The 144,179-nt window shown below is 39.1% G+C and overlaps 1 protein-coding gene across 1 annotated transcript; it reads left to right on the top strand.

Moving 5' to 3' along the window:
- Nucleotides 1–38,535: 38,535 nt before the first annotated feature.
- LOC139700721 (O-acyltransferase like protein-like) lies at nt 38,536–120,614 on the top strand. Its single transcript, XM_071599170.1, has 12 exons — nt 38,536–39,055; nt 41,539–41,789; nt 45,555–45,772; nt 64,263–64,401; nt 68,740–68,900; nt 91,586–91,754; nt 96,862–97,055; nt 102,221–102,362; nt 103,215–103,404; nt 106,664–106,806; nt 118,800–118,924; nt 120,518–120,614. Exons 1-12 carry the CDS (start codon nt 38,536–38,538, stop codon nt 120,612–120,614), a joined length of 2,349 nt encoding a protein of 782 aa, XP_071455271.1.
- Nucleotides 120,615–144,179: the final 23,565 nt, after the last annotated feature.

Below are 144,179 nucleotides of genomic sequence, written 5' to 3'. Positions count from 1 at the left end.
TGGAGTGAAGAAAGTAAATAAAAAATCTAATAAAGCTTTGTCGATAGCTTACGAGCACAATGCTCCATCAAACCATCTGATAACGGAAATTAGATTTAATATGTCAACACTTGTTATCTTGTAGCAAAGAAATTATATTTTGTTATTTCTATATTGAAGATAGCACCAAGGGGATAGAGTTGGACGCTGTTGAAGTGCAGTTGTGTAACCATGTTGGTGACTTCGCATTTAGTTAAACGGATGTGACCATAGACCTTGAATATGTTTTCCTGATCTATGGATGCAATCAACACTTCTCACGGCCAAAATTCACATACACCAGGTGTAATGGAACAAAATGCGGATTTAAAAGTAATTATAATTCGGAAAAATGATTTTAAAAACTTTATTCAAAGTATACTCTATTGCTATTTAGATATTTTCCCATATTTCGGGCAATTTGTTGATGCCACGCCAGTCAAAATCTTTCTCTTATGCCACTGACCATTCATCAAGTCATTTTTTCCCATCTTTTTGGTGGTTGTCCGTGTTCCTTGTCTGCAGCATCGAAGTCACCACTTTTGAAACGCCGAAACCATAGTTCACAAGTATCTTGCAATGGAGCATGATCACTTTAAGCTTCTAGAAGTAATCGATGTATGATTCAGCGGCAGTTTTCAAATGAAAACAAACAATGAATACTGTCAGTGAATGCTCTTTGTTTTGGTATTAATTTCGACATGTTGAAAACAGTAACACAACCTTATGAAAACACTTGCTCAATTTGTCACTCGACCACGTCTGACGCTTGCTGATGACACAAAAAAATGGCATAAGTGCCAAATATTTACGCCAGAAATTGCATTTTTGCAACAACCATCTGTTGTCTGACATCCGCATTTAATACTTGTACACCGGATAAACTTTACTTAGGTGCTAATAGTCAACCACCTGGCAGAATTTCACTCAATCCTCAGAGGAGTTCAAGGCTATTTTTCAGTCTTTTTTGGGCAGAAGCAAATATAGTAACAGCCGAAATGAGAGTAACAATTATGTACTCGTGAATGGATTACCCTATCTTGTATTTTATGAAAAAATCGTAACCCTTCCTTGTATTTTAGAAGTAAACAATCAAGATGTCCGTAATCCCGCCTAGTCCCGTATTTGCCAGGATTCATTTATTCTTTGCAACCGTTTAAATGTATCACTATTATTGATAGTTGAATTGGTTTAAAAATTGTTATAAACATTTACACCATCGCTTAAATGGCCGCCCCACTGGAGTCAGACGCCTTTGCACCGTCCACCTTACTGTGGAACTACGCCGCGTGGTCTACATTTCTCCCAACTCCTACCCTTTGACCTATCTGGCATGGTTGACTCTACCAGCAGAAATTATCATTGCCCACGCCAGTAAAGTTGTAGTTGTCAACGGAAAGCTCCAACCCTTTCACTCGGTAGTCCGTTCATCTGTGAAATTGTACTCCATGGGAGGAGGGGTTAGAAATGATTCGATAGGTTGTGATATTTGATACAGTTCAATGAATGCCAAGAAACTGCGGGAGATAACGCAGCTGTAGCTTTAAACGGAGTCATCCTCTAAATAATGGAGTTCATTTTAAAGTTAAATTAAATTCAATCCATTGGTAATAATTGCTGTCACATTTAATTTACATTTTTCAATTTGTAAAAATATTTGGAAATATATTAATTGTTGCTCAAATTATTATCGGTTGCCTTTTGAAAAAGTAATACACAGCTATTTTACTCTAATCAAAATTCATTTAGTTAACTTCTAATGTTTGGAATAGCTACCATCAGAGTGATGCCTCAAGAAAAACTGGCCATAACGCATTGTTTAAGAGTTTATACCTAATGGTTAATCATTTTCATATGCAAAATTTCACGTAAAGTCATTAGAACTATCGAATGGAATGTCAAGGTAATGAAAACCTTTGGTCCGGCTCTTATTTTAGACGAGTATGCCTCAACGATAACATGTATGTGGTCCATCGGGTCGAAAGGCTTGATTGTGATAGCAATCGCACCCGGAGGCGATCCCTCCAACTCGCTGAGCACCACGACCTCAGGCAAGTGATTCATGTATAATTCTACGAACTCCGGGAATACGAAAAACATGCTCAGTGACAGGAAAAAAGAGGGAAGCCGGAAAAGCAAAAGAGCCTCATTATTGCTAGCGTCACGCCATTGCGGGGACGCGGTGGGCGTGAGCGCCAATGTCCCTCGAGGGCTGGAGGTCAGAGGAGTGCTGACCCCCTTCACCGCGTGATCATAATGGAGATGTGCGTGTTTTTCACTGATCAGCTTCAACAGCACCGTTTCCATAGCAAGGGGGGAGGGGGAGAGAGAGAGAGGAAGTATTTCGAACGAACCTGTCGTCGGTAATGTTTGGAGTGCTTTGTTTTCTCATTTCACCTTGACGACGACGACTCGCACAATAATGCAGTTCATATGAAATTGCGAATCCTCATCGCGAACTGGATGCATTTATAAATTTTCTTTCCAATAAGGACTGACGCGGACTGATCTCCCTGCTCTCCGTAGTTAAGTGTTCAATAAATTTTTTTTGACTACTCATTGAATAAGTAGTTGATTTACCAAATATTTTAGGTAGATTCTCAATTTTAGCGCGTAATTTTGCCAAATTGTTATTCGCCATCTGCTTGTTTGCTATTTAATATCGCTTAAAGTGAAATCTCTCAAATAAGAAATAGACAAGCGCGTTATGGCTAGGCATTTGGCAAAAAATGCAGACTCAAGGACTCCTTTTTACGGGGAAAGTACGGGATAGCAACTCTAGGGCTATAGATGGAACTCTCAGCGCCACGGGAATAATTAGGTCTACTCAAATGCACGCACTTTCACTAACCTCGAGAGTTTTGTTGTCAAAACCCTTCCCGCATGACCCCATTAGAATACAATTAAATAATTTAGAGTTAGTTACAGTATTGCTTGCTCTGCTTCGTTTGTTTTTAAGTTTCCCCTTCCATCCCTCGTCTCCCTCTGTTGGGGGGACCCTCCCGCTGTCTTCAGGGTTGTGTCACATTCCTTACCTGTGTCCTTGGGGGCGGAGACCGTTGTTTATGGCATGCCCATATGGCAGTGGAATTTCGCTTACTTACTTTTCAAATTCTAGCTTGCACGTCATTGGATACTTTTTTTTACTGAATCCTAAGGTACAATTGTTTGTTAGTTGATAGTATGCGAGGTATATCCTATAGATACACGATCTGATGCAATCTAGTGGCCATTACGCGGACTATAGCCCCGCCCACTAGCGGCGCTAGTTGTCTGAGCCACAACGAGCCGTTTGTGCTTGGCGGATCGTCGAGCTGTGAGTATAACTGAGAGTATCGATGCAGGAGGAATGTATATTGAAGATTATTAAGTAGTTGTAATGATAACTGTAATAAATTTTGATTTTTGGAACCAGTCCCAATACTTATTTTACGGACTTTGAATGTTAGTTTCTGTTTTCCTTGTTTTTACTGTATATCGAAAATGGAAATTGACGCAATCGTGCAGCAACGAATCAACATTAAGTTTTTGGTGAAGTGCGCTAAATGTTATCAATAAATTACTGAAATGTTGACAGCTGTTTACGGTGATAATGCTCAGAAGAAAACATCCGTTTTCAAGTGGATTTAATTAAACCAAAAAATCAACAAAAAAAAGCCGATCGAAAATCAAAGTCATGATCCTGCTTTTAATTGATGTCGAAAGTGTTGTTCATCATGAATTTCTTCCTGAAGGACAAACAGTAAATGCCGAGTTCTACCTTACAGTCATCAAGCGCTTGAGATATCACGTGCGACCAAATTTGACTCAAGGCGACGGATGGATCCTTCACCATGACAATGCACCTGCACATTCAGCATTTTGTTCGCCAGTTTCTGGCCATAAATTCAATCGCCGTCCTTGATCATCCTATTTATTCGCCATATCTCGCCCCCTGTGAATTTTTCCTATTCCCTAAATGCAAAAATGTGATGAGGGGACATCACTGGGAAGATATGGACGCAATAAAGGAAGAAACGATGAGAAAACTTAAAAGCCAAACTGCTGAGGACTTCCTAGGATGCTTTAAACAGTGGAAAATAAGATGGAATAAGTGCATAGCAACGAATCGAGCGTACGTTGAAGGGGACGAAATCGATGTAGACTAAATTTTGCAAAATAAAGTTCTTATGGCCTCAGTTCGCGTATTTATTGGACAGACCACGTGTGTATTTACATGCGCGTCTGCTGTGGGTGTAGGTTAGGATGGATGTGTTGATTTTGCATGTGGTTTTGTTCTCTTTTAAGGTTGCTGACCTAACAAACCCCGCCACACACCCTTGCGGCGGCTTGCGGGGTATTATGTAGATGTGGATTACTATTAGTGTGACATTCTTTATTGTTCTGTCGTATCTAGTTATGAATCGTAGGCAACAGCGTTGATCTTTCTTAATCTTTCAAACTGATAGAGGACTCCCAAGGCCACCGGATTCATTTCCACACCAAGGTGTGGAAATGCTCAACAAGGTGTGAAAGTGTTTCACCAAGTAGGTGGAATGCAGGATCTTTTAATTAACTGGTCTAATGATAGAGGCAAGATTGCCGTGCCTTTTAAATGCTTTCGTTGTTATTTCAGCTTCCTCTCTTATATAATTTTCGTACATTTTAAATGTGAATGTATTATCCCATATTATCCCAGGCCATTCACTTGTATTTCTGTTGAATATTTTAATAGTTTTATGAGCGAATAGCTCCACTGTAGATTATCTCGTTATTCTGTCTTGAAATACCATGAATCCAATTTCATTGTTGTACTTTCCAGCATCTTTTTTATTCTTAGCTCACTGCTTTCTTTTTAAGGAAATTCGTATAATTCATCTACATCTACATAATACCCCGCAAGCCGCCGCAAGGGCGTGAGGCGGGGGGTGTTAGGTCACCAACCGTAAAAAGGAAAAATACCACATGCAAAAAAACAACACGGAAAATTACACCCACAGCAGCGGACACACTCATGCAAAAATCCCTTCATCCAATACTCATGCAAACACATACTATATACCGCAAAACAACTAAAAAACTGCACCCCATGATGCAGCACGAAAGCCATCCTACAACACGGAAGCCAGGACACAACAAGCAAGAAATTGAAACATCACTACCACATGAAAATGCACCACTAAACACTCTACCCCTAAAGAGTCTGTAAAAGGCAGGGAATGCGACCCAACGTTGCAGGTAGCAGGAATTTCCCCCCGCGGAGAGGGACGAGGGATTGAAAGGGAAACTTAAAAACAGATGAACAGAACACGATTGAGGTCATTCGGAAAGAATGGGTTATTATAACAAAACACATAAGGTTAGTGGAAGAGCATGCATTTAAGTAGAACTAATTATTTTTTTAGACGCTGAGGGTGGCAAGTGGAATTTTTGCTATCTATAACCCTGCAGTTGCTATCCCGTATTGTCCGTGGGATTCTAATCCAGAATTAAGAATCGAGCCGAAAACGTCGGTTACAAGGATCCTTCAACCTTTGTGGCACTCAAAATCCACTTTTATTCCCGCAGCCTTACATCTGGAGTTGCAAGACAGAAGACTAGAAGGATTCAAAAAAGAATAATTTTGCAGCAAAAAAAGAAATGAAACTTACTGAATGACTTGAATTTGATGAAAGTTTTGGTTATTTTTGAATCCTCTGATTACGCGTCTTTCCTCAGGGACACTCCTGACCAATTCAAGATCGTCTCGCATCTTCCAATGAAATAATAACATACCTCATTTCAAAACCACTTCTTCATCCCCCCCCCTCCTTCCGGGAAGACCTTTGTACAAGAGGAAATCAAATTTTATACCGAAAAGCCGTCGGAACACAAAATCCGCTAAAAAGCTACGAACTAACTTTTTACCCATCGATACTGCCGTCGCTATTACCTATTCGACCACAAAAACTCAAGTTTGAACTGAAGGTAACTGAGTATGGCATCCTTAATACTGATAGCCATCAATGTAAAAATGGAAGATTCACGTTTTAAATATCAGTGAATGATGTTTTCACAGCCAATTTATTGCTGCTTATTGCAAGAGATGTCTTCACAGTGCTCTCTCTTTATTTTCAATCAATCCATCAAATCCATCAATTTCCATCAAATACCTTTTTGAAATCTATGAAACAAGCAAATACCTCCTGATTGTATTCCATATTCCTATCGATTAGCGATCTCATTACTGCAATGGCATCACGCGTGCCTCTCCCTTTCCTTAACCTAAACTGATCATCCCCTAAGTAATTTGGGGATGATCAGTTTGGGTTTAGGATCATTTTCCCTACTCTTTATTCTTTTATTGATGATCCTGAGAACTACTTTAGCTGCGAGGGAAGTCAAACTTATTGTTCTTTGGTCCTTACATGATGTAGCCTTAGCCTTTTTCGGAATAGGAACGAACACTGATCTCACAAAGTCTTACGGCCGGATTTCTTCCTCATAGATATTACGAATCAGGCCATATAGAATCTTTCGCCCACATTTTCTAAAATACATTAATTAATTCCATCCAAATTACTCTAGCAAACGCCTTCCCAAAACCTGTGGAACAAACAAATACATCCTGATTGTATTTTATGCTGCTCTCTATCATTGGTCTCTTTACTGCTATGGCATCACGCGTGCCTCACTCCTATCTGAACCCAAACTGATCATCATGATCATCTAAGTAATCATTTGACCTTCCCTCATGCCTGCATGCGAAAACGAACATATTGTCCGGTAGTTCTCCCACATATTTCCGCCTTCCCCTTCTTTGGAATAGGAACCAACGCTGATCTTTCCCTTTTCTGGAATGAAAGCTAACCAACTGAACTTATCTGACAACATAAACCGGCCAAATTCTTCCCTCATCTATACTATGAATTATCCCATTAAAAGCCAATTTCTTCGCATTTTCTTAAACATTTAAGTAGTTTACATGCGATATTATTCTTCCCTATAGCTATATTCTATTTTAATTCCTTCAATGTTCATTTTTTCTCGCATTTAAGAATAAACTGTGCTAAACTACTCCTATCTACGTTGCATTCTCTTTCTATGTCTCAGCTTACTGCTCTCAGATCCTTATCATGTGTACCCTTTGTGCATTCTTTCCACCTCTCTTTAATCTCTCCTGGTTGAACAAATAATTATCCTGTGGTGACTTTGATAATGTGCACGGATTTTCCTTCCTTACTCCCTGGCTGTGGAAGCGAAAGGGAATACATATTATGGAAGGAGGAAGAAGGGACTATGAAGTCTCAATCTCGCCCCAATAAGTCTTAAATGAATAAAAGAAATAAATTTTGCTTTAAACAGAACCTTCCTGAACAGCGCCTCATTTCTCCGTTCCTTTGTTAACTTTCTATATCCCCTTCCTGCTTGACGCTGTCAAATAAACTGAATACCTCACCTCATTAATGTAGGGAAATAAAAGTAAATGGCTTAATATGAACGGCTAGGCCTACAACGTCAAGGCCGACGGTGTCCGTAGACTTGTCAAGACAAGGATATTGGATGCTTCGGGGACAGAAGGACATTTATGAAACAATATGTAAACTTTTCGCAATTAGAGAAAATAGGGTTATGCAGGGATAAGACATGATGGAAGCAATGAGCAAATCAGAATTTTTTCCCGAAAATCAGTCCCTTATTCGGCACCCAAAAGGAATGCAGTGTTGTTTGCATATACGGGATATTATGGCTTATATAAAACATTATATTTTCGAATCCCATAGCTTCTTTTGTGTTTGGCAGCGTCACTGGAAAACAGTGAAATTAGACCTTGTGCAACGAAACTCAAAGCTTCCGCCCAAGGGAGGTGGGAAATCTGCAAGGCACGCCAGGTGAGAGTGCGTACAAAGGTGAATTTTCGCGCACTTACGTTGGCGAGTCACGATTATTCGTTCGATTTTAATTATCCGAAAGGTAAACTCCCGTGATGTGTGAGCGAGTGCATGGTCATATTTGAGACTCACGGTTATTCAACAACCTTTCCCCAGAGTGATGTTGCAGAAGTCGCTTAGCCCCATGACTGACGGTCGCCCATGGTGACGTGAGCGGCGATGAGAGTGGCGCGTTATATTAAAGAAAGTCGTAAATTGTGTTAGTTACACCATTTATAACTCGAGAACGGCTGAACCGATTATCATAATGATTGGTTTTTCCGATACAATTCATTCCAAAAGAGCAAGATAAAAATTAAAATATCGTAAAAGTATCGTATCGTAATAAAAAAAACCATAAACACAGTAATCAGCCCGAAGGTCGGTTTAGTCGTATCGTAATATCATATCGTAAAATATCGTATCGTCCATTTCAATTATATTTGGTTTTTTGGATTCGTCTCAATCCAGAATAGCAGAATGACCATTTAAATATCGTTAAAGAATCGTATCGTAATATCTTATGGTACAATATCGCATCATATCGTAACATCGTATCGTAGAATATCTAATCGTATCGCTTCATTGAAGAAAACTGAACGTCGGAGTCAAGGTGACGCGGTTCCTGGTGAACCGGATGTGCGTTCTACTGACGCTCTTCTTTTGCATCATTCGTCTCGGAATGAAAACTAAATTTGTTGGGATGGATTGTGGGAAAAGAAATTCCACGACAGTGGCTGACCACAACCTCTCAGCCAGAATAACATTCTGTAGTAATTTGTGGGAATATTACTTCCTCGCCAGTAACCAACTACAGACACAAACACCCAAACCCAAAGTGGAATCCTTGGGAATCCACAGGGTTACAGGGACTCTGTTAAGGATACCTGGGTTTATGAAGTATCGTATCGTTTTTGAAAAAATTTCACCATCGGAAACAGGGCGACGCGGTTCTCCATCAAAATATCGTAAAAGTATCGTATCGCACCGCTTGATCGAAAACATTTTAATGTCTGGAGAAAGGCGACGCGCTTTCTGTCATTTGGGACACCGCAATGGCTGAAGCAATACTTTCCGCATCTCCAAGTCAGACACGCACATTATTTGGTATCATCCATTCGACATGCTTCCCATCCAATGAACGTGACCTGTGGAACAAAATAAGGATAACATGTCAGAAGTCATTTTACATCGAATTCGTGCAAGTTCAAGAAATCTCGATATTGAGGTAAATGAGGAGATGCATAACTAGGCTTTGCTGTTGATTGAAGACATGTATTACCTCATGAGAGGCAGTTTATTAGTGAAATTAGAATGGCTGCACCGATTTCAATGATATTTGGTTTTTTGGATTCAACTCCGCCCAGAATAGCAGAATAACTATTAAAATATCGTAAAAGTATCGTGTCGTAATATTGTATCAATGATTTGTTTTGTTTTTAGTAATGTAATGACTGAGCTTTGTAACCATATTAAATTGTTGAAAATTCAACTCGAGAACATTTGAGCTGAGCCCAGCTCGAGTTGACACGTCACTATAGTGTTTGTAAACAAATAACAGACAACAAGCAAACATTTAGGTTACCGATCAATTTGTTTGCTTCATAGTATTATTCCGCGACGCAGAAGATGTAACCTTTCCCAACAAACCCGTAATGCAATTAGGCTTCGGAGCATAATCAGTTCAAACGAATGTACCCCTGCTGAATCCCCGACAGAAGGAAGTATAGGACACATTAATGAGGGCAATTAATGACGGAAATGATGGCTTATTTTTCCTGGATGCCCCTGGTGGAACTGGGAAAATATTCCTCATATCATTGCTTTTGGACACTTCTTGCGAGATCGGACATTATGGTAGCAGTTGCTTCTGCCATAGCGGCCACATTTTAGGAAGGATGCCGTACGGCTCATTCGGCGTTAAAGTTGCCGTCAAACCTACAAAATTCTAAACAAGTGACATGTAACATTTCGAAACAGTCCGCAATGGCCAAAATTTTAGTAGCATCTAAAATAATACGGGACGAATGCACGATGGCGCACAAACGGGCATTGGAAGGACTTAAACGGACATTGAAAGATCTGCACAATCACTCGAGATGCTTTGGTGGCGCGACGATTTTACTATCAGGCGATTTCCGCCAAACACTGCCATTTATTCCAAGATCGACTGCTGCCGATGAAATAAATCTGTGGCGCTTTGTGAAGAAACTTCAACTGACAACAAACATAAGAGCGATCCGTCTGCTGATGATTTCTCCAAGCAATTGTTGACTATCGGTAATGGCCGTCCGTGTTCCTGCAGACAAATAGAGCGGATTGATTTCATTTCCTCGGAATTTTTGCAATTTCGTTTCATCGAAAGGTGAGCTCATCAACAAAGTGTTCCTGAACATCATTTATCAGTACAAAAATCACAAATGATTGAGTGAGCGAGCAATTTGGCGGATAAGAACAAAGATGTAGATTACTTAAACTTTATAATTCAGATTCGAAAGAAACTGCGGGAGATGCCGCGACAGTAACTTTTAAAGGAGTCATCTGCTAATATTCATTTCAATGCGACAATTTCAGTGTAAAAATCATTCGCCTTAATCAAGGCGAATGATTTTTACACTCTGAAATTTTTGCATTGAGATTCATAATTCAGAATCAAATCGTTGGTACACTGCATTCATTCAAATTTATTGACTTTGTAGCAAACGAGTACGAAGTCACCAAGTATTCATCTGAATTTTAAAACTTTTTCAATGTGCCTGGCTTACCAATGCTCAATTTACAGCTGAAGATTAGCTTCGTGGGCATGATGCTTCGAAACCTAAACCAACCAAAACTATGCAATGGAACGCGTTTGGTGATTAAAAAACTGATGATCAACGTAATTCACGCTAATTTATTCAAACAAAAATTCAAAGGTGAAAAAATCTCATTCCGAGGATTCCTATGATCCTAACCGATATGGCCTCTGAGTTTAAACAAATACCATTTCCTTTTCGTATTGAATTCGCTATAACGATCAACAAAAAACAAGGCCATTAGTTGAGCGTTTGTGGTCATAATCTAGAAAACCCAGGTTTTTCTCATGGTCCATTATATGTGGCATGTTCACGTGTTGGTAAACCATCCGCTTTATTTATTTTGCACCTGATAAACAAATAAAAATGTTTGGATGTCTGCAGGTACTTGACTCAAGGGAATAAACCGAATGTATATATGTATAGATTGAATAAAGAAATATCTTTCCGTCAAGCCATTGTAATACTTATTTTTGTAGTCCGATTGAATTTTTTTCTTATATCATTACAACGAGTCAAATATTATTGAAATCAGTACAGCCGTTCTTGATTTATAAATGTTATAACTAAACTGTTCATTGATTGTTTGGCGGTACAAAGTTCGCCGGGTCAAATATATATATGTATATATATATATATATATATATATATATATATATATATATATATATATATATATATATATATATATATATATATATATATATATATATATATATATAACCATAAAAACAGTAATCAACCCGAGGGTCGGTTTGATAGCAGATGGTAGAGTTCACCCGGTACTAAGCCCAACGGCGTGCGAAAATTCATAAATCAGGGTAGGGGGGCCAGTTCCTTTCCCTGCGCCGATTATGGTTCCCCAGGAAAACCAGGTACCCGAAAAATCGCATAGCTTGGGTGGAGCTGCAGGTGCCCGGAGTGCCTTGCCCGGGAATGGAACCCAGGACCCTCCGGTCAGTAGTCCAACGCTCTACCCCCTTGACTGACCCGGATATATATGTGAGTGGCAATGATAGTTGCGCAACAAGGGAGCGGCGGGGATGAGAAGTTTAGGAGACAGACCCGCGGAAAAGAAACCATTTATATTGGAGATAATAAATTGAAACACTAAATTTTTGGCACATTTATTACTATCGCTGTGATTTTAGGTGGGTCAAGTTTTCCAAGCGCCTGGCATTTTCCATGAATACCTGCGTCTTTTAAGGTGTCTGAACCAAGTGTTGGTGATGACCAACCCCTGTCTCCTGCAGAACTCAACTGCTTTCTCCCCGCGGTCATTCCTCATGCCTAAACCGTAGTCCCACACCTCATCACCATCTCTTCCTTCGCCTACCGTCGCATTTCAATCCCCCATCGCTGTAAAATATTTCCCTGAAGGAACACCCGCGATTATATCCTCTAACTGATCGTATATCCTATCGAACTCTTCCTCCGTATGGTTGCTCGGTGGCATGTATACATGAATAATAACCAAGTTCGTCGGTTCTGCTTTTATCTCTACTAGTAATAATCTATCCGTTTCTTCCTCTATTTTGACTACGTTTCTTCCTACCTCTTCATTTAATACTATGGCAACCCCTCGTTGGCTCTCGTCCCCGCCGCTGTATATTATTCTATACTTATCACTCCAGTAATCCCCGCTATCTTGCCATCTCACCTCGCATTGACCTAAAATATCTATTTTTCCACTTTCCATCTCTCGCTTAACATTCTTCAATTTCCCTGTCCTCATCATTGTCCTAACATTCAACATTCCTATTGTAAATAATTAGATTTTCTTCTCCTGCGTCTTCTGTCCTGCTGCTGTTGGTTTTCCCTTGCAAGGGTTTCGTGGGATGACGACCGCGGAAGCCTTGCCTCCCCCGCTGCCGGGCACGACACACGGCCGATTGCGCCGAGCCCCGTAGCTGCCAGGACTCAAAATCTCTGTATAGTCCATGATGTTAATCTTGGGAATGATAATTGATGTGGTTTCCCGTTGCCTTCCTCAATAGTGTTTCTAACGTGACACCATCATTTACGGGCCCCCCCTCTGGGGTCAGACGCCATTGAAGCCGCCTCAATGAGGAACAGACGCTGCGTGGACTACCTTTCGTCTGGCTCCTAACTTTCGACCTATCTGGCATGGGTGACATTACCAGGAGAATTTATTATCACTCCCGCTAGCACAGCACTAGGGGTCATCGGGACGCACAAGCCCTTCCACCACGTCAAGGTTGTAGTCTGGTGAGGGATATATATATATATATATATATATATATATATATATATATATATATATATATATAATGTATAAAACTTAGCACCAGTGGACACAGACAAAAACACAGAAACACACAAAAAAAGAGACTCACTATTTTTCGAATTTTCGGTGGTCGTTGCCACCTTTATCAAGGAAGAGAGGGACAGAACTGAAGGGAATACGAGGGCTGGAGCGATGGATGGAAGGGGAAGGTGGGGAGGGAATTCCGAAGGGACGGGTTTGGAGGGGCAGCGTTAGAAGGGTGGGGAAAATGTAGAAGGTGATGGGGGTGGAAGGGGGATGAAAATATAATTAGAGCAGGGTAATTAGTGCCTAATATTGATTCCTGGCCAGTTCCAGGACTCCAAAAGCCAGATGAAGGATTGCTCTAGTGTTTTCAGTTGCAGAGGAGGATCAGAGGGTGGGAGGGATGCTATGATGGATACACTATAGCATTTATCAAAGGGAGTGTTGTGTTCGGAGGCGTGTTTGGGGATAGGGAGCATGTCAATTAAGGAAGAGTTTTTGCATGAGGCTCGGTGGTTGTTGATTCTGATATTGAGGGGTGTGGTGGTTTGCCCAATATAATAGGCAGGGCAAAGTTGGCACTTCAGAAGGCCCACTACATTGCTAGAAGTGCAAGTAGAGGAGGTAATTGGTGGGAGTGAGTTAAAAAGCGGGTGGGAGAGGGATGGGATTTTGGTTTTGAAAATAGGGCATGTTTTACATCTGGGTTTATTGCATGGCGTTGGAGTGGTTTTAGGACGGGTTGGGGATTTAAGGAGTGGATTTGTTGATTTGAGGAGATCGGATAGCTATATATATATATATATATATATATATATATATATATATATATATATATATATATATATATACAGGGTCGCACCCAAAAGTGGTAGGACTGATTTTTTTACAAGAATTTTATTGACGATATACGTACATCGACTCAATAATCTTCAAAGTATGCTCCTTGAGCTACTACACACATAATATAACGTTGCTCCCATTCCCAGTACGCTCGCTGGAAATTTTCTTTGGGGATGCCGTTGATGACCCTCGTCGAAGCCTCTTGAACGGCCTTTATCGAGTCAAAACGTCGTCCCTTGAGCTGTCTTTTCATCAGGGGGAAGAAGAAGAAGTCCGGTGGTGCCAGACCGGGAGAATAGGGCGGATGCGGCAACGTGGCAACGCCGTATTTGGCCAGGAGCTGTCTGACGACGAGCGCGCCATGGCAGAATTTTCGGCACCATCTTGGCGCACACCTTGCGCATGGCCAAATCCAGTGAAATAATGCGTTGGACGTTGGATGCAGACAGACCCAACTGGTCTGCAATTTCTTCACTGGTTAAGCGTCGGTCTGTGTTCAGCAGTGTCCTCACTCTGTCCACATTCGTGTCGGTTCTTGCCGTCGAAGGGAGTCCGGAGCGATGGTCGTCTTCAACGAGCTCCCTACCCTCTTTGAACAACTTGTGCCACTCAAATACTTTGGAACGGCTTAAGGCAGTGTCCCCATAAGCCTGCTTGATCATATCGAGGGTCTCAGTTGCCGTCTTCCCGAGTTTCGCACAAAACTTCACGGAATAACGTTGCTCTAAATTCAGATTCATTTTGTTTTTCGACGCGGACAAAAACTTGCTTCACTAAAATCGGTGTCCTCACTCAACGACAGCACGCAGACGACTGAAGTTGGTGTCGGTCTTTTGCTAAGAGCCCCTTCCACCTTACCTTATATATATATGTATAAGGTAATGTTCTACCTTAAATATATATATATATATATATATATATATATATATATATATATATATATATATATATATATATATACACACATTCAAACACGAAATCCCGCCAAACGGCGAATAAATACTCATATATACAGAAACAGATATAAGGAAAAGGGATAAGAACACATATAAAGGACGAACACAATAGAGGTGGGGAAGGCGGAATCGAACGGATCACAAGAGTAAAAATATTTCCTCAACCGGGACTCGAACACCGGATCTTTCCACTTGCCGGGCGGATGCTCTTAACCACTTGAGCTATCGAGGATAGTCAATTTACCCTGAGATCCGTGGGTCTAATATGTCGCCAAGCGCCCCGATTCTTTCAGCCAAGAGATGGCGTCAGGGGGCAGTTTCACCCACCAAAGGAGAAATAGACAATACACAAGGAAAGGAAAGGACAGTGGGTTAGAATTCATACAACATCATACAGGAAAGGAACAGTGCGTTTCGTGGCACGCATAGCCAGAAGAAAGAGATGAGCCACATTGGCCAAATACACATTCAAACACGAAATCCCGCCAAACGGCGAATAAATACTCATATATACAGAAACAGATATAAGGAAAAGGGATAGGAACACATATAAAGGACGAACACAATAGAGGTGGGGAAGGCGGAATCGAACGGATCACAAGAGTAAAAATATTTCCTCAACCAGGACTCGAACACCGGATCTTTCCACTTGCCGAGCGGATGCTCTTAACCACTTGAGCTATCGAGGATATGTAATTTACCCTGAGATCCGTGGGTCTTATATGTCGCCAAGCGCCCCGATTCTTTAGCCAAGAGATGGCGTCAGGGGGCTGTTTCACCCACCAAAGGAGAAATAGACAATACACAAGAGGAAAGGACAGTGGGTTAGAATTCATACAACATCATACAGGAAAGGAACAGTGCGTTTCGTGGCACGCATAGTAATAGCACTCCGGATGGGGAGACCCGCGGACGGGGAGGAGGGATTGCACGAGGCGCGGTGGTTGTTAATCCTAAGGTTCAGGGGTGTGGAACATTGGCCTATGTAAAAGGCTGAGCAGAGTTTACAGGTCAGAAGATAAAAAACATTCTTGGAAGTGCCAGAGGAATAGGGGAAGGGCGGGAAAGAGTTAAATGGCGGGATGAAGTGGGGTGGAGTGGTGAAAATAGGGCAGGTTTTACAACTTCCTTGATTACATGGAGTGGGTATGGCTCTTGGGGTGTGAGGGGATTTTGAGAACGGTTTGGTGGATTTGAGGATATCTGCTAGGTTGGCGGGCCGTTTGAAGGTGACAGAGGGGCATTTGGGAAGAAGGTTGGAGGAAGTGTTGTGATATGGATGGGGAACAGGTCTTTGAGAATAAAATTGAGGGACTGAATGCCTGGGAAGAAGGTAGTACAGATTGAGGGAAGCTGGGAGTCTGTGGTTGAGGCAGGCTTGGGGTGTAGGAATGTTTGAGTATTTTTTTATGGAGGAGAGAACCAGGGTATCCTCGTAGGAGGAGGGAGTGGTGAAGGTTAAGGTATTTGTTAAGGAATTCGGAATGGTTGCACATACGATGACCGCGGATAGAGAGGGAGTAAGGGAGGGAGCGCTTGGTATGGGAGGGGTGACAACTGCTGTAATAAAGGTATTGCTGCTTATTAGTAGGTTTAGTGTGAACAGAGGTCAGGAATTTGTTATTGATAAGGGAAATATTGACATCGAGGAAGGTGACCTGAGAGGATGAAATGGTCGAGGTGAAAGACAGAGATGAGGAATCACTGAGTTGAGAGATGAAGGAATTGAGGGAATCTATGCTGTGTGGCCAGAGGAGAAAGATGTCATCAATGTATCGGAGCCACAGGAGGGGTTGCAGAGGATAGTTTGAAAGGAAATTCTCATCCAGGAAACCGATTTGGAGGTTTGCATATGCAGGGCTGAATCTGCTGCCCATGGCACAGCCCTTTATTTGGAGGTAATAGTTATTGTTGAAAGAAAAGGAGTTGCAGGTGAGAAGGAAATTAGAAATATCAATGAGAAATTCGGTGCTGGGGATGTGAGGGGTAGGACTTTTGGAGAGTAAGTGGCGTAGGGAAGAAAGGCCTTCTTGGTGAGGAATGGATGTGTATAAGGAGGTGACATCGATTGTAGCCATAGTAATATGGGTATCAGGAGGGAGAAAAGTTGAGTGGAGCAATCTGACGAAGTGGTAGGTATCTTTTATAAAGGAGGGTAGGGATTGAACTAAAGGTTGGAGATAGCAGTCCATGAAGGCGGAAATTCTTTCAGTCGAATTTTAAGTGTTTCTATATTGTTTGTTGCTGCCCAATTTATTATATATATATATATATATATATATATATATATATATACTTAGATACATACATACATACGAGTATAATCTGCAAAGGTTAAGGACCCTGTGCTTTTCCCGTAGGAAGTTGTAGGATTATATTTTGCCCTGATATTCGTAGTGATGCATAACTTGATAAAACACGTAAAATTTTAGAGTTTATTTCATGACTAAGTATCAGGTAATTTAAAATTTTGTTATGAAGAGTGCTTATATTTTCGTGACAGACAGACTGGAACCCATACGCTTTGAGTTAGTATTTTGTGATCTTTTATCGATTTCTTTCATCAAGGAGGTGGAAGGGTTTCCAATCCGTGAAGCAGATAAACTTCGTAAATGGATATTGGGATTTCAAAGTGACTTCTTAGGGATCCCGGGATTTGTTTGTCATAATGGCTGTCGCATCCGATTGGCTGATTATACACCTATTAAGCAGCAGCCTTATCCCATTCAATTCGTCCACAGGAAAACCGTCGACGCTGAAACTCCAAAAAATATTAGAATTTTGGGATCAAAGTACTGGAAATTATACGTAAAGCGGAAAATCCGTATTCTATTCCTTGGGTAGTGGTAAAGTCGAAGGACGGTTCAGTCACGCTTAGATTGGACGCTCAAGAATTCAACCCCTTTAACTATTCCTCATCAAAAGGAGCCACCTCCAATCGAGGAAGTCATTCGTGAATTTGTGCTCGTCAAGTTCAACTATGGATGTCACGTCACCGAAATGGGAACTTTCATAAACCGCTAATGATCTGAATACGCCGCCTTTAACGGCCCTTCTGCCAGTTGCGTGTTTTTTAATGTTCCTTACGGAGTAAAGAACTCTGACTGGCTTTAGTTTTATAGCACCCTGCAAGCCACCGCTGGGAAGTCCCTTTCCTCTCACATATTCTTCCTCCCAATGGAATGTATGAGTACCAAAACCCCGAGAACGTTACTGCTGTGAATATTTTGACACATTTGAAGCAACTCGGAGGATTCTTTGATCTGAATGTTAACTTCTACAGTGAATTTGTCCGGGAATATGCTCATATCATGGTGCCCTTCATTCCTGTTGAAGGGGATCGGGATGATGCAGTGGTTAACTTTGGTTGGTTGGTGGCTTCCCTCTCTGAGTTTGAATACCGGTGACGACAGATATTTTTCAGCGATGTCCCGATCCCTTCTTGAGATGCTTTGTGGAGGGCACTTTGAGTGAGTTCGACGTCCGTCGGGTGAGACATTCAGCTTTGCCACTGAAAGTTTCGTTAAGAGCAGGCTAATGCCGACGCTCGGTTTCTCTCCACCCTTCCTTTCCCATCCATCCCTAATGGCGCAGATGACCTCAGTGGTTGGTCACCTCCCCTAAATACTACTACTATCTCTATTGAAGAACAATTCAATTTCGATTTGGAGCGACGTGGAATGTGTGACGCTCGAGAGGATGACGCATGTTTTTGTAAATACTCTTACCTTTAACCTAGCATAATTTTTCTCTTGGAATGCTTTTGCAAACTGACGGTGGCGGATACTAGCGGATACATGGGGAGCTGTTTTCATTCCAAAGAGATGATGATAGCAATGATTGTGCTCCAGTGTTTATTAGTTGAACGCTGAAAGGTGCTGAATCATACTGTGCGGAAACTGAAAAGGAGACCATCGCGGTGGTGCCGGTATGGTGGTGCCGGTATGCCGGTGCCGTGGCGGTATGCAGAAGTTGAGGAAGTTAGTGCTAGCGGTGAAGATTAGTTATTTTACGGAATATAAAGCTTGGAGTTAAAATGATATGAATTTCGAATAGATAGCAATAGGTTGGCTAGTTTGGCTTTCATTTTGGACTCATATGATTCAGAAATTCAATATATGCCCAAGGAAAACCGATGTAACCACCGAATGACCAAGTTGCAACCCAAGTAAAAGATTTCCGTCTAAACCCGTCGATAGAGTGGTTTATGGTGAACTTCACTGAACCAAATATTCTGGTATCCCTTGAAGAAGATCTTTAAATTTATTGGAAGTAAAAACGTTAGACCAACTGATAGTACTGGTAAGGGAAGATTTAATGGACAGATAGGCCGGGGATTATTACCCAAACCAAAAACGTTGCCAGCCTGGCAAAGTTTTGTAAGGTTAACATAGGTATTCGCAAGGTGAATGTCGACGGCCGTGAATGTAACATATGGATTCTAAATTTAATAATATTTTCAAACTAAATTTGGTCCTTTTCACCTTTTAAAATTGTAATGATTTTGTAAGAAAGGTATTACTGGCCAAATTTATGTAGACAAGGACGCCATGCATTTTCTGCTTGCAAAATTTGTCAGGTGGCTACATTTTCTAGTCGAACATTTGGCGAGTCTACGGCAAGCATTTTGGGACTAGATAGATGTATTTAGCAGTTATTTATGGACCCCTAACTAAAGGAATGCCGGGGAATTAATTTGCATTCGTCATCATGGTTCTAAACTCTAAATATGTGAGGGTCCTTTCAAAGTGACAATGCAAAAACGGAGACCTATGTTCGCTGCGTGAACTCCATGGATGAGTGCGGAGTTTTGAAAGTCAATGATGATGAGTGATCTGAGATTGCAGCCGACTGATGACGGCATCTTGAAGTTCCTCGTCGAGATGAGCACAAAACATGCAGTAACTTTTCAGTCATGTTTCCATGCAACAGAGTCGTAGAAATCTGTATAAAACTTGTTAAAGATTTCAGATATCGTAAAACGTAAGTTTTTACGAATTTTTCATCAATTTTCAGGTGCAGTTCAATGTTCACTACAGACGGGCCACTACAGGCGCCCACTTCTGTCATCATCATTGACATTTGTGTTCACTATAAAACAAACGATAACGCTGACGCAATACTCTTATTACGGAGCATAAATTTCCCGGATGAATATCAGCAGCTTTTAAGCTATTTATATGCAAAAACCTCACCACTGAACGAACTTCACATTTGGCGGGAATTTCAATTGTTTTGTTCATCTTGACTCGCTACTGTAAACAAATGACAAGCGATGCGACCTTCCAACCACGGAAGTTTGAGTGCAATGACCCTCTATTTGCGTCAATATAGCGACCATTCGGCTACCTCCTCTAACTCTCACGCTACACGAAAACGGAAGTTATTTTCTGGTGAGCCCTCGTGTTTCAAATGTAAAACAAACCGTTTCTGAGAACTCCAATGCCTCACCATACCATATTGGGATTATTTTGGAAATATTTTTATTTGTACACGGGGCCCTACAAGGTCAGCGGAATCATGAACTCGAACGCGCATCAGATGTACGTAGAGTGGAGCAGTGGAGAAATTAAGATTTTTTAGAATTTGAAACCCTTTGTTGATGGGGACGCTATTGTGTAATCTTCAGTTACTTGAGGGGTTTACTATGAATTGTAAAACCATCACCTGCTTGAGTGTGACCGCGCGAAGGAAGTAATGGACCCAAACACACCCTGTTTCTCCCCGTTTTCCTACCTCCCAATTTCCCCCCAACGTTTGCATCACGTTCCTGTGGGCCAAGGACATCGGCTAGTGCGGGGGACTTCGGCAAGAGAACAGCCATGAGGATCCAGCCAGCTGAAGGCGGTCGTCCGGTCGTCGCTCCCGAGAAGTGGGTTCGTGTTGGCATCAAGGGCCACGAGGGAATTAAGAGGCCCTCATTCAACGAGGCCATGAACTCGAGGAATATCTCGTCGTCGGATCGTCGACTTACCCTCTCCTTCCAGAGTGGGGTTAGCGGGACCACAAAGGAAGTGGCGACAGAGAGAGAAGTATTTTTTTTCTTTTATTTTCTGCTTCCGGATGAAAGAGGCAGCGATATTTTTACTTAGTTTTAATGATAGTTATTCTTGCCAGCCGATAATAGCGGAGTTGAGAAAGTCAATGTGGAGTCGTTGGGCCGCAAAATTGGAAACTGGGAAGAAGGATAGTGAAAACAGAGCAAGTGAGTGAGAGTATTTTATCGGAAGAGATTAAACCAGGTCTGACCAATCTAGTGGTACTGAATGTTTACATGCCGACAATTAGTCATTGGGAGAAATAATAGTGAGTTAGTGTGATCAATACGAAGAAATAATTGGAAAGGAAAAAACTAATAATAATGGGGGATTGGAACACATTGGCAGGTGAAGGGAGGGGTGAGAGAGTGTAAGGATATTTTGGTTTAGAATTAGACATGTTCATAGAGAGGAAGCAGTCAATATCCACTGAAGAAAGGGTTTGATAATAACTAGCACTTGGGGAGCAGATTCCATGGAGAGTTAAATAATAAACTTAGGCTAGAAACTAATATAGCCTTGCAAATGTGGTGTATTGATCCGAGTGATGCTATGGAGATATTTCAGATGCAAGAAAAAGTAGAAGCAAAATACAAAAAGGCAAGAGAATAGTCAGGATGTATAAATGAAATAACTATTCCTACCATCAGAGATATGACTGGGGATTTATTAATAAAGGAAGAAAAGACTCAGGATTGTGGCAATGATATGCAAAATAGCTTGATGGTAGCTCTAGGAGAATATGATATAGATGAGGATAGCATGGGTCCAGGAAGGCTAAATTGCAAGGTAGAAAAAAGGGATTATGTAAATGAAGTCGAGCCACTGAGAGTGATATCCCCACAGGATTATGAAATAATTTAGGAAAAATGGGATGGAAGGAATTCTTTGAACTTGAACTCATTATTTTAGAGGAGAAGGATAAGGTTGCAAGATTTCAGAGTTATATTTTCGTCCTAAGCCTAAAAAGGTGTATAGAATATAAAATGTTTGAATTTGATGGGCCATGTGGGTCTAGATACAGGCATTAGACGAGTCAAAAAGTAAGTTAATTGATAAACATACATTATAATACAGTATAGTGTAAATAGCATTGTGAACAATACTTACAATGAAATACAACTGACACAAAATAGTATAAAACAAATTGCAATCAGCATGAATATTCAGCTACTGAATGCTATAGATTTTTGTCTAGATATGTTCCCACTGTTCCTTTGGTTTTAAATATGCTCCCTTTATTTATTAATTTAAATTAATTAAATAGTTAGCTAAATATTCGAGTTACATTTTGGTTGGGACATCTTATGGTGAAATACAAAATCTTCTTTCCTTAATGTGTTGAATCTTCCACATTGTGGCTTATACTCAGCTGGTCTTCCTGGTCATTCATATGGAATAAATGAGGATTTGTTTCCACAAATTCTATTACCCTGATAGGTATTTTTGTAGCTTGAATTGTAGGGTTCTGTGGCTGTATATACCCAAGAAGATTATTCCATTTACAATCCTTGAGAAAAATAGCAATGATAGTAAATTGGTGGATACTTCCTGCCATTGGTTTCATAGCATGTACGTGAGTGAGTGAAATACTGCATGGAGGTTGACTATTTGCACCTAAGTAAAGTTTATCTGGTGTACAAGTATGATATGCAAATATCAGACAATGGATGGTTGTTGCAAAAATGCAGTTTCTGGCGTAAATATTTGGCACTTATGCCATTTTTTTTGTGTCATCAGCAAGCGTCAGACGTGGTCGAGTGACAAATTGAGCAAGTGTTTTCATAAGGCTGTGTTACTGTTTTCAACATGTCGAAATTAATACCAAAACAAAGAGCATTCACTGACAGTATTCATTGTTTGTTTTCATTTGAAAACTGCCGCTGAATCATACATCGATTACTTCTAGAAGCTTAAAGTGATCATGCTCCATTGCAAGATACATGTGAACTATGGTTTCGGCATTCAAAAGTGGTGACTTCGATGTTGTAGTAAAGGAACACGGACAACCACCAAAAAGATGGGAAAAAATGGCTTGATGAATGGTCAGTGGCATAAGAGAAAGATTTTCATTGGTGTGGTATCAGCAAATTGCCCAAATGGTGGTAAAAATCTCTACCTAGCAATGGAGTTCACTTTGAATAAATTTCTTTTTATCATTAATTCAAATTATTATTATTATTGTTAAATCTGAATTTTGTACTTGTACACCTGGCATATGTAGGAGTGTGGTTTATTAACTAAGGAATGGATATGATAATAATAATAATAATAATAAATTTATTGGTCCTGTTGATATGTTAGTACATATATAGGCCTTGTCAAATATACATTAAAATAGTAGTACATATTACAAGATTTAAACATAATACAGCAATATTAACAGTCATTTAAACAAGAATTCTTTTACATTGTAAAAACAATTGTCAAGTAAATATTTTTTTAATTTAAATTTAAAATACACCAGTCTTTGCTCATTTTTTATTTCTATTGGCAAATTGTTAAATAATTTACAACCCATATACGTAGGCCCATTGCTGAGCATAGAAAGTTTATGAGAACTTGTTACATAATTGGATTTTTTTCTGGTATCATAGTTATGCACATTTTTATTTGTTTTTAAGTTAAATTTACCTTCAAAAGTTTTTACAAATAATATGGATTCATACATATAAATGCAGGATAGAGGCATAATCCTCAGCTTTTTAAATAGGCCTCTACAGCTCTCTTTTTGACTAGCATTACAAATTGTTCTAATTGCCCACTTTTGGAGTTTAAAAATTCTTTCAGATGGAGGGGAATTTCCCCATGCCACTATGCCATATTTCAATCTGCTATAGACATGTGCATAATATAGACTTATGGCTGTGTCAGTATTCGTAAGTTTTTTCATCCTTCTGATTAAATAACAACCAGAGGTAATTTGAGATGCAAGATTATCAATGTGACTATCCCAACTAAGACATTCATTTAAGAACAAACCAAGGAATTTAATACCTGTTGTACGTCCTAGACTGTTGTCTGTAAACTTAATGTATGGACTACAGTCAATTTTCTTCTGTGGCGTATGAAACAGCATATAGGATGATTTACTCTTATTTATTAGAACCTTATTATTAGAACACCAACTCTCCATGTTTGTGACTGCTTCCTGAGCTGGTAGAACCACATTTCCTGCCTGCTTTAACAGATGATTGGTATCGTCTGCATACATGAATACCTTACCATTTAATGAGTTTGGCAGATCATTAATGTATAACAGAAATAGCAGTGGCCCCAGAATGGATCCTTGGGGAACCCCTCTAATAATCTCCTGGTAGGAGGATGACCATTTTTTCATATTTGCACTGGAAATAGTTACACATTGCATTCTCTTTGTCAAGAAGGACCTTATTAATTTGGTTGCAATACCTCTTAGTCCATAGCAATGGAGTTTATGCAGAAGAATTACATGGTCAACAGAGCCTTTCTAAGATCATAAAATATACAAAGTGTCTTGGCGTTATTATCTATGCCATCAAGAACAGAGTCAATAAACTTGTATAAAGCGAGCTCAGCAGAATGTCCTTTAATAAAGCCAAATTGGGACTTTGATAAAATACTGTTTTTTATTAGGAATTCCATTATTCTGTTTGCAATGACAGATTCAAGTATTTTTGAGAACACAGAAACTTTTGTTATCGGGCGGTAATTGTCCATTACCTCCTGATTCCCACTTTTGTATAGCGGAATGACTACTGAGAATTTCAGTTTGTCAGGAAATACACCTGATGATAGAGAAGCATTTACTAAGTGAGTAATGGGAGCTAAAAGATAATTGCTACATTTCCCCTTAAGGAGTGAGCAGGGAACCTCATCCCATCCAGCTGAGTCTTTTTTGCTAATTTTTTTTATGATTAGTTTCACTTCTTGTTCACATGTTGGGCGAAAGTAAATATTACTTGAAACTGAGCTGATGGAGTTTTGTCCTCTATATAGTTGGGGAGCAAGATTTAGAGGCAATGACTTTTCAAGGAAGTTAAGAAAATGGTGATTGAAATGGTTGGCAATATCATTGGGTTCAGAAACCAGTTCTTTTTCACAGAAGACAGAGTCAATAGAAAATTTTCTCTGTGATTTAGCAGAGTTATTATTGATGATTTCCCATGCTGCTTTGGTTTTATTTTCAGAAGAATAGATGTAGTTTACATTGAAATTTCTTTTTGTATCAATTATTAATTTGGAATAGTACTTCTTATAATCTGAATACTGTTGTTTTACCTTGATATCATTAGTCTCTCTATATCTTGACCAAAGGGACTTTAATTCCCTTGAGATACAAGAAATTTCTGGGGTTACCCAAGATTTGTAATGTGGCTTTCTTGATTTGGTTGGTTTCAAAGGAAAGCAACCATTGAAAGTGGAGATGAAGATGTTGAGGAAAATGTCAAACTTTTCATTAACAGAATTTGTGCCATACACTAATTCCCAATCTGTTTTTTGTAAAATATTACAGAATTCTTCCATTGCCTCTTCTGTGAAGAATCTTTTTTTAGGGCAAATAACACTGTTGTTTAGAGCTTTTGAAACAACTGGTACATTGACTGATATTATTAAGGCCTTGTGATCAGAGAGATGGGATTCTATCACAGAACCGCAAGTGAAAGTCAAGTTTGTGAATATGTTATCAATTATAGTTGCACTATTCATCGATTCTCTGGTAGGTAGGAAAATGGTTTGCTTTAGATCAAATGATGAGAATAAATCCACTAGTTTGCCCTTCTCATTATCATTTTGACTTAGATCGATATTAAAATCTCCACATATTATCAGGAATTTGGTTGCACACAAGGATTTCTCTACAACTTTAGCTAGATTAGTTAAAAATAACTGTTGATTACCTATTGGTGATCTATATAGACTCATTACGTAAATGTGCTGCTTTTCGATGAGGAGGTCAACCACACAGCATTCAAAGTCCTTCTCCACACACAAATCATCCGATATTTTACATTCATTGGAACATAAACCATTTCGAACAACAATAAGGACTCCACCGCATTTGAAGTTCTGCCTACAGAACATTGCGGCAATGTAAAAACCATCAATATTCACAGTAACTAGTTCAGCTGGCCTGAGCCAATGTTCGGTGATACAAACCACATCAGCATTATTCTGATTTATCAATAACTCTAAGCAATCTATTTTGTTTCTAATGCATTGAATATTTAAGGTTAATACTTTTAGGGGCTGCTCTAGTCAGAGCGATGCACTTTGATTAGAAGGTACACCAGCTGCAGGACCATTTAGTTGATTTTTCCAGTTTGAAGATTCTGACCAACTGACACCCAAAAAATTAGTCTCCACACTTTTTTAAATGGGCCTGCTGTTTTTGACAGAGAAGGGCACCTCCTTTTGATATTGATGAAAGAGAGTGAATGATACTTTCTCTTCTTTAAGCTAAAGTTGTTTTTTGGTAATTGTAGTTAATGGAAATAGTTTAATCCAACATGCATGCAACGATAATTCTGAGAACCACAAACAGAATCTCGTAAAAGAGTGCAAACAATTATGTACCTAGGTGAAGGTCAGTCTGGGTTTAGAGAGGGGAGAGTAATTATGGTACAATGGCCCCAATGAAATCATTAGTAGGAAGGACTTTGGTCAGAATGTCTTTGTGTGTTTTGTGGATTTTGAGAGAGTGCTTCCTTAGAATGGGTTAAGCAATGGAAAATTGCAGAATATGGGTGTAGTTTGGAAGAATAGGAGACATTAAAAACCTTTACATGAATCAGATGGCACAGGTTTGGTTACCGGAGCCAGAATCATGATGGGCAATGATAGTCAGGGGAGTGAGGCAAGGAGGCCCCTTACAGCATCCCATACTTTTCAGCATATATTCAGAGGAAATGTTAAGAGAAGCATGAGAAGCGCTGGAGCTAGGAGTAAAAGTGGTCCGTGAGATCATTAAGTAAGTTTGCTGATGATCAGAAACAATAGTGAGTCAGAGAGCCAAGGGATTGCATTTATAATTGCAAGTTTAACAGGGAAATTGTAATAGGTGCAGGATGAGGATTAACCACAAAAAAAAACAAAAGTAACCAGATTATCAAGAATTATAAAAGCTGAGTTGAACATCAAAATGGGCAGCATAACATCTAACTGGTCATATACAATACCTACTTCCTCCTCCCAGTGTTTGCTTCTCAGCATATACACCTGGGCTACTACTAGATTACATGGGTCTGCTCTCATTCCTGCCAACAGTATTCTGCCATTCACGCATTCCACATTCAATGCACTGTTTTCCTTTTAAGTCGGGTGAATACCTCACATTTACTCTCCCCTCCTCTGCTTTAATCACTGAACAACTATTCCTTATCCTCAAATAGTCCCTTCTATCCTTAAATCTCACCTTGCACAAGTCTTACTTATCTCCAATACCTTTATATTTTCTGACTTCTCTGTCCTCAGCACCATCCTAATATTCTAAATCATTAGTATCACTCTGGCCTACAGCCTCTGTGCTTATTCCTGCTGCCATCTGCTCAGATGTCAAGGATTACATGTGATAATGACTGCACAGGCCTTTATGGCACTCCTCTGCTTGCAGTCCCCACACATTTGGCTATTTCATAGGCACAAGGGCTCATTTTCCAATTAGGTTTCATCATTATTTCCTGAGATAAAAGAGATAGTTTCTTCTTGCCTTCCACAATCGTGGGCAATTGAGGAACACATGCTCTGATGACTACCTTTCACATGCTTCATATTCCCTGACCTATCTGACATGGGTGACCTTGATGCCATCCATAGGCCAGGAGCAATTATCATCGCTCCCATCAGCACAGCTCTATAGGTAATTGACAATGCATGCCATTCCACCATGTCAAGGTTGCAGGCCATGAGGAGAGATATAAAATATTTTTATACATCTGAATTCAACAACATGACGAAAGAAACAAACCAGAAGGTATGAACTCCTCAGGCTTCAAAAAGTATGTCACATGCTCAGCAGATGTTTGACCTGCAAGAATGTGGAATAAATGAAAGGGTAAATGGGTATCTAACCTTCTTTCCAAGCGCAAACATATAGCAGTAGTAATATATTATAATAAAAACCTTAAACACAGTAATCAACCAGAAGGTCAGTTTGGTAGGGGATGGTAGAATTCACCCAGTTCTGAGCCTGATGGCATGTGAAATTCACACATCGGGGTGGGGGGCCAGTTTCTTTCCCTGTGCTGGTTGTGGTTTCTCAGGTACCCGAAACATCACACAGCTTAGGTGGATCTGAGGGTGCTCAGATGGGCTTGTCCAGGAATCAAATCCAGGCCCTCCGGTTAGGTCATTGCAGGGAGGGAGGGAAGGAGATATGAGGGTCAAAAGTATCAATGCATGCTGAAAAATGTCAATGACAGCAGAGGTTATTGGGGATGTAATGCAGAGTTTAAAATTACAGAATTCTTGCAATTGTTGTCATTGATATCCATTGGTTACAAGGAGTCCAGTATGTGTTCCATTTCTAATAGTAATGTGGTAATTTTTGACCATTCCAGCCAATTCACATATGTATATAGTATATAAATGCAAAGTCCAGACATAGAGTAGTTTAATTTACTACGCATGCTAGGTGTAAGGTAAGCCATGAATATATGAAGAGCCATATGGAGGTTTTAGAAATATTTACTTTATTCTTTTCTAAAAGATGTCAAACAAAAAGAGACATGAAACTTATTTGAATGAATATGAAGTTTATTTCTTGAAATAAACTTCATATTCAGTTTTAGTCAAACCTCCTCCATGTTTTCTATTTTATATTGTTGTGCAGTCATTTTATTGTAATTAAGTTTTTATTAACATTTAGAAGATTTCTTCAAATATTTTATCAACTAAATTAAGCCATAATGTGAGGAAAAACTTCTATGGTGGTAATAATTTTTAATAGTAATGAAGTGCATAGAGATGTTTATAATGAATTAAGATTAATTAGAAATTTCTGATGATTTAATGAATAACATACTCTACATTAAATGGTGGCTATGTTTGTGTCTAAATTGTCTGTTAGTACATATCTTATTTAGTATAATATCAAGTCATGTGTCATATTATTAAAATAAGGAGCTGAATTCATTAGGGCACAAGATATCTCGGGAGAAAGGGTGAGAGAATATGGTGAGTTTACAGAGAAGGAGTGATGTGATTGCACTGTATGGGAGTCATTACCAGGAAGAAAGGAAGAAAATTCCATTAACAATACCAGAGATATCATGGGAGACTAAATGATCAGACCAGAGAAAATTTGACCATGGTAGAAATATAACAGTGATGAGCCACATACACAAAAAAAGTCCAGTGGAGAAGATTTGGGCGAAGAAAAAACATGTTATTGAGGCTATGTATTATAGGTTATATAAAAATCATAAAATTTGCCATACACCTACCTTAAATCTTGTCTGAGGGACTGCATTCCTGGGAAGAATGTTGTGGAAATGGAGGTGTGAGAGTTAGTTCCTTGGGAAGGTTTGAGTGGGTGAAAATGTTGAAGGATTTTTTTGTTGAGAAGGGACTCAGGGTAACTGAAGTGAAAGAGAGCATTATGTAGATTGTGAAGGAATTAGTCGAGGGAGTTTAGGTTTTATTTGATGGTTTCTGGCTCAACTTTGCGGAAGTTCATGTTCATTATATGAAGAACACCAAGTATTTTTCCACTGCTCTTTATATTGGTACTACTAGTTTCAATGCTTAGGCATCATCATCAGGTGCATATTAGTCAAAAGGCGGTCCATTTATATACAATTCATGTGGGCAAAGGGGTGGGTGATAGAGGGGGGGTTGTGTTCAGCACTGATGGGAAGGAGGAGAGGGGTGTTAAGCCATCGTCAGGTAACCCATCACAACCCCTCCTCTTCCCCTGGAGGTGAAGGTGAGAGAAGAGAAAGCAATGAGGGAGGAAATGAATGTTTCAATGGAATTCCTGCCATGTGGCCAGAGAAGTATTACAATGCATACAATACTGGTATATCATCTTTATATCTTGCCCATAGAAGAGGTGGCTATGGGTAACCAGAAAGGAAGTTACTCTCAGAGAGGTCAAGATGGAGATTTGCATGAGGGACTGAATCTGCTGCCCATCACACAGCCTTTTAACTAATGACACTATATATTGTTAAAGGAGAAGGAATTTCGGGTTAGGAGGAGGTGAAACAGATTCAGAAGAGTCCCCTTACCCATTTTGACCAACCAAAAATAAACATCAAACTTACTATGGAAATGTTTCTTGGTTAATCATAAATGATCTGCTAATTTATCGGACATATTAAAGCAAATGTGGATGAGTGTGGACAGCCAAATTTCAAGGGATCAGAACAAATATGGAGCCTTGTGGAGAAGAAAGGTTAACCCCAGGATATTTGGACATGGTGGATATATGTACAAGGTGAGTGGAATAGCAAGTAAGATCTAGTCTTAAAAATTATCATTGATTGTCCAAATGTCTCTTACAGTTCTTCTGGTATGGTGGAGTTTCTTGTTTTTCACCTTTTACAGCTATATCAGTGTGATATAGTTAGACTTTGTGGTATCCACAGTTTGAACTAATTTTGCACTTCTATCAGCACCTCATACCTTTTGAAAAATTTGTTGCTTGTAACTTATCGCTCTGACTTGTTTTTATCTTCCCAATTTCACCACAAACTCTTGGCACTGGAGAAATACAGTACTGTAGAAGATAACTCTGATTTCAATTATTTGGCAGAAAAAAGAAATATGTTTAATGCACAACAGTTTAAAAAGTTAGTAGGATGAGCCTAGTTGTATCTAGATACTTCATTCAAAATCATTTCCTGAACACAAGGAAAAGCACCAAGTTCTCCATGTAGGAAGTCCTCATTGGCAAAATCTTCATCAATGTCAACGTAAAGCATAGATCAAAGAGCTAATTAAAAGTCACATGAGTAATATATTATGTAGTTGGTATCTGATAATCAGCTGCTTAGCTATTGCTGAATTTTATATGATACATATTGTCTTTACCTTAAGCTCAAATCTGCTCATTGACAAAATGGTATGGTTCACATATGATAGAGGAGTGTGTTCATAGTTTTTGACATACTCAGAATGAATAGGTGTTAATTGCACAGGGAGAAATGCGTTTAGTCATTTAATGAACTCTTTCAAAATTGGAAGAAGAGGAGCCAAGGGTTCTGGTGTTTTTTAAAAAAATGCGCAATTACATTCATAAGAAATTTAAGGAAATAGAAAGGTGACATGAAGATTTCTTTCCTTATCAAGAAACAGGCATGGCAAATTTGGTCCTTTCTACATTCATGATTGCTTCTGAGACTTAGCTAGAGGAAGTGGAAAAGAAAGGTGAAGGATTTGGCACATAAGAAGAAACAGGTAAGTATTTCATATTTTACGTGCGCCTATGTTAAATTCATTTTGGCGATGTGGTTCTGGCTAACATCTCTTATTACTTAACTTTCAGAGTTGGGGGTGATGGGGGAAATTCTACCAAAGACTTGACTAGAATGATGTTTCTATTTTTCTGGTGGGAGCAGAGAAGAGCTGGTTGAATTTCAAGAAAAAGGAGATTTTTTCACAACTATTACTCAAGGAAGTTATTTTGAGAATGTGCATTGGTATTTTGGTGTTTGTCTTCATTTTAACTGCGGATTGAAAATGCCCTGCAACTTTTACTCTGTCACAACAGATGGCACAACTGGTACATACCTGGTAGTCTGGACATGCATTGTATATTTTAGTGTATGCCATATATGATAATATAGTGATAATAATAATATAATGATATTAAACAGTTTCTTTGGTGTCACAGAGGCAGTAAGAAAATCGAAATGAGGCAAAATTTAAAACAAGGATTTTGATTCATTTATTAAGGGCTGTATGTGACATGAAAATTCCATGCAGTGAGACAAAGGATCCTGCTAGATTACATGACTGCTAAATATAACTCACCGAAGTTCATTAAGTGCAAATTGTAAAATATAATCAAGTAAATAATATTAAAAAGAAAGTATATATTTATTTTTTCTGCCATGGATTGACTCAGATATAAAGTGAACTATTTGTGGGTAATGAGGAAAATTCTGTTCCATTTACAAAGCCTTTTCAACCGCAGTCGGAAAAACTTTGGAATGAATTGCCATTCTGGGAAGAAATCATGATGCTGTCATGCTAGTAAGAGATATCATTTAATGAGGGGTTATGTATGCAGTTAACAAATGGTACTGCATGATGTCTCTAATTAAAACTCATAATTATCTTGTACAGTATGTATCTTTTTGACTATGAAGGTCCTTTGAGAATTGAAAAAGAACAAACATGGTAGTTCATAAAAATTTTTTGGAAGTAATGACTCGTGGGACATTTTGATGATATCATTAGTGACAAATGTGTCATGTACCATGAGCCCTTAAGTGTGGGACTGAAGGTGTTTTTAAATCAATATGCAATGGCATTGCCACACATTTGTATTTATTAAGGTAATTGAAAACTAAACCATATGCTAAACATCTTCTGCAACTATTCAAAGAATATGAATGATTTTCAGGAAGTTATATTTCATTCAATACAGCTAAATATGCGTAGTGAACAATATTATTGCTTCAAAATTTAAAATATTTAAAATTATGAAAAGAATAACTAATTTTACAATAGTTCATAAAATATTATTATGTATGTTTTTTTTCATTTGTAGGTGCATGTAGTCATATAATGAGTGGTACACTATTATACCAGAAGCTTTGAACATTCAACATCATAGGATTGCTTGGTGATTTGACAGTGCAGTTTTAGTGACAGTAATGGCATAATTTTAAAAACCATTATTAGACATTATAAGCGATGCATTTTGCTTAATTTTGTTACATTAAAAATCGAATTTTTCCCAAGAATTTTAGGATTTTATACCTCAATGGTCAGTTTTCTCACATTGCATTTTCAGCATGGCAATCCAATGCCGCCGCCAGCGTCAAGGCATTCGGAAGAAGAAATAGAAAGTTTAGGAACATCTGGAAGAGAAATTAAAAGCAGTAAAGAGAAGAAGAAGAAAATAATCATGATGGGAGACTGGAACGCTGTGGCCAGAGAGGGAAGAAGCCAGGGACAGTTCGGATTTAGAAAATTAAACGCCGTGGGAGAAAGACCGATAGAATGACGTACCGAGAACGGAGGCTAACTTGGCGGCTAGGCGGCTAACAGCCTCTTTGAACATCGTCTGAGAAGAAGGCACACATAAAATATGCCGGGGGGCAGGGCAAGACACCAATTGATGACAACCTCATCAGAATGAGGCACTAGTGCCAAGTGAAGCGACGCAAGAGCTACTCCAGCGCAGGTGTGAGTAGGGATCACAACCTGGTAGTCACGGAGAGTTGACGGCAATACATGAATAGGCGTGATACAGGAACCCAGATGAAACACAAGAATGCTGGAAGAAAAGCAAGCAAGAGAAAAGTTTACTGCAACCATTGGCAGAAATATAGAAAGAATATTAATGAGACTAGCATATGAGGAAGGTGAAAGGAAATAAAGAATGTGATAAACGAAGCAGCTGATGAGCAACTCGTGATTTGACCGTATAATCAAGACATACGAGAGTGTAAGAAGGTCAAGGAAAAGTGAGCAGAAAGTTGTTGCGAGGAAATCAATGACAACTTAAAGAAGGGAAACAGCAAAACGCCCAATAAGCATGTGTTGTATTCGGCGTAACTTCATGGCATTTTCATAACATACTCAAATGAAATGAAATTATTTACTTTGTAATTCCAAACTCTTTATTTAAAAACACGACGCAGGTTTCAACGTTGAACGTCATCATCAGGTTAAGAGACGAGTTGGCAAAAGAAACACTGAATCCCACAACGTCCAAGATGTGAATGGTAAGATATTAATATAAGATGAAGACATTCTAAGGAGGCATAAGGAATGCACTGAAAAACTCTTGCAATGGGCACAAATGGTCAAATAATCAATGCGCTCACGGTCAATGCGAAGGATACCCTCTTTGGAATAATAGAAGACAGCTACGACAGCGGATAACTCCCAGAGGACTTCGGGAAGAGTGTGACGCAGCCAATAGCGAAAAATATCAAAACCAAATAAATGCGAGGAGCGCAGAACATTGAGCCTGGTGTCTCACGCAACGAAAATACTTACTCGGATAAATAACAAAAGAATAGAAGGGAAGAAAAACTGATGGAAATACAATTAGGCATCGGGAAAAACTGAGGAACGCGTGATGCAACACTCGGATTGCAGGTCCTGGCCGAAAAAATGTTTCACGTAAACAAGCCATTACATGAGGCATTCATGAGGGCTTAAAAAAGGTCTCGGACGATGTCAAATGGAACAAGACATTTTAGATGATATTAGCTTTGAGTGTAATACAGCAGTAAGAACAATCCATCACCTCTTCAAGAATCAGATGGCAATCATGCAAATGAAAAACGGAAGGAAAATAGAATCACAGGAGTTAGACAAGGATGCAACCTCTCGCCTGAAATATTCAGCGTGTATCTAGAAGATGCAATAAAAGTGTAATTAGAATTGGGAATCAGAGGAGCCAAGGTGGATGGCGAAGAAAGTAACATGCTCCAATTCGCAGATAACATCGCAAATGGCATCTGAATGATGTGGACTTGGAACTTCGGGAGAATAATATGAGCATTGAAAAGAAGAAAAATGAAATCCTTGTACTTGGAAATGAGAAGTTCGTGAAAGATATGAGAATTCGAGGAGGGAAATTGAAGCAAGTGGAATTCTCCATCTCTTCAGAGCATTATAACTCGGGATGGAATAATTTTGACCTGAATCAAGCAAAGAGGAGCTCAAGCTAAGAAGGCGTTCATGAAAAAGAGGCAATTACTATGTCCAAAGAACCTTAGATTGCGAACAAGATGCGAGTAGTAGAGTATGTAGATCTAAACTTAAGTTCGACAAAACTTTAGTACGGACCATGACACTCGGCGGATCAGGGACATGAAATATTTGATAACTGCACCATCAATAATAGAAATAGGCCTATAAACATGGGTAGGTATTTCATTATTTACTTATACTATAAAACACATTAGGTATTACAAGGTGAAAGCTGTATCTACATTACCGTGAAAAATTGTTAAAGATAAGTTTGTCATTTGTTCCCCATCACCATGGCAGTGGGTCAATTGATGTATCTGCGTCACTTTACCTCACTATATGTGCAATCAGCTTTCCTAGAGTTGCAGCAGGACATGGCTTCTTAAACTTCACAGCCTTCATTAACAGTGGATGGACATTTAATTTACCTTCACCTTCGGATGACTGTCTCGCGAGCACTATTTGTATCTTTGCCATTATTATGTTTATTCAATGGGTTCTTTATTAATCCCAGGCTTGACTTTCGAGATTTCTTCTAAATTTTTGGCCAATTTTCTATTTTCTTATTTTTTTCATTCTCTCTTATATGTTTTCCAACGTTGATACTCTATTTGCACCTTTATACCCTGCTTTTAAGGCGTCTCCGTGGTTATCATTGTCTTTCTGGCTTTCCTTCCTCCATTTGATTTTTTTCTTGACGCGACCTTCGAGTATGGCTGGGTCTCTTCGGGGGCGACAATATTTCCCTCTTTTTATTTACTCCTAGGAGTAGCTGCTCAAGTAACAGGTCAAATGTGTTGTTATGAGCCTCAGAAGGTGTTCCGAGCGTTGTTTCCCCCTCATTCTCTTAACTTGCTCCAACCTCGCCTGGGGGCTGCTCGCCTTCAACTTGATCTGTTACGTAGGCGCTCAAGGATACGTCATCGTTGAAGATCACTTTGTCCAATGGATAAATATTGGGCTTAAGAAAGCTAGGAAAAAATCGTATGTGGCGTAAACTCTTATGAATCTCTCCTACTGTTTATGTAGATACCGAAATTCTACCGCTCGTGTTTTGTAAAGCCACGACCCCAGCAGATGATACCCATACACGAGATTCAATAGAAAGGTGTATTTCATGATTATTCATTATCAAGAGGACCCTTTCGTTCGTTCGTTCTTTGGGCACCATACAGAAGAACCAAGAAAATCTTTAAAAATGGCTCTTTATTTGACCACCCTGATATATTAGCAGTTCCAATACAGCCAGAAGGTCCACCGAACAACATCCCATTCTTGAAGTTGACGCGGGGGAAAATCAGCATCGGTGATAAGTAGATTCCCCACAGCATTCCCAACCACATAGTGGCCAGGCGATTCCTTTCGGCTGATATCGCACTATCAATATCTTTGATATCTTTCAGAGAAACTGTTTGTGACAGTCCTTGCACAGTGCCGAGGTATTTTTCATCCAAGCGCCATATTTTCTCAAGAGAATAGGGACCAAATTTGCTGGGAACGCCTGTGATGTTGTTGAAAAAACATTCAATATTGTGACAATTCAAAATCGTCGCCCGGCTTAAACTTGTCAATTCAGGTTTCCTAGCTGAAAGTTAATTGGAATATCTCGTCAAAATACATCCATTCATCACCTGTTATTTCTTTTATTTTCCTGGTTTCAGAATAATTTTTGTCACAGCTATTTTTCTGGCACCCTTTTATTTTAAGGCATACAGCATATTTGCCACTGTGCGAATAAAATTTACAATGGACTATGAATAAACGTTCCTTCCAAAATAATAAAGTAAAATATTTTTCACTGCAGCCTTCAAATTCGGCTGAACCTCGAGTGAGTGTCGAACGGCTAGCATTGAAAACTCAAAAGCCTCTCTGTACGACATTTTATTTGTTGGGAAATCAGACTGAATGACTTAAAGGGCATTTTTATATGCCTTTGGGTCAATAAGGTCCCTTTTCCACAAGTTTGCTAAGAGGTATCTTTATCCTTATGCAAACTTCTAAAATACAATGACAAGAAAATACATTTTTACCTCCTGTATTGTGAACCCCCGACCCATGATACAAGACACAATTGTGGCCCGAGTTAGATGAGTGTGTATTTTTCAAGGAATACCTTCATGATACAGTGCATTACAAGAGCTCATGCTCTCTCCACTCAAGAAATAACGTGGATCCTAATGACTATTCACAAAATATTCTAAAAAACTTGTCAAAAAACAAACTCACTAACAATAGGTGGCGACAAATTTTTACTTTCAATAAGAAAAAAACTACTTTTTGCCCTGACAAACGCGGTCCTTATGTGAGTAAGACCAAACTCAGTGACGATAAACTGCGTTAAAATAAATTACATGCTACCACAGGAGCTTCCTGTGAGGCGGCAGTTGTCATATATTTAAACCAAGGTCCCTTTACTCTTAGGTAGCGTAGACCTTGATTCATCAAACCAGCCAGAGGTGCACCAAGGAGTTGGCACACCACTCTCCCCTACACCACGGTGCAGTACATTGGGAGTGACTGATGGTATTGCTTTGTCTTTACATGGATCTTCTTCATTTCCCGCGTTATCCATATTAAAAATACGAGTTCACTTCCAGCAGTGTGGCAGTGGTATATCGTGCTGCAAATAATAAAAAAGATTGAGAAATTATCTCTCTCTCTTTCTTTCCTATGGATTCTTTAATTTTTATGCTTTCTCTATTGATCTTTTAGCCGTATTACGCCATTTTAATCCTTTCTGAAGACAATTTTCAGAAAAACGTTAAGGTTTATGATGATATGAAATTTAATACTTCACAAAAGAAGTGTTTTATTTTATTAAAGTTGAATTATTTTACTTAATTCACTCTCTGCAATCGGTAAAGCTTTCTCTTTAGATGGCACATAGACACTAAGAGTTGATATGTGAACATTTCATGCGGATTACTTAGCACCTTCATAGGAATTTCATTCCTCCAAGAGTGCGAGTAGCCGCAGCGCTGTCAGTGAGCAATGTATGATGGCCACGTAATGAGTCAATGAACTGCAAATCCTTGGTTTGAAAATACGATTGAAATGCTTTTCTTGGCATCAGTCCGTAAAGAACACTGAGTAAACGTATATGCATCGCAATTAGCTTGTATAAATAATGTAAACATTATTGTTTAAAGTTTTATTTGGTATTTCATTTGAACTGCTAATATGTTAAGAGTAATTTAACTTATCTTTTGGTATGACTACTGCATTTATTGGCCCGGGTGGGCTCTATCAATAAAGACGGGAATGGTTTAAAGAGATGAAGGCATGTACATGTATCCGAGGATTGTTGAATTTACTAAAAGAAACAATGACCTCATAAATTAAATACTTCTAATAAAAGAAGTACTTAATTTAAGAGGTCGTTTTTTTATTCCATCTTTGGAAAAACAGTAATGATCAAGATTCATTTAAAAGCAGATAAATGATATTCTAAATGGCTCTTGAGGAGATTGAGAAAGAGACAGATTTTGAAATTTCTTTCTGCTGCTTGCTGAAATGTCATTTTACTGATAGGAATGTCTAAGCTTTGAAGGCTTTAATCCTTTTCCTAATGTCCATTATGTTTTCTTATGCTCTGATTCTGACAACCGGCCGCACAACTCCAACGAACGATTATCCTTCGTCGGACGCGTAAGGCAGCGGGGTTTTCCATGAAAGGCCGTCGCAGAAAATCGCCATATAAATACAAGGAAAGCGCGGCAGGCCCCGCACTAGTGCGAGAGTCCATTTGCCCGCTACGACGGTGCAGCTGTTTTCTCCCAGAGTGTGGCACCTCATTCACGACACACGATGGCTAGGCGGCTCAAAATAACACCACACCTTCCCTTCCAGCTTTTTTTAGTGACGATGTTATTGACTAACACCCGTGGAGGGACGACACTCGAAGCCCTCTCCACGACGACTCCTCCGACCCAAAATTCCGGCGCTGAAATCTCCACGGCTTCACGGGCTGAAGTCTCTGGTGTGGAGACGATGCAGACGCCTAGTTGTGTCGAGAGGCCGCCTCTCTTTGAGCTACCTCCTGAAATGGCCCATAGGCATTCTTCTCCCCTCAATTCTTCTGCAGCTGAAACCACCACGTCTTCCATGTTGCCTCCATACCACAGTGTGCACCAAAGTGTCAAATATGACGATTTTGAAGAATGGCACGAGGCCGACGCTGCGAGTGAACCAGTGGCTGGGAAATACTACGAAGAGAAGGACGGAGGAGAACTAGACTACTGGGATGTCTTGCGGGAGAGTCAGATTTCTGGGTTCGAGGCGTCGATTGAGGCGGCTCTCGTGGAAGTGGGGAATGAGAGGTGTCGGGAGGAGACGAGGGAGCTTCTCAAGGGCCTCAGGAACTTCACCCTCTGGGCCACACAAAGTGAGTCTTTGATTCGGTTACGAATGCCTAAAATCCACTTCATCACTATTTTTAATTGTAGCAGGCGTTCTGCTGTGAAGGGCACGTAAAATATATGGAGAAAACCTCAAACAAGTGGATGGCTGTGTTTCTATCATTTAATTTTTGAGCTCTTGATTCCGCGAAAGACAATTATAAGAACACACGGTAATTAAATATTACGCGGCAGTTGAAATAATGTTAGCCCTTTGGTTCGAGTTTGACTCTTTGGGCTCTGTATCATGAAAAAAATATTTTGACTACCTCATGCAAAAATACCTCCTAATTTAAATTACAGATTCAGGTGTGATGTGGTGGAACTGCTCCATAATACACCTTCTAATTACTGGAAGAAGGCTGATATTTTTTAATCACTGGCGTGGATTGATTTATTTTAGTAAATGGGTTTTCATACACTCCGAATATATATATATATATATATATATATATATATATATATATATAATATATATATATATATAATATTATATATATATGTTATATATATTATATACATATATTATATTATTAATATATTATATATATATATATGTTATATATATATTATATATATATATATATATATATTTGTGTCATTATTGAGTGATGAAAATCTAAGATATTATAGGAATTTGAGAATGTCTGGATGAACAAAGTTGGCAGTAAGTGTTGCCACACTCTCCAGCATACCATACTCACAAGGATGCGTTTGATCGAATCATAAATGAAGACAATAAAGGAACTTACAAGAAATTCTTTATTTCCCAGATAAATTGATGTAAAAATTTCAAACTCTGTACGTGAAACAAGCAAAGTTGCGAAAGAAAACCGTAAAATACTTTTGCGATATCCCCTTGAGATATCGTCATTTCGATTGCAAGTGATTCATTGAAAGTACGATCGAAATAGATTCATCGAAAGAATTTTTTCAATAATCATTTTGTGGGCATGTATCACAATGACCTTTTATGTGAACAAAAATTATGTTAGACATCCATTAACAGCTTCAAAGAATTGAGAAATTCTACTTTCTGATGAACATCTAACGATGAGGTTTTCTTTAGTTAGATATAAATTTTTCTATTCATTTACAAAGCTCATACCGTGGCTATCAACTTCACAATGACTCAAACATTAGGCTACAGCAATTTTAACCATTTTCGGTCCAGAAGCAACGTGTTTGACCAAATATGCTTTGCTTCATTAAGATGAGAGATTCTGAAGAAATGCCAATCAGTATATCAAGCATCAATCCGATGCCTATCGCTTTTGCCCGGGTAAAACATTCGAACGCAATGGATCTTGAAGGGAAAGGAACAATCATCTTTGTCGCGAGAGCCACATTTCAAGTTAAGCTCATGATGAAGTTCCTCACAAATCTCCTCAAAAATTTCCTAGATAGAAAGGAGGTCTTTCCAAGAAATAGGGGACCACGTATTTGAATTCCCTTCAGTCCATGGCATTATTAATATAAAAATGGCGTATCTAAGAACTCAAGAGTCTTAATGTGTTTTATAATTAAAAATTATAACTTAGTAATAGCACCGTATTTTATTTAGACGCGACTCAGGTTTCGACGCTCAACTCCTTCATTAGGTAGGTGAACATTGAACGCCGAACCCCTAGACTCGTCTAAATAAAATACTGTGCAATTTCAAAGTTATAGTTACGCATTATAAAATGAATCGATTTCTTAAAGCTGAGCCTTAAAAAAACAATTCAGCCAATTCTCTGTAGTATATTATGTCTAGGTTCCAGATATTCAGTTAGAATAGCATAAAATCTCTTGAGGTAATTTTATAAAATAGCTAATGTTTTCATTTCCGGGTGTTTTACAATATCCTTTCTTAGAAACAATGCATGCAAATGATGTTAAATGATGCAGGGTCCCTCTAAGGCAATAAAATTGGAATAGAAAATTATACGAAAATCACACCGATACATGCATAAAGGATCTAAAAAAGTATCAGAATTTTTATGGAAATAATATCAATTCTTGGGGTGAATATTTTTTTTATGAAGAGCCTTAATAAAAAGTCTCTGCATTAACATGAAACGTATCAAGCTGTTTCCCAGTAGGTTTATTGTTATATTTCCATTTTCAACGTTGAATAATGCCATTCTTTTCGAACAAGTGAGTTTAAAAACCAAAAATTTTAAACCTCCAATGAAATATCGAAAGAATTTAGGATTGAATAATTAATAACACTAATACTGAATTATGAGTTATCTGAATACCAACTTGGCATGTCTGTAGTATTCGCCAGTCATCCTAAAAACTAATTGTCTTTCTCAAATCAAGTTTTTAATTTGAAATAATACGTTGATATCTGTGTCTAAGAAATTCTAAAATACTGATACAGATGACTGAATCGCAAGCCCCCATTGAAACTAAAACCTCAAATGAAATAATGTTCGTAAACTCATTGCTAGCCTTGGATCACAGCAGTTGATATTCGTTTCAGTCTTCGACGCTTCGGTCAAGTACCCGATAGGAATTCTCTCGGGAAACGTGTACAACATGGGTGACTTCGACGAGTGTCTATCGGTGAGAGGGCCCCAGGATATCCGGGGGAGGTACTGCTTGGCGCACGTGGAGATCAAGGAGCCTGAGAAGGCCAAGGCAAGGAGGTTGAAGGGGGAGCCAATGGCCACCACCCAGGACCCATTCGCTGTCTGGCTGCATCCAATGACGTCCACCTGGGAGCAGATCGAGGTTCGTACGATTCCAATGAAAAAAACTTGTGACTCCTTGCATAGGAAATCTATTTTCTGGTATTGTAGTGAGCACAGTAGACACTCAATCCAAATATACACTAGATAATATTACTTAGAACTAGAAATCACGACGCACCAAGTCACTCAAAATGTAAGAGTAAAATATGCATGCATTATTTGTACAAATCTCTTTCCATAATTTTGGTTTTGAAGGAATATGGAATGATGACGGGAGTTGGTATGACATTGGCAAACAGTGGTTGGGATTTTTGCAGTCGAAATAAGTTTATTACGGGTCAAAAGACAGGATTTAGAGGTGGCTTGAAAAATATATATAGCGGTAATTTAAGTTTGCAATTAGCACTTATAAGCGCTACTCACTAGTCCTCCCCCTTCTTGTTTCCTGCAAATTATGGCCATCAGTAAACTATCCCTCTTCAGGATATGTCCAATCACTTTCTCTCCTCACCTAATATTTGAGGGATTTCTTTATGTGTTGCATTCTATCCATTTTTATTTTCATCCTTCTTCTGTTGTTCCCTATTTCCCTCTCTACCAACATTCTCTCAATACAGCTTCTATCGTCCAAGTCTCACATCTGTAGTAAAGTAGGCTGCATTCATATCTTTTGACGAATCGCTTCAAAATGTCTATTCTATTACTTTTCCCATTAGTCTTTGCTTCGTTTGATTTAGCCCCTCCGATATTCTAATTCCGCTTTCTATATCCCCCTTTTCATTTTCTATCTTCAGTGATTCCGCTGCCGATATAGGTAGATTGTCTAGAAAGTAACTTACGTTTCGGCCTAGCTTAGCGGTGGGTAGAGCTACAGCCACTATCTTAGTATCGAAACGCCCCTACGCATCCTGCCGTGTAGTGAGCACACTGTGGATCTTTAAATTTGCCCAGTCTAAACTGTTAAAATGTGCGCTGCAATAGATCCCGCGAGTTGTGAAGTACAACCTGTGATTAGGTTTCTACTGGCAAAAAACCACAAGCCAATAGAAAGTCATAGGCAACTTTGTGAAGTATACGAAGACAAATAAAGAGACAAGGTGGAGTCAGACAGTGGTGAATTCAGTTTAAAAATAGCCCCATCAATTTTCACGAGAGTGAACACAGTGAGGTCGACCTAGCCTTGTGATGGCCAGTTCTTGAACATCATGGTTATTTGTCCGTTCACTCTTAAACTAACAACAATTCTGACGCAAGACACTGTCACTAATCACATTTGGTCCGTGAAGAGCACGAATTTGCCGATGAATGTCAGCAGCTTTGAAGTTTATTGCCAGTATGAACCTTATGACTAAACGGATTGTACATTTGGCGGGATTCTCAATTTTATTGCTCATTTTGACTCCCTACTGTAAACAAACGACAAGAAGCCTTCCAAACACAGCAGCTCGAGGTGTACTGCCCTAGTGTGTGTGTGTGCAATACAGAAAACATTCGGCTCCCCCCACTACTTCGCACCCTACACGCAAACATAAGTTACTTTCAAGACATAGAAAGTAGAAAGACTATTCCACTTGTCCAGTATATCTTTCACTAGATATGCCTATTAGAGTTTATCTACCCTCTTCTGCTACAGGCCATTTCCTTGGTTTCAATTTAAATTTTCTTCAGATTTTACTCTTTCATCCCCTTCTCCACATTTATTATTACCCTTGTAAAGTCTTAATTCTCTGACTGTGCTGGTACGTCGTCCGCAAATCGCAGCATCCTTTTTCTCCTTGAATTCGTTCGCTGTCTCTTCATGTTTTCTTTCGTCTGATTGATTGCCTTCTCAATATACACATTAAATTTTTATGACAATAATGACCTACCTTCCTCCTTCATTTGTTTTAGCTTCTTCTATGTTGTCGTCGTATCTAACAACCTCTGCCAGCTCTCTAAAAAAGCCGTGTATCAATGTCCTGTTCGTGTAGTTTATTCCAATTTCCTTTAGGAAACATAATTAGCATCATATTCAAGTCCAAGTTACCTAAAGTTTCTTCAAATCCAGTATTGGGGTGTATAACTGGGCTTTAAGCTGGGTACATATTTGTAAATATGAATCAGGATTGGTGAAACATGGAAGCTTACCAATGCGAAAAATATGTGGACAAGGTATAGATATTTTATTTGGATATTATAAGGAGCCTAAACAGGTGCCATTTTTGATATAACTCTTATTCAATTTTAAATTTCAATATCTCGTATTGCAAGTGCAGAATACTAGTAAATATTAAATTACTCTAATGATGCAAATCTGATTCATTCCAAGTAACTTTCATCAAGATATATAAAGGCGCGTTAATGTCTCACCGTAGTTTGGTGCAATTGGGAACCCAATCGACTCCGTGGTTTCGTGTTCTCCATCCTGCAATTAAACAACTGAATACACTGATGAAATACATGCACTCGCGCAATGCACGTATTAGCGCACGGTAATTCGCAGGACGCTGCACGTTTTTGCGCGAGACGGCTCCCCTTTAGAGCATTCCGCTTCGGAGTCTTCTTATTGCCTTGTTGCTCACGGCTGCGCTCAAGAAAGAGGTGAATGCCACGCGTCTGCTGACGCGGAATGTGAGCGGGGGAAATGGCGAGGGGAGGAGGTGGGCAGTTGCGTGGGAAAGGTCAAGGGGGAATGCAATTCTGGGAAATAAACCAGAGCGCGGCGTGGGAGGGCATAGTCTCACAAGGGCGTACATTAGAAATAGGCTCAGTGTTTTCGATTTGTACTTTTACCACCCAACTCTTTGATGCTTACGCTACTAAGAATTATATCTCTATAAAAATCTTTCTCTTGTTCCGGGAATAATCCCAATGCATTGCGTAGAACTCGAGTATGCCTATTACAAATTGCTAATAAATTACAAATTAGCAATGAGTTGAAACGTTTGAACTTGAATTAGCACGAAGTGGTAACATTTATGTGACTACGATGGCTATAGCCACGCTTATAGGTAAATAAAAATAAAGTCTTAGATATGAATTGGAAGTGGTGTGAGAATTTTATACGAATATAAGAATATAAGTAAGCACACGCACAGATTCACTGATAAATCGTTTAGTTTGACTAAAAAAATTGTGAGGTCTGTACCAAAATAGAAATAACAGAATAGCTTTTGAAAGGAGTCTATCTATTGTTGATTATTATAATTTGCATAACCTACAAGATTCAGCTGTACCTTCCATATGTTTTCTTGTTATTTCAGCATATCACGAATTGCGACTGAACGCTAGCAACGTTAACTCTGGAAGTGAACTACCGGTAAACTAACATCCAAAAAATTAATTTTCACATTCGTACCGCTTGAAAATGCTAGTTCTCAACGATTTCACTTGTTGATGGTCGTTCTTAATTCTGAGAATCTTCAACATTATTTATAAAAACTAATTAATCCGTAAAAAGATTATCCGTTGAAGTAGATAATAGCTGGAATCAACACTTCTACGAGTACATTTCAGTCTCACGTAACATGACACTTCGTGATATACTAAATGCAACCCTTGTTCACTACACAGGACACACTATTCGATAGTAAAATAAACCATTCTGCTAATTCTTCTCTAACATTCTCCCCTCTATCACAATCCTCAACATCCCATCGCCAATTAACTACATGCAATGGTAACTCACTGATGCCGAAGTAACCACAATTAACCCAAAATCATCCGCACGCCATGGTTTCAGTTAATAGTCTAGTATTATGTAGTGGGTCGGCCATTTGTGCCCGCGAAGGGTGGTTTTCAGCATCTTTTTTCTCCATCACCACAGTTCAAGGGAGCTCGCTGGCGCCACCGCCGGGACACGGCCTTCTGGGCCATGTGCGTGCCTGCGTCATGCTCCGCTGGCGACCTCCAGACGGTCATGAACCACGTGCTCCCGCCGCTTGGCTTCGAGAACGGCATCCAACTCAAAGTGACCGTGCGGCCCCAGGACTGCAGCGTGGGGTCGCACCCGGAGGGCTTCGGGACCGCCGACTGGGCCTTTTGGTGAGTGGGGGGACGACACCGGTCGGAGGGGACCACTGAACACACGACACCCTCCCTCCGCTCACACCTATGACAATCGCATCGGCCCGCTCAGCAATATGGATGGGTGACGTGTACATTTATCGGCCCGCATCGATAATTCTCATTCGATTTTAACCTTTTAATTATCGTATCGAATTCTACCAGCTTATCCATAATATCCTTATTTTTGTTACGAAATTTCATTGTTCACTCAACAAGCCATTCAGAATTTTAAATGAATAAATATAAATATCGGTGGAAATCTAATAACGCCTAGTTTGGCTAGAGATAGTTAGACCCAAAATGTCGGAAAGGATATGAAAGAAAATTATTTAAAATATTCAAATTCATAAAACACTATGTATTCTCCCAAAGGTTTCTCTTGGTGGCACGACACGTTTCAGCATAGTGGCATGATGTATTTTTCCAAAGATGATTACTTTTACGAATTTCAATGTGATGGTCAAATAATGCCAGGATGTAGGAGGCAATAATGGCAATTGTCAAGCAACAATTTAGAGTCCAACATAGGTCGTCATTTTCTTTGAAATCTATTCTTTTTATCAAATTTAGACGTTATGTCAAAAAAAAGATGAGACTGAATATATACCTGATTAGTAACCCCTTTAATAATGCTTAGTGGCTCCAAAATGCAGCCATTGGCTGCCAATACAACGCTCCCAACGTTTTTTCCAGCTTTCGAATACCGCCTAGAACGCTTCTTTCGGGATAGCCTATTAGACTGCGGTACAATTTTGTTGGATATTTTCAATAGTTTCAAATCGGCGTCCTTTCAAGGTGGATTTCAACTTAGGAAATAGAAAGAAATCCGCTGGAGGAAGAACTGTAGAGTGACTGGGGGATCACTGGTGTGCTGTTTTTGGCCTGTAAAACTCGCAAACAATCAGTTGTGTGCGCTGGTGCGTTGTCGTGATGAAAGCAACAAAGACTTGTTTTTCCACAATTGTGGTCTCTTCCGCAACAGGGCGTGTCTTAAACTTCTCATTACCAATGTATTATCTCATAGCCTATTCAATGTTTGTCCGTTGGGGACATACTCATAATTAATATTCCCTTCCCAATCGAAGAAAACAATCAACATGACCTTCACGTTCGATCGCGACATCCGAGCTCTTTTGGGCCGAGGGGAAAATGGCCCCTTCCAATGTGACGACTGAGCTTTGGTGTGTATATCATAACCATAAACCCGGTCTCATCGCCTGTGACGATTGTTTTTAAGAATTATCGGTTGTCGTTGGAACGATCGAGCCGTTCCTGACTGATGTCAAGACTTTTTGCCTCTGTTCACCCGTTAACGATCGCGGTGCAATTTTGGACGCGACGCGCTGCATGCCCAAAATTTCTGTCAAAATGGTGAAACATGATGCACCGCTAATGCTAACCTCGTTGGTAATCTCCCCGACACTTTATCCACGGTTTGCATGCGATGAACCATTCACACTGTTGACGTGGGCGTTGTTTGTCGACGCCGATGGTCATCCACTTCTCATTTCTTCAGCGGTCGAGGTTTGTCCAGATTGGAATCGGTTATGCCGACAAAAATAATGTACTCTCTCATATATTCACTATCGAATGGCTTATGAATCATTTCATAAGTTCCAGCTGCACTATTATAAAAGTAAGACAAAATGCAATGCACACGCGCTGCTTATCTAACATCTTCATTCTCACCGTCACAAGAATTTGCACAGCAAGCGTGTACAAACTCAGGCAAGAATCGCTGTTGTGTACAGGCAAGTTAAGATGGGGCAACAAGAAAGGCAGTGCTTCTTTAATTTTCATAGACAATGCTAGAAGGCAATGCCACTTTGATTGTGATCCGTTGAGCAGCTCGCGCGTGGAAAGACCACGTCATGTCATATTGTTTATCTTTTTTGTTCAAACCTATTATACCAAATTGAGCTCTAAGATTCCGTGACGTGTGGATTTATGCGTCCTCAGAAATTACCGGATTCAGTATAACTGAAGCAATATATGAGACGGCAACCCCGAAAGAAGTTTACATCCTGTATTCATCAAATTGCCATACGAATATCGGTCTTCCCATGCATGGGTACAAATATATTTCGATACGAAAGCTATGGAAAAAATAATGATTGAAATTTGTTATTCACATTATTTATTTTTTAAAATTAGCTTTTGTAATATTTGTAACATTTAGTCTACTGCAAAAATGGTAGGTTTCATTGATTTGAATACAGTATTGAGTCAGCGGCAACTATTGCAATTTGAAACACATTCAGTTCACCTACCTTGCCTTAGGGTATCAGTAAGTATAACGATATTTGATAAAATAAAAATTTTATATACTGAATTATGTGAATAAATGTATGAAAAGTCTTAATTGGAAGACAGTTCTCATATTTTCGATTGAGTTACCGATATCCTTTGAATATTTACGCCTCTGTGGGCATAGATTGGCATAGATTTGTTGGCTTTGAATGTGGTTTTATTCTCTTGTACGGGTGGTGACCTAACACCCCCCGTTATGTGCCCTTGCGGTGGTTTGCGGGGAATTATGTAGATGTAGACCCCTCCCCAACCGTGGTACCAGTTTACTGCCAATCTACGATCAGATTCGATGCGAAGTAGCGAGACGCATTACGATGCCAAAACGGCAGCAACTGCATATGTCAGGCGGCCCCTAGAAGAGTTTTAACTGTTACTTAGTTTTGTGATAAATCAATGATGCTCAGGGGTGCGTGAAGTATTGCAAAATAATGCAAGCCGCAAGCAATATTAATCAAATGAAATTTTCCGTTCAATACAACATTTTTATTGGTTGTTCACTACGTTGTAATTCCATTGAATGACGCCTGAATCCTCGAATGCTGCAGATAGTGTGATCTGTTGACAGGCTTCAAACAAATTAATGAAATATGTTTGCTCGTGAAATTGATTCTGCTGAATTCTAATGGATTAGAATGCTTGTAACATCCAACTGAGCAATTTCGTGCATTTTTATCCAACATTAATGTTTCAATTCCTATTTAAATCACATTAAGACGCTTAATATTCGGGACCAAAGTGATACTGTACATCCAAATCTATTTGGTTAAACAGAAAAACAACTTAGCTTATACTTAAATGCTTTTTTAATTGGTTTCTTTTGAACGATCAACTTAATAGCGACAGCACGATTTTACATCAGCAAAGAATTTTACATTATCAATCATGCATTTTGAAAATTCTATCTGAAGTAAATGAGATAGCCCCATATGGCTTCATGTTTCTTCTTCGCAACAGAGCATCGTGGAATTTGTAAGAAAATGGAATAGTTTTTACCAATATTATTTTACCTGTCGTGAGTAGGTACTATGTTCTATTTTATTTGACATATTTATATCGCAAGATAATGCCTTAGAAAGCGAAAGAGAATTATTTTCCCCAATTTTAATTGGTTAGCTTAGTTCACCTTCCCAAGTTTGGCCCAAAATGCTCAAACTCGGAAGATCAATGGTCAAAACGACTTGATCGCAATGGAAATTACATTGAAAAGTCGTGAAAAAGTTTCACTCTTCCTTTTTATTTACGGATTTTCAAATTAACTCTCTAACTAAGCTCTCTTTTCACATTCAACTTAAAACCTCGGCGTTTTTGTCTTCCTCTCTGTCAAACAAACTACTTTTTCCACTCTCCGCCACACCATGTCACCAAAGCCTACAAATCTATGCACATCCTCTCGCCTGAAAGACCAAATCTCAGATCCATAAAACGCTACACACCAATAATTCTGCCAAATATCTTTATTAACCTTCTTTTCACATCCTTACCCAGTTACCCTCGTCATCAGTTCAATTCTTGTTCCCATTTTACTTTAAATTACTCCTAAAATGTATGAACGGCTTCACATGATCTAGTTTTTTCCTTTCTATTTTAATATTTAACTTAGCATTTCTAGTTCTCGAGAGTTTAATTGCTTTCATTTCCATTCGGTTACTCCTCATTTCATAATTCGAGAGTTATTCCCGTGAAATAATCAGTTATAACTGAAATCCCGAGGGCTGTCTGACTCACAATTGCTTGTCCACTTAATCATCTTGCTTCCCGCCTTTATTCCCAGTTCAAGCCCTTCTCATGCTCCCGCTTCCTTTTCATCAGCAGATACGTTGACAATTAACGGCAATGCCGAGAAACTACGTCTCACCCCCCAACGGTCATTGCCCATCCCGAGTCTTCGTCTTAGAGCCTAGCTTGTGCTCTCTCATTCATTTACAATTTTCTAATTAATCGTACATCTCATCGGACGACTCTCATTTTCCGAAATGTCTCCATTAACCTTCCCAACTCTCTATCAACTCTGAATCAATGGAAAATTCAAAGATCTCCTGATTAAATTCTATGTTAAATCTTTTACATAGTAATCAACCCGACGGTCGGTTGATGGCCGAGTTCACCCGGTACTAAGCCCTATACGGCGTGTGAAAATTCACACATCAGGGTAGGGGGGCCAGTTCCTTTCCCTGTGCCGGTTATGGTTTCCCAGGAAGACCTGGTACCCGAAAAATCACTTTAGCTTGGGTTAAGCTGCAGGTGCCCAGAGTGCCTTGCCCGGGATTGAACCCGGGACCCTCCGGTCAGCAGTCCAACGCTCTACCCACTGGACTACCGCGATCGGGATACTTTCAATTAACCTTTTCATCACTGTAATGGTTTTCATCACTGAATTCTACTCTTTCTAAGCCCACCTAAAACTGATCTTCTCCAAGGTAGCTGTTTGCATTATTTTACAATCATATATTTATAATCCTTATAAATAACTACCTATTCTGCAGAAAAAATGAAATATAACGCCCTATAAGTCCTCCCATTTGGCTACTTCACACTTTTCCACAATCGGGATTTAAGAAATCCATTGTCCATATTCCTTCCGCAATAGCTCTATACAAGATGCATATATTAATTATCAAGGAGCATTTTTTTCTCTCCTATTTAAAAGAAAAGAAATTTTGAATGGGTAATGTTATCCCTTATTTAATTAAAAGGTGTATCAGTGGAAAATATGCCTCCATTCTATTTTTCCGTAAATATTTCATAATATCGCGGGGACATCATTAATTCTACTGCTTCATTAGACCTAAGCACGCCTAGTGCTTTTTATGTCTCATTTACTTCTATTCCTGGACCCAAACTATCCTCGTCTACGTCTCATTTCCCTTCAATTTATAAAATAGCCGGTCCTATGCATTTGCCATCAAGCTCGTCACTGATTCTTTACACATTCTCTGTGTCCCTTTTGGTTCTGCTATTAACATCCTTTTCTCCTATGGTTGGTAGAGTTTTTCCCTTCCATGATTTTTTGACAACTCTTTCTTTCCCCTTCATTCGAGTTATATCGCCTTCTATTGGAAAAGTATTCGGTGGCGTTTTCCACAGAGACGAATAATGTGCGGAGGCTATCGAATTGGAGTGTTACAAATATTATACATATCCATTACAAGAGACTAGTTTTTATCTTTTACTGAATCGAAAGGGTTTTGCATTTATAACGTGGAATTTCATGAGAAATTTGACAACTAAGATCGATCTTTACTCCTTTCTTCCAGTTTCATCGCCGCAGTCTTGGTTGGGACTTCGATATCTGCAACCATATTTGACTTCCGCCGGCATCAAGCCACCTCTCGTTCGAGTAAGTTAAACTTTTAGGAAGAATTATTCTTAAAAATATCTGCTCTTTTTGATTATATTTGAACTTATAATTTTATTTTTCGGGAACTATCTCCCTTATCCGCCATCCGTCATTAAAATGGTCGAACCTTTCCACCATATTTTGCTAAATGTACTTCTCATTGCGACATAGCGTATCTCGGAAAAGCGGTTTCTGCGATTATATAGTTTTGATTGTGTTGATTTGTTATTTTATGGATTTCAGACCATTTTAAGAAAGAGCAGGGTTTGTAACACTTGCTCAGCTGGTAGGCTACCTTCATGACTTATATCGTATCTGGGACGTTGAAAAAGAAACGGACTTGAATGTGAATATATCCTAGTGAAAAATACACTCATTTCAGCAGATGTAAAGACACATTATATTGCAAGAATTTCTTCCATTCTCGATATCGAGAATCTCTCTTACTCAATCATTTCAAACAGTTTATTTGGAGTACTTGAAATCGCTGACCCTAAATTTGTCATTTAAAACAAAGGTTGAATGCAATGAGACACGGAGGAAATAGATTGAAAAGAGGTGCAATTAAGAAATATTCTCTGAGAAATAAGGAATAAATATTACTTTTTTCAAACACTTTTCCCAGCATAATGAGCAGAACATCAATTAAACTAATTGTTGAATGAAAAGTTGAATGATACTCATAAATTTCAAGTACTAATCAAAAATTAAGAAGTTAATCTGAACTTATTACAAGGAGTTTTTTCTTGTCGGCACATAAGTGTGTCTATTCTTGCATTGAGATGAACAAATCCGATTGAGGAAAGTAATTTTATTATTAGGTAATCTACCGATTAAGGTTGGTTTTTGGATGGACACAGCTACTAAATAAAACATTTTGTGACTCCTAACAAAACACAAATGCCCGCATCCTACTCTACATCAGGTCCCTCTTCATCCCTGAGTACTTTCTTCCTCCCTTCATCCCATCCAACACCCCTATCCTGTTCCTTCCCTTTCCTAGTTTGCCTAACATTCTACCCTCTATCACAGTCTTCAACATCCCACTGTCGGTCAACACCCCCTTCATCCACTTTTCCTGCCCCCATAGGATTTCTCCCAAAAAACCCCTGTCCTCGCCCACCATACCAAGTACTTCCTCATTTGTTTTCTTCTCTGTCCATTTCACCTTCTCCATTCTTCTACACACCCACATTTCAAAAGCCTCCAATCTACATCTATCCTCCTGCTTCAATGACCACGTTTCCGCGCCGTACATAGCTACGCTCCATATCAAAGTTTTTACGAGTCTTTTCTTAACATCCTTACTCAACGTCCCTGTCATTTATTCTCTCCTCCTTGTGATAGCCTCTTCGCCTAGCGCAATTCTTCTCCTTACATCCCTACTACTTTGACCGTGTTGGTCCAAATCACTACCGAGATACGTAAACCGTTCCACCTGCTCTGGGTGTTGCCCTCCTATTTTAATGTTTAGCTTAGCCTTTTTCTCTCTAGAAAATCGCATTACTTTTGTTTTATTAACATTGATTCTCATCCCATACCAGTCGTACTAAATTTCCAATTCACTCCGCAATGCTTGCAACCTCTTAGCTGACTGACAAACTAAAGCTTGGTCATCAGCAAACCTAACTGATTTTACGAATTCCCCGCCCACTTTTATTCCTACCTTCAGTTCTTCCCATGCCTCTTGGATAATTTCCTCTGCATACAGATTGAACAGCAACGGTGATAATGGGCAACCCTGCCTTACACCTCTTCCTAACACTGCCCATCCAGACTCCCCACTTCCCACCCATACCTGAGCAGTCTGAGACATGTACAAGTTGTGGATTAGCCTCCTTTCCCTCCAATCTATTCCTATTTTCTGCAGAATACTCATTCGTTTCTCCCAATTCACTCTGTCAAACGCAATTTCGAAATCTAAGTAACAGGCAAATACCTCCTGGTTGTGTTATATAATCCTCTCGATTAATAATCTCATTATTGCAATGGCATCACAGGTACCTCTCGAAAGTATGCTTACCTCTCGAAAGTAATACAAGGTATATGTTTTAATGATTCCCTTTCAAAATATATCCTTGGTTTATCATTTCGATTAATTGATAGTTTACGTTTTTAAGCAATGAAAAGGTGTTCTTAAAATGATACTTTGGATTTGACTCCCTCATTATGGGTGTCGTGGGATATCTAGTTTCGAACTAAATTACTTTTGCACTGAATGGTTGAGGCCTTAACTTTGTAGAATTCCATTATTAACTTAGGAGAAAAAAACACAATTTTATCTTTGCTTTTCTACAGAATAGACTTTACTCGTCGACTAGTTTCGTTTACACAATAAACACTAGTCCTGATGATGTTTATTGTGTAAACGAAACTAGTCGACGAGTAAAGTCTATTCTGTAGAAAAGCAAAGATAAAATTGTGTTTTTTTCTCCTAAGTTAAATTACTTTTTATTTTAGACCAATTCAAAGAACTGCGGGAGATGCCGCGATAGTAACTTTTAACGGAATCATTTCAAAATTCTGCATTTTGATGGATTTTCTTTTCGATAAATATTTGTACTTAAATATATGCCACCATTAGTCATTTAGATGAAATATAAAAATAGTTTATCGTGTTTTTCAATAATTATGGTTTTTGTGAATATGATTTCTGAAAATAAAATCAAAATTTTCTAATTGTTCTGAAAAATTAATATTATTGCCGTAAATAATTTGGGTACGTAAAATAATTGTTTTAAATTATAAATAAAGTAGTTAGGGAGAATTAAGGAGGGTGCAAATTTGCAGGGGAAGGTCTTTCCTGGTTACGTTGCAAAAGGGCTTAATTAATAAAAAAATTTATTATGAATAAATTGTGTGAATTAGAAATGTGAAAACATTGTGGCTGAATGCTCGAAACTATGGGGAGAAACATACTTGGATGAGTTTATTAACTTCTTCTCTGTGGTGTAAAAAATAGAGGAGAAAGAGTAAAGTTTTTATGGTTGGTCAAATTTGATAGCTTCATTTATTGACCGTTTCTGGCTTAATTGATATGTTAGCCTGATTTTATGACGATTTATTTAAAAGTTTTTTCGAAATTACGACTTTTAGGTCTGTGAAATTAACTCCCGTTCTTAGTTTCTATGGCGCCTTCGAATTCCAGTGGATTACATGATTATCATATTTATCAAAGATTGTTTTTTTTTCAAATGGGCGGGGGCCGATAGTGGAATTTCACAGCCGTAGGCCACTACTGGGTTAATTAGCATGTAGGACAAACGATGTTAGGCAGCATAGTTAATGGTAAACTAAAAACACTATGATCATTTGATGTAGGATATTTGGAGAACTTGAATGTGTTGGCCCTAATTTGCAATTTTGATGATAGGTTGACTATAATTAGACACGGAGGAAATTGATTGAAACGGGATGAAAGTGAGGGTAATGATGTGCTTCTGTAAATAAATTCTCGTTAAATATAGTCTTTCACGATAGAAGAATTTGTTTTTCACACATTTTAAAACGCCGAAGCAAATTTGCAGTATTTTGCGCTGGATGCCATGTTGAAGATTAGACGTTAGATTCCTCTCATTAGACGTGACTACGAGACACTCCAATCTGAAGTGATGTCAAATTTGTGTACCTTTGTAAATATAACCGTGACACTTAATCAGATTGATTTCGTATCCAAGTATTGTTAAAAGGAATTAGGTTCATGGCAATTGCTCGTAGCACTTCATGTGCAATTGAATGCGCTGTTTTGGAAGCAAAGCTTCATTAAGGAAGCTGCGAAATTGTTAGTTTCATGCTCTTCAAATATGTAATGCCTAGCTTGAATCTATATCCGCATCTGAATTAATAAAGAAGAGATAGTAACAATATTACGCCAGATAAGTTAAATAGTACGAGTGGGTTTCGAAGAATTACATCATCTTCAGGTCTTCAGGCAACCTGAAGATGATGCAATACATCGAAACCCGGTCGGACTATTAAACTTATCTATTGGAAATTTGTTGCTCTATTTTCTTTATTATGTTCAAATTCCACCAAATCACGCCTTAAACTATTCAATTCGCATCGGATTTGGGTGTCTTTATCTGACGTCCGAGGTATCTGCCCGCAAAGAGAAAGTCAGCGCTCGTATTAAAATACATAGGACAACAAGTCGGGCGAAAAGAACCCCGGATCGTAGTTTCAGTGAATATTTTTCAATATATAATTATCTTCTGTCAAAAAAGTGGAAGAAATAACAAAGCATTATGGATAATGCGCATTATATGATTTGAATAAAAAGTATCGGGAAAAGTTTCGGAAAAACAGATTTATTTCAGAAATTGCTACAATGCTTCAAAATTCTTCAAAAAACCTTTTAATGTCGGCACTTTTGCCAGCGGCTTTTCCACGACTCGAAGGCTCCCTGGTTGGCGGATTTAGGAAGGTCCTTGAGGATACGAGTGCAATTTCTTTGATGGCACTGAGGCACCATGGTGGTGTCCTTTGAGGAAGGATTTCACTTTAGGGAATAGGAAATAGTCTCCTGGTTTCAAGTCAGGTCGAAAGGGGGTTGGGGAATCGTCGCGATGCCATTGCAGAAAGTCTTCGCAAGTAGACACTACTCTTTTCTTGGCCGTGCGTCAAGACCTTCGGGACGAGTTTAGCGCAGATCTTTCGCATCGCCAAATTTTCAGTGATGAGGGTATGCACTGTCTTCTTATCAATGCCGATACGATCTGCGATCATGCGCACACTTAAACACCGACGGTTTGAATTAAGTACTTCAAGTACACGTTAGTAAAAATATTTTCACCGATAATTTTTATCTAAACCTTGTATTTATATTTCTTAATTTTTTATTTCTTAATTAAAAAAGAAATAAACAAAAACATCAGCTATTAGCGTACAATTCCTATCACGTATTCTGTTCCACTAAGAGCGAAGGAGAATAAATTTCTGTCTGTGTACGAGGGTGGTCCCAGAAGTACCCGACCCAACAAAGAAAAAACAAATATTTGGAAAAAAAATATTTATTTTTCAATATAATCTTCTTTCGGCTCTATACACTTTTCCCATCGATGCTCAATGAGTTTGATTTCCTTTTTATAATAAGAACTGTCTTGCTTCTCAAAATAGTCATTAACTACCGACATCTTTTCTTCGCGGTTGGAAAATCTTTGACCACCGAGCCATTTTTTCAAGTTTGCGAACAGAAAATAATCGAAGGGGGCTAAATTTGGCAAATATGGTGTATGAGGTAGCAATTTAAGCTTTAATTCATGTATTTTGGCCGTTGCAATATCGGAAGAGGTGATCTGGTGCATTGTGTTGTTGAAACATCACTTTCTTAGTAGCCAAATGCGGCCGCTTTTGCTTGATTTCTTCGCTTGAACGTTGCAATAAGTTCGCATAATACCCGCCGTTAATAATTGTTCCTTTTTCAAGACATTTAATGACAATTATCCAGCACAACAAGTATTGTGCCACATAACGATGATCAATTTTCTCCATTTTCACAATTTCACTGAAAATGTTCACTATTGATGGCTGCCAAGCAAAACCTAAACAATGTGGCGTCTTCAAAGTTGAAACATTTCCTTTGTAGATTGCATGCTTTCTAATAAAGCAATATTTTTTAAGCAGCTACCGCCATCTCTAGGTCAGGCCGGGTACTTATGGGACCACCCTAGTGCACTTCGGGTGGGTTGACTTCGGAATGTACTGATCATACTTGACAAATGACTACGCTCGCCCGACTTACCTTGGTTCCCTCATGCATTCATTTGTTCATGAATCGCTCGCTAATGCTGTTAGTACCCTTGTCAATGGGTGATCCAAGCAACAAGTAATGTACCTAAACCACATAGAGAAGGTTCTTGTTAGGTAAAGCAGTGTTTCCACTCCTTGCCCAAACAGAATTTCGAGTTGCCTACAAGTGATCACGATAAGAATAATAAATATGTGCCACTGCCTTAAGCCGCCTTGCAGCTAAAATGTATTTCAGATGAAGCTGGTGTTTTTAATTGTGAACGATGTTTGCTATTGTATAATTTAGTCGAATATTTTGCGCTAAATTCAAATAGAACGTCTTATAAAAGACATTTTTAAATACAGAATTGGAGATTATTTAAAATGATGTGCCTATATATATATATATATATATATATATATATATATATATATATATATATATATATATATATATATATATATATATGTGGGTCGTGGTAGTCCAGGGGTTAGACTACTGACCGGAGGATCCCGGGTTCGATTCCCGGGCGAGGCACTCTGGGCACCTGCAGCTCCACCCAAGTTATGTGATTTTTCGGATACCAGTTCTTCCTAGGAAGCCATAACCCCCACGGGGAAAGGAACTGACCCCCCTGGTGTGTGTATATGTATATATATATATATATACAGGTATATATATATATATATATATATATATATATATATATATATATATATGTGTGTGTGTGTGTGTGTGTGTGTGTGTGTGTGTGTGGTGAATAAAATTCTTTCACGCATGCTTCACATTCACTTGCGGAAGACTGCGAAATGTTAAGACTACGCAATACATGAATGAATGCTAATAGAGTTTGCTAAGAACTACTGTGCCTAAGCCACAGTGTAAAATGAATTTGCCAGGAAACATTTGAATTTTATCGGCTGTTAACCGGGTGGATATCGCAATATATCATACATACATAACATATGCTCCCAGCATTCATATCCTATGATTGATTCTTCTTAGTGGACTGCGTGCTCAAAATTTCGAACGCCCAAGGCAAAGCAGGGGTAAACCCTTCAAAACTCGTGCGGAAAAAGTGGGTGGGAAACGTCAGCGTGCATCGAATCTGTCAAGTTATAGGAATATTGCGTGGGCTCTTGCCACCTGATATGTGAGAGATTTAAATTGAGGGATATTGGAGTATAATATTGATATGACGGCAGGAAAAGTATATTCACCTACATCTACATAAATGCCCAGTGATCCACCCAAAGGTTTGTGGCAGATAGTGTAAGCACTCGATAGACTGGGCTAGGGCTAAGAGAGGGAAAGGGTGCTTAAATGGTCAGGCATATTCTGTACATACGTGAAAAATAAAGCGGGAGACATGTAATATTGGTGAAATTTATTAAAATCCCTTTCCAACATGGTCAGAAGCGAAATATTATTTACCGCGCATATCAACCAGAGTTCACATTTCCCTCTAAATGACAATGTGAGCATAGGAAAAGAGTGTAGAATTCGGTGACGCACAAAAACCTTTGATTTGTAAGAAAAAAGTTTCAACTTGAAGATAATATTTCGTACCATTTAGTCTGTAAGAAACGAAGTCAACACGATTCGCAAGAAAGACGAAGAAAAATAGAAGTGTAAATAAAGGAATTTGAAAATAATTCAACATTTCACTAGCAATATGTGATAAGTGCAAGCAAGTGAAGGAGTACCAGATATGGCCATCAAAAGACTTGTGGTGATTTGAGGAGATATTTACATGTTCCGTCTCGCAGATACAGTCAATAAGAGAGAATGCAGGAGGCATGCAGTCATCCTTGAGCGCAGTAAACCAAGTATTCCAAGGATACGACATGGAACTCAGTCGAAAGAAAATTAAAATGCTAGTTTGTGGAAGATGAAGCTTGCAGGTAGATGTTGTCTTCATGGGAGACGTGCTCTCGAAATATTAAGATCATTAAATAAGCAATACTAGTGGCGATGCATTTCAGGTTTACTAAGTCCTGTTTATGCTACCGATGTTCACTCTTTTTTTCCATGTTTTTCTATGATATATGCAGAATAGTACGTAGATTCCTGTTCTCAATTCATTTTTCGTAGCCATTTGCAGAATAAGGAGCAATTTTGACGTAAGTTAAAAACCACCAAAATATATTTGAGAAAGTTTTTATTAGTTTAAGCCTTTTAAAATTTTATTGATTTTTTATTTTTTGCGTTTTAATTAACGCCTTAAATTGCATTGACGCCTATTTGAAAGGCGATATATTGTTGACCTTTTGTCCATGACTCGATGATAGCCGGTAGTGTATTGCTTCAACTAGATAGTCAGTGCAATGACGTCGTTCAGCTATGGTGCAAAAATTATGCTGTATAAACTAATTTCGGCAATATTAATTAATAAACATAAATACTTTGCTCACATGGCCAATAGGAATATATTTGTAAAGGAGGGTCATCGCTATGATATTATGATGAACTATACATAGGAAAAGCCTGGGGATCCAAAGAGACGTCAGTTGGACTACATTATTACTAAGCACAGGTTAAGGAGCAGCCTGAATAGCTCGCACAGTTTCGTTAAAGTGGATGTGGATCCAAATCATAATGTAGTATTAATTGAAGAATATAGCCAGATTCAAAAGGTTTGAACAGCAAAGGAAATGGAATGTAGAAATATTAACTGAAACGACAAGAATGAAGTACCAGGAGGCAGAGGACAAAATTTTGAGTGAAGACAGGAAGCGGAACAGTAGAAGAAAAATGAGAATATATTAGGAAAGTAATTATAAAAGAGAAAAATAGACCAGAGTGACTAAGTAAATAGAAAAAGGACCAGTTCACATATCCATGAATAGCAGACGATATGGTCAACCAAGATAGACGAGAGAAGTAAACAGAAACATGTTGCTAGTTGGACGCTCAAGGAAGTAAATAATAAACTGAGCCCATCGACAAGTACTAGGGTAGAATAAGCTTGGTAGACAACGCAGTACGGGGATAAGAAATACTTTCAAAGGAAGGGTACAATTGGTGCACTGTTAAGAAGGGGAAATAACTCTCAGAAAGTAAGAATTTTAAAGTGTACACTATCAAATATACTTCGATAATTATCAATTAAATGAGAAAAGATCCAAGATACATGGAAAGAATACACGTAGAGGATAAATATGTTGAAGATTTTAGACCAAAACGATGAGACATAGGAAAGGAATATAAGCTTAAGTCTATATATGAGGAAAGCTTAGTTCTAGGCTTACTGGATGCCGAGATGGAAAGAACATCAAGGGAATTGAAATAAAATAAGGTCGTAAACGTAGACAACATTCCCGCGGAACCACTTCAAGGTTTAGGGATTTTTGGGAGGAAGACTTCTTTTTGGACTGATTAGAGAGCTATTATGAGGGAGGAATTCGACCAAACTATTTCACCAGATCAGTGTTTGATCCTTTTCTAATTAATGGTGATGCAACAATATGTGAGGACAACAGCACATTAATTTTTATTTCAAACGCAGCTGAAACGATGCTTAGAATAACCAATAAAAGGATGAAGAGGCGAGAAAATGATATCTTAGGGTATGACCGATTTGGGTTCAGAAAAGGAAGAGGCTCATACAGGCGCGAGGTCATGCATAGATAGATAGAGGTCTTTATTTGGGCAAAATTGAGACCTAATGGTCCCTTCTTCCAATTAGAGTGTACGTTGAATTTTGCACATTGAATACAATTAGGATGCATATGTTTGTTTGGTAGATTTTGAGAGAGCGTTTGCGGGAATGAATTAGATGTATTGATTTAATGTATTGAAGAAATTAAAGTAGATTGGAGATTTGAGACTTATTCGTAACCTCTACATATCATAAACTGCTCAGGTGGAGTAGTGGATGGGGAGTCGAGATGGGGAGTGTTAGGAAGAGGTGTGAGATAAGGGTGTCTATTATCATAGGCTAACCTCAACATAACTTCCTTTTTTCAAACGCAAAACGCATTCAAAAAAGTAAGTTATGTTGCCACACCCTGTAGTAAAAGAGCCAAGGAATGAACTGGAGGTAAAAATGAAGGTCGGTGGTGAAATGTTAAAATCAGTGCGGATAATCGCGCTAAAGTTATCCAGTCAGTAAAGGGGTTACAAGCCTTGCTGGGCACATCATGACATTATTTTGACTGGGGAAGGATGATTATCAATGTAAAAAAATCAAATGCTACTTAATTTGTAAGAAATAGGAAATCCTAAGTGAAAGTAGGAGGGCAAAAATTAGAGCAGGTGGATCAATTAAGTTATCTTGGCAGTGTTATGGAACAGGGTGGTAAACGTAGTAGAGAAGCAAGGAGAAGAATTACGTTAGGCAAAAAAGCTTTCACATGGGGGAGGGAATTGATGATAGGAACGTTAAGAAAGGATGTTAGGAAACGTCTCATCAAAACTTTGACATGAAACGAGTGCAGAAACATTTTCATTGAAGTAACATGATAGGCGTAGAATGGAGGCTTGGAGGATTGAAGAATTTGGAAACGTGGGTGTGTAGAAGGATGGAGAAGGTGAAGTAGATTAAAAGGAAAACAAATGCTGGGTGTGGTGGAAAGGAGACGGGATTGTTTGAAAGAATCCAAAGGAGGAAGGAAAGGCAGTTTCGATTGGCAATGGAATGTTAAAGACTGGTAGAATAGAAAAAATCATAATTATGATATGAGGCTAGTTTTAAAGAGGAGAAAACATTTTAAAATACAAAAATCGGAAGCATTTTAAACAAAAATACCATTGATGAATATGATATTAAAATAAACAACAAACTTATGGACGAGTGCTTCAACATTAAGGAAAACATTCCTTTTCTAAAATATCAGGCATTTTTTATTTAATAATTTCCTCCAAAAGAGATTTCCTAAAAGGCTAGAATGGAATTCTTTGGTTGTAAAGCTGCCACAATAGGTGACGTAGTTCAGTGGGTCGGAACTCAGGTACTCAATGACTCAGTAACCTCAGCTTTGATTTTTTAATAACATCAAGGTCGATTCACGGCTTAATTTTGAGCTCACGAGTCGGATGAGTTGAGTTTTGCTACTGTTCAAAAGGAAGTTCTTATCGCCTAAATCCACAAAAGCAGAGTTTTCTTCGTTTCCCTTAGATATTACTATATTCATGATGATAGTCGTCAAAGTATATCTGATAATCTTCAGCGGTAAGTAAGTGTTGGTAATCCACCATGCATTTCTGGAGATAAATCTGCGTTAGAGCAACTGCGTTAGATCCTCTGCGTTAGAGCGACCAAGGAGAAGGCGTATCAGACCCTAGTAAGACCAATTTTAGAGTACGCTTCTCTTGTATGGGACCCTCATGAAGAAGGTCATATTAAAAAACTGGGAAAGGTGCAAAGAAAGGCTGCCCGATATGTACTGGGGAAGCATAGGAGGATGGAGTGTGTGTCTGACATGCTAGAAACGCTGGGCTGGGAACCTCTAGAAACTAGAAGAAAAGTAAGAAGGCTTTCTGGAATGTTCCGCATTCTGAAGGGGGAGAAAGCTTGGGCAGATCTTAGGAAAGAGGCGGGGAACCAAAATTTTATAGGCAGAAATGATCACAAATTTAAGGTAAAATGCCGGCCACAGAGAACAAATAAAAAAAATTTTCTTTTCTAAATAGAACAATTGTTGAGTGGAACACCTTACCTGCAAAAATATTCGAGCCCTTTCCTAACAGAGTGATTGGTGTTAAGAATAGATGTAAGGCATATATGTAATAATTTGATTGATGTGTGGTGTATGGTATTATATGTAATAGCTTAATTTTTTTAAATTTATCTTTTTTCTTGCTGATTAATGGTTGTAAATGGAATGGGGATTCGCTTGTTTTGTTAAAGAGATTTGTGTTTTGAAGTCTGATTTTATCTATTATCTTTGAAATTATTTGGGACTTGTGTGCCACCTGACAATGTCTATTAGCACATGTGTATTTTTAATAAATAAATAAAGAACAAACAGGGAAATAATTAAGTACCAAGGATGGAACCCTGAGAGTAGATCTCCATATGGAAAGGTTTCCTTCGGAGTACTCCTGATCGTACGATTAAGAATGGGATCAATTCAATACGGACCAAGGAAAAATTTAAAAGTTTTTCATTTTAAGAAGTCAGCGTGAGTGATCTAATAATTTATTGAAAGCAAGTATTATAGGAGCCGTGCCCATTCTTGTATCAATCCACCATTATCAATACAGTACAGGGGAAACGTTAGGTATTGAGGTATGCATAGGAAAAAGCATGTTGGATGAAATGACGGGCGGGAGGAGGTGTGAGAAGTTGAATAAGAGCTTATTGTAGGGCAGGGTGTCAGTTTTTGTTTTGTTAGGAGCGGCCAAGAAAATTATCACTCTTTGGTCTATTCAAACGATAAGTCAAACGGTAGAATAGAAATTGGACCATAATTTAAGAGAAGAAAGTGATTATCACATGAAAGAGTTAATATTTCATTTACGTAAGGGGAAAGGTCTGCAATCAACCAGCCTTCGGATTCCGATAAAATCCAGAAACTTAGGCATGAGCATTTAACCGCATAAAATTTTGACTCTTCGAAAACTGTAATTTATCTGACCTCACCTGCTTAATATTTCTATCGCTTGTCAATAAATTTACGATGTTGAAAATATATTAATTTTATTACGTGACAGTTTAGAGCTAATAGTACTTCAAAATAATCTTAATTTGTGACGCTAAAATTTAAAGTGGCGCAGAAAATGACCCTCAAAATAATGTCCAATCTTGTTCTTACGGATGGTAGTATAGTAGCTATATTCATGAGTTGAATACGTTTGAGATTAAAGCTACCTCATTAAATAAAAACTAGATCAAAAATCAGCTCACGAGAAGTGCATTTGGATCTGTATTGTCCGTCTCCATAGAATTTACTCCCATTTTATGAAGACGCGGTCCAGGATTAAAGCGTTAAACTTCCTCACGAATTCTCCTGTGAAAGTCTTGTCGAAAATTGTCATGCTATTTACATCAATCAAAATTCAAATTACATGATGAGAGCAAATCCGCCGCTTGAAGTATTTAAATAGTCCTCACTTCCCTCTCTCCTTCTCTCTTTTTTTCCTTTCAGCACCCGTGCAGTCTCTACTTCTCTGCTTCTCCATGAGGAAGAACTTCAGCAAGCTGCACATGGCTACGAACACAGATGGCCTGAAGGTCATGTTCGGAATCAGGGTCCTCTCAATGGCGATGATTATCATGTGCCACAAGTACGGAGTAACCATCGGCGGGGCGACAACCAACGGGCAGTACATAGAGGAGGTGCTTACATTTGCCCGAGGCGACCCGTGTCCCGACCCCCCCCCCCCGGCATGAAAGAGTCCGCCGCGTCCCCAGAGGCCGCGCTGCCTGCCCTCCCGGCTCCCTTGTGGTCGGGAAGGGGGTGACGTGACTTCTCGACCAAGTCACCAAGGTGATCGGATTGTCGGTTGAAAAACAAAACCGAAACGGGTTCGGATTAATGCCGATATTTGGTTGGTACAGCCTACCTAGTCTCATCATGCATTAGTAATTGAGAGCCATCAAAGTACTCTCGTCGACCGGGAAGGGAGGATCAACTACTAGGAAGTCGGTCTCGCGCAGTCACTTCGTCGAGAAAAAATAAAGATTTGACGTCTTAGTTATATTTTCTCATTTAAACCCTTGATAATAATTACTGCTGAATGTGGAGTTTTATTTATGCGTTGTTTGGGACATGATTTACTTGAAATTCAAATTAGGAAACGCGGCCAAATTAAGTACCATAACGGTTTATTGTGAATTCAAGTATGGCGTCGTAGAAAGGATTTACTCGCTCCTCTCTCTTCCTCTCTCTCTTTTCTCCTTGCGTCGCGGAAATGTGTGCTGAGGCCAATCGAAGGTGCTTAATGGAAACGTGCACCATATGGAATCGCTTCTTTCCTTCGAGTGAATTACACTTGCTTATGTAACTGTTGGCTTTGTACAAGGTTCTAGCAAATTTCTACCATATTGGCGTCGAAATTCAGTTAATTATACATTATGGACATTGCAGAGAGTGTATGGGGAACAAAAAATTACTGAATGAACTTTTATTCCCATATTGTGGTATTATAATTAATATATATTATCATATACTTTATGCTGAATTTCAAAAAATCTTATTAGCAGTTACCTTTAAACCTGCGTTGTATAAAACATTTGGATTTATTGAAAGAGTACTAGGTAAATGTGATGATAAGGTCGAAAAGAAATATTATCTTTTGCTGGTTAGACCTCATTTCGAATACGCTTCAAGTATATGGGATCCTCGCGTAATTGGATTGACTGCCGAACTAGATCGCGTGCAGCGTTTAGGAGCTAGATTTGTAAAACGTTGAATCTCTTCCATAAATTGGAAGGATGTCAGTGATGTTGAAAATGTATTACCATCGTTCTTCGGTAGGAGAGATCATGTTAATAAATTAAGAGAGATGCATAACAGATTAAGTAGAACAGGTTTGAAATGTCATTTTTATCCCGAGCGACAAGGGACCAGAAGAACATTGCCCGACCGCGGTAGGGTCATATTCGGGTAAAAATTACTCTGGTGTGCATTCATTGATATTTCACATTTTAGTACCCTTCAAGTCACTGCTATGGTGTGTGGCAGGGGCTCCGAATTCCGGAAGGCAGCGAGAAGACGCAAAAGCGACGTGTTTTGATTTTCTCTTTTCCAGTTATTTTTTCCTCTGTAAATATCCATTCTTTCTTAAGATCTGCACAGGTATACACATATAGGCATAGGCTGCGATTTCCTTACTTCCAAAAGAAGAGGAAAGACAACGGACGGATAAGTCCCGGATTTCAAGGCAGACAGGCAGGCGCCGTCAAGCCACGTGGAAGGTAAAGCGGCGACAGTCGTCACGAATAGACCAGTCCATCCAGCTAACTGCATTATAGGGGCGCTTTCAAGTTGTAGAGGAAGGCCGTTGATCTCCTTGATTGCCACAAGGAGGGAAAAACAGCAGGTGGGGCCGCTGGTGACACATCCCTATCTTATGCTCGCCAATACGTTATCTGTACGTTTACGTACAAATATTACACAGTTATAAATATATACCAGCTCACTCAATCATAGGAACTTAACTCCAAGAGCATTAAATACTCCACTTTGGGAAAATTATCTCGCGACTGTCGTCCAACAGTGAGGGCACCTACAAGTACATGGTCGTAAAAAAAGTATCGGGAAAAGTTTCGGAAAAAGAGATTTATCTCAGATATTGCCATTGAAAATTCTTCAATTAGTACATCCCTTGAGCGTCTACATACACACTTTTACCAGCGGCTTTCCCATGACTCGAAGGCTCCCTAGTAGGCGGATTCCGGAAGGCCCATTAGGGTACGCGTGCGAGCTTCTTTGATGGCACTTAGGGTCCCATGGTGGTATTCTTTTGAAGGAGAATATCACCTTTGGGAATGTTAAATAGTCTGCTGGTGCAAAGTCATGACTGTAGGTTGGGGAATCGTCGCGATGCCGTTGCAGAAGGTCTTCGCAAGCAGACACTCGACTCTGCTTTTGGTCGTCAGTCGAAACCTTCGGGATGAGTTTAGCGCAGATCTTTCGCATCGTCAATTTTCAGAGATAATGATTTGCACTGTCATCTAATCTATGCCAATACGAACTGCGATAATGCGCGAATTTAACAGTTGATAGTTTGAATTCAGCACTTCACTCAAATGTTAGGAAAAAATTCAAACCGATATTTTTTTACAAAACTTGTGCATGGCCAACTAAAAGTCTTAAAATCGATCGAACGCTCAACTACTAAAGATGCAAAAATCATAAAGCTTACATACAAATCTGATCAGACAGTCATCAATAAATAAAGAAAAGGGAGTGAGGAAAAGGGGCACATGAGTCCCGTAAAAATTCCATAAAAATCGGATTTTTGTGCTAAATGCACCTGCGGTTATTGCAGGAAAAATTCCATTTTTCTAATAGAAAATTGCCTGTGGTCTTTCTCAGACTCACGGAGGACATCAGAATTCTCTGTTATTCTTACTAACAACAAGGAAAGATAGAACGGTAAGCAATAAATTCCTTGCCGTTTTGCTACATCAACAACCCATTCTTTATATAGACGTTTTAAAAAGGTTTCGGTAACGTACCGCACAGGAACCTACTCACAAACCTAGAAGCATATGTCATGCATGAAAATATCCGGGGTTGCATTAAAGACTTTTTGAATGGTCGGCTACAAAGAGTAAATCATAGATGGAGTTAGCTCAAATGCTGAAGAAGTTGCTTCATGTGCTCTCCAGGAAAGTGTTATCGGACCTCTCTTTTATTCCAGCTTTACGTTAATGACATTGACTCCGTTGTCACCAGTAATATACGTCTATTTGCCGGCGATGCAGTGATATCCGCTTGATACACTTGCGACCTCTCCTGAATAAAACAAATACGGGGAATATGTGGACAAGTTGACAAAAAATTATAATTTATTAGCAATTTACTAAGTAAAAGCGATGAATAATTTGAGGAAAAATGTTCTTCACAGACTATGTATTCTCAAAAGTGTTCTTCACAGACTACAAATGTACTTTCACAGACTCTGCTGCAAGCACGTGGGATCCTTGTGAAGTTAGAATAATTACGGAACTGGGTCGCATGCAGCGAAGAGGAGCCAGATTTGTAAAACGCTGTATGATTAACTTTGTAGCGTATCCATAATTAATGGAGGTACTAGGCTGTGAATTGAGCAATAGTTAAATTACAGATTAAATCTCTAGCATACAATGGAATGGTGTCACTTAAGCAGTGATGTTGTAAATATATTACTATCACCCCCTTCGTACAACCGTAGGAGAAATCATGATAGTGAACTAAGAGCGATTAAGAGTAAAACGGATAGATTTTAGATGTCGTTTCGCCGATGAAAGATGAAGGATCAGAAAAACATTGTTCGAGCGAAGTAGGGTCAAAATTAGTCTTGAGGGAAATTGCGTGAACGCTCGCCATTTCCTTGTCGAACACACCTTAAGTTTCTGCGAATCCACACAATTGAGGGGTGTATCCTAACCCAAATGGTAGCCAGCAAGATGTTATGGCGTCAAAGTGGTTTTCTAATTGGGAAGAGTCTACATTGGACAAAGCTGTCTCTGCCCATAACGTATGTGCCTTTGCCCAACTGTCATCTTGTAATAAACTCTAAGGAACTCCTGAATATCGTTCAAATATCATTTGTTTTTCTGCGATTTCGAATGGAGACTAAACGAGAAAAATCCTAATTAAAATCTGGTCGGTTCCTAAATATCATCATTGGACACTATGACTAATACCTCGAACCACTGTACTTCCATACTAGTACTAACATTGCATCAATTCCGAGCAGTTTGCGACTTTTCTATGAGCTCCTGTTGCACTTTCCCGTCCTACGCCGCACGTAATCAAGAACGGCATTAAGGCCGCCGTCGCACGCTCTCAACGGTCTAGCTAGCCTTCGGTAGCAGTAACTCTTTTCAGCATCTCGTTTGAATGAATTTAAATTTGTTGTCGTCGTATGGAGCGCGACCTTTGCTCTCTGGCTTCTTCTTCTTCCCTCCAGGGCAATCGGCAAGTCCCCTATATGCTGACGCTGCATGGCGACCTCGTGGTGGACACCTTCTTCGCCGTGGGGGCCTTCCTCCTCGCCTACACGACCCTCAAAGAATGGGAGGCGGGGAAAGGCGCCGGGCTGGGCGTCGCATTCTTCCTCCGATACATCCGGTAAGACCAAATCGGAACACTCCCATTCGCCGGGGAACATTGGGACTCGGACACGAATACAGTATGCCTCGAAATCGAGGGCTTCGTTTCCATCAAGCGATCACTATTGTGGGGTTAACCTGAAAGTCGCCCAAAAGAATCACACTTCGCTGACCCTAGTGACCCCTGGACACTGTTGTCTCCTCCTACCCCAACCCAGAGGTCACGGGTTGATTGGGTACTTGAATTTGCCTTTATTGCTACTTTATTGATTTAAAAATTCTAGTTAAAACCAAAAATACTGTATGTGTGTAAATCCTATAGCCATTACTGTTTCTGCAAGAAAAACATCATATCGATACTTCGATTAACTTGGTGTCCATCAAATAAGTTCAATTGGCTCGAGGGCTTTAATGAAACGAAGATGGTATGAACTACTCACTTTAAAGTGTCAATCCTAAAGCCAATATATAAAAACTCTACACGGATAGTTATGTTAACTAGGTGACCTTTACATTGCTGATGGTCACCTTTTGACCAAAACGTTGTCGGTCAACTAGTTTTCCAAAATATCCCCATTTTTTCTTAAAAAATCAATATTGGCTCTACAGGATGCGTTCCGAAAGTAATGAAATTGATAATGATGCTTTGGCTATGACCCCATAATGATGTGCAACCACATACAAGGTGTTTACATGGTATTTTGGAGACTCGGAGTTATAGCTGAGTTTTAATATTCAGACGCTCATTCCCCGTACCATATTAGATGTATACACTGCCATAAGACATCTACTGCTGGCAGCACATCCCCAGAGCCCAACATAGGAACCTAATCTAAAGTCTCCAGCCACTTGCGATCGAGGCCATAATATTGCCTCGATCGCAAGTACGTATGTAAGAGTACGTACTTGTAGTAAGTAAGATCCATCGGTTAGATTGAGCTCCGAGGAGTATTACTCTGTGATATCCCTTTATAAATTTGAAGTTTGAACATGCTTCAGAAGATATCATTGGTGAAAATGAAATATTTAAAAATATTATCATAAGATAAAAGAGGCACCTCATCCAGCCGCACTGCTGCTAAACTAGTACAAAAGTTGACGGAATGCGAAGATGGATGTTTCTTTCCGTTGTAACCAAAAGAAGAAAAACGAGGCTTCAGGCAAGAATGGCGTGCTGAAAACTCATATCATATGCCGTGAACCATGGCAAATAATGTTTTCTGCAACCGAGACATAATTGTAAGCCTGATAAGAATTAATCTGCCTCGCCATCTCTACAAGGCCAATCGAACTACTCAAGGTTTTCCAAATATTTTTTAGGGAAGAAAACGATTTTTGCTCTTGCTTCGCTCAGGTAGCAGGCCTGAATTTATTTTTATCAATGAGGAAGAAGTTTTAAAAATAATTTTAAATCAAAACGAAGGTCGCGTTCGAAGAGAGTGGAGTATTATCCAATGACGCCGGGGCCAGACTAAATCAGGTGCGCAAATCCGGCGACGCCTGCGTACAGGGTGCATTCCGAAGGTAATGCAATCCCATTTCCCGCGCTGCTCCTATATCAGTCGGGGCGGGACCAAAGCGCATGAAGCAGGTGGAAAAAACGCTAAGCTTTGTCGCGAAGCCGGTTTTAGAGCTCTCCATGCGATTAAACCGGCAGGACGTCAGTTATCTTAAACCTCTGTGCGCCGAACGTGTCACGAGAGAAATGGAATCGACGATCGAGAAACGTTACGCGATTAAGGGATTAATGGTTGAGCGATTAAGGGAAGGGATCCCTCTAGGATTGACACATTACAGCCACTAGTTCAAATCATTGTTTTAACAAAAATACGGTTTTCAAATTAATGCTAAATAAATAAATTAAACCAAAGGCAAAAAAATCATAAACACTTCAGGATCCAAATGGTCAATGAAAGATGAAAATTTGCTTTCGGCGTAATCAAACTGATGTCCTTAGAGCACCCCGATCAACCAAAGCGGCCTCATTTTCAGGGTGACAGATCCCTGTATTAAACCGCGGGTGGCCAATGAAATAGATTGGGCTTAATGCGAGAAATACATATGCTCTGGGAAAGAACTGAAAGTCACTTCCTTCATGTCTCAGATCTGTCACGGCATCGAGTGGCTTAATCTATACTGGTTGTTTTGTACATTTTTAGAAACATTTGCACTAAAAATATCATTTCAAAGATATCTTCTGAAAAATGGCATTAACATGAGCATGTGTTTTATAAAAATTCTAGTATTGAGCCTATGATAAATTTACAAGTGTATATTTTTACCCTTGTAAATGTTTGATGCAGATATGACTGGGATTAATAGCCACGATCATTCGTTAATTCCTTTCAACACATTTCCAGCTCTGGGAGGAATAGATAACATATTCTGCTCTGAATTTTCCCTCGTGGATGCCTTGTTTCCCTCATCCCGCCGACAAAATTTAAAGATAAAATACCATCGAATAATGCACAATAATGAAAATCTATCGCAACAGTTTCATTTTTTTTATTCTTTCCCCAGATAAAATATTTCCCTTCTCCTCACTGCTGCACATATTCGGCCGACTTTTTATATCAGTACGTAATACAAGTTTTCCTTGTTTCAAAGCAAATACTTGCGTGTTTATTGACCGATTTTAGATACAATTCATACTTGATGGGATCCTTCCTCAAGAATGTCAGATGAAGTTTTCGTTTTCTAATTTCATATGACGAACAGTTGAATCCCAGATATTTGATAAACATTTGAAAAGGAATGCATTGCTCAAATTGGTTGTAATATTATTTACCTCGCTTTCTTGGAGGCTAATTTTACAATTCCCTACCCTCGCCATCACCATTAGGTGCACTTTCATCGTCATAGACATTTATTTTAAGTGCTACCGATACCTAATTTATTGCTTCCATTTCCACCATATTTACAACAATGTTACTCGATACTCCTGAGTTCTCAAGCGAGTAAATGGTATTGACGTGGTCGGTAAACGAAATGGGGTTTTTATTGATTCATAATTTAAAGGAAAGAAAAAATCAGCGAGATAGAGATATGCATTAACATGCTAGAGTTTCCATAACTTTGCTTTGTGGTACGTTATGGTATTCGGGATGCAAAAATACAAATATTTTTATTCATTACGCTCAATTGTCTATTCCTCAAATTGTAATTTTTACGAGCAGATTTTTTTATTTCTTCGATATCAAAATAATAGGAGTATGATTGATTTCTTAAAACTGTCTTAATTGAGCAACAGATCTTCCTCTCTTTAGAGTAATCCTATCCCATTTGACCTCCCAATTAATTAAATTAGTAAGAACAAGTCACTGCGCCACCGCGCAATTACAACTTGTAGTGACAATAATGTTAACGCATGGTTAAGATCCTCCGTAGGTTGTAACATGAAACAGATGTAGGTGTAAGGTGGTGTGTAATGTAAGCTGATTGGTTTCCCAGTATAATTTTAAGAACTGAGGGTTGCAAAGTTAATAAATTGTAGCAAATATCGGTACTTGATCACATTTATGCCACCTGAAAGTCGATGAAATTATAATGACATGTTTTATTATTAGCCATCAGAGTTGTAGGAAATCATTTAAATCTCTAACACTAAATATTGCCTGGAATGAAGTGCGAGGGTAGTTAGGAAGGTTGTCGGAATCACCACCAGATGCCAGCGCTAGCGCAATGAGTTTCCCGCTTAGTAATAGGTACTCTTTATGAGTAAACACGTGACGCGTCAGTGCTTTGAGAAGATATCTATGCTGTGGACGCCTCTGTTGTCATTACCGTGAGCTGATTTGTGCAGATGGAAATAATTGAGATTTACGTAGTGATCAAGGAAATGTATGAAAGCGAAGGAAATTTATGCCGACTTTCAGAACACTCTGAAGGACCCTGCTCCTTCAAAGCTAACTGTTGCCAAGTGGACAAACGAGTCCAAGTTTGGTCAGGAGAGCTTAGATGATGACCGGACAAAATTTGCTTGGTTTTTGGTGAAAAAAATTATTATAATGAATCAAAATAGATTTGTCGGTCAAAATTGCCACTGCACAGGAAACCATTGCAAGAGTGCATAAAATGGTCGTGGAGGAACGCCCCATTAAAGTGCGCAAAATTGCTTAAACTGTCGACCCGTCGACCTGAAGACGCCGGATGAAACTTCGGTGAAACTGTTGTCGGCTTCAAACAACAACGCGGTGAAAACCCGGACATGCAGAATTCTTCAAGCCACCGCCGCGAAAATCTACGCAGCCATAAAGAAAGACTATATTTAAAAATAAAAATGATTCACTGAGGTACGTAAGTCGTTGATTTCTATGCCATTCCGAGAACTTTTCGAGCTACCCTAGTGTATTGCGATACAAGTACGTTAAAAAGTATATGCACAGTTAATTGTTGATAAATGAACTCTCTAGGAAAATATACTTCCCTTAAATACTATTTGAAAACCAAAAAATTTAAAGTCTAAGTCCAGTTCAAAAAACATATATTGAATGATTATAAGGCAATCTCAAAGTTGTTAGCTATGAATAGAGGTCACTACATCCTAAGTCAAAACTCAAATTCAATGAGCAAGTCCCATTTTTACAGCAGCAGTCTACCGAGTGAGGGTGCGGGTAGGCTTTTGATGGATCACAATACAACACACTACTTTGCTTCTAACAACAACGACGTTAAGTACCATGTACCACATATTACGATAACTCACTTTTTAGGATTGCATACTTCATACCCCACTCGGTTCTACCTTAAACTTTTATGCTTGTACTCCATTTCCCTCCTTTCACATCAATATGCACTCTCATCCCAAACAGAATCCTCTTGCCACCCAGTATCTCTTGCATCCACTTGTCCTGCCTTCTTCAAAATTATCCCTAAACACGTCTATCTTCAACACCTATTTCGCTATATCTCCGTAAAGTCTCCATATCCTCGCACAGCGTAAATATTTTCTTCACGCTATTGATTTTTCGCCCGATTTTATTATTGGCATTAAATTACATAGTACTCTGCAAACCACCGCCAGGGTGTGAAATGGGGTGATAACACAACCAGACTACTTTTGACCCAAAATAGCTTTCCCCCAAGCGCGGTCGTAGAACGTCATTCCGATCGTGGAATTATCGTGGTACTAATTTCTGCACATCGACAGCCTAGACTTTTCCTGACGTGCCAAAAGATTCTCAATTACAATAGCAGTCTTATAGCAATATGAAATAAATTACTGAAAAGAAAAAACCACCGGGAAGATCGGGCTGAAATTTGAAGTTCCATTAGAACATTGAAACTCATTCAAGATGAGAATACTTCTTCATTTTAGGAAATAGATTTCAAATGAATGAATAGTCTTCTTTTATAATTTGCGTTTCAATTTGAAGTGATTCCGTGCATGAATTCTGGGAGATGAAATGTCTGAAAAAAATTCGTGAAATGCTGTTAGCATTATTCGCTTTTACACGTAGTTTCTGGAACATATTCCATCCAATTTTCTATCCCCGGCAAACAAAAACATTTTAAACATTAAATTATCCTCAGTTATTTCATTATTATTCATTACATATTACCGAGTACCTATTCTTGTACATAGTACCCAGTAAACCTACCGCTAGGGTATGAGTCATGGGGTGACATCAAAACCAGACTACCTTTGACACAAAATATATTACCCTCCTCGCGTGGTCGGTGAACGTTATTTTATGCCCATTCCTACTATTTTGTGGGAAAAATGACGTCTTGAATCTATCTGTTTTAGAATTAAGCTCTCTAGCATTATTTATATTATCTCTCCTACCGTCATACAATTGGGCTAATAGTCAATTTTCAACATTATCGCTAGAGAGACATACTCGCACTCCAATTCATCCAAGAGCTTCACCTTTTATTTAATCTTCGCTCCGGGAGTGATTCCCAGCCTAGCTACTCTAGCACTTCTGATACGCTCTTAAGTTTATCATGACAACGTTTTAAAAATCTAGCTCCTCTACGCTGCTCACGATCCAATTTGGCAATCAATCCAATTTCGTAAGGATCCCTTATACTTTCAGCATAATCTAAATAAGTCCCACCCAGCGGCAGATAACATTTCTCATTGACTTTCCAACTCATCCAATCTCATAGACTCTTAATTTTTGTCAGCTCCTGAACATGTTCTTCAGTTTTGCGTTCTTTATTCTCTCCAATCCTGTGTTAGCTTCCTCCCGTCCATATTTGTAACCATATCTTCAATAATTCATGACTTTGTGAGTTTTTTATATTATTTATAGTATTATTTTCACATTCCGTTCTCTTAAAAGATTGGAATGGAAAATTTCCTCGGCTTAGTGAATTCTAAAAAGAAGAATTAATTTGATTGTAAAGGTAGATAGCGATTTAAATTTGGAAAGTGTATCAAAAATTGATGTGAAATGTTAATTATAACGTAAATCAATGAAAGCCCGTAATAACCGCGTCACACATGCGGAAAAGATAGCGGAAAACGAGTTTATCCCGCTATGAAGAATATTTTATATTATTTGCTGATTCACCAGGTGAGGTCATTCCCGACGGTGACGGGATAGTGGCGGTAAAGTGCTCTTCTCGCCCAGAAGTACAGAGCAGTTACCTAGGGAGGTCACCAACAGCTACGATAATTTATGCCATTGAAGATAAGATAGTTTGCAAGGATAGGAAGAAGATAATTTTGCCAGGCATAGGATACTTGTATTCAGAGAAAAAAGGAATGGTGGAGAGAAACTCGGTGTCGGCATTAGCAACCCCTTAACGAAACGCGCCAAGGGGTCCTCAATTTAATCTACCTTCCAATGGACAGCATATTCTTTCTCATGAAAATCCAACTGGGATCGAGATACTAATGAAAAATATTGCCACCCCCAAAAATCGAACCCACTTCCTCGGGGGGGGGGGGGGGGTAGCGAGTATACAAGGCACCACAAGCAAGTCCACAAACATCTTACATCAGACTAACTGGGATTTTCAGGCAGCAAAGAGCGATCTCTTTAGATAAAGGAAATTTATCTAAAGAGACTGATATAAAAGAAACCGATATCATTTACAAATTCAATGTAAATAGTGATTTTCTAAAAGTACTATGAATTCGCTATATAGTCATCTCGTATGTTAGTAAAAGATTAAAAAGTAATATTGCATCACTCTGTAATCATATGTTCAAGGCATCTAAAATTGCATAATTAAAACGTGTTATGTATTTCCTCACCAAGCGTGAATCATCCACAAAATTACTGGCAGTAATCAAAGAGAAGAGCGGTTTGATAGACGATGGAAAAAACCCACCCAATAGTAAGCCGAACGGTATGAACAGTTCAGAGGTCAATTTCTATCTCTGTGTGTCCCTGGGAAGACTTGATGCCCAGAAAATAATCTCTCAGGTTGAGTGAAGCTACTCATCGGACAACCACGCACCATTCATAATGCATGCCACTAAATTACTATGTTATGAGTGGTAATTGGATGACATGTACCTATTCTATATGTGAAAACACTAGGCCTAGAGCAACTCTTATATTTGCTGCATAATTTATCCTATTCCAAAAAGCTGTGCACACCTCGCTAGAAGCTAATTCGTTATTGGACGCGTATTTGAGATGCCATCAAGCATCTGGTCTCTGCCAAATTATACTCTAATGCTAGGTGTGTTCAATGAATTACGATATTTCTAGTTTTTTGGAAAGAATTTTAATCATTCATATATTTATTATTCCTTTCATTTATTTTTATATTTTATAAGAAATCATGTTGCACTACATCGAACACTTTTTACTACGAGATATCACCAAATTCCCGTTATTTTCAACATACCTTGTGTATCTACGTGCTCTTAAATCACCTGTAATATGAGCAAAGCACGGCCACTTAAATAGCGTCTTTAACAGAGCACATCCTCCGAAGAGCACGACCGCATTGCTGGAAAATATAACCGTAAAATGATGCTCAGCATTTAACTCTCTCGGGCGTAGTTGACCCTCTCTCTCTCTCTCTCTCCGGTCTCTCAACAGAGTGAGGACGTCATTTCTGTCTCGGCTAAATTCCCTTTCATACCAACCCCATAATTTAACAAAATATAATTTTGATCCGTTCATTTTAGCACTCGTTGTTCAGTAGTTTAATTGATATCGCACATGATTGCTCACTGATTCTAAGATAGGCGTTTCTAGTCTGACGCTCTCAGATTTTGCCAAAACTTCCGAAGGTGCGTATTCTAGAATATAAAAAGTTCATCCGATGCCGTTATTTATATGAACAGCCTTCCTCAAATCAATGAACTTAGACGCCTGCCTAACTTACCACCCTGATGAAATATTCATTAAGCAGCTCTTTCATAAATTAAACGACTAAATCCTATTCAGCTCACTGAAACCAGTAAATGATCTCTCCACCCGTAAAACTTGCTTCTCACGAAAATTCCGGTCCAACCCTCATTTACATAATATCTCCAATGGGCAAAGGTTCCTGCATTGTGATCATGAACACGAGAGGCCATGGCGCGGAAGACATCCCTCTACTGTGTGATGCTTCCTTCTATTAACCATTTCCCGCTATCCCAATCTTGATATTCAATATATCGGTAATATCAGCGGTGGCCAACCTTGCTTACCATGCGCCAATTTTTTCACCGATGAGTTCAGATGCAGCATGTAGCCCAAGCCAGTTTTTTACCTTCGGCGTTGTAAATCTTAACTTTTTTACGTTTGGGGTGATTAAATAGGGGTAGCATCTGCTTAGCCTTGAGGAATTACTCAATCATGCAATTAAATTAATTAATTTACGCCATTTCAAAAGACACGTGTTTATTGAGTCTACCAATCAAACTACGCGACAGCAATTCCTGGAAGTATCCTGGATCCTTCATCAGATAGATGTCGCGGAAGACTTAGGAGCAACATATTTACTAAATAGAAGTTTACTAAATAAATATAGTCCTGGAATATGGTTTATAACAGCGGTGGCCCTTTTAAATAAAAGTATGATTATTGGCATATTCAATATTTTTATATGAATGAATTACATGAAAAACAATATTTGTTGCGACACAAAAACATTGCTTGCCTTTTATTGAGCCTTTTGCGCCTGCCTCAATTCCACCAGTTTTTTCATGTCTGGTATTAATTATTCCTGAAAGCAGCAGAGAGAGAGAGAGTTCTTCATATTAGAGTCGATCGTTCGCAACCTTGTTTTACTTTTAATCAATACATGGATAAAAATTCTTGTATACATCTGCATGTCGTTCCAAAGGGGCCTATAAAACATTTTGTATATAAACTTAGCTCTGGGGAATGTTCACTGGATGAATACCAGAAATTAATGATATCACAAGCTTTTAGATCTGATTAAAGCTAGAAAAATTTCATTTTCAGGAATAAATTTGTTTTTAAATCAATCAGTTACATTTGTATGTTACTATGCATCTGTGTTAAGGTTCGTTCACTAAGTGAAAATGGGTTTATAAAAGCGAGTCTTCTTGTTTAGTAAAATTATGAAAATGATTTTCAAATGACTCGTGCAATATCTTGATTTTTTCAATATACTTAGTTAAACTGCTCTTATCCGCAGCATGTTTAATCGGCTCTTTCTATAGTAGAAATTGCTTAAAATCCTTATTTTCTAACTGGGAGATGAATATTTTCAATTCCATTTTAAATGAACTGATGCCGTTTAATGAGTTAGGAAATAATTTATTCTTGTCTTATAGTTTTAAATATAGACGATTGTGATTACTAGTAACATCAATTAAAAATGCCTAATCAAATAGCCAATTATTGTCAAGCAATAGGATTATTTCATTGGGTTTCATTTTCCTGTTTCAATTATTAGAAACTGCATATGTCAATTTCCAAAATCTACTTCGAACCAGACCTCTTGAAAGCTAGCGCACTTCACAATGAAGGATAAGGTAACCATATTCCAAATTTAACAATTCACAGTATTCTATGACTTCTCGTCTGTTTAATGCTCTTGCTCCAATTCCATTCACAACTGCCAACATATCGTACATGTAGGTGAATTCTTCTCGGGTCTTCCACCGGGTCAATGGCTCCATAGCTGCCGACGTTTCGATTCCCGACTCGGTCATCGCCATCAACGTCGGCAGCTATACAGCCATTGACCCGGTGGAAGACCCGAGAAGAATTCACCCAACTAATACGCCGGGAAAGCACCAGATCTTTCATTATCGTACATGTAACTTGCTGCATATTTAAAGTTTTCCCCCACAGTGCCACTTTGTTATGCAGTGATATTTCAGTTTAGGATGTTTTAAAACATTTCCAAGCGAAGTTGTAGAGCCATTGACTCCCCTATTATTGATGGCGCACCGTCAGTACACACACTGATAAGATGGCTATAAACTAATTTTAGATCATTTAGGCATTATTTCACCTTTTCAAATATATCTGATCCTCTTGTTTTACCATGCAATGACTCCAGACTGGCAAGTTCTTCAAAGATATTAAAATTATCATTTCCTATTTAAAAAATGTTTACCTTGGCAACATCACATTTACTCCTTGTTAAATCCAAATCTAAAGAAAATAAAGCACAAGAATGGACAAGGTCTTCCAGTTGCTGAGATACGTCCTCAGAGAGCTCCTCGACACGTCTCGTAACTGTCTGCCTTGAAAATGCAATTCCGTCCGCATTCCTTTCAAACATTTTATTATCAGGATGGCGTGCAAATATTTAGAGACAAGGCTGAACAATTTCTTCTCCTTCAGAAAAAGGTTTCTTTTTTCACCAATGCTAAAGAAATTTTATTTGATCCTTCTGTCATCGCCAATTCTTCACTACATTAACAAATATATTGTCTTTTTCTAATTTTTTCTTTTTTACTGGTTATATATTATTTTCGTAACTCAAACCCAAGAGCAAGCTTCATTTTTTCTTCTATATTAGTCTGATGCTGCGTTTTTAAGCTCATCTCTTGCATTATGTGAAAGGGTACTTTCACAAACAATGCAAAACGATTTTCCAGATGAAGTTGCGATGAATATCTCGTTTTTGGCTTCTTTAGCTTTTTTATTTTGCGCTGTAATTTATCAAAGGAATTTAAGCATAGTAAAGTATAAAACCAAAAAAAGGGAAAAACAACAAACAGATCACAAGCACGAAAGTCGTATGAATACACAGAATATGAATTATGTGCACTTTAAATTCCATGTCCGCCTCAGGAAAAAGTAGTGGCGCCCTCCTGTGACAAGCGAAATATATATTTAATCTTGGTTCTGTCATTCAATCACTCTCAATACAAAAACCACGCTAGTACACTAAAAGAAAACACTGCTTTAAACTCCACGCCACCACGACGGCTCACTCAGAACTGACTGTCGGTATCGAACGCTCGTCGCTCATTCGCTTCAAACACATGATGTGTTGCTAGTGCGCGGTGTTTGAAGTCGTTTGAGCAGGAATGCGCAATGGCCACATCGATACAGATATTTGTACGTTCGTAAACCCGCCGTAGCATCCCACAAGTTCCATTCTAAGGTTCACACACCGAGGAGTTGAACATTACCGAAGGCTGTACCATTTGAACTAAAAAAAAGTAAGCAGGCGCAAGGATGCGATGCGCCACTTGCAATCATCCAATGCGTCTCGTTTGCGCATGCGCCACGGTTTGACCACCCCTGGCTTATATCATCACTCCTCGAAACACGCGACTAAAAAGAAGGGCTAGAATAATCAGATATTGCTATTCATTCTTTCCTAAATCATGTAGTTACCATATTTTTACTGCAAAAAGAACAAATACAGAGAATCCCATTCCGAGTAATCCTATCTAAACGTAACTTAACTTTTGAAAATAGATTACTAGAATTATCAGATAAAGTTTTAGCTCATTCTAATAAAAAATTCAATAGGTATTTATTGGAAATTTCCTCGGAATATATCCAAGTTTGATTTTTTACTTTTCTTTAAATTTGGTAGCAGCATTTATTATTTCAGCGTTTGTCAGCTAATGCAGAATTTACTTTTGCCGTAAAAATATTTTGTGAGTCTAATATTGAATTCTTGGTACATCTACATTTACATCATATCTAGCAAGCCGTGTGGCGGAGGGTGACATTCATACGTCACCACCCGTGAAAGAGAAAAAAACACATTCAAAACCAATATATCCATACAAACCTGCACCCACAGAGGCGTATCAATGCGAAAACCTTCTCAACTCACACGCATGCAAATACTTAAGTATATCATCAACCAACATACACATGCACATACAAATTCGGTAAAATTCTATCCAACAACGTGGAAATTAGAATTGAAAGTCAAGAGGGGGAACTCTGCTACGACATGGACATGAAACTTATAGCCTGCGCCCCCAAAGACACAGACAAGTGGGGAATGTGACGCACTGCAGCAGGCAGACAGTGTAGGCGTGCCCCGCACGGAGAGAGACGCGGGATGGGAGGAGAAACTTGAAAATAAACAAAGTAGGGTAAGGAATACTGTAACGGGCACTTCATTTATTAAATGACAGTCCCAGTTGGTCGTACAGGAAGGCATTTGGCAACCAAACACACGAGATTAGTTAAAATGCATTTGAGTAAAACTAATTATTCCTTAGATGCTGTGGGTGGCAAAAGGGTAGAAAATGGTCAATTCATTAAAGGAATATTATTTGACCTTCTCTTTGGGAAATATACACCATATATATAGGTCTAAACTAATACTTTATGCTCAATTCATAGATATTGTCCATTTAAACTTCCATCAAATGTGTTCCATTGAAATGTAATTATTAATTTCCTGCCAAATCAAATGCAACGTGATGGCCTTCCCATTACTTCGTGCGGATAATTGCACCAACAGATGGAATCGCGTGACATTTGAAAAGCAAACAGGCTGATTTCACTCCAAAACAACCATGAACAGACATGACCATAGGCGCGTTCATTTTTTCCTTTCCTCTTCCCATTCCGTTTCGTTAATTCGAATGGTGACGTGTGTCAAAATATTCACGCAAAAATTCATTAAATAACAAATGCTCAATAACTTTTCTTTTCCATTTCGTTTTACCTTCAAAATTAATTTCCCAAAGACCTTGAATGAATTTTATTTGCAAGTTTCCTGATTTAAAAGTTTAATGGTATTATCGGTTAGCGTTTTCAACGAATGTAGATACAATATTTTAGCTCCATTAATGAGGATATTTTAAGCGAAGTCTTTTAGGTGCTTTTGGATTTCCTCAGTTTCTTGATTCACGCCGCCTTCACTTGGAGGGCCTTTCTTCGTTATTTAAAGAGCACTGTAGATCAGACCTCCTGCCGAGGGGGTGAGTGAGCCGCCTCATCATCAACCGAGATTTCCACCCGGTTGGTCCCCTCTGACCAGGGGCCACAGCCTCGCGCCTCCCTTCCCAATCGCCCCTCGGCGCTGGAGTTACTGGTACCTTTTGGTCTTTGGTCCCGTCGCACCTCTGCAGGTTCTCTCAAGGCCAGAATTAAGAATTTCAGCGATCAAAAATGAAAAATCAAAATATATCAAACCTGTTCCACGGACTGATGAACGGATTTACGACCTCAGTTCAACTATTTTTTTGAACTACACGGTTTCTTTGTGAATTTCTTTTCGTTAATAATTGAATTAGTGTTTAGATATTGCCAGGCTGATGGACTTGTAAAATTCATTCATACCACAAATCCTTACTATGACTTTTAGGATACTATGAAGATTTCAATGTCCCATAGGCTTTCGCAAAAATCCTGAGTCGTGTTTGCCTCGAAGAATCAAAACAGTAGAGCTGAAAACACACTCGAGGGCTGTACTCCTTGCAATATCGTCCGTGATGAACGGTCGGCAAAATATGGCCCTGTGGTATCCTCGGGTATGTGAATCTTCAAAATTTATATTTTCAATGAATTCAATTGAAAATAAAGTTTTCGTTTGGAAGTCAATTCCAACCAAACCAAGATCGTGATGTCATTTGAAACGAGTTAGAATTGGTGACAGACTTTCCTTTACGCCGCCGGTTTCGTTCAATTTTTTTATTCCTGATATTTTTAATTGTCGTGGATTTAATGGCCACTTACAAAATTATCCCACATAAAATAATGCAACAGTTTTGCTGGTTGTTCATGGTCTTCCATTTCCTGGGGAACGGTATGAGCGGTCGTGTAAAACCTTGAACGATATTCCTGGTAACGATTTGAATGGTTGAAGTCCGTCGGAGTATCAAATCTCCTCGCAAGGCCTTTTTTAAGGGAAATTGTTGCACGAAGCCACGAAACGATTGAATGTTATCAGCGCGTTCTAGAAAAAAACGTGAAAAAGCACATGTAATCCTTGGTTGTCATTTCCACCCAGGAGAAAATAATTAAATGCATGCATCACGATATAGTGGATTCGCAGAACACTGAATGCCCAAAAAAAAAAGAAATTTTCCAATGCATAAAATAATGTATTGCGACTTATCGTTCGACCCTTACATTAAAATCATATTATGATCATTTAATTTAAGTGAAACTTGAGTCGCAATAAATTATTTACTTCAGTGTGAATTTGCATTTTTTTGTCCATTCAGCATTTAAGTGCAAAATTAAATTTGTGGATCTAAATTTAATCCATTACTTTCTTAAGATGAAGTTTTCTCCACTTTTCGTTCAGCCCGAAGTTTGGCTGAATGTAAAAGACTTGATAGCAAAAACGATGGTGAGTAAAATCTTTCACGGCATTCCCGACTCTGGCTGCAGGTTTTTTTGACGCATTAGCATTTGCCGCTCCGTCTCCATTGTAAAGGACCCTGAATTGGCTCTCGCATCAATCGCTTTCTCCATAGTGAGATGGAGGCGTCAAAATGCGATCTTATTTTCCCCTTTTTTAAAAAAGTACTACAAAACCCACCAACTTCGGAGGGTATTTCGTTGAATCATGCCATTTAATCAGTGTATAATTTATGAAACACTAACAATAGTGCAATTTCTGCCTGAAGGAGCATTTTATTGCTTGAATACATATTTAAATACCTAAAAAAACTGAGACAGCCAACCGTGGCATATAGGATTCTCCAAAGGAAGCCAAGCCAATTTCAGACAGATCGGGATCTCCTCGGCGCATACCGATTTCTCGAGTTCTGCTGCCGAGGGCGCCGGCTTTTCATATCCTTCTTTAGAGAAAGGGGTATGTGCTGATCCCCGACGCCACCCCGAGGGGGGAGGAGTTCGCGAGGAGTGCTGTTTTCGAAATCCAATCCAGCAGCCGGGGACGGTGTCGCCTCTCCATCCGACGCTCTCCTCGGACACCCCGCTGAGAACTCCGAGCGGCGACATTGAGCGATAGTCCTCTTCACTTCTGGACGATTACCATTTCTTCGGACGGCAGGCCGATCTCGCGGTTTCCCAGCTCGTGAGAAAGTGCTCGAGGGGAAGGGCGGCCCTGATGAGGAATGTTAGCGGGATCCCAGCGGCCAGGGGGAGCTGATTTAACGCCTTTCTACGTACTCCCTCCCGCCTTAGGGCCTTTCAAAGAGAGAGATTTTGGCCAGATCGCCCTGCGGCCTTCCTCCAGGGTCGCGTCCTTGAGGGGCCGTGTTCAGGGGTGGCAGGGAGATGTGGTCCGTCCGGAGATTTCTGACCATTGATAGCAAAAATATGTAATGAACCGAAAATTAAGAGAACAAAGTACATAAAATAGTAACTTGTCAAATGTGATCTTTTTGGCGCTCATGACAGCAGTAACGAAAGAGAGAAAACATATAACCCTGAACTATAGCAAATATTTCCATTTTATGAATGCATATTGATAGTAAAAATTGCCAATTAAGCTTTCCGTCTTCTCGGTTAATTACATCTTAAAGATGCGTTACGCTTACTTTTTCTTATGAAAAGTGAATATGAATAAATTAAATTCAAATAATGGAAAATGAAATGCAAGAAACAAAACACACTCTTCAGTAAAAAATGAGCACGTACAAATCATATAAAGCGTGATGCGATTAAACCTTTGAGAGTATTCAGCTTATACAAACAGTTAAGTGAGGCATGAATTATAAGCTAGTGAACTGCTTTCCAAAAATGAACAATTATTCCAATCACTATTCCTGAAAACCTCACATCAGAAAAATTCCAAAGAAACTGCGGGAGATGCCGCAACAGTAACTTTTAACGGAGTCATCCGCTAATGTGCATTTCAAATGCAACAATTTCAGAGTGTAAAAATCATTCGCCTTGACTGGGACCCGAACCCAGATCCCTCAATATCCGGTCGAGTGCTTTAGCCACTTAAGCTACCGAGGCGTCCTCTTAAACTCTGAAATTTTTGGGGCTTTTAAAGGAACTAGATGTTATGACGAAATACCGTACATACAATGTCACATGCATTCGTAGTCGTGCGCGAGGCGCCACAGTCCACGAGGTTAAAGCCAACTTTAAACACTTATGGTGTATTCCCTTTGACAAATTCCAAAGAAACTGCGGGAGATGCCGCAACAGTAACTTTTAACGGAGTCATCCGCTAATGTGCATTTCAAATGCAACAATTTCAGAGTGTAAAAATCATTCGCCTTGACTGGGACCAGTCAAGGCGAATGATTTTTACACTCTGAAATTGTTGCACTCACATCAGAATATTAGTAGAGCTTCTTCAATGCGCCGCGTAATTTGGAACGTAATTGTATACTCTTACGAGGAGTGTTCAATATACTATAACTGGAATTTGAGATATTCGAAAGAATTTTAATTTTAGTTATATTGTAGGCGAAGGAAGAGATGGTGATGAGGGGGAGACTGCGGTTTATGCGCTAAGAATGACCGTGGGGGAGGAAGCAATTGAGTTCTGTATGAGACAGGTGTTAGTCATCACCAACGCTGGGTTTATACACCACCAAAAGCGTAGGTGGAATATGGAAAGTGTCAGGTACCTCAGAAAAGTATAAGTTAGATTATGTTCTGGTTATGCATATAATTAGGAACAGTGAGATCAATTCTCACGGGTTCCCGGGAGTGGATGCGGAAACTGACAATTTCGATGTTATGAAGTGAAGCGCCCGTTTCAAAAAGATAAGGCAGGGGTGGCGGGTTAGGAAATGGAATGTTGTAGCATGAAATGGATTGAAAAAGAAGGAGTATCAGCAGGTGGCAGAGAAACTCATAAATGAGGGCTAAGAGCTGCGTACTGCCGAAGAAAAATGAGAAGGTATCAAGAAAGGGTCATCGAAGGCCGCTAAAGACACTATAGGAATCGTTAATGGGAAAAGGACTCGGAAACCATGGATCACGGAAAAGATGATTACAAACAGGGATGAGAGAAGAAAATGGAAGAATTTAAAGTCAGAGCTAGACAAAATGAGGTACAAAGGGTTAGATAATAAATTGAGCCGGGCAACAAATAAAGCAAAAGAAGCATGGTAGAAGACGCAGTGCGAAGATATGGAAGGTTTGCAGAGGAAGGGTGAAATCGGTGCGCTATACAGCAAGGTTAAATCACTATCGGGAAGTAAGAATGGAAGATCTGTACTAACAGCGAGAGATAAGTCGGATAAGATGATATTTGAAATAGAAATTATCCAAGAGAGATGGAAGGAATACATAGATGAACTGTATGATGAAGAACTTAGGCCAACCAGCTTAGATATAGAAAGAGAATATGACGTAAATGAAGATAGTTTAGGTCCAGGCATACTCGAAAATGAGGCAGAAAAGGCATTAAAGGAGATGAAACTAAATAAGGCCGTGGGGTGGATAACATTCCTGCGGAACTACTGAAATGATTAGGAAAATGTGGGAGGAAGAGACTATATGGGCTCATTCGTAGTATCTATGAGGAAGGAACCTGGCCGGAAGACTTTGTGAGATCAGTTTTAGTTCCTATTCCGAAAAAAGGTTAAGGCCACGCCATGTGAGGACTACAGGACGATAAGTTTGATATCCCACGCAGCTAAAGTTGCTTTCAGGATCATCAATAAAGGGATGGAGAGTAGGGGAAACGATTACTTAGGGGATGATCAGTTTGGGTTTAGGAAGGGGAGAGGTACGCATGATGCCATTGCAGTAATGGGATTAATAGTCGTGAGGAATATAGAATACAAATAGGAAGTATTTGCCTGTTTCGTAGATTTCGAAAAAGCGTTTTATAGAGTGAATTGGGAAAAACTAATGCGTATATTGCAGAAAATAGGAATAGATTGGAGGGAAAGGAGGCTAATCCGCAACCTGTACATGTCTCAGACTGCTCAGGTGCGGGTGGGAAACGGAGAGTCCGGATGGGCAGTGTTAGGAAGAGGTGTAAGGCAGGGCTGCCCATTATCACCGTTGCTGATGTTCAACCTGTATGTAGAGGAAATGATTAAAGAGGCATGGGAAGAACTGGAGGTAGGAATGAAAGTCGTATGATGAATTCGTAAAATCAGTATTCGGGTATGCTAAAGACCAATCTCCAGTTTTTCAGTCAGCCAAGGGTTGCAAGCATTGATGAGTGGATTGGAAATCCAGTGCGGTCTATAGATGCGACTGTAGATATCATTCAGCGCTTTAGCCATGAGAGATTCAGGAGGATTCCATTAGTGCCAAGCCTAATTAGACGATATATCGAAGCTGCATTAATCGAAAGATGGTTATGAGGAGTGAGGGAAAGTTTGCCTGTCGTGAGAAATGGGAAAGAAATCTCATTTGCCATGGGTTCATTCTGAGAGACATGATCAATCAAGGCAATTGCTCCATTTTTAATTTCCACTTCCGCGAAAGCCGATTTGTCAGTTAAAGAATGGCCGCAAATGGAGCACATCGCACATTAATGCACTGTTATGAACGAAAATTATCGTGAGTAAGAGTCCACGTAGAGGAGAAAAATAACCATGGCGAAAGCAGAATTTGAAAAAAGGAGAAAGGAGTCGATGAAGGGAATACCTTGGCAGTTGCTCGGTGAAGAATATACTATTGAAGACGGATTTTATGCGCCAAATTGCATATATACCCAATTTTAGATGGTCATGGCTGAATATTTCAATCTGTCAATCAGATCTAGCTATCTATCTGCCCAGTGTGACATTCTTTATGGATTGATTTAACTTGAGATCGTCTTATGTGGTAAGTCTACCTAAGTAGGAAGGCGAAAGGGGGACGCTCTTCAAAATTCCTCTTATCTTAACTCAGTTCTATCATCCATACTAAAAAGAAAGACTCGTACTTTTTAGTATGGATATTAAATACTTCCACGAAGTGAAGCCTGAAACAATAGAATACAGGGTTCGTCCGGAAAATAAGTGTACTGATTTTTTCCCGCCGCTCCAGGCGCGCCCAGCACCGCTCTGACGGGCTGCAATTGGAGGGGGGTATGTTGGCAAGCGACGCTGAAAAAGGCAGTCGGCTCTGAGCTGTGGTGTAGTGAGGAGCTCTGTTAACGCGAACCTCCACGCTCGACCCACGTCACGGAACGCGATGCCGAAGTTTTTGGAGCAGCGTTATTCCATCAAATTTGCGGTAAAGCTTGGGAAATCGTCTACCGAAACTGTCGGTATGATTAACCAGGCTTACGGGGAGTCAGCCATGTCCAGAAACATGATCTTTCGGTGGCACAAGATGTTCGTGGAGGGCAGAGAAGAGGTCGACGACGAACCACGGCCTGGACGCCCATCAACGACACTCACCGACGAAAATGGGCGAAAAGTTCGCGATGTACTGAACTCTGATCGTCGTCTTAGTGTTTGGATGATAGCAGAGCAGTGTAATGTGCCAAAAACAATAGTGCACGAGATTATTAGGGAGCAATTATAGATGCGAAAAATTTGTGCAAAGTTGGTGCCGAAAGTGCTCAGTGATGATCAAAGACTCAATCGTTTGGAAATCGCGACACAACTTCTACAAGCGACTACAGCCCGGACTTGGCACCAACGGACTTCTTTCTGTTCCCGAAGATAAAGAGGAGTTTGAAAGGAACGCGATACGGGACTTTGGACGCCGTCAAAGAGGCCGTGACGACGTGTCTTCGAGAGGTTCCCGATGATGCCTTCGCGGGAGCGTTCCAGGAATGGGAACGCCGCTGGAACAAGTGTATCGACTCACAAGGGTCCTATTTTGAGGAATATTAGCTTAAGATATGTAAAAGTGTAATAATTTTTTTTTCCTGAGCTCAGTACACTTATTTTCCGGACGAACTCTGTATATCAGTTCTATCAGTTCATCAAACAGCATCATTCTGTTCTTCTCAATCTAGCAGTAACTTCTCTTTTCTTCCAAGTAAGAATCAGTTTTGTTTAGGTGCATGGATTTTTATGCATTGCCATTTTCTGTTTTGCATAAATGGATTCCCACAGGTATTCATCATTCTTGGTCATAATTATGACGTTATTCTCAGAATCGACTTGTAGTATGCAAGCTTATTCCCTCATCTAAGTCTAACTTTTCGATGGTTTTTACTTTGCCTTTCCTAAACCTGAATTTCCCTGCAAAATATCTTCTAAATATATCTTAAATACTGCCAGTGAGTTTTCGCATTCTCAGCTCCTTTATCTAATTTGCCCTCCATATTACGCATGCCGCCGCAAGGTGGCAACTTTTGTTTGTGTGAGGGTTAGGTGATTCTTCTAGTGTTGTAATCAATTCAAAGTTTTTAAGATAACTTGCGTATCTCTTCATCTTGACTTGTCAAAGACCTTATTCGAGTTCATGAATTCTACGCATAAGATATGCATTAAAACACTAATAAATGCCAAGTTATATTTGCGTGAATTATTTCTGTGAAGAATAGTTTTTTATTACGTTCGTCGTAATCTATTTTTATCCCGAATGAAATGAATAAATTATTGCCTTTTAGAATCAAATTAGTTTACCAGTCGTAAATAGTAAAATAATTCAAATGGACTACATGTCAACTGATTAGTTCAACTATAAATTCCTCATGAAAAATGTATTTCCCATTGTTATTTTGACTCTGCCGATAGCTTGAGTTTTGAGCTTGAGATTTGAACTACTTTCAAATTCAAAGGTTTTCCAGAGATTTTATTATACGGTACAACGCGTTTCACCGACTTGCGGCATCATCAGGTACAAATTTGCAAAACAGACAGAGCAAGAATATACTATATACCCTCAGGACAGAGTGGATTTAAAGTTTAGTATGGATATTAAATACTCAGTTTAGTATGGATATTAAATACTTCCACGAAGTGAAGCCTGAAACAATAGAATATATTCAAAGGTTTTTGTGTACTGTTTTCATTTACTTAATCAAGTTGCACATTTCCAACGTGGCAGATTCGTTCCTTTTTTAAATAATAAGCAATAAATGAAAGTGTCAGATAGTGCGCACCAAAGATTATGACAGTAAAATATCGCTGCCTCCTGCCATGTCTTTGTCACGGACTCTTATCTTTCATCTAATACTATACCGACTAGTGTTTTAATTCCCTTTGCCATTCACCCTGGTGGATGCTTGCAGGAAGTGCCATAGGTATAGATAAACGTATGATTGAACACAAAGTTAAGCGCAGCAGAGTAATGTTGTTTTTTATGCACTCAGATGGTCTGGCTATGTATCATAGAGCAAGAAACTTACCTTACATATGCGCATGCGCACACCTATGCACTTATTTAGGAAATGTATCAAACTGGGCACCTCCTATTAAGAGCGGCCGAACTCCATAACTCAAAATGAATAGCATTTGCACAACTGATGAATCGTCAATCGGTATCTGCTGCAAACTCCAGCAGATGCCGCAGTTTCATTGTGAATTCCCTGTTGCTTTTCAGGAAAGGGCTTGACTTTTTCAGATTTCACTTAAAAGTCATTTTTACCATTTTGTTTTCGTTTGTGCCGTATACTAATTACTTTCTCACGCCCTACGGCTTGTCCATAGATATACGCTTTCTAAATTTATCAGCAGTCCATCAACTGTACTTCTTTCCGCCAAACTTTGCCTGCTCAAATATTTTAGTATGTTTGCTACTTCGTCACATGAGATTCAGTTTCCAGCTTGAGTTAGAGGAAGGAACTCATGTTTAAAAAAAAATTCCGTAGCATCTTTTGTGTCTACCCAAAAAAATCTATCTTGGTCCATTTATTTCAGCAATCCACTCTCATGTATATTCCACACACTTGCGGAAGAAATTATAGCAACGGTCTAAATGTTTTCACACCTACTTTTTCAACGTATCCCCTAACTTCAACACGCCATTAACGATTTTGATTCTGTGTTATTTTTTAATACTCTATCCCCAACAATTTCTGAATATAAGATCATGTGACGAACCTCTTAAGCGAAGTGAAATCGTAAGTCATCAAGCGAAATCCTATGCTCTAAATCTCTTCTGCTTCTCGTAAATATTATATAATCATTTTTATAGCATAAGGATTCAATTTAATTCGTAGTTTATAGAATGGTTTCAGGCGTCACTTTGTGGAAGCGATTCATTTCAGAAAATAAATACTTGGTTATTCCACGTATATTTTTTATTAAACACGACCCGGGTTTCGACTTACCAAATCACCATCAGGTCACCTGACGATGACTTTGTAAGTCGAAACCTAGGTCGTGTTTGATAAAATATATATGTGGAATAATCAAGTATTTATTTTCTGAAATGAGTCGTAATTAATATTAATTGACTACGTTACTTCGTTCGATTCATTTTCACAAATATTTTCACTCTCTAATTATTACCGCTAGATACTATGGCATCATCCCCGGAAATTTCGATCTTTGAGTTGATCCCTGGAGGAAATATTGCTCACAATCTAACAACTCCATGTTTCCTCCCGTAGCCTGACGCCGGCCTACGCCCTCGTCGTATTCTTCTACGGCACCCTGCTCAAGAAGCTGGGCTCAGGGCCGCTATGGAACTCCACAGTGGCCTATGAAGCGGACTTCTGCACCTGGAACTGGTGGACCAACCTCCTCTACGTCAGCAACTACGTCAACTCTCCGCATATGGTGAGGTCACCGCAAATCCATGGAAGTGAAACCGAATTTGAGAAAAACCGCAGCCTTTTAGACGACCTTATGGGTTCCGCGAAAATGGAAACGAGATTATTACCCTTGACCTATTTAGACTCACAAACGTCAAGGAAACCCCTAACTTTACCATACATGGGTAGAACCTTTAATGCCTGTGTTTAATTCACGTTGGACATATCATCTTGAATTTGCCTACTTTTCGTTAAAAAAGTTTAGGTTTTTTGAGATGGCCCAAAGCAAAAAAAGTGACCCGTTGCCTAAAATAATGTAGCATTGACTCAAAGAGCTGCAGGCTCTGTAAAATACTCGATGCAATTGTCTCTTGAAATGGCAAGGTTGAATCCCCGAGGAAAAAATTGGGTTCAGAATAATCGAAAAAGAAATATCTCAAAAAGCATTTTTTTTCAGTAGTTAACCTAGTTCGTAGTCATTATTCTATATTAATTATAATCCATAGCAACAATTGATATTAAGTTGACTTGCATGCGTAGAAACGCATTTGAATCAAATATGTACTAGTGTGTATGTGAAGCCTTTTTTCGCCATTGTTTGGCGAAAAAAACTTCTCCATTAGTCATTAACAAATAATTTTGACAGTTTATGCCTATAGTGGAATATTCCAGTGACTGATTTTCCTAGCGACGACCCGTAGGACATTATTTCGATGTAATTATGTCTTCAATCCGATAATTTGGGATGAAGAAAGCAGAATATTATATGTAAAAACAATTAAAATTAACCGTCAACAAAATGTATTTGCTCTCTAAATTCCGTGATGAAAACTCAAGTTCCTGTAATTTTTGGCGGCCTAACATTCGTCGACAAATACCGCGGCTCTCGCTTGGATTAAGGAAAAATTACCCTTGATAATGATGCTTTGGCTATGACCCCGTAATTATGTGCAACCACATACAAGGTGTTTACATGGTATTTTGGAGACTCTGAGTTATAGCTGAGTTTTAATATTCAGACGCTCATTCCCCGTACCATATTAGATGTATACACTGGCATAAGACATCTACTGCTGGCAGCACATCCCCAGAGCCCAACATAGGAACCTAATCTAAAGTCTCCAGCCACTTGCGATCGAGGCCATAATATTGCCTCGATCGCAAGTACGTATGTAAGAGTACGTACTTGTAGTAAGTAAGATCCATCGGTTAGATTGAGCTCCGAGGAGTATTACTCTGTGATATCCCTTTATAAATTTGAAGTTTGAACATGCTTCAGAAGATATCATTGGTGAAAATGAAATATTTAAAAATATTATCATAAGATAAAAGAGGCACCTCATCCAGCCGCACTGCTGCTAAACTAGTACAAAAGTTGACGGAATGCGAAGATGGATGTTTCTTTCCGTTGTTACCAAAAGAAGAAAAACGAGGCTTCAGGCAAGAATGACGTGCTGAAAACTCATATAATATGCCGTGAACCATGGTAAATAATGTTTTCTGCAACCGAGACATAATTGTAAGCCTGATAAGAATTAATCTGCCTCGCCATCTCTACAAGGCCAATCGAACTACTCAAGGTTTTCCAAATATTTTTTAGGGAAGAAAATGATTTTTGCTCTTGCTTTGCTCAGGTAGCAGGCCTGAATTTATTTTTATCAATGAGGAAGAAGTTTTAAAAATAATTTTAAATCAAAACGAAGGTCGCGTTCGAAGAGAGTGGAGTATTATCCAATTACGCCGGGGCCAGACTAAATCAGGTGCGCAAATCCGGCGACGCCTCTATATTTCAATGCTTCCCCCGCAAATTAGGTTAAATGATGGAACCCAATAAGTTAAAACCGAATAAATAGATACGTTTGATGCATCAAAACTTACCTCAGATATTTCAAGGGAAATTAAGATAATAGCACGCATCAACTCATCGCTTGCGTGTGTGGCAGTGGGTGATTATAACACAGACTTTTTTCGACCCAAAATACCTTTACCCTATAAACCATAAACACAGTAATCAACCGGAAGGTCGGTTTAGTAGGTGATGGTAGAGATCACCCAGTACTAAGCCCTATACGGCGTGTGAAATTCACACATCAGGGTAGGGGGGCCAGTTCCTTTCCCTGTGCCGGTTATGGTTTCCCAGGAAGACCTGGTACCCGAAAAATCACTTTAGCTTGGGTGGAGCTGCAGGTGCCCAGAGTGCCTTGCCCGGGAATCGAACCCGGGACCCTCCGATGAACAGTCCAACGCTCTACCCACTGGACTACCGCGACCCCTTAGGGAGGTCGAAAAAAGTTATCCTGATTCCTGGTTTGTGGGAAAAGTGGCATTTTAAAGTTATCTGCTTCACACTTAATCTTTGTAATGTTACTAGCGTGATCTCCCCTACCGTGATACGATGGGACTGATAAAATATTTTCAACATCATTGCAAATGAGACATCCTTCCAATTTATGCAAGACATCAGTTCGAATCGCATGGAAACAATCGCTAGACTCCCTGAAAAATAGGTTCCTCTAGCCTCTCCTAAACCTCCAGTCCCTTAATCGGCCAATGCTTGTGCCACAGGGTGGAAAGGTGTACATGCGCACTATTCTTTAATTGCTCTCTCAGACTGGAATTGACCAATTATCGTGCCAGTTTAAGAAACTTGAACATTTATTCAAACCTTGGCGTCAATCCGCTCATGAATAATAGCCATTTGAATTGGTGTCATTCTTAGAAGTGAATCAGCGATTGTAAAACCTGTTCATCAAGTGAAAATGTACATACCCTTTGGATGATCGTGACCAAAGAGTGAATTGGAAACACCCATTCATGCACTCTTCTATTTACGCCCAGAGGAATTCGTCAACAAGTTCGAGGATTGAAGATATTTCACAAAGAAAAAGTGAAAACATCATATTCGTTTAAAACCATCTATTTTAGTTATACACTCCATATGCATGGAGAGGAACTGGCCCCGTGACCCCTACTTCTGGCTTAGTATTGAATGAACACCCACCAAACCGACCTTTGGCTGAATAAGTGTGTGGGTGTATTTTTACACTGGTTCCAAATAAATTCCCTGTTGGTGATTTTATCAATGGTTTTCGGGTTTGAGTTTTAAAACCCTTCGCTATATTCTGTAATCCTCCCATTTGGCATCCTGCAATTAGTTAAAACTATATTTTTTCTTTATTTTCGCTTACCGTACAATAAGTTCACTTTCGACGAGTTTATGTCCTCCATAACTAAATCCGTGCTTACAAATTTTGAATTACACTTCAGTACTTTGCTAAAATATTTTACAAATAATTAGATATATGGTGTGATAATTATGGAAATAGAATGGAAAAAGAGTCTGAAAATTAATCTTAAATCATTGTAATGAATTGATCACTTGGAATCATATTTCGCTTTTAGATGGTTTCACCTAATGATTGAATGTTTTAATGCACTCATTCCGTATAAATACAATTCTGAATAAACTACAAGAGCCGAATGAAGATGCTCTCTCATTTACTTTCTTATTTTAGCCATCGAGGCGAAGGGCAATCTTGAATTAGTCTCTAGCGTGTAAAATACAACCAGATTGAGAATCCTGAATACATTTCCACCCCTCGGGCATCGGCACTCTCCCAGTAAATACATACACTTAGTAAATAGCTGGCTTCAGTAAGACTCTGTAACCACCGTACGCGAACTTAACCCCCGCAGGGAACCGCGGTAAACTTTACTTTCTACGAAACTACGCTAGTAAGTGCTTAGCCACATGCAAGCAAACATAATCAACCCAAAGTTTTGTTATCATATAATAAAAATTTCTAAAATGAATTCAACGAAGCAAATATTTAATTGATTTTTTTTCTTAAAAGTTAAATTGGTTTTATTTACTCTATTTCAATCAATATAGGTGGGTTGCGGCACTCAAGGAGTAGAGCGTTGGACTACAGACCGGAGGGCTCGGGTTCGATTCCTTGGTCCTCTGGTCAGTCTCTCTGGGCACCCTCAGCCCCACCCAAGCTATGTGATTTTTCCAGGTACCAGATGATCCTGGGAAGCCATAACCGGCACACGGATATGAACTGACTCCCCCATTTCCTGTTGCATGAAATTTCACGCACCGTCGGGCTTAGTACTGGGTGAACCCTACCATCACCTATTAAACTGACGAGTTGATTACTATGTTTATGGTTTTTTGATCAATATAGGAAAAGCAACACAAAACGTGATGCATTTCATTTTTTAAGCACACTACGGGCCGAGCAGATGCGTACACAATAACATTACTTTATAAATTTCTTGATTAGGAGCAGCGTTCTCTCACATTTCGTCCTATCAATAAACAAGTTAAATAGTTTGTAAATGCAAAAAACATTTTAAGGAGTCCATTAATTATCCATTGCACCACCTTAAAGTTTCAAAGAAGCTCCGTTTTCTGAGTTCATAAACCCTAATTACGATGAAAGTGTCATTGTCTTTTGTAATCGATATTTGTTTTACACCAAACCCCTCGGCGGAAATACTACTTTGGTACGAATAAATGTTCAGCTCATATCACATTAGAGAACATCTCAGACGTTCTGGACGGGAGCAGTGGATGATCAAATATTGCAACTGGGGGGGCGGGGGTGTGAGGAGGAATGCGGGATGGGGTGGTGGAGATTACGGCGGAACCCAAGGCACCTTGTGGGCTAGGGAGAACATTTAGAGTTGACAGCTGCCTTTTCCGATCTTTTTTTCACCGAAATCTTTCGCGCCCTGAATGAAGTGGCAAGAATGAGGAGGCATTGTAACTACAACCACCAATGTAACACTATCCCAGATGTGTGAATTTTAATTTTGAAAGTCAGCGTTCCTCGTTGATGCACGTTGATGCCGGCCCTTGGAGATTGGGCGGAAGTTCAACTCCTCTCCTCCCTCCCCCCGTGTCCAAGATAATCAAATAAGTCACAAGCACCAAAAAAATCAAAGAAAATATTTTACTTACAGTAAAAAAGATGTAATCTAAAGTTTAATCATGATGTATCAAGTGAGAGGAGCGCGCATTAGAATAGGGTGATACCGCACCCCCTGCCAAACATCTGATCTTTTTAATCACAATTGCAAATATCAGCGGAGGCTTCTCCTTCCTTCCCTTTTCTCATCCGCAGTGCATGGTCCAGTCGTGGTACCTGCCCTGCGACATGCACTACTTCCTCATCGGCCTGCTGCTGCTGGCCCTGCTTCGCCGCCGGCCCTGGGCAGGTCATGCCTTCCTCGTTCTCTTCGCCGTCTCCGCCGTCGCCGTGCCATTCGCCGTGACCCTCGCCGGCGAACACGACGCCACCATGCTCTTCTACCGGGAGTGAGTAACCTAAGCAGCACATGCAACATGCAGGGATTAATTTCCTTGCAATCATATTTGGGAAGCACCTCCCCCCTCCCCCCCGTGTAAATGTGAGCGTCTTAGTATTTTGAATGTGTGTCTGATCACTGGCGAGGGATTAACTTTCTTCATAAATCGCCACACCAATCTCGATATTACACTCCTTTTTTAATTCTAAAGTGGTGTAGAAAACTCTCTATGGCTTTTTTTTAAAGGCAATACCGGTTAAGGTAGGTTTTTGGATGGACACAACTACCAAACAAATATTTTATTACTCCTAACAAAACACAAAATCCATAATCCTACTCTATATCAGGTCCCTCTTCATCTCTGAGTACTTCCTTCCTCCCTTCATCCCGTCCAACATCCCTATCCTGTTCCTTCCCTGTCCTCTTTTGCCCAACATTCTCCCCTCTATTACAGTCTTCAACATCCCACTGCCGGTCAACACCCTCTTCATCCATTTTCCCTGCTTCCATAGGATTGCTCCCAACAAACCCCTCTCTTCGCCCACCATACCAAGTACTTCCTCATTTGTTTTCTTCTCTGTCCATTTCACCTTCTCCATTCTTCTCCACACCCACATTTCAAAAGCCTCCAATCTACGTCTATCCTCCTGCTTCAATGACCACGTTTCCGCACCGTACATGGCTACGCTCAATATCAAAGTTTTTACGAGTCTTATCTGAACATCCTTACTCAAAGTCCCTGTCATCAACTTCCTCCTCCTTGTGAAAGCCTCTTTGCCTAGCGCAATTCTTCTCCTTACGTCTCTACTACTTTGACCGTGTTGGTCCAAAACACTACCGAGATACTCTATGGCTTATGGAAATATAATTTAGTACAGTCATTTTAAGTCACAGCAAGTTTGTTTACAGTGGAAACTCTCCCGAGCCAAGCGTAACAACTGACTGTCACTTAATATCCTGAAACAGAAGAGCATTTTAGGAAAGAGAGCTTCGCGAAATCTAATATACGTTAACGATGGGATAACAAACAGATTATTTTCCAGTGCTCCAGATGAAATCGAAATGGAAATTTATCTAACCCTTCGCATATCTAGCGAATTTCCTCTACAGATCCTTGAAAACTCATAAATATATTTATCTCCTCCCATAGTGAAAAACGCTCGGATCGTAAAATTACACCTGGTTTTTTGCGTCAGAACTAAAGAGCAGAATAAAACTGTTGTGCTGCCCATCACAGCATTCAAAAGCGAAGTTTTTTTGCGAAAAGTTGCGAGATCCTTTAAGGGAATTTTAATAGGCACTAAGGCAGAGAAGATTGCTTGCGCTCGTAATACATTGTACTAATCGACCAAATGCACCTATTTCACCTTTTGGACATCCAAAATCATCGGAGGCATAAATAAATGACGAACGGGTAACGGAAGGGACGGGCGCATTTGAGATGAAATTAGAATGAAGAATTTAATAACACGTCAAAAGGGAAACAATTGATAAATGAGTGAGTTTTATCATTATGAAGAAATAGCTCGTGTTTATATTCAATTGCGAATCATACGAGGAAAGTCCGGATTATTTTTGTTCACATTTATAGTTTGTTTTATTTTAAATGACTAGCTCCTTATCAAATTGAGGTTCCTGTATTAATTAAACGTAATTTGTTGGTAGCGGTAGGCTTGCTAAAGTGCGTAAAAACACTTGCATTTCATGATGGACTCTCAAAGATCTAACTGCAATATTTCCAAGGGCTACTTGATGGTGTCTGCATCACACGAGTAAAAAAATAAATTTCAGGTGTATGATTGCGCAACACACTTTAGTGTTGCAATTAACCAATTTTATTGACTAGTATTAAAAATTAAATTTCCTTTTCTTAAGAAATGCCATAAATTATATGCAGTGAAACCTGTACTGAGGGCGGGGGGGGGAGAAAGGTCCTGAGGAGAGGGTTTGTGAAGGGAAGAAGGCAGGGTGGGGGAGGACAAGGGAGAACTGTCTTATGAGCAAAGAGAATTGTTTTTTTAAAGGTGCTTGAGGATTACTCTTTTTATGGTGGGGTCGAAGGACTTTAAGAATGCGCACTTTCCGTGGTGTAGGGCTCTCGCACCGTCTCCCCCCTCACGCATCAAACGTATCACTGTGCTTCACCGAGGCCATCCATCCGCCCTTGCTTTCCCTCTTGAGTGATTTCTCAAATTTCTTCGTCCCTTTCCTTAAAACCATTAGTTTAGGATTCCCAAGCCAATGTATCGACACTGCTCCAAATGACAAAGCTTCTCCGGCAGGATGTGTACTGAGTGTATGGACGTTCAGACACCAAGGTCGTGCCTCTATCCCTACTCACCAAAACGTAAGTTAACTTTCTTGACAGCCCTCGTGCATCAGTCTCAGAACTTTCAAAACCATTCACAATCGAAGTAAAATCATGGAGAAGTATGCCGCTGAATCTTGCTTGGGCACTGTCAAACTAATTAATTGGAAAATTTGGATGGCTCAGCGGGCGTTGGCGAATTTGATGTCGCATACGAGTAGTACATCGTACGAGCCTTGAGACGTACGTCTTGGCAAGTTTACTTTCTCTCTCATTTCTTTTGTCCAAACGGAATTTTGGAAAATTATTCCTTGCCTCTCTTTTCCCAACACCCTGTTCCCATCTCTTGTCATAGCGTATGGTGCAGTTTTCAATTTTTCCATGCCATTACTTCCACAAACTACTCCAATCATGTCCTTCATCTTCACTCTCTTTCTTTGCCAAATACTAAATACAAATGATTGCCCAAGCAATTACTCACTCAGATCATAATTGCAATCCCAATATGACTTTTAAAGTGCCCTTTTTTGATTTTTTCCATACATTTCATGCATTACCTCTCATATTATTTCATCCATTATACGAGGGTAGGCTGGAAACTAATGCTTGTAGTCCACAAACAAAATTACCTTCACGAGCTTTCCTGAGGCATGTGGAAGTACATTCACCCTCAACATGTATGTGGAGGTTTGGAGTCGTTTCATTCACCCAGTGTATTTTAAGAAGTAGAGGTAATGCAACGTGTTCTAGTTCTATGTCAACGTGAGTTAAACAGCGTGCTGTTATCGAATTTTTAACTGCTGAAAAAGTGACTCCTACTGAGGTTCATCGTCGTTTAAAGGCTGTTTATGGTGAGGATGCTACTGATAGGTCTATTGTAAATCGATGGATAGTAAAATTTCGTGGTTTCCAGAGAGAAAAGGTTCAAAAGACAACCATCCACTAAAGAACTTCTTTTGACTGTGGTTAGGGATGGTCCACGAGTTTATGTGACCGATTATCTGAAAAGAGGGGCAACAGTATATTCTTATTAGTAAATAAAGCCTCTAAAACACCTCCGACGTCGAGTTTATCGTCTTAAAGGCAGCCTGGCGCCAATAATTTTGTAACATGACAACGCTCGTCCACACAACTCGCGCGCTACTGGAGAGGCTCTGCGAAACCTGAAATTTGAACCGATTCCACGCCCTTCTTATTCCCCCGATCTGGCGCCTTGCGATTTTTATTTCTTTTCCTCAACTCAATACACACCTCAAGGGAAATCATTACACCTCGGACGATGAGGTGAAGGCAGTTGTCAAGTCCTGAATTCGAGAAAAGTCGGAGAGTTTTTCAGTGACGGAATGAAAAACCTTGTTACACGTTGGGAGAAATGTGTTAGCCTTAACGGTGACTATGTTGAAAAATAAATACATCGAAACTTAACAGTTGTACTTTAATTTACTTTTTGCCCGATCTTGCAATTTGTTTTTGTTTGTGGTCAACAAGCATGCGTGCATTATTTTTCAGTCTAACCTCGTGTACCATTTTGAATTCTCTTTATTCAAACTCTTCTCCAACAAACCATCTTACTTCGATTAGTCCCAAGATATATGCACTATATCCGATCATTTCAGTCTCGATGTAACTCAATTTCTCTCATCTCATCTTCAGAGTTTCAGGCCGCCGTTTGACTGTCTTTTGCTTACCCTATAAAGCGTTCCGAAACAGGTGGGCTCGGATGGGTGGTACTTCGCTTGGTTACTAAAGTAGGGTAAAATAGTATGCGGTGTTGTTACAGGCAGGATATATTGGGACCGTTGTGCATTTATATAGTCAATTGCTATTGTTTTCTCTGAGCTTGGCGCTTAAATATTTCATGCACGGGACTGTAGAAATAAGATGGGGTTTTTGAAGGTTTGTCGGAAGCTTTCATTGGATGGCTTTAGTGTTTGTCAAAAAATGTGACTCGTGGACATTTTATGGATTAGATTTAATATTTCACATGCGTAACGTACGCTGACCGCAGTACATCCGTGCCCATATGGCGAAGGTGTTTCTATATATTTTGTTTGGCAAACCAGAATAAATAATGAAAGGAAGTTGACTTCCCCTCATTCCTTATCCTTTCATCACATCATCTCCGTCAGTAAATGAAATCAATATCCAGGATTCAGTAATGGGGATATCGTTCCTTTTATGAGGTTTGGATTGTGGTGTTATCTTCTCATGCCTTACACTCAATCCAATCTATGATTCTCCGAGGATAGGGCCCAACACGAGACTTAAATGTTCCGCTAATTGAGTCTGAGAAGTTTTTTCAAGGGGTCACTCATGTTTTGAAAATTAGATTCGTCCGACAGGACTAGGAATAGACTAAAATGTTGCGATCTTGAAAACAGCGGCAAATCGTTACATTTTGAATTCTATCCTTGGTCTATGCTACTCTTTGCTTCTTGTTCCTCCTTGCGTTGCTCACTAAGACAACAATCGGAATTTTATTCTGCCGAATATATATTATCAATATTTTCCACTCTTTCCTCGCAATTTTGTCATAGCATGGCTTCATACATCTGAAACTCTTTGCTGAATAATTGCATTTTTCATTTATATTATCCTTTGTCTTGCCAAAAAATTATCTTTATCCATTATATATATATATATATATATATATATATATATATTATATTTGTATTTATACATATATTTTTTTGGAATTTTCATTGACCTTTTCGTTTCATAGTCAACGGTACAGTATTCATGGTTTCAGTTTGAAAGCATCTAATTCCGCAAGCAAGTCTTTTCAATATTTGCAAACAAATCGTTTCATATCTAATGTACGAAAATTCAATTTTCAAAGCCCCTAATTTCATTGAACCTTTTCACAGTTTTCTGTCAAACCCAAGGGCTAGCAAACACTTCCAAGCCTTGTATACAAAGAGCCACACTCGTGCTGGGCCGTATGTGGCGGGACTCATTGCTGGCTACATATTCCACAAGAGAAAACTCAACGAGACAAAGATGTCAAAGGTGAGTCAAGAACTAATCTTAAGTAATTATAATATTAAGTATATAAATACTTATTATATAATAAGTATTATAATATTAATTTTAATGGAAGTAATTGGCGATTTAAACCTTCAAAATAATTACATGTTTCTACAGGGCTCGCAAAATTATACAAAATATACGCCATTTCATGGGCAAGAATATTGCGTGCTAATCATTTGTTGGTGTTACTGTGTGAAGTGTCTAAAATTTCAGGAGTACCTTCGGTGCTTTTTCTAAATATCTTCAACTAAAAAACCAAAGCAATGCAAAATTAAGACTGATATACCGAGGTGAGTCTTATCAAATATGACAATATTGGTGGAGTTTTATTTTTGAGCAAAACTGGCGACATTAAGCCCTTAAAAACTCGAAAATTCATTTTGAATAAGTACCCAATTAAATTGGAAAGTTACAGATAGAGCTATGAAACTTCGAGATCCGTTCTTAGGGTCTCGATCAAAAGGTGAAATAAAATTTTTAAAATATCCGGCCTTGGCAGAACGGCACATAAATGCTAATCGGAATTAATTCGCAAAATATATCTTATCATGGATTGCGGCACCGTTATGAAAATAGCCTATTATCTAAAATCTGCATATATGGATGAAATATCAACAAATACAGTTGATCTTATAATGGAAAAGCACCATTGAAATGAAGGATAGAAACTGGTACCTAAGAGCAATGCTATTGCCTAGCTACCGTTGCCCAGGATTGGGTTTGGGGCTTTGTGAACTACCCCCTCGGTAGTCCCGGTTCCTTGCCACGGCCGCCGAACCCTGGCTCGCAAACTTCTCCCGAGGGTTTAATTGTCCCCCGTCTCTCCCGCAGTGGACGGCCCGCGCTCTCTTCGCCGTGTCTGTGCTGCTCTTCGCCGCCATCCTCTTCCCCGCCGTGGTCTTCTACACGCCGCAGGTTGAGTACGACGCGTGGGGCGCAGCTTCCTACGCCGCTCTGCAGAGGTTCATCTGGGGCGTCGCCGTCTCCGCTCTCGTCGTCTCCCTCGCCTCCGGCAAGATCTGTGAGTGCCCTTTCCCTACCCGACGCCCCTCTTCCGGCCCACCTCCACAAGTATAGGGGGCGTGTCCTGCCACCCCCGTTACTCCCGTGGGAAAAAAGCATTCCTGTTTTTTACCTATACCTATAAATACACTGAAAGTGTGCGTGGTTTGTATAAAACGGATCGGAAAAATAGAATTACTTCGGATATTGTTACAATGCCTCAACTTTCTTTGAGCATCGATACCCTTTAACGTCGACACACTTCTGCTAGAGCGACTATTACACGAGTTAAAGGCTCCCTTGTAGGCGGATTCCGGAAGGTCCATGATGGTACACGTGCCAGCTTCTTTGAGGTCACTTTGGGCCCAGCGGTGGTGTTCTTTTGAGGGAGGATATCACCCTTGGGAATATAAAACAGTCTGCTGGTGGCAAGTCAGGACTGTAAGGGGGTTGGAGAATCGTCGCGATGCCGCTGCAGAAGGTCTTCGCAAGCAGACACTTAACTTGCTCTTGGTCGTCCGTCAAGACCATCTGGAAGAGTTTAGCGCAGACTTTTCGCATCGCTAAATTTTCAGTGCTAATGGTGCGCACTGACATCTTATCAATGTCAATGCGATCTTTGATCATGCGCACACTTAAGAACCGACGGACTGAATTCAGCACTTCACGCCCACGTGAGGAAAAAATTAAAAGCGATACTTTTTATTCAAATCGTCTTCCTCTCAGTTTGCGTAAGAGATGCATTTTGGTATGTATTTTTACTGAAAATATGTATTCATTTTTATGTAGAATAATAAAATCTTCAGATGAAAAAGAAAAAAAAAACTGTTTCTTGCAGAAAAGTTTTACCATCAGCTTCTCATTTTTAAATAGTTTAATTTTATGTCAATGGATAGGAAAGCCCATTCCTACGACATCTTTCATACTTTGCCTTTTTGAGGAAAGAGGGAAAAATTAATTCAAATTTGAGTCAGGTTCAACGTCACGAATAAATGTTATCATGGAGTTGTACCTTTAATTCCGTATCAGAGTCTATATAGACCAAAATTATGACAAATATTACAATATTTCGTTCCACGTATCGTACGGTGACAGTACGTAATTCATTGTATTATTTTGTCAATTAACCCTCCAACCGCTTAACTTGCTGGCATGATAGCTATTCGGTGAAGCTCTTCGTCATTTACGTGCATTGAGAGTCTGGATACATGTTCACGTATTTTAATACGAAATGAATTTTCTGGTTACCAACTATGGTAATCGGTTTTTTAAATCAGCATCGTTATCCAGGAATTTTTATTTTTTTTGCCAAATAATTCATTAAGAAAGCGCTAAAGGAAAGGCGATGGCATCGTGATGAATTAACAAAAGATAAACCTCCAAAATTCTCCACCAATGCTTCAAATTATGAAGAAATTTTAAAATACCAAACGAATAACCTGACACTTGTCGAATTTCTTATGCCTGAGAATGGGAAATTTTGGAGGAAATCTGACTTCTGAAGGACAAAAAAAATCCTCCTTCCCACATCTGCATGAAGTTATCTTAAGTATCGGGAAACGATTATGAAATACATCGCATACAATTCAAAGTTTCACCCTTTTCTACTCTCTACTTATTTTCCCCCTCGTCTTCTCTGTCTACTTTTCTCCTTAGCCGCAAAAATAACTAAAAACGAGTACAAAAATATAATTTGCTGCGTACAATGCCATTTAATTTTATCTTTAAATATATGCTAAAGCAGTATTAATTTAAGCGCTATAATTTGCTGAAAGATATTATTGTTATTATTATAAGTTCTTGAGTAATGTTTTAACATGTTCTAAATATTAACGGCAAAACTTGAATAACTCACAGTAAATTGCAAAAATTACGCTGTCGTATTTCAGACTAGATTATCTATAGTATAGCTCTGGTACTTGCAAATATCTCTAATGAAGGAAGTGAAGCTTACAGCCGCAGTGTAAGGTCTAAGCACGTTGACCATACGTACACTTTTGCAGTCTGGATACCCTCGTGATACTGATGTTGTTCGTAAAGTAATATCACGAAAACAGCCTTATGAAACTTGAATGACGAGAATATTACAAGATCCCTGATGCATTTTATTATAAGGACAACCATCCTACGACCTCGTACAATGCCATTAATCCAATGGTTAAATTAAAAGAACTGCGGGAGACGACGCTAGTCGCCGTCTGGTAGAAATTTAATCCATGGATTGGTTTGAAGCAATTCTCTAAAAATGTTTCCATTTGATAAACTCGTCGTTACTACTGTCTTCTTCTTTTTGACACCTGTCTGTCTTCTTTTTTGCCTCTTATCTCGTCGGCTTTCCTCAATGCCGTTTTTCACGCCCATTTTTCTTAGAGGCCTGGCCTTTGTCTTTAAAAATGTTTCCGATGAGGTTATCTCTTAATTTCGGTGTTAACATTAAGTGCAGCGGTAGACGGCGAGGAAATTTCGGGGATCCGAGGAGAAAGACGAACCAACCAACCACGAATACCATACTAGTTATTTTGCTTCAATGAAACAAGCCTTTAATAATTTTTTGATAATTCAACCACTCCAATTACCATACCAACTCAATAAATGGCACCTTTTAGAGTCATCATCTTTTAGATGTTTTAACCGCTATAAAAAGATATTTGCCATCCTTTTGGTTCATAAAGGCGAGTGTCGTAGTCTGTGAGGTAGGAATGGCTGGTGATAACTGTACTAAATATTTTTGTTCCTACTTACCGTGTTATCTCTTTGTTGGTAATTCTGTCTGTTCGTCTTTGTCCTATTCCATCACGTTCCCAATGCTTCCAAACTTCTCTTTTCTGCTGATTTCATTGTTTATACCTTACCGTCTCAGAAATTTATCCCTAGTATAAATTTAAAAGAAGTGCCTCTTTACGAACTATAATGCTGGAGGACAGCATCATTACTACTAGTCGACTGACCTCTTTGACTTGAATATCCTGCGAGGTATATTATAATTCACAGTGCTTCCAAGACTGTTTCTGTTTATTAGGCAAAAACATTCTTTCCTTTCTTTCGCAATCGATCCCTCATTTTTATTTGTATGTTTGCTTCTCCTTTTCTGCCACATACCATTGTATTTGTTTTGTTGAATCTTTATGTGGCATTTACCGACTCAAATTTACCTAAAAAGTGATGCTAATCAACATAAAAAAGTTAACGCAAAATTATTCATTCCGCATCCTGTTTTGCTGCAAAATCTGAATGCACTTTTTGCGCGTAATAATGCGCGTGTAACATTTCTTCTTCAGGCCTGGTCTCCTCGATTCTGTGCTGGACCCCGTTCGTGGCGCTCGGGAAGCTGACGTACTGCGCCTACCTCGTCCACTTCACCTTCCAGCTGATCGGCCTCGGCGCCGACCGGAATCCTAACTACGTGACCAACTACAACGTGGTGAGTGCGTGCTCCCCAAAGAAAGCAGAGTAGGCCGTCAGGGGACCTCTTTTACTCTTGCTAATTAACAGCACAGTATTAATAAGGTTGACTTAATAGAAAAACCGAAACCCAAAGCAGGAGAGTGAATGAAGAAACGTCAACTGTCAAATTCGCGGGTTAGTCAAGCGAAATCCTTAAAACCACGCCACAATTTCGAAACATTTTGCCTGTGCCAATTTTCGTTTTCCAGAGTAGCAGCCATGGTTTGATGAGTAGTCAACAGCTGGAACATGATACCAGAATGCAACAATACGGTGCAACATTAGCGTCAAAATGGCCGCTCCACTTTCAACATGCACCCCATAGAAACAGCGATCAATCATTCGTTTTTCCTCTAATAAAGGCGGTGAAAAAATCTGAAATTCGAATAAAAGTCCAAAGTGGTTATTTACATATTTCACTTTAGCAATGACGTTTGGACAAGAAGTTCTTAACCAGTGATATTTCCGCATCAGTTTCCCTTCGACCAGGTGAGAACACCCCGTTTGTAACGGCAGAGGCTTTCAGTGAAGCTAAAGCCTGGTCTTTCCAAGAGGTATCCGCGAAATTTTGCAGCGCTTAAATAATTCTATTGTACGCCAGGAGGACGATATATGATAATTGTATGAGTGAAAAGCTTGAGTATTCAAGATACTACGGCAAAAAAATATTTAAGTTATGAGTTTTTCATTTGACCCATCTTCGTATTTATATTGAAAAAATATGTGTATAAATTCAAATCTTCTTCTGTTGACTGAACCGCTGCCTCGTCAAATACGTGCACACCAGGGTTTCACTAGTTCATTGATACCAAGCAAGCCAAATGCTTTCGACTGAGTGAACAACCGTGTATGTACCTGTATGTAAACACCAGTTTTAACTCACCCTCCGTACTGGATTAGATAACACCAAGTGGTCCAAGCAAAATATAACTATGCGGTCGGGTGAATATCTAGGAAGTGGAAGAAACAAGTTTTAGAGTTTATCTTTCACAGTTTGTTTGACGTGAGGCCACTGGTTATCATACTGCAACGACACTCAAAAACCAAGAAAAATCTATGTTTCGACATCATTGAATATATTAACTGATTTAGAAGCAGTTTCAAATTAGTCATACTCTTAAAAAAGAACTCTTTGCGCTAATTGTTCCAGAATTCAGCCGTCACTTTTTCAGAAGGGAACAAGCATTTCCTTTCCGCCGATCTGAGACTCACCGATTGTTTTCTGATTCGCTGACTCCAATAGTCACCACCCATCACCTATCTCTTCTCTTCTTCCCCAACTAAAGACAGTGAACTCACGTTCATCAGCAGCAGCTGTCACCGATCATACTTCGTATAGAGTAATTTCCTTTCGCTCATAATGCTTTAATAAGACTGGGCATGAATTCGCACGAAAAACTACATAATGTTTGGGGTAATCTGCCTCAAAAACCCACGATAGGAGGATTTTGGTCACCGAAGATGGACAATGGAAAATCCTTCAGCCTGTTTAGTAACTCCTAATCGAATTTTTTAAACAAAGGCATCGTTCCATTTCAATGCAAACCTCAGACGTAACTGCAGTTTGATTAAAGACAGAGTAAGCTGCACCAGTCATTCATACCTTACCCCTTCATACCTTCTATTGATTTCATCCGTCTGTGAATATCTACCGGATTTTTCGGCTTCACTTTTTCACTCCATCAAAATACGGAAAACGCAATTTTAAAGATAATTTTTGACGCACCCTTGTATTTTACAGTCATATATTCAATTCATAAACACGTACATATTTTTAATATTATTGTTATTATTATCATGGGTAATGTATCGGTTAAGGCAGGCTTTGGATGTACCCAGCTACCAAATAAATACTTAGTCTCTCCTAACAAAACAAAACCCAAAATCCTACTCTTCAAACAAGCCGCTCTTCTATTCCGTATTCTACCTTTCTCCCTTCACCACCTCTTACATTTCTATCCTATTCCCAACGCATTGTCCCCTCTATCACAGTCTTCAACAGCCCACTGCCAATCAATACGTCCTTAATCCATTTTTCCTACCTCATTATGAGATCTCCCAACAATATACATATACACACACATATTCAATTATTATATTATATAATACACTATACAAATATTATAATATACAATACACACACTATGATTTGCCTGATTCTGCCTTCCCCACCTCTATTGTGTTCGTCCTTTATATGTTTTCCTATCCCTTTTCCTTACATCTATTTCTATGTGAATAATTATTTATTCGCCGCTTGGGAGGATTTCGTGTTTGAATGTGTGTATATATATAATTATTATTATTATTTGGTAATCTACCGTTCAAGGTAGGTTTTTGGATGGACACAGCTACTAAATAAATATTTTGACTCCTAATAAAACACAAAATCCAGTATCCTACTCTAAATCAGGTCCCTCTTCATCTCTTATGGGTTATTAATTTTCATTTGTTTTATTTATGTAAGTCGTAGATTGAAGTAGCTCGTAGTATGGCAGAGGGTCCCACTGTTGTTAAGTTCCTTCATTTACAAGGTTCCCGGAAAATTCACGATGAAATGATGGCTGTTTATGGATATTATAACCCATCATATGACACAGTTATGAGGTGGAAAAGTGATTTTCAAACTGGCTCAAACTAGCACCCACTGGCTTACGGACGATGCTGCCATAAAGCAGGACTTAATCTGATTAGAACGAAGAGCAACCATCCAAATGATCTTGAATGTTACTGATCTTAGCGATAGTAGGGTGTGGAAAATAATTCAGAGAGAACTACACTTGTCAAAGATGGGTTAGCACGCTGGGTTCCGCGACTACTGATTCCTTTTCATAAGCAAACACGGGCGACTTGCAATCGCGACCATGGGATGACCGGCAAAAAAGTGATGTGACTTTGAAATTCTGCCACATTCGCCCTATTTTCACGATCTCGCCCCAAGTAACTTGGAGCGAGAAGCGCGAGCGAGTATACCATTCGATGGTGACCATGCAGAGAAGTCAACAAATTAAAATGAAGTTTATTTCTCGATTATTTCATAGTAAGGAAAGTTTTCGACAGCCCATCGTAATTATTAAATACAGTTTAGGCTGACTTTATCAAATAATTCTTAAAAAATACTTTTCATAACGACATGCGCAGTTAAGGACTAAGAATGGTTGTTGACCACAGTCACATTTTGGAATCGCATTTTAAAATGTGGCATATCAGGATATTACTATTATTAGGTAATCTACCGGTTAAGGTAGGTTTTTGGATGGACAAAATTACTAATTCAACACTTTGTGACCCCCAGCAAATCACAACGTCCTCCTCTACATCAGGTCCCTCGTCATCTTTGAGTACTTTCTTCCTCCCTTCATCCCGTCCAACATCCCTATCCTGTTCCTTCCCTTTCCTCGTTTTCCTAACATTCTCCCCTCAATTACAGTCTTCAACATACCGCTGCCGGTCAATACCCCCTTCAGCCACTTTTCCTGCCTCCATAGGATTGCTCCCAACAAACCCCTCTCTTCGCCCACCATACCAAGTACTTCCTCATTTATTTTCTTCTCTGTCCTTTTTACCTTCTACATTCTTCTCCACACCCACATTTCAAAAGCCTCCAGTCTGCGTCTATCCTCCTGATTCAATGACCACGTTTCCGCGCCGTACATAGCTACGCTCCATATCAAAGTTTTTACGAGTCTTTTCTTAACATCCTTAATCAAAGTCCCCGTCATCAACTCCCTCCTCCTTGTGAAAGCCTCTTTGCCTAGCGCAATTCTTCTCCTTACGTCCCTACTACTTTGACCGTGTTGGTCCAAAACACTACCGAGATACGTAAACTGTTCTACCTGCTGTAGTTTTTGCCCTCCTATTCTAATGTTAAGCTTAGCCTTTTTCTTTCTAGAAAATCGCATAACCTTTGTTTTATTGATATTGATTCTCATCCCATACATGTCGCACTGAATTTCCAATTCACTCAGCAATGCTTGCAGCCCCTTGGCTGACTGACAAACTAAAGCTTGGTCATCAGCAAACCTAACTGGTTTTACGAATTCCCCGCCCACTTTCATTCCTGCCTCCAGTTCTTCCCATGCCTGTTCAATCATTTCCTCTGCATACAGGTTGAACAGCAACGGTAATAATGGGCAACCCTGCCTTACACCTCTTCCTAACACTGCCCAACCGGACTCCTCGTTCCCCACTCGCACCTGAGCAGTCTGAGATATGTACAGGTTGCAGATTAGCCTCCTTTCCCTCCAATCTATTCCTATTTTCTGCAATATACTCATTAGTTTTTCCCAATTCACTCTATCGAACGCTTTTTCGAAATCTACGTAACAGGTAAATGCCTCCTGGTTGTGTTCTATATTCCTCTCGATTAATAATCTCATTACTGCAATGGCATTGTCCTATAGTCCTCACATGATGTAACCTTTACCTTTGCGGTGTTGAATATTTTTCAGAGGTATCTCGATCCCTACTTGAGGTACTTTGTGGAGGGCACTTTGAGTGATTACGCCGTCCGTCGGATGGGACGTTAAACCGCGGACCCCTTGGCGCCTTTCGTAAAGACTAGGCTAATGCCGATGCCGGGTTTCTCTCCACCCTTCATCCCTTCCTGTCCATCCCCTATGGCGCAAATGACCTCAGCTGTCGGTCGCCTCCCCTAAAAAACTACTAAACCAAGGAACTATAACTGCTATCACAAAGTCTTCTGGCCAGATTCTTACCTCATAGATACTACGAATGAGCCCATATAGTCTCTTTTTCCCACATTTTCCTAAACATTGCACTAGTTCCGTAGGAATGTTATCCACCCCACGGCCTTATTTAGCTTCATCTCCCTTAATGCCCTTTCTATCCCATCGTCGAGTATGCCTGGATCTAAGCTATCTTCCTCTACGTCATTTTCCGTTTCTATGACTAACTTTGTTGGTCTAAGTTCCTTACTATACATGTCTTCTACATATTCCTTCCATCTCTCTTGGATCTTTCCTGTGTCAACTATTATCTTCCTGCCATATCTCTAGCTGTTAGCATAGATCTTCCTTTCTTACTTCCCGATAAAGATTTAACTTTGCTGCACAGCGCACCAATGTCACCCTTCCTCTGCAAACTTTCCATATCCTCACACTGCGTCATCCACCATTCTTCTTTTGCTTTATTTTTTGCCCGCTTCAATTTATTGTTTAACTCTGTCCACTTCATTTTGCCTAACTCTGTGTGTACATTCTTCCATTTTCTCCCCTCATCCATCTTTGTAATCATCGCATCCATGATCCATGGTTTCCTAGTCCTTTTCGCGTTAACGGTTGGAATAGTGTCTTTTACGGCCTTCGATAACCCTTTCTTGATACCTTCCCATTTTTTCTTAGATAGCAATTAGCTCTTTACCATCCTCCAAAATTTCCTCTACAGGCTGTTTCTACTCCTTTATTTTGAAACCATTTGATGCTTCTACATTCCATTTTCTAACTCGCCGCCCCTGCCTTATCTTTTTGAAACGGATGCTACATTTCATAACAACTAAATTGTCGTCAGAATCCGCATCCGCTCCCGGGAAGCTGTGCGAATTTTTCACACTGTTCCTAAACCTGTGTCTAATCAGGATATAATCTAGCTTTACCTTTCTGAGTAACCTGGCATTTTCCATGTATACCTGCGTCTTTTGTGGTTCCACGTTCATTCACGAACAATCCACGTTCCTATCCTAACGATTTGGTCTTCTTCTCCTGTGTCTTCTGTCCTGCTGCTTCCGATTTTCCCTTGCAAGGGTTTCGTGGGATGACGACCGCGGAAGCCTTACCTCCCCCGTTGCCGGGCACGACACACGGCCGATTGGGTTGAGCCCCGTAGCCTTCCTCAATAGTGTTTTTAACGTGACACCATCACTTACTGGCCGCCCCACTGGGGTCAGACGCCATTGCAGCCGCCTCACTGAGGAACAGACGCCGCGTGGACTACCTTTCGTCTGGCTCCTAACCTTCGACCTATCTGGCATGGGTGACCCTACCAGGAGCAATTATTATTACTCCTGCCAGCACAATATATATATATATATATATATATATATATATATATATATATATATATATATGTATATATATACATATATATATATATATATATATATATATATATATATATATATATATATATACATATATATATATATATATATATATATATATATATATATATATGTATATATACATATATATATATATATATATATATATACAGAAAACCCCCGCAAGCCACTGCAAGGGCGTGTGGCGGGGGGTGCTAGGTCACCACCCGTAATAGGAATTAAAACTACATTAAAAACCAACACATACATACAAACCCATACCAATAGTGGCGTACATTCATGCAAAAGTTGAAGCATTCTGGCTAGGGATGTTTTTGCATATTATGATTGGACACATTCTTCCTTAATGATAAGTTGTCTCTGGATTTGTGAATAATCTACCTCCTCCCGAGCGTCGGAATCCGCACTCATCAACTTCAGCTCTTTGGTTGAGGAAATTCCACCGGGCAGACGCCAATAATAAACTGCCCCGTCTTCACCATCTCCCGCGCACTTCTTTTGCCCCCGAGTCTCAATATCCAGGCAAGGTTTGAGTAAAAACGAAAGTGAAGTCCGGGAAGGTGGCGATGAGGAAATCAGCCCCACCCTCCAACTTATGGCAACCCTGCAGCAAAAAGAGATGTATTCTTGTGGTAAGCATTCGCGTTTGAGGAGAAATTTCATGTTTTCCCAGTTCAAGGCGGGCAAATTGTACTTCGGCTTTGCTTTAGGCGAGAAGATGCGCTCTCTCTGAATGGTGTAGATACGGGAGAATATCTTTGATTGTTTATTTTATGCATTGAATTTTCCTAAGTTTAAGTTGAATTTAACTGCCCTTTTTGTATATCTATAGTGTAAATTGCAGAATAAATTCCGGCCTGTCATTAAAATGATTTTCTAGAGCTTACGAGGTTCCACTTGGTATCTGTCGTGAAGATCAGACTAATGCCGACTCCGTGTGTCTCTCCACCGTTCTTCCATTTCCTGAACACCCCAGATGGCACAAATGAATTCAGCTGTTGGTCACCTACCCTAAAACTACCACTTCTACCAAAATGATTCTGATGTATAGGCCTCGATATTTATTGTGCTAGGGCTCGGTGGTTTCACCTGAGGTGGTAGAGGTCATATGGATATTAAAAATAAGCTAGTGCTCATGACTCTCTAGGAAAGTGTCGGGTTCGTTTTTTGGAGATGATTACTCATCACCCAACCTTTGGCGGTGAATTGTTGTCTTATAGACTAGAAGTGAAATTCATTTCCGCTTAAATCATTGCTGGATCTTTTGGTGCCATCACTGTGGCCCGCACCTAACTGAAACGAGCGCATCTTTCATGGCAGTAGTACTCTTTCCTTCGGATGAGACGGCAGTAATTGGGCTTCTAGAAACATTTCACTGAGAGCATTCCAGTGCCGACGCCGGGTTTCTCCAATTTCCATCTAAATTCTCACCCATCCCTTATGCCACCGATGACCTGAAGGATGAGTTTTGTATATCTCACTATTAACTCCTCAATTTAGACTAATACTGTGTCAGTTTTAATTACGAATGGAAAGTTTTAGTTAAAATGCTGCAAACAAATTTCTAACGGCAATTTCGTCCAGTATTTTACATTTGTATCCACTTATATAATACATCATACCACGCTGTTTATTTATTTAAACTTCACATATGAAGCCTCTATGTTCATTTTGGAGCCCTGATAGTGTCTTTATTGTTGAGAGTTGAGTCACCGGGCTGAATATCAATTTCTAAAGTTTCACCGAGTTTTCTACAATATGGGAAATGCCGCTATTTTAACAAATCATGAAGTTTTGTGTATATTCTTTCGTATCTTGTAACCTTTCTCCAAAACTTAGTACTTCTATTATGAATGTTGGGCTGGACACGCCATGCAGTGGTCACCATAGATTTGTCCTTTTTTTCCTAAAATGGTTTGAGCCTTTTGGGTGTTGAAGTAGAATGTAGGAAAGTGTTTATTTTTTAACGACATATATTCATTGATAAAATGTCTTCAACGCTAAAATAATGTTTTTGAGTATAGCACAGTAATCAACCCAAAGGTCGGTTTGGTAGGTGATAGTAGAGTTCACCCAGTACTAAGCCCTATACGGCGTGTGGAAATTCACACATCAGGGTAGGGGGGCCAGTTCCTTTCCCTGTGCCGGTTATGGTTTCCCTGGAAGATCTGGTACCCGAAAAATCACATAGCTAGGACGGAGCTGCAGGTTCCCAGAATGGCTTGCCCGGGAATTGAACCCGGGACCTCCGGTCTGTAGTGGTAGTAGTGTTTATGGACTACTGCATCATTGAATGATGGCATATTGCAGGTATCTCAAAAAATCTACAGAAATATGTTCAAAAATGGTGATTTAAGTTTGTCAACCTTGGTATGCGTTTCATTCGTTGAATATACCATGCAAGTAAAGAACATTTTAAAAAATTGCATCGACTTTACTTTAATGTGCTTTAACAACGCGTCATTTAAGGAGTATACCTATTTTGTTTAGTAGTTAAAGAAAACCCCCGCTAGCGAATATCAAAGGGATATGAATCATTTATGAGTGAGTTACTGTCAGTGCGTGCCCTATTCCAAAAACGTATTGCATATTGTTGTGCGAATCCTGCCTTTTTTGCACCGCCATCTATTTCCAAAGATTTTCCAGTTGTTTTCTGGAGGAATTGAATTCTATTTTGATCTGTTCGTCGGAACTTGTGAGTGATATTACGTTCTACCTTATTCCCTCTTCTGATATCCTGTACCTCTCTCACCTTTTCATTTTCATTCATACATCGGGAAGGTTGGCATTGAAGTTCTTCATTACCTCTCCTATATTGAATAAAAAAATTGTCACCTAATACTTTCCTTCATAATGGCCGCAATTCAACCTATTGCGAAAATACGTGGGTTATATAATCAAATAAGGGAAAGGGAGAGCAGCCGGGAGCCCTAATTTCTTAATGAAAGCACCTGCGTTCGAATAACTACTATTCACAGCTTAACGGACTAATATTTATCAAGTCATAAACTTACGCCTCAATATCCCTTGGTTTCTTTAATGTTATCAAATTAATACGCGAGAAATATTTAGGTTAGTGGGTAGAAGAGAATGTTTTAGACATCGACATCACGCCATATTCTAGTTAATGGTGACTACATCCACCTTAATCTAGACTCCGTTAAAATGGGTTGTGATAGGGAATTTTTATCAAGTAGGTTATTATTGCACAGTAAATTGGCCACCTTAAAAATATGCGTAGAGTATTTTGGACATATAGGAAAACTTCCATTGTGGAATTGGATGAAACTGAAATAAAATCCGTTGGATAATATGTGAAAAATTATTACAAGCAAATATCAAATATGACGGAGTGACATAAATAACTATGGCTGCCGTCTCTTCAGAGCAAACAAGGCTAAGGTAATACACTACAGGGCTCATTGCACAAAAACATATTATTAGGGCCTTGCTAGTTGAAAAACCAAGAAAATGCTAAAAAATAATTGGCAATCTGGACTGATATATTTGTTCTTCTCTACAAAAAATCCACATTTACGAGAAAATCGTGTTTACGCACTAGTTAGCATCTGAATAGAGATAAATGTAAAAATGCTTTTTAATACGCTACCATTTATGTAATGAACATTGTCAAATTATGCAAAATTGTATAATTACATAATAATCTTGCACGCCATGCCACACAACTTAGGAGAGTCACTGGGTGTGACGTTAATGGATGTGCATCTCAAAGAGTAGGTCGTCATCCTTTCACTTCGTCTATCCCTCAGGCTAAAATATCTGAGTAGATAGTGAAGTTAATTTCCTTTCTTTCTTCACATTTCGATTTGATCGGAGGTTCGGCGTATTTCCCCCCATTCACTTTCATTTTCTTCCCTCGGCCGTGAAAGTTTCTCTCGATGGATGGTTTAGCCTTGGAAACTTAAATGCTCGTAGAGTGATTCACCACGCGCGTGACGAAATGCCATCCGGTTCCTGTGAGGCCCTAGTCACGCCAAGGGCCATGTGTGTATTTGAAAGCTATCAAAGCTGCGAGTGAGTAATTCTCATAGTAGCAAACAAATTCAAATCCAAGAGGGTTTTATTTCAACAAAGGGTTAATTAAATGAAATAAAAGGTGAAAGCCAGAAAGTTAGAAGTACAAATAATAATGAAATATTAAAATCTTCAGGATTAATAACACTTTGAATTCTTGTAATTTATGTATGATAGTTGTTAGTGCAAAATATATGATAATAAGATGGGAAGTAATAGGAGATATTTATAATTTAATAAATGCGAAAATTTGAATTACAGTTTATATATCATCACTAAAATGTTTAAACATTAATTATTAATTTCAATAAGAAACAAAATACTAGTTTTGGCTACATAATATCTTACAAATATAAATAAAAGGCTTATAAATTAGAAAAATTGTTTTCTGGAAAACTTTGAAGAAACCTCCGCTTCCTTATTATTTGTGTAAAAAACCAATTGCTTTCGTCCTGTGATGATTCAGAGTATAAATCTTAAAAAAATATAAAAATTAATTTTTCTAAAAACACTTTTAGTTTGTGAAATTCAGATAAAGTATTTTTTTTTAATTAAGAACTTGAGCCAAGGGCGTAGAGGCCATAAAGGAAAGATTATTTAATAGGAACTCACACATCACGGAAAAATGTGTGCTCTGTTTGAGGGTCTCTGGATAATTTTGAATCTAAAACCTCATCCATTACGCAAACGATAATTCTCACCAGTGCCAAACGCACCATCCTCTGGACTACCGCACTGTTGCATAACAAGAAAAAGCATATTTTACTGCTTTATTCAGCTCATTACAAGTCAAATTACATTGCATTATAAATATAAAGGCATGCCTTTTATTCATATGTTACGTATTCGAACTTTACCTTTAAATTTAATTTTGGTCATTCACCTGCCTGCTGATAAGTAATTAGATCGTACGCAAGGGTGCCTGTGAAGAAGTTAGTTGTAATATATTAAAGGTGAATTTTAAGATCGCTTTTAATCAGTATGAATACACTTTCAAAGAAATTAACGTTCTATTTCAATCGTTTAATACTTTCTATCGAAATCAACGCTGTATTCTTTATAAAAGCCAGGTCAAAGGTTAAAGTTGAAATGAAAGAGATTATATTTCCTTACTGAACGCATTTCACCTTCGATTCGAAATTCCGTGATATGTGCACATGTGAGAAAATGACTGGACAAAATAACCCGTTTAAAATAAATCAAATAAATATTCATTTTAATTACATAAGACGCGTTCTCCATTGTGACTCTTAATCTTTGGCAAATAATAATAAATATTAATGTGTATCAACTATGGTAGTTCCCAGATGTTTGCATGTTCAAATTGAGCATGTGATCCTAGGAGAACAGCATTAAAACAATACCATACCTGTTATTTTAATATTTCTCTAATTCTTTAATCCTTCTCCGCAGTATTCTCCTAAAAATCGTTTCCCATCATTTACGACACTTAAATATAGGTACTTTAATATTCTACCTTAATTTCCAACTGCATTCTCAGGTTGAGACAGTAGTTACAATTAACTATGGTTACAAATTGATAGTAAAAGTTAATACCGAAAAGCTCACCTTAAAGAAGCCGAGACATTTAAGTAAGACTGCTAGTGATCTCAAACCACGTTCGAAACAAATGATTAGAATTGGAAAAATCTGTGGCAGCAAATGGAAGCGTATATCTGAAAAGGATAAAGAACTTTTATGCCTTGATTAATGGAACGTAACTCAAATTGCTCTACTGAGCAGCTATTTATGAAATTGAGCCCAATTGTTTCATTAATAAAATAATTAGAGGAAAAGGCCTTTTTTCTTATTTCCATGTGAATTTCATAACATATTTGTATTTTTATTTTCAAAATCAGCTCCTCAAGTCGACGGGAGAAACAGTGTTCACCTTCAGCTTGGCTCTCATCCTCTACCTGATGGTCGAGGCGCCGTTCCGGGATATCGGCAGGCTCCTCGTGATCTCATTCACGGCCAAAGACAGGTAATGAGTCAAAAACATCAATCAGACTCTTCCATACCAATGAAAAGCAAATTACGGTATAATTGACCCACGGCTACTGGCCGGAAGTCTTCCCAAGTCTTCTGTCAAAAAGATACAGGCTCCAATGCCAGAACAACTATTGTCCTAGTTAAGAGGACCTACACGGAAGAGTTTCTGAAAACATGGGTCTTCATGGACCCATCAGATTTCCCATGGACCCATTATAACCTCATTTCAGTCAGCTTATTCAAGCCATCGATGCCTCTTTGTCTGAAAGTATATTAAGGTCATTTGTTTTCGAAGTCACCTATCTTGACCCTCCCCGAGATTTTTCTGAAGAGAACATCTTTCTTTGTGTCTTCAGGTCTTTTATTTTTCCATGAAAAATTTGAATTGAAATTATGGAAAATCAAAAGAAATTGAAAAGAGGTGGACAAAAACTTAAGAAGGCTAGTTTTCTAATGTTACTATCGCACCCCGCGTAAGATCATCCCTTATTTTGTTGCCTTCCAATTCAACTATAGGAATTTTTAAAATATACAATATATTTGATAAACTAACTACAGCGGAAATATCTGTGACCCTGATCGTATAAAAATATAAAATAACCATAAACCTTACTAAATACTACTGTTAAAAATAGCAACTATCCATGTGTGAAGAAAAATAACTTCGTGTTTGTATTTACCACTCACAATTCACTATGAAGGTGGAAAATTCAAAAACTATGACCCGAGATTTCTGATGCGTAGCCACCAAAAATGTGCTGTTCGTCGTCGTCAATATTTCTTACTGCAATGGAGAAGATTTACAGAGAACTTCTCAGCTATTACAAATGGTTTTATACTAGTACTTAAAATAGTTTAATTGATTTTATCCACTTAAATATGTTATACAAGCTTAAGAAATGGATTGGCTTAGGCTGAACATAATTTTTGCACTGCAAAAGGATAACAACCTGAACAGGTCAACGATTTCATATGATGAGAGGTTTTTCATTTCAGCGATGTATGAATGAATGAATGAATTTAAACATTCTCTAAAAACGATATGTCTAATAGTAAAATTAAATAATTGGATCATCGTAGCTTAACAAATGTCAGCTCTGATTGTTTATTTTAATCTCTTTTCACGTCCAATCGACGGGATATTTAACTACAAATAAAGTTTGGTTTCTAAGTCTGCGAATGTTTTAGACGTGCTGATATTAAGTACTTGTGGAGATTTGTTTTTTTTTCATTTAGGCTGCAAATGTTTTGACGTTGGATCCTTCAACACATTTGCCGGTTCTTTTGACCCTTTCACTTAGTTTCGTGTTGTGACATGAGATATTTGTTAACTGTTTAACCCTCTTCAATTGAGTTGAAACTTCATGCACTAATGAATGTACGATTTAAATATATTCTATCATATTCGAGTTGACTTAGCCTTCCCCATTTCTTCACCTCCTCCTTCAGAATCCCCGCTGTGGAATTTCGTGTCCTTTAAGCCCAATATGGTTACTATACTATTTTGAGGAACTTATCACCCATCAGTCCCATGGCATAGAATTTAAACATTTCATGTGCTTCCCTTTGGACTTTTTTTCGTCAGGAGACGGAAGCCGCGGGCCCAGGGTGTTGACAAAGCAGTCGCCCAGCGGAGGGGACCAATCGGATTTCCAGATGGCGGCAAACAAGAAGTGGTCTGACCGCGAGTGAAAATATTTTGTGGAAGACAGTATAAGTGATCGGACTGAGGAGAGGGATTTCTATCCTGATATGGGCGCGGCGTACCCAGGACTGAACATCACCTTAATCACCAGTATAATGATACGAATACGACGACCTCTCTCTCTATCTCCTGCAAGCCACTGATAGTTCAATTGTTATATAGAAGTTAGGCTGCTTGGGAGACGATTTATTGGAGCCGAAATCACTTCAGCGCACCGCTTGAGTCAAAACCAAAGAAAGGATGTTTAAATTCCAGCATAACTTCGGCTATAAAGTTTGACACAGATAATATGTTAATTTTATATTTCAGACGCCCAGGCCGTAGGATCCGTTCAGGTATTCGTTGATGAAATAGTATGCGTAAACAGCCGAATATTCGAGAATTTTGGGGCACGTGGCTCGATAAGTGACGGAAGCTAGTGCTGTGAATGAAATACTCGTCCAAGTATTTAGTCCGCTAGAGAGTAAATCAATGAGCACGGTGAACATGTCTTAGACGGAAATGTCCTCACGTCATATGCCATATGTCACTGTGATGCCATAAGTCCGTTGTTTATTCAATATAGATCAAATCTGTGATTCAGGCAGTGCTTCTTAGTCTGTTTACAATAATGAAATCTAGGATAGCTCATTTATCCCATGCCAACTATCAGTAAGATTATTGTAATCAGCCATTTTCTTCGACAAAATTTACTTACTTCGTAAAAATAGGCCAAAAATAGTACGCAGCAATGTAATAACGATATGGATGAAAAATACATTTTGCCATTGAGAAAAGAAGTTAAAAGAAACTGCGGGAGATGTCGCAGCTGCAAATATTAACGGGGCCACTCGCAAATGTGTAAAGCAATGCAATTATTTCAAAGTAAACAAATGCAAAAAAAATCGAAGTCTCGCGCGAATGGAATTCCTGTGACATTTTATTCACGATATTTCGTCATATTATCTTGTTTTCTTGAGCCTACGAAATGTCGGGTAAGGGGACGCCTCGGTAGCTTAACTGGCTAAAGCACTCGCTCGGAGATCGATTAATCCGGGTTCGAATCCCGGTCAAGGCGAATGATTACACTTTTAAAATGGGTTGTAATAAAAAAATGCCAACTTTAACATTTATGTTTTGCAAATCAGTAAAATTTGGTGGCCTACGCAGCGTTCTCCGACAAAAACAATTTTTCATCGTGCCGTAGAATGCCTCAACGAGTGCCTCGGGCGATTGCGGTGGACCGCCAATTTGGAGGTTGCAGTAGCAAATTAAATGAATTTTCATAAAAGCTATTAACTTACGGATACGCTAATTTCCCTGGAATCGCAGTCCACACCATGCCCTTTATCATAGAAGGTGAAAGGAAAAAGCCCATGATTCCATAGTGAAACGAACTAAAAATTAACTTAATATGCTCTTAATGAACAACCCTTTTTCAATTTAATATGAGATTTTCTCTTGTTACCTGATCATGCATTCTGGGGTTCCTCTTGATGTTTCATTCAGTTCGAAAATTTTCAAAATAGAAGTGGAATTCTCGAAAAATAAGTGGTGCTATTCATACGAACACATAAAAATTGAATGTTTATGTATATGACTCGAGGTTGTCATAAATTCTGAGAGTCTCAAAAAGGATTATCGCCTTCAAATAAACATCAATTAATCGATTTCGCGGAATCGCTATTTCATTTCACTGTTTATTTGTTAAATACTTCAAAGATTGTATATATTCAAAACACATTCTCCTTCGTATTAATTTTCTCCGATATACTCTAACATCACCGCTGTTTGTCTTTTCTCCCCGCAATGTTATGGTCTAAGTTTTTATTGCTAGTATTCAAATAAAAATGGATCTAAGGTGATGGAAAAAATGATGTAAGAGTAACAAAACACCTTGTTGAATAATAAACGTTCTATTCTCTGCATTATATCCAATCGCGACTACTTTCAGAAGGGCCACCGAAATTTTGAAAAGTGTGTAAACATACTCCGTTTGAAAATTATGATCATTCTGTATCAAACAGCTTTCACGAAATAAAGATTTAAAAATGGAATTACCAATCTGAGTTTATTCATATTATTTCTTATACAAGAAGCTAAAATTAAAGATTGTTTCCGTTATCCACTTTTGAAGGCTCCCTAAAGAATTGACTGATTGGTTTCCATGCCAAGGTCGAGTGCGGTCGAGGGCAGCGGCTGAATTTGTCATGAGATAAAGGTATAGCATAATATAATCCGTCAAATCCAAGAGAAAAACTAAGAAGAAAATCTCTCACCAAATTCAAAAGTTTAAGTAATATCCTTTAGTTCAGATTGTAATTGAAACTTTTTTGAAGCATTTAATTACATAATAAGAGCCTATTCAATAATTTTTCAGCTGCATTATACATACTAAACCACAGGTCTGGACAATAGATACGAGGACTGGTGCAGTCTGGCGATCATGACACGGACTATAACCCCGCCCACTTGCGGTGCTAGTTCCATGAGACCCAATAATTAGCCGTCTGTGCTTGGCGGATCGTCGAGCTGTGCGTATGGTGCCGGTTATGTTAGTTTATGTTGTCCTTGTTTTATTCTGTTTGACGAAAATATAAATTTACGAAATTACGGAGCAACAAGTCAACAAAAACGTTTTTGGTGAAGCGCGGTAAAAGTTATCAAGAAATTACTGAAATGTTGACAGCTGTTTACGGTGATAATGCTCTGAAGGAAACATCCATTTTCAAGTGGATGAAACGTTTTAAAGATGGCCGACAAGACTCCGCGGATGATTCAAGGTCGGGAGGACCTTCAACCAGTTGTGTTGACGACAACATTGATCGTGTGCGGTCCCTTGTCTTTACTGATCGTTGGAAAACTGTCCACTGATGAACTGAGTTTAGGAAAATCAACAGTGCACACTATTTTAACCGAACATGATGGATTAATCCTTCACCATGACACCTGCACATTCAGCATTGATTGCTCGCCTGTTTCTGGCGAAAAAATTCAATCACTATCCTTGATCATCATTCGTATTCGGCAGATATCGCCCCCTGCGACTTTTCCCTTTTCCCAAAATGCAAAAAGGTGATGAGGGGACATCACTGGGAAGATGTGGGCACAATTAAGTAAGAAATGACGAGAAAACTAAATACCCCAACTGCCAAGAGGACTTCCAGTGGTGCTTTAATACAGTGGAAAAGAAGATGGAATAAGTGCGTAGCAACGAATGGAGAGTACGTTGAAGAGGACAAAATTGAGGCGGACTAAATTTTGCAAAATAAAGTTTTTATGGCCTCAGTTCGCGTATTTATTGGACAGACCTCGTACCGGCAGGAGTGAAATTCCTATTACTTTTTGCTTTTTGGTATATTTTTGGAAATAAGAAGTAAAGGATGTTATAATAGCTACAGGTGATTCACCCTTACATGAAATAAGTGAGCACGAAGGACCAAAACAAGTCCACCTGTCAATGAATTATTTCATTTCCTAAGTACGTGTTAAATATTGTGCACTCTCCAATTCATTTAAACGTGCAGGGAGTAACAAAAAATAATTTTTTCAAAAACATTGAATCGTATGATGCACGCATACCCTAGTAACATATTCTCCTAATTGAGGATGCTCTTGACGACGACTTCCCAGGCACACGCACTCATCCCCCGGACTCGGCCTGCGGTGCACCCGTCATCTTGGATCGCGGCTCAATGGCGGAAGACAGCAAGGAAAGTGTTGAAAATAAAGCTGGTATCCCCCTCCTAAGATATTTAATCCCACTGAAACATACATGACTGAAAGAGGTAGCTCTTCGCAATTAGATGTAAATGGATACATAATTAGGGAACTAAACATTTGCCTTTGCCACTTAGGAAAGTCTTATAATGATGAATTGATATCTCCGACCCTTAGAGCCACAGATATTATAAAACTAGACAAAGGGTAAGGTGACGTTTAATTCATATCGCACCATACCTGACAATCCTTTGGCAGTGCACAAGATTTGTATAAAAAGTATATGCAACAATGTTTTCCTGACGTGAACGTGAAATGCTGAATTCAGACCGTCGGTTTTTAAGTGTGCGCATGATCACAGATCGTATTGCCATTGATAAGATGACAAGGCCCACCATTATCACTGAAGATATGGCGATGTGAAGAATAATGGTGTCTGCACTAAACTCGTCCCGAAGGTCTTAATGGAGGTTCAAGAACAAAGTCGAACCCCCTTATAGTCCCGACTTGGCACCATCAGACTATTTCCTATTCCCAAGACTGAAATTCTCCCTCAAAGGACACCACCATCGGGGACCCTGAGTACCATCAAAGAAGCTGGTAAACCTTCCGAAATCCGCCAGGGATCCTGCGAGTCGTGTAAAAGCCTCGGGCAAAAGTTTGTGGCACTCTTAGGATGTAATTTGAAGAATTTTTAGGCATAACCGCAGTATCTTAAGTAAATGCATTGTTTGGTAAATGTTCATGATACTTTTTATGCAAGCCATGTAGTTCATATGACACCCACACGCTGTCACCTATTTTGATTTAGCTATTTGATCTTTATAGCCGTCTAAGATAACACACAATATAATCAATAGTTTATCAGTTCACGAGGAAATATAAAGAAGTTCCCAAATTAAAGATGAATCTATGAATACGAGCTCCAAATTATCATTTTCTCTCGTCTAAAATACACGGATTGGAATTCAATACAGAGAGGTACATAAGAAAAGGTGAAAAACTTTCAAAAGTCAATTTATTTCTAAAATATTCATGTTTAAAGTTTAATTTGATGTCCGTGAAAAAGTGCAATATCTTTTAATATAGATAGTTTCAAAATTATTTCACATAATACATTGAAATGGATAGATGTGCTTCGTTACTTCCCTCGTTAACACATGATGAACTCAATACGGATTGATATCAATTTCAACCACTTAAACGCGAACCAAATTACAAATGGCATGTTCTATATATCGGCTATTTTGTATGATGCGATTACATCGGATGAACTAAAGCAACGGTGAAAAATATTCCGTGGAAACCCATGAACCGCAACGCACCAATTCTCTGAAATTCCTGACTCTTACGCCTCAATTATTTTGATGCGGAACACCAAGGTCAGACTAAGGTGAAAGCGAGAATCGAATAGCCTCAAATAAATTAGGCACCATAAAAGATCTCAAAAGTTGTGACGCACTGCCGAAAGCATTTCCTGCTCACTGATATACATGAAGGTTGGAAGAAATTTTCATGCATAAAAGACTGATGAAATGCATGGTTTTAAACTGGACATAAAAACCCACAGATTTATGGGGAAATGCAGGTTTTCCTTGATTTCTGCCCAGGAGATGGAAACTATAAAAGCAAATAAAACAAGAATTTGACAGAGATGCATAAGACTTCAATAAATATACATATATAACTTATTTACGATAAAATCAACTTTAAAGATTACTAATGTTTGTGCTTACTTCATGCCTAATAGAAAAATACAAAAGCTAGCTTCGATTTATATTCAATTACCAAATAATAATTTGAAAATTTATTTCCACAAATACGTTTTTGTCTTGTTGAATATTTTCACAAAAATGTTGGCATTTATCTTTCGCGAGCAGATAGATGTATCTTATAAAATAATTAATTTTTGTGTATGTAGACATGGTTAAATTTTACGGCTAAGATAACTCTAAGACAACTCTAAGAACATTTTAAATAAGAAGCAATTTTTGTGCTCGTGTTTTAGTGGAGCTACACTTGAGATTTGTTCACACAGCCAGACGCATTTGTATACACCCCTCAAATGGAAATCTTCCCACTTAAATGTTTTCAATCTAAGATTAATTGCATCTTAAGCTTCGCAATACAACAAGCGTTCATGAACTTCTAGGGAACGAAATCTGTATACGAGGGCTTCCCAGAAAGTAACCTCCGTTTTAGTGTAGCGTGAGAAGTAGTGGAGGCAGCCGAGTGGTCGCGGTATTGACGCACACAGCAGGTCAGTCGTACTGCAGTGGTTGGAAGGTCACCCTGCTTGTCCTTTGCATATAATAGCGAGTCATAATACAATTGAAATTCCTTCCAAATGTGAAGTTCCTTCAGTGATAAAGTTTTTACTGATAAAAAACTGATAAAAATCTGCTGACATTCATCATCGGGAAATTTGTGCACCTTATGGAGCAAATGTGATGAGTGACAAGAGTTGCGCGTCAATGATGACCCTCGTGAACACAAATGCCCATGATAAGGACAGAAGTGCCCGCCCGACACGACATTGTGCTGAGCAATGAACTGCGCCTGAAAATTGACGAAAAGTTCGTGAAAACCGATGTTTTAAGATATCTGAAATCTTTAGAATGTTTTTCGCAGATTTTTTCTAAGACTCTGTTGCATGGAAAGACGACTGAAAAGTTAGGCTACTGCATTTTTTGTGCTCGTCTCGACGAGGAACTTCAAAATGTCGTCATCGGCTGGCTACGATCTCTGGTGGGAGAATTTTATGCTGAAGGAATGTGGAAACTAGTTCAGAGATCTGATTTTTGTTTAAATCTGTTTTGTTAAGGTGCATAAAATTATAGAGATGAAAATAATAATATTTCTGCATCTATTCCCCTTGTGTTTTTTATAGAAAAATGGATCTTACTTTCTGGGCAGCCCTCGGGTTGTTTGCACCCTTGAATATAGCGTGTAGAGCGAGTAGCGCTGAAGGAGAGCTTGGCCCTTCTCGAGAACGAGAAAATCATTCTTTCTCAGTGCTGCATTTTATTTGGGTTGCCCAGCAAGGGACTCAACAAGCCCTTGCCTCGATAAATGGCTGATACAGTCATTTAACTCTCTTGCCACGAAACGTGCGCGCGTGTTGCAATTATCCCCAAATATCCTCGCCGTCGGCTGAATGGAATTCGCTCCCATTTTAAGTTTCAAATACTCGGAATTTCTCTTCAAAAATCGCCACCACGCCCATTCTTCGTGTGCCTCATTATCCATACACACCATGTAGGCCTTCTGCCGGGAAGGCAACCGACCGACCGATCTAGCGGGCAGCCTCAACTCCTCCTGCTACCTCGGCCTCGCTTCTCTCTTCTTTGTCCCGGAGGGTGGAAGGGCGGCGGCCGGGCTCAATAATTTTGCACTCAGAACATTCGCAAGGAAATAATGGCGAATGAAATATAATGATAATAAAGTAATGTATCCATCTCACCGATTTCCTAATTAATTGTATAGAAAATGGCCAACTATTGATTACCAATGCATACCTACATACTTACATCAGGAATATCGAAATGGAAAATGTAGACTTGATTAAATATTTAGGCATTACCCTCACCCACGATCTCTGCTGGATGAAACATTTACGGGGAATATGTGGGAAGCTAATAAAAAAGTAGGATTTATTAGAAGAGCGCTGGGTAAATTTGACAAGAAGGCAAATTCCAAAGAAACTGCGGGAGATGCCGCACCAGTAACTTTTAAAGGAGTCATCCGCTAATGTGCATTTCAATGCAACAATTTCAGAGCGTAAAAATCATTCGCCTTGACTGGGATTCGAACTCATATCCCTCAATATCCGGTCGAGTGCTTTAGCCACTTAAGCTATCGAGGCTTCCTTTTATCCTCTGAAATTTTGGGGCTTTTAAAAGCCCCAAAATTTCAGAGTTTAAGAAGACGCCTCGGTAGCTTAAGTGGCTAAAGCACTCGACCGGATATTGAGGGATCTGGGTACGAATCTCAGTCAAGGCGAATGATTTTTAATCTCTGAAATTGTTGCATTGACAAGAAGTTTTAAAGAGGAATGCAATCTTTCGCTGGTTAGGACTCGTTTATAATATGCTGCTTGTGCATGTGATCTCGATGAATTTGGATTGAATGCTGAAATAGTTCGCGTGTTGCAAAATGGAGCAAGATTTACAAAACGTTGCCATGACTTTTTCGGATATATTCGTTGCTAACAAATCAAGAATATTATCGCCCCTGGTTGGTGTAGTGACAGGTTGATGTATGGATTTCAACATAAATGAATATAATAGCGACTCTAATGTATAACTTTCACTCGAACGGTATAACTAATCATTACACCCTGTTTCAAAACTATATGGGTCCCAATTAATACATGAGACATTGAAATCTCCACCGATTATAATGTCACTATCGTTGTTTTGGGTTGAGAAAGTTTTGATATTCTGATTTTGGTCCAGTATTAAAATACCTTCGTCGTCCAGAGGCATGCAAAATGGAACATAGCATATTATTTTGCATTCAAAAATGTTAATTAAATACCAAACACCCTTCAAACCGCAACCTGGAATTACCTCAGCTCTGCTAGTAAAAAAGAATTTTTAACAGCAATGACGACGATTATTTTAACTCAGTAAATTCTGTAAACGGAAAGGTTTTTGGGGAAATTTCACTGTCGGAGATATATGTGAGTAGCCAGCTTTCAGTTTCAGCAATTATATCTATGCCCGTACTTTGAATAAGATGATGTTATCCAGCTACTCAATTTTTTTTTAATTTGGCAGTAAATTGCTAATACGGATAATGTTTCCTTGACATTACGGTTACTTGAATATTTCACGGGGATCTTTTTCATGCCATTATCGAATTCCTCACTAACCTTTCCGTCCGATGCTATCTGATTTATATTAATGAGTGACCTATTGTATGAATCCCTATCACTTGACATTCACTTTATTAAAGCTAAATTATTTGGCAAAGAAGACTTTAGGGACAAACTATTTGACCTATACGCTGACCTTCACTTTAATCTAAAAAACCGTGCAGTGCTTGAACATCCTACCCGCTACATACCTGATGTCCACTGTAGGGAACACCAGAACGGTTCAGGGGGTTTCTACAGGATTGGATTGTCAGCGGAATTACATGGAATGAGGCCTCGATAATAATGTAGAAATGGCGGGACGTCTGATTTATGCGTGCCCCTCGGTTCCAAACCAGAGGTCCACCATTAATTTTCGGAACAAGTCAACCAATCGTTTACTACACTTCTTTCTATACTTTGGTTGGATATAATTGCTACCCTTCCCTGTATTTCCCTCCCCCCCGTAAATACGTACTACGTATATCCCTCTGATCCACGTATGTTACTCTGCATGTATGTCTATCGCACCAGTAATCCCTGCGATCCTTTCGTCTCATTTTGTATATCCTTTGCAATCCTTAAATATCTTACCTCCTCTCTCCCGCTTTATTTTTATAATTGTCCTGTCCTAACATCACACGTACATTTTCTGTTTATTTTCTCTTCTGTATATCCTGTGTCTTCTGTGCTGCTCTGGTCGATTTCGCTTTGCAAGGATTTCTTGGAATGACCACCGCGGAAGGCTTCCCCACTCCGCGGATTCCCGATTCCCGTTGGTTTTCCAGGACACATACTCTAATTTATTTCCACCAGAATAGCATGAGAAATTTAATTGAGGTGTTTGCCCCTCGCCTTTTTCAACATTTTCCTTAAGAAGGACTGAAAAAATATAATGACATCAAGCACTCCAAGAAAAACAATACTTTCCTGATAGTAATGCTAAAAGTCCTAGATTTGAAACTTATGATACTAATACATGATTAAATGAATTCCGGTTTCAAAGCTTTTGACCAATGTCAATCGAATATATTCATTTTTTAAATACTTTTTCGCGATATGGCAGAGATGCGGATCAAACTATGTACAGACAAATATTCCTTCAAAGTTTTGTGCCTACAAATAAAATAAATGGCCTGGTAAGTAAATGATCAATTAGCTGGCCAAATTAAACTACTAAAAGCACTAACATAAAAATTTATCGAAAACGGTGAAAAGTAGTCTCATTAATTGGCTGTCTTGGCTAAAGCGATCCACATCAAATTATGGCAGTAATATTAGCAAAATCTTACTTGAAAAGTCTGCGATAGGAATACGATGTGGCAAAATTCACGGGAACCAATTTTGACCAATTTCAATCAAACATATTCATTTTTAAAATACTTTTTCGCGATATGGCAGAGATGCGGATCAAACTATATGCAAAGGCAATCATGTCATAAAAAACGGTAAAGGGCTCTGAGTTAAAATGGATAATTTCCAATAATGCTTGAAAAACGGCTCAATTCTGGGTAAATGTCGCGTGTCAACTTTTATGAAAGTAATAATAGCACGCATAATTATCTCTCACGTCTGGCCACTATTTATCTCTTCTCGAAGTGGTTTACCTTCAACAACATCGAGAGAGTGTGATTCCTCCCATTCCTATTACGTAGAGAAATCCTTTCAACTAGTTGCGAGAAAATAATAATGGCATATTACGTCCTCCAATGCTTAAGAAAATAATTGAACTAATAATAAAAACACAGATAAGAAATCATATCGGTGAGAAGTCGTTCCGTTTGGGGGTGAATGGCTATTTCCTCTGCCTTGAATACGAGGGAGAGAGAAACTAAGTTCTGCTTTACTTAATCGGCTAACGTACGTTGGCTGGCTAAGAGAAGGAAATATTTTGCCCATAAGTGTTTCTGGATAATGTTTATGAGCAAAAGAGGGTGAGAAAGTAATGCCATGGAAGTTTGGGCAGTTTCATGAGCCAAAGCAACACAACGAATTGGCAACTTTTCCCAACTTTTCCTCCCAAAATACCTCATTACTGGGACTATTTAACGATCACCGACCGAATCAGTACTATAAACCTAAGCGGTAATATGGATCAATATTACGTCCAATTATTTGTGAAGAGGGAAATCGCTTGCGGGGAGGGTGCGGAGAATCATTGTGGTGGCATCACACCGAAATTTCTCCGGGTCAAACCCATTTGCGAAAACGCCCTCAGCACTCAAAACAACCGTTTATTTCACCAGAACAGAATTATGGTATCCTTAAACCCATGGAGTAGGCTTCTATTTTCCAATTCATCTCAATTGTGGCTTTTTTTAAGTTTTACAAGGTTTGTGTAAAAAGTATCGGCAGCAGTTATTCCCTTGGGTGCTGCGTGAGGTGCTGAGTTCAGGCCGTCGGTTTTCAAGTGTGCGCATGATTGCAGATTGCATTGGCATTACGCACTAGATGGCAGTGCGCACTATTATCACTGACAATTTGGTGATGCGAAAGATCTGCGCTAGACTCGTCCTGAAGTTATTGACTGACGACCAAGAGCAGATACGAGTGTCTGCTTCCTAAGACCTTCTGCAACGACATCGCGACTATTCCCCGACCCCCGTACAGTCCCAACTTGGCACCAGCAGACTATACTTTATACTAAAAATTGAAACTCTCCCTCCCTCAAAGGACACCAGCATGGGACCCTAAGTGCCGCCAAAGAAGCTTGCACGCGTACTTTTAATCCGGAATCCGCTTACCAGAGAACCTCCGAGTCATGGGAAAGCCTCTGCCAAAAGTGTATATCGATGCTCAAGGGACTCGCTTTGAAGAGTTTTGAGGCATTGAAACAATGTCTGAAAAAATCTGTTTTTTTGGAAACTTTTCCCGATACTTTTAATAAAAACAATGTTCATGTACATCTGCATCTGCTGTTTAAATGCAAAACAAGAGGATTCCTGTTCCTCCCATGGACTTACTACCTTGGTGCAAAGACGTGTGAATTCAGTGAGGTGTCCATTGAGTTATAGCCTCACGTTATAACGCTATTGAGGAAGGAATCTGGACCCACGCCTCAATTTCACCCCAATATAGTCATTTGGACGGTGATATATTGGATAATGATTTCTGGTAACTGCCGGCCGACCGCAGGGTTGGGCGCCGTGCCCTTCGGTGGATAGACGCAAGGTCTCCGCGCCCTTTGCTCAGCCGTGATGACAACAGTGTAAAAATCATTTAACAGCAGAACTGGCCGCAGTGTAAACTATTAGAATAAATGTGGCCATCTTTTAAGAAACGAAAATAAGAATTTTGGGTTGATATTTTGGAACCGGAAGTCATGTACCGTTGCTAACGTTTGTTTAAGGTGACATTCCATGGAATGGCGGATGGGAATACTACGGGTGTGACGGGGGTCAGGTGGGCAGGCTTTAGATGGGCGTGGTAAAGAAACCGAATGACATTCTTATTTAATATTCTTCGCCTGGAATTAGTATTTTTACATATTTTCTTTGAGTAAATTTCTTTAACCTTACGCACTGAGTTATTGTTGTTGTAATCCAAGGCATAACCACAGTTTTGTTTCTGATGAAGTCATGAAAACGTGTTCACCTATTCCTCAACGTCCTTTACTTATTTTTTCACACCAATTGTGTTCATAAATATTTTGATGCATAAACATGGAGGTGAATTTTTACTCTTGCGATTGAAAAATGTCGTGTTTACCCTGGAAATGAAATAGCATGTTCAGCAGAGGAAACGATTGGAACTGCAAGTTGAAAAAGAGTTAAGGAACCATTTGCCTCAAGGGTTTGTAGAAAAAATGAGTAGGGCAATGGAAGAAAGAGGGAAAAGGAGAAATCTAAACAAGGAATTTTAAACGAGATATATCTTGAGTGTTGCATAATAAACTTTTTCAAATTTATTGAATAAATGAGTAAGAGTGCGGAAAGAACAACGCGAGGAAAAGAAGAAATATAGTAGGGAAACTATAAAAATGCGGTAGAGGAAGTAAAGAGAATCGCCACGTCGTAGAAATAGAAAATCTGTACAGATGACATGAGTTAGGAAAAGCAAGTCATCATTAAAACTAGAAGAGATTCAGGACAATTGAAAATACCGCAATGGAGAACTTATAATGCAAATATGAATAGTATGAGGCATACCTAGGGCAATATCGTAACTATATTTTGTCAAAATGAAAAACAGTTCTTATTGATAGTTTGCTGCTCTATATTATTCTTCATATTCAGAAATAGGAGTTAATAATTAGAATGAAGATATGGAGTATGCTGAAGTAAGATGCTGTAGTAAGCCAGATTTTTACAAATCGGAATACTAAGTACCTGAACACACTGCATCACCACTGGAAAGCATATGACGCTTCAACGCTGCGTAAACTCTTAAGAAAAAATGAGAAGAGGGTTAAACCGCAGGAGAAGTGTTGTGTCCGCATTGAACCGCTAGATTAAGGGAAGAAGCAATGATTTGTAGTAAATGGAGAGAAAATGAAGGAAACAAGTTGTGTAGGGACATGAGGATATGTAAAATACAATGCATTTACAAAAACTTCACTTGTTTTAGTAGTGCCAATTGATAAATTAGGATTTTTGCTTGGTTGCTATTTTCATGCTAAATAATTTTAGAAAATAAAAATTTCAAAGTTTACGTTGGCATGGCTTAGAGCATTATGAGTAACATATTTGCTGAAATCATACCCACGTACCCTATTCTTTAAACACATAATGAAATCACTCTGTACCTTTCTCGTTCTTGTTTTAGAAAAATTATAACTCAAGCAAGCATTTCAATCACATCGCCTATGCTGGAGAAAATGAATGCCGTTTAGCTTTGGTGGGAGATAAAATCGAATCAAAATAGTTGGGCTCCAGTACGGGTTAAAAAGCTTCTTTAACTGCAGAACAGTTGAATACAATGAGTCACTATTGGTCTCCCCATCTCGTAAATTATGCTCTCATTTTACGAATGTTCCCGTTCTTTCATTTCATTACCTCTTCTGTCTTTAAAAACAAATCTCATCGGCAAAAATATGACTCCTTATGCATTCATACTTCCAATTACTTCCTCTAAAGTTCATCTTACCCCTTTGTAATGCTTTCCTCATCTTTGATCAGATTTTTCAGAACTGTTCATCATCTTTTAGTGTGCTCAATCCCTGATATTTTATTTTAAACTTCAACGTCCACATATGTCCCTCCTGCAGTCATATGCGCATTTTTTAACCCGCTGCCTCTCGCCTGGCTCATAACCTTCGTTGCGAACGACCCCCATGGTTGACCTTCCCATTGCCCATCATCATTGGTGTCGCCAATATTTTCCCCAATATCCTCTGAACTTAAAAGCCTTTCTTCCAAGGTTTCCGAAATTGGAAAGAGCGAATATATTTAAATATTCACTCTTTATCTTACAAATATACCACCAAGTATTAATCGAAGTTAAAAATCCCAAGCTTTTGGTGGACAGACCATACAATCATGATTATTACTTTTAAGATGATTTCAAATCGACCAACAATTTCATATTGTTTGAAAGCTGGTATTCTCATGCCTTCTACCACACGTCCACGGTACTCTAGGAAATATTCATAACTCTTAACAAAACTCCATGTGAAAAAAACGCTAGTCCGTCATTTTCAAAAAATGTCTTTTATTTAATGAAACAGCCTATGGTTCGAGGTGGATTTTGGATAGACATGTTGACTAGCTACTGCTATATTTCTAAGCCTCGCCTAAAATAATTATTGTGATGTGCAATTTCCCCTGCCTGAAGTTGTCCTTTGTAGTTTAATCTTCAAGATTCTATAGCCAACGATGCCCATTCACCTTTCCTGCCTCCTTTGGATTACTCCAAACAGACGTCTCTCCTCCCCTACTTTTCCGGGTGCTCCGTCTGCTTTCTTTTCCATCCAATTTACTAATTGTATCCTCATCCTGTCCAATATTTCAGTGGCCTCTAATCTTTGTCAATCATCCTGCTTCAGTGGTAAAGTTTCCAAGCGATACAAAACCATACGCCATACCACAATTTTAATAAATCTTTTTCTAACGTCCATGCGCAATATCCTTACATCCAGATCAAGGAAGGAGTCATTACTAAAGGATTGGCACGGGCACATCAAATCCAACCGCCATAGTATGTTGGAGGTAATGCAACGCGGAGTCCTCCTGAAATTATGGACATTATTAACAGAGACTTTATAATAGCAATAAATATTTTCTTGAAAAAAAATAGTAGTATTATTCATTCCTTCTCGGGTCATTTCGCCGAAAGTTCCTGCTTCTTGTAGTTTACCCTGGGCCTTTCTCAGTAATTCTTTCCAAGCATCTTGTCTCATCATTGTCATCAGCTCATCTTTTTGAAAATATTCTCCATAGGGTTCCATCTTCGCCCACTTTTATCACTTCGTCTTTAATCATTACTCTTGCCCTTATTAGCTAACTCCAATTTCCTTTAGTATACGTAATTTAATTTTAATTGAGTTCCCGTTGACTTTGTCAAAAGAATTATCCATTGGTTAATATTTCGAAAAATATTTTGGTATCATCTTTCTCAACGCTGAGTTTGAAAGCGAGAACAGTTTTTCTTCTTCCTTAACCAGAAATTCCAATTGGCAGCCGGGTGGACGCACTCTATGGCTTAAACTTCAGATACTTACTATTTACTCTCTTATTTGGACAACTTCGAGCATTCAAAATGACGATAAAATAAACTTTAATGGCGTAAGAATCTAACTGGATATATCCAACCATAATTACATACACTTTAATGATGAAAACATAAAAGAGAATTGTATCATGCCTAACGTTATGTTGTGACGCAATGAAATTTCTAAAAAACACTACATTTAATTTGGCATCCAGCTTAATTGATTTGCAGAATAAATGATTTTAAATCTTTCTAGAATAAATATTGAGTGCAATGATGGATGGCAAGACAATATTGTGAGAAAGGAGAGCTAAGAGTGAGTTATATATTAAACTTAAGGAGAAAGGTATGGCCGGGCGGAGAAAATAATGCGGTTTGACTTCGAAAATAACTTAATAAAAACCTCCACCTGAAACATACTCCACATTATAGACACACGCAAAAATAAAAATTATTGGTGATACAGGGACATATCAGTTATTGGGGTAATATCATATCAGTCAAAGGGGTAATATCGTGCTTAGGCAAGAATTTAAGAAGTACGTGCCACAGATTTTCATTTTTCCGAGACCAGGAACGGATTCAAATCATTATTTTATAGCTCTTTGAGAGATTTTTGAGAATGATTTTCTTTGAGAATGATTATTTTAGAGAGAGACCCTAGGAGAATGATACAAACAGGTACTTATCTATCAGAAATGGCATGGTACATCAAATTATGTTTCGAGAAAAATTTCTTTAACTATTGGCTTTTTATTTTGCGGAAAATATAAAAGTAAATTATTCGGTAAAATAAGAAAGGCTTCTCCTGCTCATGAAAAACTTGAAAAAAAAGTTGCTCAAGGGTACTCTGTGGCATATCAATAGAAGATTTTCGACGGATCCATAGCAGAGTGCTGCGGAAACCATGGATGCAAGACGCACCAACGTAAATAGACAAGCAATTTGAATGTAAGAAGGGGATCTTGGATAGCACCATTGATGCCTCGAGAAAGTAACTTCCGAGGGAAAAGAGCGAATGGGGAAGAAGTGCCCGAAACACCGGTTGAAAAGTGTGCAGCCCAGCATATCTCAACATTGAACCAATTTGCCTAAATTTTATTACGATAATTTGCCAGCGAAAACAAACCTCTAACCTTAAAAAAAGATGGAAAAAGGCGCATGAAATACAATGTACTTCACCATAAAATTTCTTTACGAATTCTCCAAAGGATATTATGTAATTATTAGTTTTTTATGCATTTTAAAAGATTCATATGAAAATTCGGAGAGTCAAGAAGAATAAACACAACAGATATTTTTTATTACAGCAATATTAAAATTTGGAAGCTCGAAATTATTATGATATTGGTATTAGGTAAATCAAAAAATTTGTAAATGTGCATGATCCGCAAAATGAGTGCGTTTCCCCATTAAAGAAACCTTGTAGCGATGCCACAGAACAGCTTGTCAAGTTTTCATTTCGTGATTACATATGCACGAGGTTAATCCCAGAAGTACCCGACCCAACAAAGAAAAAACATATATTCAGGAAAAAAGTATTTATTTTTCAACATAATCTCCGTTCAGCTCTGTACAATTTTTCCAGCGAGGTTCAATAGGCTCGATACCCTTTTTATTATAAGATCTGCCTTGCTCCTCGAAATAGCCATTACTTGGCGACATCACTTCTTCACGGTTGGGAAATCTTTGACCACCGAGTCATTTTTTGAAGTTTGCGAACGGAAAATAATTCGAGGGGGCTAAATCTGGCGACTAGGGTGCATGAGGTACCAACAATTCAGAATTTCAATTCATGAATTTTGGCCATTGCAATAACGGATTTGTGAGCTTGTGCATTGTCTTAATGAAGCAACACTTTCTTCTTGGCCAAATGCGGCCGCTTTTGCTTGATTTCTTCGCTCAAACGTTGCAGTAAGTTTGCATGATACTCGCCGCTGATATTTTTTCCTTTTTTCAAGATATCAATGGAAATTATACCTCGCGCATCCCGAAAAACCGTGGCCATGACCCTGCCCGCAGATGAGACGGTCTTAACCTTCTCTGGAGGCGGTTCTCCCTTTTGAATCCATTGTTTTGATTGTTCTTTTGTCTCAAGTGTAAAGTAATGGACCCATGTTTTATCCATTAATATGAAACGGCGTAAAAATTCTGCTTTGTTGCTGTGAAACTTTGCTAAACACTCAATTGAAACATCTTCACGACACTGATTTTGATCGAGTGTGAGCAAACAAGGCACCCATCTTGTACACAGTTTTCTCATGTTCAAATTTTAAGTTGATATGCAATGAACCGCACTTTTTGAAATGCCTACTGTCTGCTAGCTCGCGCACTTTCATTCGACGATCATCCAGTATCACTTTGTGGATTTTCTTCACCGTTTCTGGAATCATCATCTCATTTGGTCGACCAATGCAATGCTCGTCTTGACAGCTCGCACGGCTTCATTCAAACTCTCCTATCCAATATTTTACTACTCTAAACGAAGGAGCAGGCTCACCCAGAGTGGAATTCAGTTCAGCTTTTTTATTGGTTGGGCTGAGGCCTTTCAAATAAAAATACTGGATCACATAATGATGACCAATTTTCTCCATTTTCACAAATTCACTGAAAACGTTCTTTATTGATGGCTGACAAACAAATACTAAACAACGTGGCGTCTTCAAACTTGAAAAATATGCTTTATAGATTGCCTACTTTCTAATACAGTGCTATTTTTCAAACAACAACCGCTATCTCTAGGTTAGACCGGGTACTTCTGGGACCAACCATGTATGGTATTATTTTCTTAATCCTGGTAAAAAATAGTATTTCTGATCAATTTTTCTTCTTGAGTACGAAATTAAAAAAATAAATGTATTAAATTTGAGTAAAAATTTAATCAGGTACTAACGGCTCAACATGGAAATATTAGCATGCAATAAAGGTCTAGTGCATTTCCGGGGTATTTGTTTTAGTGAAATCCTGTCAAGTCCTCCACCGGGTTGACCATTGCTGCCGACTCGTATATTGCCCTCAGGGCTTCTTAATCCATTCAGAAGCCCTAAGTACGATTGCAGAGTCGGTTGTGAAAACATGTGCATTTATGGAGACACTATACCGGTGGAGGACTCGAGAGGATTTCACTCTTTTACGTACATAATAAATACCGCTTCATTCACCTCAAACTTATGTACCGAAAATAAATTCAATATGTGAACTTTTACTCAAACACCCATATAATGATATGCAGGTAACTGATTATATACTTAATCACATTTAAGGGCTCATAGCATATGTCACCAGTAGTATATGGCTGGAAACTTTCCGGCCAGGCCTCGTATTTTCGTTAATTGTAGGTACTTAGCATGTCAACATGATGAAAATCTCCAAAACGCACCATAAAAGAAGCTTAGGTTTACGTTTCGTTAGCTATTTTTGTCACAGATTACTAATTATTGCTTTACGAAAGCACTTCCATTCTAAACGACTTTAATTGGAAGCGATATGACCTCAGTAAAATAGGTCCTTTCCGTCCATTTAAGCATGCAGTAATTAAAATCAGCCACCAAAAATGCAGATATGATATCAGTACAAAAGATTTTTCATTGTTTACTTTCAGAAAATCTCATTTCGTAAGAAGGTCATGCAAGCTATAAAACTTATCATCATGTCTTTACTTCCTTAAACATTTATGGGCACAACTACATTAATTGAGACTGTAATTAGCGCTAATTAAGGACATATTCCTTGAATATTTATAGGGAGTTACTCTTATGTACGAGTAAAGAATTTACATACGCTCACTTGGAGCACCTTTGTTATGAAAGGTCGAACTCATTTGATGTGACTTTTTAATTAAAATACTTTATCCCAAGTATTTTAATTGGTTTAAACTGATTAAACCTGTTCATCATGCGACCATCAAATTTGGGTACCTAGCAAGCATATTCACAAACTATGAATTTGACTTGCACCAATTTCAAGGGCGAAAGTGATACTTTTGTCATTTAACTTTAGTCCAGCGTCAAATCTTCAAGTCTTCAGAGGTTCCCATCCCGTAACCGGAAACCTTTCGCAATTTATGTTCTTTTGGAGAAATTGTTCATCACCGGGTGAATTTTCATTGGAGGTTACTCAATAGTGGTGCTGGTTTGTCTGGAGTGAATTTCAATTATTTCCAGCACATTCCACAAGAACTATAGCTAGCTAATAGGATAACATGTCATCACTTCGATACCTCATATTCAACATACGTGTTCTCCCAGAATTAGATCGGAGGTGACAGTGAAACACGACTCAGAGACTCCGATAAAACCATCCGGATTTCGGTTTAAGTCAACTAATGTACGTGTCTTACCAGTGAATTGCATTCAGTCTTTGGTGCGTAAACCTCTAGTCTGTTGAAAGTAATTAACAGGCAGTATGACACGTTTTAACTTAAATTAGCGTATCGCAAGATGCAAGTTTAATATTGCTCCTCGATTCTGATTTACCACCTTGATCCTCCCGAGACATTGTTCATCAGCATATATCGCTTTGAAAGTACATCCTGCAGTTGGATAAGTAATTTATTTGATAAAATAGATAGCTAATTTTATAAAACATTCCAAAATATAAACTATCCACAGCCAGTGTGTCGTAGTCTGGATAATATGTCCAGAACATATATATAAATTAGTAGTAGTAGTACTGGTCTAATGGCAGGTTTTCCAGGACCACCAAATTTTCAGAAATTTTAATCATTCAGCAACATCGAAAAACTCTTAGCCAGTGTAAACCATTCTTAAAACTATCATTAACTGTCGAGTCATTTCGTAACTTTGCTGATAATGTAATCGTAAAGAAGAAAGGGGGAAGAAAACTCCAATGGCCGTAAGGATTAGTTGCCAATCTCTCGTCAGACCAAATGTTGTGTTGGTGTGACGGGAATCACGTCAGGGACCAACCACAACCTCTCGACCAGAATACCCTCTGTGGTGGTTTACGGGAGATTAATCCGCGTCAGGGACCAACACACAGCCACACGCACACTATCCTGCCTGAAATCCTTCACGAGGCTGTGAGACCCTGTTAAAGAATTTCAGATGGAGATGGAATCCTTCACGAGGCTGTAGAGTAGACCCCGTTAAAGATTCCAGGATATTCTCAAGCACACACTCTGTGGCGGTTTACGGGAGATTAATCCGCGTCAGGGACCAACACACAGCCACACGCACACTATCCTGTCTGAAATCCTTCACGAGGCTGTGAGACCCTGTTAAAGAATTTCAGATGGAGATGGAATCCTTCACGAGGCTGTAGAGTAGACCCCGTTAAAGATTCCAGGATATTCTCAAGCACACACTCTGTGGATGGCACAGACCAAACACACACACAAGCACTCGAGAAACGCACACACACTCAAAAGGGCCCAACTTCTGGGAGAATCTGGACACAGGTAAAAAGCAACTAGGAAGTGCGTCGAACACGCGTGTTTCGGCCACAAAGTGGCCCTCTTCAGCGAACCGAAGGGAAAACACCTCCAACACAAGGTTGAAAGTAAACAACCGTAGACAAACGTCATATTTATATAGAGACTGTGGGAGTTGGGGGGACCAATCGAAATAGGTGGAAGATGGAAAGGGGAGGGGTACTTTAAACGTATTGGTGAAGAGGAAGGAGGGGGGGGGAGGAGGAAAAACAGATACCAAGGGACTGAGTGAAACGGGAAGGAGTAATTATTGAAGGAGAAGGGGGGGGGGAAGACGGGGGGGGGGTTGGGTAAAAGTGAAAGGTATCCGAGTAACGGATTATGAAGGGGAATTGGGGGGGGGGTTTAAACATATTTCCGTTGGACCATAGTACAACGGAAATATGTTTCAAAACTAGAGAAGTCATTTCAAAAGGGAATAAAGTGGGGAGAATGGAATCGGCCCTTTATCGTTGTTGACAACCACATTTCTAAATTTGTGTATGAAAATGCTTTCGTATGCGTCTAAAAGGTGGTTGGGGGTCTGTTTGATCAACTTCAATTCCTTTTCTGATGTTTTATGGTCTTCCTTGAGTAAGTGTAGGGCAATGCTCGATTTATCTGATCTGTTGTATCTGTAATGGGCCATATGTTCTTTGAATCTAGTTTTAGATTAGGGTTCAGTATTGACTACGGCAAATCAAGTTAAATATTTGGGGGTTGTTCTAACACCACGCCTTTCATGGGGAGCACATATCAGGACAATATGCGGATCAGCTTTAAAGAAACTTGGCTTCATAAAACGGGTGGTGGGGAAATGTAATGAAAAAGTTAAAGAGAGGTGTTATTTTGCTCTAGTTAGACCTCATTTGGAATATGCCGCAAGTATTTGGGATCCGTGGGAGAAAATTTGGCAAAAAGAATTAGATAAAGTCCAGAGAAAATCCGCTAGATTCGTTAAAAATTGTTATGATAAAAACACAAGTGTGACAGGACTCTTAGGGGATTTAGGCTGGGAACCACTTGAAGTGCGGAGAGAACAAGCGAGGCTTAGACTTTTAGAAAGGTTCAGAACAAACGAGTTTAAATATGACACTGAAGGAATTATAATGGCCCCACACTACTTAGGTAGATCAGACCACAAAGATAAACTAAGGGAGATAGATTCCAAGACAGATAGGTACAAATACTCATTCTTTCCCCGAACAATCAGTAATCATAATAGCAAGAAACCGAAGTCACTTTAGAAATATTAAAAACTTTGAATTTACAAGTCGGAACAAAATTAAACACTATAGAGATGTTAGGTATACTTTCAGGTGCATGTGTATGTTAGTTGGTAGTTTGAGTGTTTGCATGTGTGTGGGGTGTAAGTGTTCATGCATGAATGTATGCCATGTTTTTTTTTTTATATATGATTTTCTCGTTATTGCATGCGATTTTTTTTTTTATTATTTTTCTTTTCTAAATTATGGGTGGTGTCCTAGCACCCCCCGCCACACGCCCTTGCGGCGGCTTGCGGGGTATTGAGTAGATGTAGATGTAGATTCAAAGAACATATGGCCCATTACAGATACAACAGATCAGATAAATCGAGCATTGCCCTACACTTACTCAAGGAAGACCATAAAACATCAGAAAAGGAATTGAAGTTGATCAAACAGACCCCCAACCACCTTTTAGACGCATACGAAAGCATTTTCATACACAAATTTAGAAATGTGGTTGTCAACAACGATAAAGGGCCGATTCCATTCTCCCCACTTTATTCCCTTTTGAAATGACTTCTCTAGTTTTGAAACATATTTCCGTTGTACTATGGTCCAACGGAAATATGTTTAAACCCCCCCCCCAATTCCCCTTCATAATCCGTTACTCGGATACCTTTCACTTTTACCCAACCCCCCCCCGTCTTCCCCCCCCCCTTCTCCTTCAATAATTACTCCTTCCCGTTTCACTCAGTCCCTTGGTATCTGTTTTTCCTCCTCCCCCCCCCTCCTTCCTCTTCACCAATACGTTTAAAGTACCCCTCCCCTTTCCATCTTCCACCTATTTCGATTGGTCCCCCCAACTCCCACAGTCTCTATATAAATATGACGTTTGTCTACGGTTGTTTACTTTCAACCTTGTGTTGGAGGTGTTTTCCCTTCGGTTCGCTGAAGAGGGCCACTTTGTGGCCGAAACACGCGTGTTCGACGCACTTCCTAGTTGCTTTTTACCTGTGTCCAGATTCTCCCAGAAGTTGGGCCCTTTTGAGTGTGTGTGCGTTTCTCGAGTGCTTGTGTGTGTGTTTGGTCTGTGCCATCCACAGAGTGTGTGCTTGAGAATATCCTGGAATCTTTAACGGGGTCTACTCTACAGCCTCGTGAAGGATTCCATCTCCATCTGAAATTCTTTAACAGGGTCTCACAGCCTCGTGAAGGATTTCAGACAGGATAGTGTGCGTGTGGCTGTGTGTTGGTCCCTGACGCGGATTAATCTCCCGTAAACCGCCACAGAGTGTGTGCTTGAGAATATCCTGGAATCTTTAACGGGGTCTACTCTACAGCCTCGTGAAGGATTCCATCTCCATCTGAAATTCTTTAACAGGGTCTCACAGCCTCGTGAAGGATTTCAGGCAGGATAGTGTGCGTGTGGCTGTGTGTTGGTCCCTGACGCGGATTAATCTCCCGTAAACCACCACAGAGGGTATTCTGGTCGAGAGGTTGTGGTTGGTCCCTGACGTGATTCCCGTCACACCAACACAACATTTGGTCTGACGAGAGATTGGCAACTAATCCTTACGGCCATTGGAGTTTTCTTCCCCTTTCTTCTTTATTGAGAGGCCGTAGAGCTCATTATTTCTTGCCAATGTAATCGTAATTGGTGTATTGGATACTTATATCGGTTCGGTAGTAAGAATGTCT

Source organism: Hetaerina americana, unplaced genomic scaffold, assembly GCF_022747635.1.
Source record: "Hetaerina americana unplaced genomic scaffold, ioHetAmer1.1.p SCAF_107, whole genome shotgun sequence".
NCBI classification, from domain to species: domain Eukaryota; kingdom Metazoa; phylum Arthropoda; class Insecta; order Odonata; family Calopterygidae; genus Hetaerina; species Hetaerina americana.
The sequence above is the reverse complement of the archived record's forward strand: the minus strand, read 5'-3'. Positions and strand labels throughout refer to the sequence as shown.

Excerpts from the sequence above, each read along its gene's own strand:
- LOC139700721 (XM_071599170.1), top strand. The coding sequence starts at position 38,536 with ATGTTATTGACTAACACCCGTGGAGGGACGACACTCGAAGCCCTCTCC. Across the intron at positions 45,773-64,262 it reads ACCGCCGACTGGGCCTTTTG|CACCCGTGCAGTCTCTACTT; the intron begins GTGAGTGGGGGG and ends TTTTCCTTTCAG. Across the intron at positions 118,925-120,517 it reads TCATTCACGGCCAAAGACAG|GAGACGGAAGCCGCGGGCCC; the intron begins GTAATGAGTCAA and ends TTTTTTCGTCAG.